The 104,495-nt window shown below is 41.0% G+C and overlaps 3 protein-coding genes across 5 annotated transcripts; 1 reads left to right on the forward strand and 2 right to left on the reverse strand.

Annotated features, from left to right (window-relative positions):
• The first annotated feature begins 372 nt into the window (after positions 1–372).
• Positions 373–14,605, forward strand: LOC111977891 (SEC23-interacting protein). Of its 2 annotated transcripts, none has more exons than XM_024007667.3 (17): positions 373–691; positions 5,297–5,817; positions 5,922–6,132; positions 6,654–6,847; positions 7,144–7,233; positions 7,504–7,714; positions 7,958–8,099; positions 8,474–8,682; positions 9,175–9,275; positions 9,380–9,541; positions 10,001–10,096; positions 10,331–10,498; positions 12,464–12,619; positions 12,918–13,020; positions 13,153–13,341; positions 13,442–13,610; positions 13,996–14,605. In XM_024007667.3, exons 1-17 carry the CDS (start codon positions 559–561, stop codon positions 14,075–14,077), a joined length of 2,937 nt encoding a protein of 978 aa, XP_023863435.1. In that variant the 5' UTR covers positions 373–558; the 3' UTR covers positions 14,078–14,605. The 2 variants fall into 2 exon arrangements, with proteins under 2 accessions (XP_023863435.1, XP_023863436.1); XM_024007668.3 differs by having other exon boundaries at positions 9,383–9,541.
• Positions 14,606–17,157: 2,552 nt separating this feature from the next.
• On the reverse strand, positions 17,158–33,396 carry LOC111978372 (chondroitin sulfate N-acetylgalactosaminyltransferase 2). Of its 2 annotated transcripts, XR_011481430.1 has the most exons (9): positions 32,720–33,396; positions 27,711–28,670; positions 26,766–26,982; positions 26,573–26,674; positions 26,163–26,341; positions 25,888–25,982; positions 19,896–20,115; positions 19,522–19,603; positions 19,333–19,435 (listed from the first exon to the last, which is right to left on the reverse strand). XR_011481430.1 is itself a non-coding variant. In XM_024008398.2 (8 exons), the coding sequence occupies exons 2-8, from the start codon at positions 28,360–28,362 to the stop codon at positions 19,143–19,145; spliced, it is 1,620 nt and encodes a 539-aa protein (XP_023864166.1). In that variant the 5' UTR covers positions 28,363–28,670; positions 32,720–32,995; the 3' UTR covers positions 17,158–19,142. The 2 variants fall into 2 exon arrangements, 1 of the variants encoding a protein (XP_023864166.1); XM_024008398.2 differs by lacking the exon at positions 19,896–20,115 and having other exon boundaries at positions 17,158–19,435; positions 32,720–32,995.
• A 2,392-nt stretch (positions 33,397–35,788) lies between these two features.
• Positions 35,789–65,096, reverse strand: LOC111978543 (proto-oncogene tyrosine-protein kinase receptor Ret-like). The gene is made up of 20 exons (XM_024008653.2): positions 64,800–65,096; positions 45,546–45,788; positions 44,870–45,151; positions 44,370–44,608; positions 44,073–44,268; positions 43,661–43,860; positions 43,228–43,519; positions 42,717–42,848; positions 42,473–42,583; positions 42,187–42,300; positions 41,742–41,998; positions 41,493–41,640; positions 41,200–41,307; positions 40,530–40,747; positions 40,162–40,284; positions 39,375–39,445; positions 39,037–39,174; positions 38,618–38,717; positions 37,934–38,081; positions 35,789–36,759 (listed from the first exon to the last, which is right to left on the reverse strand). Exons 1-20 carry the CDS (start codon positions 64,861–64,863, stop codon positions 36,602–36,604), a joined length of 3,342 nt encoding a protein of 1,113 aa, XP_023864421.1. The 5' UTR covers positions 64,864–65,096; the 3' UTR covers positions 35,789–36,601.
• Positions 65,097–104,495: the final 39,399 nt, after the last annotated feature.

Consider the following 104,495-nt stretch of genomic DNA (forward strand, 5'->3'; position numbering starts at 1 on the left):
GGGATTGTTTATCCAATCATGAGATGAAGGCATTGTTTACCAGTAAATATTTTGGAGGGCTGATGAAACAAAGTACAGAAAATATAAATAATTATTCTTCAATAACTTTATCACTCGACTCGCTCTCTCCTGGCACGGTTGGGATATTTTCGAGAATATATTTAATATTATTGCATTTTAAATAAGTATTCTGTTAATAATGTTGGCTGTCGACTAGAGAGTAAAGTCAATAAGAAACATTGTGTAATCTTTTAAAAAATTATAATATTACAGTACCTTAGCCACAGCACTAGATGGCAGCACTGAATCTTGCTCATATATTTATTCCCGTACCCGGTCCATCAAGACGGCAAAGAACTTGCGGAGATTCAGCACCTACTTAACGAGGAACGCTTGACCACGTAGTTGTACTGTTTATGGCTTGAGTTTATCACTTGTATAACAGATCAGTGAATGTGTGCAAACGCCAGCACTGAGAACTACGTCTGACATCCGGGTTGTGAAATGATGCTGCTCCGGCAGTAAAATAAGCTTTGCTACGTGTAATTTGGGGTGAAAATGGCTGATAGGAAAACTAATAATGTGCCGAATTCCAGCGCAAATTTACTGTTTTCTGCGGCACCGGAGTTCAACTTCAATTTACCTGTCATACCTGTCAGCCAGGCCAGTGGTCCAGCGGTGTTATCAGGAGGTAAGATAACGCCAAGCCAGGCACAGCAGGGCCCCTAGGAATTCAATGACTAACATGACAGCTAGCTAGCCAACTAACTACTAGTTAGTTAGCTGTCAACTAGCACTTGATCATGCGTGACTCTCAGTTACATTACTCATAAGAGTCATTGGACAAAGGCGTCTTTTGCAGGAATGGTTTGTTAAGATCCCCGACGCTCGGTCTGAACATGCATCGCTGGCGGTACAGTTTTGGAACCTTATCTTTCAAATAAGCGACAAATAATAAAAACAAAACAAAATGGTAAATTGATACACACCTTGATAGGGTTAGTGTTCCCACACGGCCATATCTCCATGTTTACAACGCTTGTTTACGGAAAAAGAGGAGACAACCTGTGCTAATTAGCTATTTAGCATGTTCTGAACACCTGTGTGTAACCTTAACCCTGGTGTAGCGTAAGTGTCGTTTCGTTGGATGGAGGCGCCCATAGCAGTATTGATCTGTGCAAAACTGGTACAGTAAGTGTATATTTTTTATTTTAAGGATTCTTTCTCGCTGATTATTGACGTTTCGAAACGTTCAAACACAGCGTGGCGATTGTAGTTCACATGAGGTGAGACGAAGGAATCTGTAACATTGGGGAAAGTAGTGGTTAATTGTAGGGGTGCCCATGGGGCTGGGGATCAGACATGTCCTGTGCGAGAGAGGCAGGTTGAGGTTTCCAGGGTTAGAGTAGTGCAGAAGTTGTCATATGCTGAAGCAGTGAAGAAAGTAGATGGGTCAAGGGGGAGGGATCCTGAGAGATGTGGTGTGAGTAGTAGATATGTACCAGTACAGAGGGATAGGCCAACAAGTGATGTGTTTCAGTAAGATTGGATTTTTTTGCATTTATAGCAATGATTATCAACTGTACTTGCAGAGATGGTACCTAAGTTGTAGAAAATCGAGGTTGTGGTGGCAGCTTCAGAAAGGTATATTTGGGTGTGTGAGACTTGACGTCTGATGTCAAGTCTCACACACCCAAATATACCTTTCTGAAGCTGCCACCACAACCTCGATTTTCTACAACTTAGGTACCATCTCTGCAAGTACAGTTGATAATCATTGCTATAAATGATGGTGTTCCATCCTTTCAGGTTGTAGACCTGAGGTAGGACTAAATAGATGTAAATAGTGGTTATTTTATTATAATAAATATAAATTAGTGTAGTGTTAGATGGTAGGGTATTTGCTTGGGGGAAAAAAGTACAAGGGAATTGTACTCCAGTCTAGTAGGTGGCGGTAATGCAACATTTATTGGATGCCAACTGCCGTTAAACCTCATCGAAGAAGTAGTAGTTCACATGAGGCAGTAGTCGGCTGCGACGCTGGCTGAGAACTGTTGGTAGAATGCCGCCTAGAGTTTGAGAGTTAGCTGTCCACAAGCCCATTACATATTTTAAACTTGTGAATAAATCTCTGCAATGTATTAGATATCAGGACATTTCTTTGGGAATTGTTTTAATAGCTTGGTAAATAAGTAGAATAACAGTTGCTACAGCTTAGCTGAGGATCGCTTAGCTCTCAAAGGAGAGATTGTTTTCATCTCTACATGTATTTGTGAAATGTATTGACATGTTGAATAATAATAATTTATTACATTTCTATGGCACTTTTTGTAGAATCTCAGTGCTTCAAGAGCAAAAAAAACTAAAAAGCAATATGTCATGATGGGTCAACCAGTAGTGGCCAAATCTTTGAAAGCGGCATCCTCCGAAGATGGAGAGGGTCAGCCAAAAAGTATTAACCTGTCAGTCAATCTGCAGATCCGTGGCTCAAAAACGCCAGATATATGCAATAAAAACAAAACGATATCAAAAACAACAAAAAATATACACATTTACAGGAGCTCTGTGCACCGAGCTGTTTGTTTGAACTACTAGCACACAGCTCAGACACTCATGCATACCCCACAATACATGCAACCATTGGTCTCTTCACAGTTCCCAAGTCCAGAAAAGACAATGGGAGGCGCGCAGTACTACATGAAATTCTATTCCACATCAAGTAACTAACTCATGCAAGTCGCAAAATCWGATTTAAAAAACATATAAAGGTACACCTTATGGAATATTAGTGACTGTGAAGACCCTTACAAAAATGTACCATGGTAGTACAAAGATTATTTTTTGGTGTCACTACCATGGCAGTACCATGGTATTTACCTGCTAAAAAATCATGCCATTTTTAAAATTGTAATAGCTACCATGGTACCCAAATTAACCATGGTAGTACAAAGAAAAAAATACCATGGTTTTGTATTAGCAGCATGTAGTAAAACATGTAAGCATGGTAGTTGTTTACATTGTATGATGAGGGCCTGTGTCCCACCGTTTTTCGGGTAAAGTGACCAAAAGCATACCCTCTTAAACCCCTTTAGTTCAAACTGAAAAACCACAACACACATGATGTAGTGCACCCTCTTAAACCTTGGGACCTGGATAGGGTAGAGCGAGAAGAATGGAGTCTGAAACATTGAAGATTTAAAATGAGTTAGTTTATCTGGTGCATCTTTCTTCAATACAGTTTTCAGTTGTCTCTCTCTCTCATTCAACTGACTTGGCTAATCTTATACAATTTCTAAATAGCCAACACACAAAAAAAACTATTTTAAACGATCCTCCACCAAATTTCACAGTGGGTGTGAGACACTGTGGCTTGTAGGCCTCTCCAGGTCTCGCACCCACTGTGAAATCTGGTAGAGGATCGGTGATGATCTGGGGGTGCTTCAGCAAGGCGGGAATCGGGCAGATTTGTCTTTGTGAAGGACGCATGAATCAAGCCACGTACAAGGTTGTCCTGGAAGAAATCTTGCTTCCTTCTGCTCTGACAATGTTCCCCAACTCTGAGGATTGTTTTTTCCAGCAGGACAATGCTCCATGCCACACAGCCAGGTCAATCAAGGTTGTGCGAATGGAGGACCACCAGATCAAGACCCTGTCATGGCCAGCCCAATCTCCAGATCTGAACCCCTTGAAAACCTCTGGAATGTGATTTGTGGCCTGCTGGAGGTCATTTTGCAGGGCTCTGGCAGTGCACTCCTTGCACAAAGGCGAGGTAGCGGTCCTGCTGCTGGGTTGTTGCCCTCCTACGGCCTCCTCCACGTCTCCTGATGTACTGGCCTGTCTCCTGGTAGCGCCTCCATGTCTGGACACTACGCTGACAGACACAGCAACCTTTTTGCCACAGCTCGCATTGAGTGCCATCCTGGATGAACTGCACTACCTGAGCCACTTGTGTGGGTTGTAGACTCCGTCTCATGCTACCACTAGAGTGAGAGCACCGCCAGCATTCAAAGTGACCAAAACATCAGCCAGGAAGCATAGGAACTGAAAAGTTGTCTGTGGTCACCACCTGCAGAATCACTCCTTTTTTGGGGTGTCTTGCTAATTGCCTATAATTTCCACCTTTTGTCTATTCTTTTTGCACAACAGCATGTGAAATTTATTGTCAATCAGTGTGCTTCCTAAGTGGACAGTTTGATTTCACAGAAGTGTGATTGACTTGGAGTTACATGTGTTGTTGTTTAAGTGTTCCCTTTATTTTTTTGAGCAGTGTATTAATTTTACCCTAACACATACTATAAAATGTAAAACAGAGAAACTGATATTTTGCAGTGGTCTCTTAATTTTCAGAGCTGTGTGTATATATTTTTATTTTTATTTAACCTTTATTTACCAGGTAGGCTAGTTGAGAACAAGTTCTCATTTGCAACTGCGACCTGGCCAAGATAAAGCATAGCAGTGTGAACAGCACACACAGAGTTAACCATGGAGTAAACAATAAACAAGTCAATAACATGGTAGAAAAAAAAGAGAATCTATATACAATGTGTGCAAACGGCATGAGGTAGGCAATAAATCGAATAATTACAATTTAGCAGATTAACCATGGAGTGATAAATCATCAGATGATCATGTGCAAGAAGAGATACTGGGTGTGCAAAAGAGCAGAAAGTAAATAAATAAAAGCAGTATGGGGGGTGAGGTAGGTAAATTGGGTGGGTAGTTTACAAGATGACTATGTACAGCTGCAGCGATCGGTTAGCTGCTCGGATAGCAGATTTTAAAGTTGTTGAGGGAGATAAAAGTCTCCAACTTCAGAGATTTTTGCAATTCGTTCCAGTCGCAGGCAGCAGAGAACTGGAAGGAAAGGCGTCCAAATGAGGTTTTGGCTTTAGGGATGATCAGTGAGATACACCTGCTGGAGCGCGTGCTGCGGGTGGGTGTAGCCATCGTGACCAGTGAACTGAGATAAGGCGGCACTTTACCTAGCATAGCCTTGTAGATGACCTGTATTGAGTTATGGTGACTCAATGTTGGTGCTAGCAAATCGTGAGACCAGTTATCAAAACGCCTCGATATAAGATAATTTAGTTCAGCGTTCCTCAGCTATCTACAGCAGTGTCAGGTCAACAGAACTGTCGTATCAACAGAACCCTTGTTTGTCTGTAGTTAATTAGTCAGTTGAGTTTCTCAAAGGGTGGATTCACATTGGATTGTTGACATTGTGCACATTTAGAATGAATGTACTGTTCAAATCTACTGCAGTAACTCAGTTGCTCAAATTTTCTGTTTTTCCAAGATGATACTGCAGATGTCGGAGAAGAAGACAGCTTTCTTGGCCAGGCCTCTGGAAATGCCCCAGCACCATCCACGTTTAGCTACTTCTCCAGTCCCGTGAACAGTGGTGACCCATTTGCCTCCATCGGTCATCAGCCGGCATGTCCACCACCAGCGTCACTCTCAGTATCCCTCGCGACATCGGGACCAACTTCTGTTCCCAGTGTTGCTAGCATGGCCCCAACACCCCCTGTCCCACTAATCAACTCCAACCCTGCTGTGCCACAGCCATTTGGCACTGGTGTTCATCAGAAACCCATGGGAAGCTACACTCCTCCCCCTAGCACAGTGACCCCACCCCCTCCACAAGCCCCCGATCAGAGTTATAATCCGTACCGTCACACACCCCTCAGCAGCAGAACCAAACCCTATATGCCAGCTCCAGAGGTCCAGTCGCTATTCCATCCACCGCCGCAGCAGAATCCGTACACTGTGGGCTCTCCAGCTCCAACATTCCAATCGGCACCTTCCACATTCACAAAGGTAAACAACTCCACTCTGATAGGGTGTTAGCATTCACTGGTTTATCTTGCTATTTATTGCCTGACAATCAGGCTAATATATATATGTCTTTACTCTCCCTTCAGCCCTCCCCCCCACAGATTCAGGGGCCTCCCCCTATGGCCCAACACTCCGCCACGGCTGGAGCACTGGTCCCAGCCAATCAAATGATGCAATACAACGTGTACGAGGCTGTTCAGCCTCACTGGTTCTTCTGCAAACAAGTGGAGTCCAAGAGCGCCTGGCTTCCCTTCAGTATCCTGGACTCCATTCAGCTGGAGGAGATCTATAATTCAGGTGAGATGAAGGATCTGATTTCTACTACATTAGAGCCATTCATAGTATAGTTATCGAAGTTGACTTTGCATTGCTCTCTTGTTTATTTAGGCCTAGCAATTTGTTAAAGCTCTCTGGTTAAACAGTGCAGCGAGCATTTCAAAATGTTTTGAAACATTATCCGTTGCATGCACTAATAAACACGACCCTAATTTATGCACACTCACAGAAACCTGATCATCTCATGAGTCTGTTATTTTTTGTTTTTCATAAAATTGTATGTTGTCAAGCATATGTCTTTTCACTGTTCTTTTATTTCTTTACTTATTGTTCACCTAACACCTTTTTTGCACTATTGGTTAGAGCCTGTAAGTAAACATTTCACTGTAAGGTCTACACCTGTTGTATTCGGCGCACGTGACAAATACACTTTGATTTGAACTCCTTTTGTCGTGAATCTTTTCCTGTCGCACTGCATTTTCTGGTACGTAAAGCAAATATCTGTGAGAAAAAGACAGACTACATTTTTTATTCTCCTCTAGTGCAACCGGACCCTGAGAACGTGATTGTGTGCACAGACGGAGGGCGCTACGATGTGCAGCTGTATGACCGCATACGAACAGCTGTATTCTGGGAGGAGGAACCTACAGAGGTGCGGCGCTGCACCTGGTTCTACAAGGGAGACTCAGACAGCCGCTTCATCCCCTACTCAGAGGAGTTCAGCGAGAAGCTAGAGGTTTGTCGCATCGCTAAAAAAAACAGGACCTTGTGTTGACCAGGGTCATGTTCCTTATGAAGGAAAATGGTCATAAAAAGGGATGTACTTCTGAAAACGCTTGTTTGTTTTCCATTGCAAAAGTTTTGCTATGTTTTACTACAGTGTGCCCTAATGAACAATACCCAGGTTTTGTCTCACTGTTACCCAAATTATAATACAGCTGACCATGTGGTGTTAGGTTTTATCCCTGAGAGTGGACTGATAGGTGACTGTTATGTCTGAGCTTTGTTTGATTGGCTGTCTTCTCTATGTAGGGAGAATATAAGAAAGCTGTGTCAACCAATCAATGGCACCGTCGGCTGGAGTTCCCATCAGGGGAAACCATTGTCATGCACAATCCAAAGGTATGTTGGTAGGCCTTAATTTTACGGTGCAGAATTACCAGGTGTTTACTAAAATTACATGGTAACATGGTAATCACAAAGTAGTAACTTATTCATAACTTGTTTTGTTCTTTGGAATTCATTAAAACAAGCACCATTAGTTACCAATTGTGAACACTGATCAAGACCGTAAGGAAAAATAACATCATGGTTTTGAGTTGACTTTGTTTGCAGACCCAGACATGACTGTATTTCTAGTTTGTGAAAAGGCCTTTTTATGTCTTTCAACAGGTGATAGTACAATTCCAGCCCTCCGACATGCCAGATGAGTGGGGTACGACCCAGGATGGACAGACCAGACCCAGGGTGGTCAAGAGGGGCATCGATGATGACCATGACGAAGTTCCCGATGGGGAGCTCCCTCAGGTGGATCACTTGGTGTTCATGGTGCATGGCATCGGTCCAGTCTGTGACCTGAGGTTCAGGAGCATGGTGGAGTGTGGTATGTGTGATTTCTCCATATAGCCTCTATATTTCCCAGAGCTATAATAATATTGTATTATGGATGTGCTTGTTTATGTCCTGAATGGTATATGTCATGGTATGTTCTTCCTGTTATGTTGTTGTTTACTATGCCCAGCAATAATTAATAGCGTTTATTGAATGTCATTGTGTTGAATATCCATTTAGTACTCCATACTACCCCAGATAGAGTATTACAAATGTGTGTTCCTTGTGTTCACAGTGGATGACTTCCGGAGTGTATCGCTGAAGCTGCTGCAGAGTCACTTTAAGAAGGCGCAGGATGAGCATGTCATCAGCCGAGTGGAGTTCCTTCCTGTTCAGTGGCACACGGCCCTGCATGGGGATGCCACAGGGGTGGACAAGTGAGGAGACACTAATGGAATTTGAGGACGTTCATACACTTGGGAATAGGGCCTGTTCTTTGTGGGATAGGGAAATTATATTGTAAAACAAAACATCTGTGCTGACCTGAGTGGCAAGCTTGTACAAATGGCTGTGTCACAAAATGTTACTAGCTGTCAAAACCTTGCTAATGCTTCCTTTGTCCTTATTTCCTCAATTTCTCTCAGTTCATTGAAGGAAGAGGTCCAAGGGAGGGACCTTAGATCCTCTCTTCCAATGTGCCTTGAGAGGAATTGAGGAAACAAGGATGGAGGAAGCAAGGATTTGATGTCTAGTAAAGTTTTCAGACACAGCTAATCTCTCTGACTCAATCAATTTCCTACTGTTGTTTTAGGAGGATAAAGAAGATCACCCTGCCCAGCACAGGTCGTCTGCGTCACTTCACTAACGAGACCCTCCTAGATGTGCTGTTCTACAACAGCCCCACCTACTGTCAGACCATCATGGACACAGTCGCCCTGGAGATTAACAGGATCTATGCCCTGTTCTTGCAGCGGAACCCAGACTTCACAGGAGACATTTCAGTATCCGGACATAGTTTAGGTACAAACACCAAGGGACACTTTTCCAGACCCAGATAAAGCCTAGTCCTGGATTAAAAACCTTTGTGTTTTTTAGGCCAGGACTAGGCTTATGCTGTGTTTAGGGGGGCGCAAAAACCGTCATATCAGTCGACATAGCGGGACAAGAAAGAGGGTGACGGCAAAAGCAAGCTAGCACAATGGTATGCATTGCTATGGGGATTTCAGTAAGCGATCAGTGCAAATCAACATCCGGTAGAAAACAACGGTACAGCAGATGACAAAAGTTGAAAGATTTGAACTCTGACGGCAAGTCCCATCTACCGTGGCGGCTGATGGAATTTACCATTGTGCCCTTATTGAAAACAATGACATCCGGTTTGCCGTCTGCCTCATACCATCTAAACGCAGCATTAATCTGGGTCCGGGAAAGCATCCCCAAGTGTTCATACTTTTAGCTTAGTCATGTGAGAAAGATTTGGACAAACCTGTCTCTCTGAATGTTTGTTTGCAGGTTCTCTCATACTTTTCGACTTGCTGTCAAACCAGAAGAATGGCTTACCTTTGCAAACCATGCCAACTGCTAATGGGGGCCACCCTGCAGACACCAAACAGGTAGTGGGTCCATAACTATCCAAACATCGTTTATTTCATTATTTAGGTGACACCAGAGTGTAACAATAGTAGTATAACCTAGAGTTTCCCACTTCTCCTTAAAGCAGGTGGCTTCCCCTGCTGTTGTTACTTCACATGCTGCTGTGGAGGAGGAGCCTAAAGAGGAAGGGGAGGAGTTTGTCGATCTTTCTTCTGCTTTGGAACATCTGGGCCTGTCTGAGTACCAGAGCACTTTAGAACAGGAGAAGATTGACCTTGAATCTTTTGTAAGAACCATCCTTGCTTGTCATGAACCCATACAGTTATTGATATTTACTTTCAATACTTATCACACTATTAAAGAGACATTACACTCCAAAATAAAAAGTTTGACAGATGTTTTCAGATCTCAAAAGTCTAGGTGAGTCACGCCATTGGTTGTGTAGATCCAGCTTTATGCCTAAATCAATCATGATTCCTACCCCAAATGAATGGAAAATATTATTTACTATGCTTATCTTTTCATTTTTGATTGTGGCTATATGGATATAGCTGGATCTACAAAACACATTGGTATGGGCTTATCTGAACAGAACAACATATGAGGTCTGAAAATAACTGACTTTTGAGTGAAATGTCCCAGGAACCGAAATTAAATTATTCAATTATATATTGCAATGACTCCCTAGACCATATCATAGAGTCAGTGGTTGCAATCTAATTTCCTCTCTCCTATATTCTGTTAGCTTATGTGCACAGTTGAGGACCTGAAAGAGATGAGCATTCCATTGGGGCCAAGGAAGAAAATAGCCAAGTTTGTCAAAGAAAGAGCAATTAAGCAGGTGATCATTTAATCGTCTTTTTCGCTCAGACACCAGGGCTGTGTTCAATAGGAAGAAAATGTTTTGAAACGGGGCGGTGCTACCTGAACTTAGAATACAAAGTTCTGTTTTCTATTGCTAAATGTTTCGCTACAGTGTGCCCTACTGAACAACGATCCAGTGATGGTTAAAACAGTGACAACTAAACATAATCGTGTGTTCATGTGCCTTCAATCTTCGGACTCCTTTTGTCAGGTAGCACAAGAGAAGAAGGCAGCCGAAGTTAAAGTGGCCAGTCAAGAGGTTGTCCCTGCCCAATCAAGCGAGCCCCTCCCAGGGCCAGGCACCACGAAGCTTCCTGTTGGCGGGACTTACTCCTCTGTCCATGTGGATTACAACTACTTTGATGTTGGCACTGGACAGGTAAACCTAAACCTCTGTCAGGATTCAATCAGAACAGCGGTGTCGAAGGTGTAACTGCGTTAGAGCTGTCAAATCCTCAAGCGGCTCCTGGTTTTACGTATTGCAGACATTGCCATTGGATGCACCAAGATGCATTTGTAGAAATCCCATGCAGCCGCGTTACACGTTCGAACACTGGAATGTGTAATGTAATCTACACCTCGATTAGGCTAATATAAATCGCTTTAATTTAATTTAATGATCAGTGTTATTATTTCTATATAGCCTACACTTTCTCGTTCTGAACTTCTAACGCGGGTGGGATATAAGGACAGGTGTGGTTTCGTAACAGTGACCACAAGAGAAGCTGCTCACCGATTTTACAGCTCTAACGCAGTTACACCTCCGACACGCCTAAACAAAAGCTAATGCAGGTTACCGTTGATCAGAATCCTGACCTAATGATGTTAGTCTACAGCCTTTCTGTTATGTCATGCATAAGCATTAATTTTCATTAGGACACATCTTTTTCCCTCAAAGCATTACATTTTTTATGTAACCCTTATTTATCCAGGAAGTCCCATTGAGGTCAGAAGACCTCTTTCCCAAGGGATACCTGGCCATGAAAAGATTATGTGGTGTGTGTGTGGATCTAAAGTACACTGAACAAAAATATGAACGCAACATGATAAGTGTTTCATGAGCTAAAATAAAAGATCCCAGAAATGTTCCATACCCACAAAAATATAATTTTCTCAAATTTTGTCCATACATTTGTTTACATCCCTGTTAGTGAGTGTTTCTCCTTTGCCAAGATAATCCATCCACCTGACCCATGTGGCATATCAAGAAGCTGATTAAACAGCATGATCATTACATTGAGGGAGCGTGCAATTGGCATGCTAACTGCAGGAATGTCCACCAGAGCTGTTGCCAGATATTTTAATGTTCATTTCTCTACCATAAGCTGCCTCTAACGTTGTTTTAGAGAATTTGGCAGTATGGCCAATCGGCCTCACAACCGCAGACCACGTGTAACCACAACAGCCCAGGACCTCCGCATCCGGCTTATTCACCGGCAGGATCGTCTGAGACCAGCCACCCGGACAGCTGATGAAACTGAGGACGTCATGTGGGCGAGCGGTTTGCTGATGTCAACATTGTGGCAGTGGGGTTATGATATGGGCAGGCATAAGCTACGGACAACGAACACAATTGCATTTTATCGATGGCAATTTAAATGCACAGCAATACCATGACGAGATCCTAAGTCCATTGTCGTGTCATTCATCCGCTGCCATCACCTCATGTTTCAGCATGGTAATGGAAAGGGGGGATACGTAGTCAGTTGTACAACTGAATGCCTTCAACTGAAATGTCTTCTGCATTTAGCTCTGAATCAGAGAGGTGCGGGGGGCTGCCTTAATCGACATCCACGTCTTCGGCGCCCAGGGAACAGTAGGTTAACTGCCTTGATCGGGCAGAACGACAGATTTTTACCTTGTCAGCTCAGGGAATCGATCCAACAACCTGAAAGCTGAAAATGTCCCAGTTCTTCCATGGTCAGCATACTCACCAGACAGACTCCCTCTCACCAGACACCCACCAATATCCTGCAACTTCGCACAGCCATTGAAGAAGAGTGGGACAACATTGCACAGGCCACAATCAACAGCCTGATCAACTCTATGCGAAGGAGATGTTGCGCTGCATGAGGCAAATGGTGGTCACACCAGATACTGACTGGTTTTCTGATCGCCCCTACTTTTTTTTAAGGTATCTGTGACCAAGAAATGCATATCTGTATTCATAGTCATGTAAAATCCATAGATTAGGGCCTAATTCATTTATTTACATTTATTTATTTCCTTATATGAACTAACTCAGTAGAATCTTTGAAATTGTTGGATGTCTGTTTTTATATTGTTGTTCAGTGTAGTTATCTAAAAGCACTGTCTTGTCTGGTGTTGGTGTTCTGCTCCATAGGTGTCTGTTGTGTACCACACTCTGGACTTTGAACCGGTGAATTTCTTTGCCCTGGGATCTCCCATAGGGATGTTCCTCACAGTGCGAGGGCTGAAGAAGATAGAGGAAAACTACCAGCTACCCACATGCAAGGGATTCTTCAACATTTACCATCCGGTTAGCCAATCTTTCCCAGATATATCTTTCCTGGAGTATGGGTGTGCATGCAGATGACATACTGTATGTGATGACATACACTGTCAGCTATAAAGCACTTTGACAACTGTTTACATACAAATGACTTCATAAATGCATTTGATTGAGCTGTGACATGGTTAATGCCAATGTGTTTCATTAAAGTAGACCAGGGTAGCAAATACTGTACATTCATTCATATGCAAGGGTGTAATCAAATTGTTGTTGTTTTTTGTTCTAAATGTAAAAAAATTTGCTTGCTCTTTCTGGTTTGTTTTAGCTGGACCCAGTTGCTTACAGGATTGAGCCCATGATCTTGCCAGACTTGGACTTGAAACCTGTTCTGATTCCACATCACAAAGGGAGGAAGAGGCTGCATCTTGGTATGGAACTACTGGCTATTTTATCCTCAGATTTCTTTTCTATTTCTTACCCTACCATTGTCAACCATTGGTAATTTGTTTTAGGATAATGACTGTGAGGGGTTTACATGATGGATTGTTTGTGTATGGCAGAGCTGAAGGAGAGTCTGTCCCGCATGGGTTCGGACCTCAAGCACGGCTTCATCAGCTCCGTGAGGAGTGCCTGGCAGACCCTCAACGACTTTGCCCGCGCTCACACCTCCAACGCCCAGCTGGCGGCCGAGCTCGCCATGGTGGCCAATCAGATCAAGGAGGAGGAGGAGAAGCATGCACACAGCGATGGTGAGCATAAGGGCACAGTGATTAAATAAGTAATGAAATATTGGTATTTTGGTTTATTTGTATGGGGGGGAGGGTGTTAACTTGTAAAAACTTTGGTTAGTTGCAGAACACAGGATAGTGGAGAGTCCTGAGCTGCTGAGAGAAGAGGAGGCCCAGATGAAAATAGGAATGCTGAACGGGGGGAACCGCATCGACTATGTCCTACAGGAGAAGCCCATCGAGAGCTTCAACGAATACCTTTTCGCCCTGCAGAGTCACCTGTGCTACTGGTATGAATATCGGTTCTGGCACTTTTACATTAAGGTGGAAATGGTGACTGTGCACTGTTGAATACTTTTAATGTGGGCCTTGGCTGGATCAGCCACTCGTATCATTCTGCCTCTTGGGCGCTCCACACGAGGTTATACTTGTGTGTGGTTGTTTGTAGCTTCAGCATGATAAAAATTTAGCCATATGATGTTTTATTCTCAATAACCACTAATGCCGATTTTGAGTCTACTGCTTAAGAGTTTTGAATCTGAGGCTGAAACCCACTCTATGGCTTGGATTGTTTGTCTTCTCTACACAGCTGATCTATTTTAAGTTCATGTATTCTGTTTGACAAATAATTCAGTTTGTAGTCATTCATATTTATTTGTGCCTTTCTTTTTGCAGGGAGTCTGAAGACACAGCCCTACTACTCCTAAAAGAGATTTACATGACCATGGGGATATACCCAGAACAGATTCTACACTGATGCAATAGATTGGTAGCCTGGTGGAACCAGCCTGGTTGCTACATTTTCCATTCTCTTTCACTGCATGTAAGTTAAATGGAATGGTGAACACAGCTATCAGGCTGGTTCCACCAGGTTGATTAGAGTGAATAATAAACCTTTCTAAAACCCTCATAATGTTTATCTCCCCATCAGGTTTGGCCATGTAAATGTGTTTAATTTTATATATGCTTCTTTGTTAATATTCATTTTCCTTTATTGTATAGTCTCATAGTCTATTGTATGAAGATGAATACGCTTGTAATATACCATTTGTCTTAAATTAACTAGATCAYGTTAGTGGATTCCAAAACCACTTGTTTGAAATTACATTTGTATAGCCTAACTTCTAGAACTCGTGAGGTTTGCATGGAGTTTGCTTGCTGAACACTATGGAATCACCAAATGTAACATTTACAAGAGAAATCACATAACTGCAAATTAAATATTTACCTCAGGTTTATTTAGTTTAAAAATAGTTGTAAAATAAACCATTTTACTTTCACATTATTTGACTTATTTTCAGTCTTCAGTGCTTTTTATGTTGTATTTTTATTGCTGATTGTTAGAAACCTTTTTATTAAATTGCACAAGTAGACTTCCACATATCCTCCTTAAATCTGGTTAGAAATAGAAGACAGCTTTTACTTTCTGCTTCAAAAACCAGGGTTCCTCCATTACCTTAGTATGCTTAAATATACAAAGGTTGGTGTAACTACTTTGGTGATGAGCGATTTAACCGGTTATTAAACAACTAATTGACAGACGTCATTTCAATTACTTGAATCTATATATTTTTTTTTGGTGAGCCCAACTCGCTGTTTCTCTAGAGAGAAATCAAATCATTCACGAGAGAAGTTAAGTGGAGAACTATATCGGACACTGGGCTGAAGGGAGTTGTAGTTTTCATTAAGACATATTCAACATAGTTCAGCGCACAAACGTGATAATTAACAGCAATGACCATAATCCACTGTGCCTGTTCTTTTCCGGCTCGGACAGAGATGGATACACTTATGCCTGCTATGTTCGGTTAGATACACACCGACCGCATAAGCCACCGGGTGAGAGAAATGTACACAACACGATGGGAACGAGGGATAGAGACGGTTCGTGAAAGTATACGTTATCTACTTTGAAAACCTAGCAGAATTATTGCCCGACAGCAACGTTACAGTATGGGGAGAATAGAGAACTCTTATTTTTGGCTTTGTAATATGCATTAAAATGAAAATAATTTGTCATTATTTCAAAAATATTGAAATCGAAAAACGTTCATATTTTTTAATCGAACTAAAACCGAACCGACCTCAAAAAGCACAAATCAGGCAGCACTAAACTACTTGAATGGATTGGAGTGAAAAGAGGGCCAGTTGTGTTATTCAGTCAGTTAAGCTTTTCAGGAATTTTTTTAGCTCCGAGGCTTTCAAGAACCAAAAGACTGGAAACCATTTTTTTTATATAGAGAGAGGAGAGGGCAATGTTTTAATGAGAAAATATGCTTTTAAAAAAAATTCTAAGGCTGTCATGAGGACTCTTGTGATACAAAAAAAGTTACTGTGTAACCTGGGATGCATTCAGTTCGCTTCAACGTTTTTTACATTGCGTGACGGTTTGTACTGAATTACACGATTCCCCAGTCTTTGACAGACGTTTGCTCCCGTTTGGTGGATGTGACCTGGTCAATGTGTGTGACAATCTAAAATCGCAAACTCGTGCAGCACACCATATACCATATATACAACTCACCTTCCGTGGCCTCCAACTGCTCTTAAATACAAGTAAAACTAAATGCATGCTCTTCAACCGATCGCTGCCTGCACCTGCCCGCCCGTCCAGCATCACTACTCTGGACGGTTCTGACTTAGAATATGTGGACAACTACAAATACCTAGGTGTCTGGTTAGACTGTAAACTCTCATTCCAGACTCACATCAAACATCTCCAATCCAAAGTTAAATCTAGAATTGGCTTCCTATTTCCCAACAAAGCAACCTTCACTCATGCTGCCAAACATACCCTCGTAAAACTGACCATCTTGCCGATCCTCGACTTCGGCGATGCCATTTACAAAATAGCCTCCAACACCCTCCTCAACAAATTAGATGCAGTCTATCACAGTGCCATCCATTTTGTCACCAAAGCCCCATATACTACCCACCACGGCGACCTGTACGCTCTCGTTGGCTGGCCCTCGCCTCATACTCGTCACCAAACACACTGGCTCCAGGTCATCTACAAGACCCTGCTAGGTAAAGACCCGCCTTCTCTGCTCGCTGGTCACCATAGCTGCACCCACCCGTAGCATGCGTTCCAGCAGGTATATCTCACTTGTCACCCCCAAAGCCAATTCCTCCTTTGGCCGCCTCTCCTTCCAGTTCTCTGCTGCCAATGACTGGAACAAACTACAAAAATCTCTGAAACTGGAAACACTTATCTCCCTCACTAGCTTTAAGCACCAGCTGTCAGAGCAGCTCATAGATCACTGCACCTGTACATAGCCCAAACAACTACCTCTTCCCCTACTGTATTTATTTATTTTGCTCCTTTGCACCCTAGTATTTGTACTTTGCACACTCATCTACTGTCAAATCTACCATTCCAGTGTTTTAATTGCTATATTGTATTTACTTTGCCACCATGGCCTATTTATTGCCTTTACCTCCCTTATCTCACCTCATTTGCTCACATTGTATAGACTTATTTTTCTACTGTATTATTGACTGTATGTTTGTTTTACTCCATGTGTAACTGTGTTATGTGTCGAACTGCTTTGCTTTATCTTGGCCAGGTCGCAGTTGTAAATGAGAACTTGTTCTCAACTTGTCTACCTGGTTAAATAAAGGTGATATTAAATAAAAACATGTAACTGCCCTTTGGGCTAGCATAATCACAACGGTTTCCAATCGTCGTTCAATAAAGTACGTTTGCAACCCTGTTACCTGCTATCCATTTGAAATCACAAAAATATGTCAAACATTTTGCTTGCTCTATATATATATATATATATATATAAAAGCCTAAGCTACCATTTTATATTTTTTTTACACTGGAATGGGTAGTTCATGTTATTTTCTTTTTATTAATAAAGATTAGACCATTTCAAAACATACAAGTATGGCAATATGAATGGCTGCAAACATTCAGTCTCATCTTCATAACTGTATCAATAGCCTCAGGAGGAATATTTAGTATGCTACATTACCAAAAGTATGTGGACACCTGCTCGTCAAACATCTCATTCCAAAGTCATGGACAGTAATATGGAGTTGGTCCCCCCCCCCCCCCTTCGCTGCTATAACAGCCACCACTCTTCTGGCAAGGCTTTCCACTAGATGTTGGTACATTGCTGCAGGGACTTTCTTCCATTCAGCCACGAGCATTAGTGAGGCCTTGTGCCTGGGGGAATTGTCATGATAAAACAGGAAAGGGCCTTCCCCAAACTGTTGCCACAAAGTTGGAAGCACAGAATCGTCTAAAATGTAATTGTATGTTGTAGCGTTAAGATTTCCCTTCACTGGAACTAAGGGGCCTAGCCCACACCAATGAAATACAGCACCAGTCCTCTATTCCTCCTCCACCAAACTTTACAGTTGGCACTATGCAACGGGGCAGGTAGCGTTCTCCTGGCATCCAACAAACCCAGTTTTGTCTACTCCAGAGTCCAATGTTGACAAGCTTTACATCACTCCAGCCAACGCTTGGCATTGTGAATGGTGATCTTAGGCTTGTGTGTGGCTGCTCGGCCATGGAAACCCATTTCATAAAGCTCCCGACGAACAGTTCTTGTGCTGACGTTGCTTCCAAAGGCAGTTTGGAACTCGGTAGAGTGGATTTCTTTTTTACATGCTTCAGCACTCGGCGGTCCCGTTCTGTGAGTTTGTGTGGCCTACCACTTTGCGGCTGAGCCGTTGTTGATCCTAGACGTTGCCACTTCACAATAACATCACTTACAGTTGACCGGGGCAGCTCTAGCAGGGTAGAAATTTGACGAACTGACTCGCTGGAAAGGTGCCATCCTATGACAGTGCTATTTTGAAAGTCACTGAGCTCTTCATTAAGGCCATTCTACTGTCTGTGGAGATTGCATGGCTGTGTGCTCGATTTTATACACCTGTCAGCAATGGGTGTGCCTGAAATAGCCAAATCCACTAATTTGAAGGGGTGTCCACATACACTATATACATAAAAGTATCTTTAATATCCTCATCTCCAGTTAATAGGCACATATTCAGACAAGTATGACATCCCTGGCTGCAAAAAATAATTATTTATACATTATTCCATTCAAGATTTAACTGGCATTGAGTGGCTGCAAGGCTCAATTTAATGAAATAATACTGTGAATCATCCTCAGAGAATAAATCAAGAAATGTCAGAAGAATGACACTTGTGCAAATTATGAATGTGCTGCATGCTTTTTGCAAAGCTTTGTTTCAATTGCTTCTTCAWTCCAGTCCGATCTGTAGAATTTGGTACATTTCCAAATAAACGCTGATAGGATAAACCTTCTTCAATGCTGATAAACACTGCCTCTGACTGATGGTTCCTTTGAACAAATCATATTCTAACATAAAAAGGTCCCTTTTTTTAATCACTGTACAACTTTAAACCAAGCTTAACATTACACAAATTAAACAATATGGCTATAGAGAGAACAGGTTATAGTAGCGATAAAATAAAATAAAACACTTGTCCATTGATTGCTTGACCTCACAGGCAAGAACATTGCCTTGACTTGCTAATGATAGGTTATGCAAGTTTCCCCAGCTTCAAAGATGTACCATTAGCCTTTTTGTGTTGTTGACACAGGTAGTGCCATTCTCAGTCTCTTGAAATGTTTAAGTTGACACTTCACATTTACTAACATCCATAGGTGTCTAGCTGAGCTGTGAAATGTAACAGGATTTTGTGTAAACTGGTCTTCTATATAGTGCATTTTAATCATGTTAGTAACGACATGAGTGTACCTCAGCTCTTGTATTATTATTTTTTGCGAGGAGTTCTGATTTAGAGTACCCAAGATGGCCACCTAACGAAAAGGCATTCAGTTTTCAGTATTGCTCTGGGTCTTGTAGGCCTGCTTGCGGAGGTGATTCTCGATCTCCTCGCGGAACACCAGCATGCCCAGGTGGGAATGGGACGCCTCGTTCATGGCTTTGGACTGGATGCACATGCGATACTGTTCTGGAGTCAGCTCGTCTGCACACTGCTTCTCGTGCCACAGGTGGAAGAGGCCGGATACCGGCGTACGCGTCACAATCAGGTCGCTCCGCAGGTACTTCCTGTACAAGTGGACATCTTCCACACCCCAACCTTTCACTTCCAGGTCAAAACCTCCTAGAAAATACAATTGAGGGGTAGAATATAACACAGTAAAAATATGTAACAAGCACGCATAACAATACTTAGTCAACACTGCTTACCTATATTGAGGAAGTCCGAGCGGTACTGACATGTCATTCCAAAGCCAAAATCTCTCCAGAATCCAGCATCTTTCTTGTGAATCTATACGGAAAGCACACTTGTCATTGGCGAGTTGACTAATGTCAACATTAAGTAACAATTACATTTTAAAAATATATAGACAAAAGTTAATATATCAGTCAAAAGTTTGCACACACCTACTCATTCCAGGGTTTTTCTTTATTTGTACTATTTTATACATTGTAGAATACTAGTGAAGACATCAAAACTATGAAATAACACATATGGAATCATGTAGTAACTAAAAGTGTTAAACAAATGACAGCTTTGCATACTCTTGGCATTCTCTCAACCAGCTTCATGAGGTAGTCACCTGGAATGCTTTTCCAACCGTTTTAAAGGAGTTTCCACATATGCTGAACACTTGTTGGCTGGTTTTCCTTCACTCTGTGGTCCAACTCATCCCAATCCATCTCAATTGGGTTGAGGTCGGGTGATTGTGGAAGCCAGGTCATCTGATGCAGCACTCCATCATTCTCCTTCTTGATCAAATAGCCCTTAGACAGCTTGGAGGTGTGTTTTGGGTCATTGTCCTGTTGAAACACAAATGCTAGTTCCACTAAGCGCAAATCAGATGGGATGGCGTATCGCTGCAAAATGCTGTGGTAGCCATGCTGGTTAAGTGTGCTTTGAATTCTAAATAAATCACAGACAGTGTCACCAGCAAAGCACCCCCACACCATCACACCACCTCCTCCATGCATCACGTTGGGAACTACACATGCAGAGATCATCCGTTCACCTACTCTGTGTCTCACAAAGACACGGCGGTTGGAACCAAAAATCTAAAATTTGGACTCATCACACCAAAGTACAGATATCCACCGGTCTAATGTCCATTGGTTGTGTTTCTTGGCCCAAGCAAGTATCTTCTTATTGGTGTCCTTTAGTAGTGGTTTCTTTGCAGCAAAATCGACCATGAAGGTCTGATACACAAAGTGTCCTGTGAACAGTTGATGTTGAGATGTGTCTGTTACTTGAACTCTGTGAAGCATTTATTTGGGCTGCAATCTGAGGTGCAGTTAATTTCAGATTTCGGAGGCTGGTAACTCTAATGAATTTATCCTCTACTGCAGAGGTAACTCTGGGTCTTCCTTTCCTGTGGCGGTCCTCATGAGAGCCAGTTTCATCATAGCGCTTGGTGGTTTTTGCGACTGCACTTGAAGAAACTTTAAAAGTTCTTGAAATTTTCCGGATTGAATGAACTTCATGTCTTAAAGTAATTATGGACTGTTTCTCTTCGCTTATTTGAGCTGTTCTTGCCATAATATGGACGGCCTTTTACCAAATAGGGCTACTTCTGTATACCACCTGTATATCACAACACAACTGATTGTCTCAAACGCATTAAGGAAAGAAATTCCAAACAAACAAACTTTTAACAAGGTACACCCGTTAATTGAAAAACATTCCAGGTGACTACCTCATGAATCTGGTTGAGAGAATTCAAACCGTGTGCAAAGCTGTCATCAAGGCAAAGGGTGGCTACTTTGAAGATACTCATAAAATATGTTTTGATTTGTTTACACTTTTTTGGTTACTACATAATTCCATATGTGTTATTTAATAGTTTTGATGTCTTCACTATTATTCCACAATGTAGAAAATAGTAAAAATAAGTAGGTGTGTCCAAACTTTTGACTGGTTTTGTGTGTGTGTGTGTAAGTTTGGGGCCACTTAGAAATGTCTTTGTTTTGAAAGAAAAGCACATTTTCTGTCCATTTAAATAACATAAAATTGATCAGAAATACAGTGTAGACATTGCTAATGTTGTAAATTACTTTTGTAGCTGGAAACAGCTGATTTTTTATGGAATATCTACATAGGCGTACAGAGGCCCATTATCAGCAACCATCACTCCTGTGTTCCAATGGCACGTTGTGTTAGCTAATCCAAGTTTATCATTTTAAAAGGCTAATTGATCATTAGAAAACCCTTTTGCAATTATGTTAGCACAGCTGAAAACTGTTGTCCTGATTAAAGAAGCAATAAAACTGTCCTTTAGACTAGTTGAGTATCTGGAGCATAAGCATTTGTGCGTTCGATTACAGGCTCAAAATGGTTAGAAACAAAGACTTTCTTCTGAAAGTCTATTCTTGTTCTGAGAAATGAATGCTATTCCATGTGAAAACTTCCAACTTCAACTGTATATATAGTGGCTTGCGAAAGTATTCACCCCCTCTTGGCATTCTTCCTATTTTGTTGCCTTACAACTTGGAATTCAAATGGATTCTTTGGGGGTTTGTATCATTTGATTTACACAACATGTCTACCACTTTGAAGATGCAAAATATTTTTTTACTGTGAAACAAAGAAGAAATAAGACCCCCAAAAAAGCCAATAGCCCCCCCAAAAGCCAATACTTTGCAGAGCCACCTTTTGCAGCAATTACAGCTGCAAGTCTCTTGGGGTATGTCTCTCTATAAGCTTGGCACATCTAGCCACTGGGATTTTTGCCCACTCTGCTGGAAGCAATTTCCAAACGCCTGAGGGTACCACGTTCGTCTGTACAAACAATAGTGCACAAGTATAAACACCATGGGACCACGCAGCCGTCACACCGCTCAGAAAGGAGACGCGTTCTGTCGCCTAGAGATGAATGTACTTTGGTGCAAAAAGTGCAAATCAATCCCAGAACAACAGCAAAGGACCTTGTTAAAATGCTGGACAAAACAGGTACAAAAGTATCTATATCCACAGTAAAACTAGTCCTATATCGACATAACCTGAAAGGCCGCTCAGCAAGGAAGAAGCCACTGCTCCAAAACGGCCATAAAAAAGCCAGACTACGGTTTGCAACTGCACATGGGGACAAAGATCGTACTTTTTGAGAGAAATGTCCTCTGGTCTGATGAAACAAAAATAGAACTGTTTGGCCATAATGACCATCGTTATGTTTGGAGCAAAAAGGGGGATGCTTGCAAGCGAAGAACACCATCCCAACTGTGAAGCACGGGGTGGTAGCATCATGTTGTCGGGGTGCTTTGCTGCAGGAGGGACTGGTGCACTTCACAAAATAGATGGCATCATGAGGTAGGGAAATTATGTGGATATATAGCAGGGGTGTCAAAGTCAAATGGACGGAGGGCCAAATAAAAAATTTAGCTACAAGCCGAGGGCCGGAGTGTTCGAATGTTCATTGAAAATTTTTTAAATGACGCATATAGTCTAGTGAACCTAATTGAACCTACTGAAAACCTAACAAATATATTCCAATATGATCAGATAAATAAAGCAATATTTTCTTATGGCTCTGTCAGTAATCTTAATTTTAACAGACACAAAAGACAAATTTCCTTTATATAAAAATCCCATAACATGAACATTAAATGAAAGAAACCGGTATTCAAGGCACCATCAGTAGCCTATATTTTCTATTTTAGCAAAAGTGGGCTAAATTTACTTCAAAGAAAAAAACAATAATAGCAATTTTCTATCATCCACTCAACTGAAATATTTTTAAAATATAATTGGATTGAAATACAATAAATAAAGTGCAAAAATCTATTAATCAAAAACAACACTTTGTTTAGAGAAGTAACATGCAGTGAAAACAAATATTAAACTTTAACTTTTAACTTGAACTGAGTAAAAACTCTAAATATGTGATTGCACAGTAATGTTCACTGTTTGAGGTTGAGGGTGATACTTGGTGGTGTCCCATCTTTTCCACAGTTCATCAATTGTTCGTGGTAAGGCTCTGAGCTGAGAAATCCTCAGAATTGAGTGGAGGTGTTCAGCGTAAGTCGACTTCTGTGTGATGTTTTGTTCAGGTTCATCAAAGAAAACAGTTGTTCACACAGGTATGTGCTGCCAAACATAGACAACGTTTGAGCAGCCTGGATGCGCAGCTGGGGCATGTGTCGGGGAGAAACGGGCGAACTCCGCAGCACCCACTGCCGATATTTTGCCCTCAGTGCATCATTGCATTGGAGGTCAATCAACTCCATTTGGAGGTTTGTGTGAGCTTTCCACGTCAACAGCAAATGGGTTACCGACAGTTCCAACCTGCTTTTTTGTGCTTCAAGTCAGCAAATCGGCGTCGAAAGTCAGCGGCAAGCATACCTATTTTATCAGCCAACTGTGCGCTCGGGAACGCACTGGTGAGAGCTTCTCTTTCATGGTCTGGCAGCTGGGAAAGTGGCTCAAATTTTCTTTTCCGCATCTGCGTCTCCCACAGAGTCAGTTTGGTTTTAATGCCTTCACTGATCTGTACATATCAGAGATGACATGATCCCGACCCTGCAGCTGCAAGTTCATTGCATTCAGATGACTCGTAATGTCACACAGAAAAGCCATTTCACACAGAAACATTTCGTCTCGGAGTTGTGTTGTGTCTTCCCTTTGCTGTCCAAGAACAGACAAATCTCCTCACGAAGCTCGAAACATCTTTGAAGCACCTTTCCTGGCTTAGCCATCGCACCTCTGTGTGATAAGGCAAATCACCATGCTCCGTTCTAACTCCGTCAGAAATGCTTGAACTGGCGGTGATTCAAACCTTTGGCTCTGATAAAGTTAACTGTGCGCGTGATGATGCTCATTACATGCTCCATTTTCAAGGCTTTACCGCACAACGCTTCCTGGTGTATGATACAAGATAAGCTGTCAGCTCACCTGTCGCGTTTTCCTCTTGCATCTTTTCCCGTATCTTCGCCACCAGTCCGCTCCTGTGTCCACACATCGCAGTGGTTCCGTCGGTTGTCAAACCCACAAGTTTTTCCCAAGGCAGCTCCATCTCATTTACACATCTTGACATTTCTATACAAATCATGCCCCGTAGTTGTGCCATGCATAGGACGTAAAGCCAAAAACTCCTCTGTCACGCTTAGGCTGGAGTCCACTCCGCGGATGAAAATTGACAACTGGGCAATGTCAGAAATGTTGGTGCTCTCATCCACAGCCAGGAATATGCAATGAAATCTTTTCCCTTTTTCACAAGCTGCTCTTTTAGATTGATGGACAACTGGTCTACTCTCTCGGCAATGGTGTTTCTGCTCAGACTCACATTTAAAAAGAGTTGCCTTTTTTCTGGCAAACTTCGTCACAAACTTTAATCATGCAGTTTTTGATGAAATCCCCCTCCGTAAATGGCCGGGCTGATTTAGCGATCTCTTCTGCCAAAATAAAACTGGCCTTGACAGCAGCCTGGCTTTGTGATTTGGCTTTTTTGAACAGAGCCTGTCGAGATTTGAGGCCTCGTTTTAATTCCTCTGCCTTTTGTAGCCTTTGTTCCATGTCCATATTCTTGTTTTTGTCCGCGTGTTTCGTTTCATAATGTCGTCTCAGATTATACTCTTTTCAGTACCGCCACACTTTCTCCACACAGAAGACACACAGGTTTCCAGCTACCTCCGTGAACAATTCTCCGACTCCCACCTTGTTTGAAACCCCCGGTTCTCAGTGTCCACCTTCCGTTTTGCCATTTTTGATGGGTATCTGAAAGTTAATTTTACTGTGATGCTGACGACTGCTGTGCCAATAAATATTGAAATGAAGCAGCCTACTGCTCGGTGCGTCACCGTTGCATTGTGGGAAATGTAGTATTGGTGCGTGTAAAAGATCTGCGGGCTGCCGGCTTGCTGCGGTCTGCGGGCCGGTTCTAATAATAAATCAAGATCATCCCAGGGGCCGTAAAAAACCTTCTCGCGGGCCGGATGTGGCCCGCGGGCCTTGACTCTGACATATGTGTATTAAAGCAACAGCTCAAGACATCAGTCAGGAAGTTAAAGCTTGGTCGCAAATGGGTCTTCCAAATGGACAATGACCCCAAGCATACTTCCAAAGTTGTGGCAAAATGGCTTAAGGACAACAAAATCAAGGTATTGGAGAGGCCATCACTAAGCCCTGACCTCAATCCTATAGACAATTTGAGGGAAGAACTGAAAAAGCGTGTGCGAGCAAGGAGGCCAACTAACCTGACTCAATTACATCAGCTCTGTCAGGAGGAATGGGCCAAAATTCACCCAATTTATTGTGGGAGGCTTGTGGAAGGCTACCCGACACGTTTGACCCAAGTTAAACAATTTAAAGGCAATGCTACCAAATACTAATTGAGTGTATGTAAACTTCTGACCCACTGGGAATGTGATGAAAGAAATAAAGGCGGAAATAAATCATTCTCTCTATTATTATTCTGACATTTCACATTCTTAAAATAAAGTGGTGATCCTAACTGACCACTCAGATTAAATGTCAGGAATTGAGAAAAACTGAGTTTAAATGTATTTGGCTAAGGTGTATGTAAACTTCAGACTTCAACTCTACATACATACACTATTTTTTCATGTATTTTTTCAGGTACTTACAAGTTGGCTTTCAATGGGGGGAGCCAGCTCCAGATTTCCATAGACTATGGCAGGATTATACAAACTGAAAACCACCGGATAAAAGACTCTCTTGTCTACAAGAAGAAAACACAAAAAGGGATGAATTTTACATATAGTATATTTTGGTACAAATTACATCCAAAATGCCCATAGTACACGTTTAGAAAAAAGTCACACCACCTGCATTAAGTACTCATAATTAGAAATTAGGAAACATGAATGTGTAGGCTAATGTTTTGGTAGAAGGCACCTACTTGGAGCGGTGTGAAGACGGCAGGTGTTGAGATAGTCCAGTGTGAAGTAGATATCCACATCACAGAAGAACATCAATACGTCACCCTTCTTCCAGGTATGGGCACCGATGTCCAGACCCCTGCCTCTGGAAAACTCCTCGTCCACTGGGATAAGTGTGTAGTTGGAAAAGCTTGCCTCCCTAAAAACCAACAGTGCCATTTAAATAGAGGTGTTGTTTGCGCCCGAAACCCCCTTTTCTATAGAGCAAGGGGTAACATCAGTCGGTCACACTCAACTAAGCAACTCAAAACATTGGGTAGATTCCTTCCTTTAGATGTCTTGACTAGAAAATAACATAACATATGGACAAGTGAGAAATGTACAGCAGTAAAATCACAATTCCTTTCTTTCATATTAAAAGACAACAAACCTGGACATTTTTTCCAAATAAGACTTCACCTCTTGTAAGCCCTCTTGTCCAAAGTAGACCACCGTAAGATGCACTCGCCTATCGTGTTCTATGCAAACTTCCCTGCAAAAAAAAAAAAACTGTTACCACAATCTTCACAAATACTAGGCGTAGGCTGCATATTGCCCTTTTCACGTGACTCACCACCACTAACCTGAAGTTGTGTAGGAACTGTGAGAATGCCTCTGTTCTGCCTGCCAACGGCACAATGATATTGATGATGATTCCAGTTGTTTCTACGGACGTGCTTCTGACTTTCATTAAAGGCCCAAAAGGACGGAAAAGAGTGACATGGCGGAAGTTGTCAGAGTCCTCTTTTGCAAAGAAGAGCTCGTAGAGTGTGCCCTTGTCCCGTTCTGTTCTGTACAGCCCTGCCCACATAAAGGGGAAACATCAGTTTTGTCAAACATAGGGAACAAATATTGTTCAACTTTACAGGCTAGATTACATTTTTGCTGGCATGAAACAAGCAGATAGTAATCTGCATCAGGGGTTCCCCATGCTGGCCCTCAGCCACTCCACATACACTGAGTGTACAAAACACTAGGAACGCCTTCCTAATTTTGAGTTGCATCCCCCTTTGCCCTCAGAACAGCCTCAATCCATTGGGGGCATGGACACTACAAGGTGTCAAAAGCGTTCCATAGGGAAGCTGGCCCATGTTGACTCCAATGCTTCCCACAGTTGCTTCCCACAGCGTGAAGTTGGCTGGATGTCCTTTGGTTGGTGGATCATTCTTGATACACACGGGAAACTGTTGAGCTTGAAAATCCCAGCAGCGTAGCAGTTCTTGACACTCAAACTGGTGCGCCTGGCTCCTACTACCATACCTTGTTCAAAGGCACTTACATTTTTTGTCCCCTGGATTCACCTGGTCAGTCTATCATAGAAAGAGCAGGTGTTCCTAATGTTTTGTACACTCAGTGTATGTGGAAGCACTAGCATTTAATTTAATTTAATTGGTCAATTTATCATCAGGCCCATAATTAAATCAGCCATGCTGGTAGTGGAATAAATAATATGTGGAGTGGCTGGGGGGGCCCCCCGAGGATCAGGTTGAGAACCACTGTTATACATTTCCCCAGTATAGCGCTCTTACCCTCAGTAAAGTGGCTCTCGGTGTAGGTCTGCCTCTGCATGGGCACATCATCCTCCTGGCCATCCTCCTCGTCTGGGTTGTTTATGACGTCCAGGGCTGCCTCAATGACCTCCACCAGCTCATCCCTGCGGTCCTTCCGCACAGGCTTCTCCTCTGGGTGCCTGGTCAGCCCCATCTCCAGCTGATACACCTTACTAGAGGTGAAGCTCTCGAAGGGGACCAGGGCGTACTCGCTGGGCAGCCGTGCTCCCGTGTTCACCTCGGCTTTGTCGATCTGGGAGTGGAGGAATTCGAGAAGATCCCCAGGCTCCTGGTCCTTGGTTTCAACCAGCCCCTGGACCCCAGGACCTTCCTTTCTGTCCTGCAGGACCTTGAGTTTCTCACTCATCTCCTGGAGCTCCTGCTTGAGTTGGGCGATCTGCCGCTTGAGGCTGGCGGCGCGGCTGAGGTGCCGCTCCTCCTGCTCTTGCAGCAGTGCCTGGTAGTACTCCTTTCCATGGGACTCCCCTCCCAGGCCAGGCAGGACCAGGCTAACATCAGCTGGGGGAGTGCACTCCAGCAGGTAAGCAAAGAGGAGGAGGACCAGCAACAGGAAGAGCCCCAGGAGCATCCAGCGCATCCGGCCCTGCAGCGGCAAGCTTCGCCTGGGCATCACACTCGCATGCAGTCTATGGGCGACAAGTCTGCATTCCCCTTCAACGTCAGGGAAATCTACTTTAAGATGTACAGAATTAGGCCCAATTCATATTCTAGGATTGTTAAAAAGTTCCCTTTAATTAACAAGTTATATTAGCAACTCAAGTTGGATGTTTGTTCGAGTGCAGCTATAAAAAGCTATTTTGTTCATTCATGTCACATCATTCAGATCAAGTCAGGAACACCTCGTGTGTCTTGTTTGATGGGGAGTGACATTGTGAGTGGAATCCATTTTCATTCCTCCCATCAGTGTGTATTTGGAACCTTTAGAAGAAAATGCAAATCAGTAATCAATATGCTGACAACAAATTATTTAAGAAAATAAATGCTGGTGCAATAAATGCAATGTTGACCTAGCTATGATTTCAAGAGGAACTTGAATTTCATGATATTTTACTAGGTTATACGAGGTAACTAGAATAGACTTTCCTCTGAACCACTTTCCCTCAATGTGATTTTTATTTAAGACTCGATCTCAGGGCTGTGTCATACAAAGCAGCAATGTCTACTACTATTCTGCTAGCAGGACTAACGATGACCTCACTTTCCTATGGTAACCTTCAAAATAAAAGCCTGCATTTCAAAACACTGCAAGGTGGAAAACTAATTCAAAAGATATTACATTTTAATCAATGACGATTTCTCTTGTGCTCATTAGCAAATGCATAAAAACATTTTTTTTACATGTCTATTTAAGACAACTATCTAAAAATACAGATTGCTATTTATTTTTTTGCTTAACTAGGCAAGTCAGTTAAGAACTCATTCTTATTTACAATGACGGCCTACACCGGCCAAACCCGGACGACGCTGGGCCAATTGTGCACCGCCCTATGGGACTTCCAATCACGGCCAGTTGTGATACAGCCTGGATTCGAACCAGGGTGTCTGTAGTGACGCCTCTAGCACTGAGATGCAGTGCCTTAGACCGCTGCGCCACTCGGGAGCCCAATTGTAATCGTTAAGGACTGGGGAGTTTTTCCAGGATAAAAAAAGAAACGGAATGGAGTTAAGCACCGGTAAAATCGTTGAGGAAAACCTGTTTCAGTCTGCTTTCCACCAGACACTGGGAGATTAATTAACCTTTCAGCAGGACAAAACCTAAAACCTAACCTAAAACACAAGGCCAAATCTACACTGGAGTTGTTGTGTGGCCGAGTTACAGTTTTGTCTTAAATCTGCTTGAAAATATATGGCAAGGCCTGAAAATGGTTGTCTAGCAATGATCAACAACCATCTTGAAGAATTTTGAAAAGAATAATGGAAAAATGTTGCACAATTCAGGTGGAAAGCTCTTAAGAGACTTACCCAGAAAGACTCAAAGCTGTAATCGCTGCCAAAGGTGATTCTAACATGTATTGACCCTGGGTTGAATACCTATCTAATCAAGATATATCAGTGTTTTATTTTTCATTATTTTGTTTTACAAGTGTTAGAATTTTTCCACTTTGACAGAGTATTTTGTGTAGATTGTTGACAGAAAATTACAATTAAATCAATTTGTAACAACAAAATGTGGAAAAAGTCAAGCGGTGTGAATACTTTAGTGTCATTTCATGAGGGCACTAAATAATACAGAGTATTGCTGACCTTTTACTACACTCATTCCATAGGCCACAACACAAATCACTGTATATTAAATACATATTGGCTTATAGTGAAAAATCTATTATTTGTGCCGATGTAAAAGTGGGGTTGGGTACTCAGTAGGGTCTGTACAATCTATATAAGGTGTAATTTCACGAGGCACTGAATAATACGGAGTGTTGCTGGCCTTTTACTACAACCATTTGATAGACAAAGCAAATCACTGTATTTGAACTATATATTGTCTTATATAAAAATTCAAATAAAGATATATTATTTGCGCTGATGTAAAAGTGGTGTTGGGAGTACTTTTTAAAAAACCTGTTCACTTCCAGTGTGTAATAAAATGCCTTTCCATGCTACCGACTTACATGCACACTTGCCTTGGCCTAACTGAGGTGCCAAGTACTGATTATAAGTAGGTGATTAGTTGAGAAGCAAACTGCTTCAAAGACACAATGAAAACAACGATGGACTGGCATACCTCTTAACAACCTAGATTAACCTAATGCTGATGAGCCAGCTGCATCTTGGCTTTATACATTTAAATCAGCCCAAGGCCAGCCTTAACATGTGCCAAAAATTGCATCAGGACAATTGCTTGGCCTGACAAATAAATAGTTTGCCTCTAGGGCTTAGGTTCTGGACTGAAAGTCACAGGAATCTGTGTTCTGTTTTTTGGCAATTGTGTGAACATTTTATTTGTCTCCTCATAAAATATGTGCTCACTAAGAAATGCCTAAACTCATGGATCATACAGCCCATGTCTCCCAATTGTCATTTGTGAGAAAACACAAGTTATTATTACTTTGCCTTTGTCTTATTAGAAGTCCTGTCTTATTTTAAGCAACAATCATAAGTAGAAACACTTGTTTCAGTAAAAAGCTGAGGGATGGTGCTGGAGAAATGTACCACTCTCAAATTCATAGACAGAGCTATGGATGCAATGACTGACCATCCATGATATCAAAGTTATAGTTTTAACCATGTTTTGCGGCTACAGTTGAAGTCAGAAGTTTACATACACCTTAGCCAAATACATTTAAACTCAAATATTTTACATTGTATCTCACATTGTTCCGGTAATTCTCACATAGAAATGTAAAAAGCATGTCAAACATCCTTCCTCCCGATGAAGTTTCTATCTCAATTTTTGAGAAGATGAAAGTGGACATTTTAGGCTCTTTTTAGATCTAAACGCACCTCCCGTAAGACCCTATCTGTGAACTGTGTAAGATTTAGATTCATGGAATAAGTCCAAACAGTTTGTGATATCAGGTAATTCACTTGGAGAAGGTCTCACCACACCCAATGATGGTGAGGAATAAAGTTTGGTGTGACAGGAACTACCAAAGCAATTAACATACAAATAGAACATGCTAATGATCAGAATTGTTCTTCAGGTTAGGGCATAGATCAAACAGGTAGACCTAATGCTGGACCCTGAGTTAGGAACATGGCTACACTGCAGCCAAAGATTTCGATAACTAACCCAAGTGAGTCATAGTGGACAGAACAAGGAATGAGGTGGGCAGAGCCAAGCACGAGCTAGCGAGATCCTACTGGCCCGTTCTAACCGATATTTGCATATTTCCGTTAGGGAACGCCTACTCTGAAGTGCGCTTGTGCAATAACTCAATTCGCCTTTGCGCTCCTTCTGAACAATGAAAAAAAAAAAACTTTGGCAAAGAGTAAAGTCTACAAACTTTGTCCACTCCGTACGTAACATATTCTAGTTTTGGGAAAAGATAACTTTATTGAAATCAAATGTTTCATTGATGAAAATTTGTATAATGTTGGCCACTGGGCTTCCTCTCACTACCGTATTTGGTAGTGAGTGGAAACCCGACGCTTCACCTTTATACATCCGGGGAAATATCTGTCTCATTGTTCTATCTGTTCTGCTGTAGCAGCACTCCGTATTATTCAGTGCCCCATAAAATGACATCATATATAGACTCTACAGACCCTACTGAGTACTCCCAACCCACATTTACATCGGCACGAATAATAGTTTTTTCACTATAAGCCAATATGTATTTCTTATACAGTGAATTGCAGTGAATGGAGTAATGAGTCACCAGCACTCTGTATTAAACCCGTTGTCCAGCACAATAGACCAATTTAAGTTTCGTAGACTATTGAGTAATTCCAATGACATATATTTGTATTTTATTAAAAGTGTATTTACATATAGCCTACTACACAATAGCTTTCAACATATCAGTATTGGTGTAAACTTTCTAAAGAAATGTTGATATGAATATTACAATATTAAAAGTACGTCAAATTATCCATTTCTTTTTTCAAAGGTGGTTGCAATGCTATGAAAAACAGTTGTACCGCACCGGAGTGCCAAAAAATATCTACATTCCCAAAGTGTAGGATGTCTTTGTAGTGGGCCTATTATTTTGAAAGATAATTCCGCGATCCTGCTGCCAGGAAAACGGTAATGCAATGTCTGCTTATGTAACTGTTACCTCTAGGAAAATAGCTAGCTAACAAGCTACAACGTTAGCCGAGCCTATATGAGCTTGTGGCTAGATAGATAACAACCAAACTACAAAGGGAACCAGAGTTGGCTAGCTGGGAAGCTAGCTAACACCTAGATACGTGTAAACAACGGCTTGATTTGAGCTGGTACAGTGTTGTTTAGCTAGTTAGCTAGCTATATATCAACAAATATTTGCGTCGAACAGTAAATAATATTTTTAGCAAATACTTACTCATATAGTCAGACCTCCTTTCAAGGAATAAAACGCAGTAACATCAAAAGGGATGCTAAACAACGCCACAGAGGAAAGTGGACTGATCGAAAAACTATACTTCCGGGCGGCCAAGGCGTTTCTATAGCTACTTCTAAATAAAAGTTCATACATTTGCAGATAGCAATAGGCGAAATCTTTATAAAATTCAATGAAGTTTTAAACACAAGTGAAAGACGTATGACACAGCCAGCAATGAACAAAAGACAACTCAAGTTAATCAATCAATTATTAAAGTTAATTAAAAGTATAATAAATGCAAGTGCATTTAAAGGGGCGGCAGGTAGCCTAGTGGTTAGAGAGTTGGGCTAGTAACCGAAAGGTTGCTAGATTGAATCACCGTGCTGACAAGGTAAAAATCTGTTCTGCCCCTGAACAAGGCAGTTAACCCACTGTTCCTAGGCCGTCATTGTAAATAAGAATTTGTTCTTAACTAAAGGGCCGGCAGGTAGCCTTGTGGTTAGAGCGTTGGGCCAGTACCCTGAACAAACCCACCAGGCCATCATTGTAAATAATAATCTGTTCTTAACTGGCTTGCCTAGTTAAATAAAGGATAAATACAAATACAATTGTGCCTTATTTCCCATCCAGGCTGCTTTTAACATCTGAAAATACATCTGACAAACTTTGATTTGAGTGATAACTTAAGAATAAATAGGAACGCGAAGCGAGGCGGCCATCTCGGTCGGTTCCGGAAGTTATCCCGGAAAAATATTTTTCACTCAGTTGGCAGTGGCACATGATGCCTTTATGTACAGTTGAAGTTGGAAGTTTACATACACTCGTTTTTCAACCACTACACACATTTCTTGTTAACAAACTATCGTTTTTGAAAGTTGGTTAGGACATCTACTTTGTGCATGACACAAGTAATTTTTCCAACAATTGTTTACAGACAGATTATTTTATTTATAATTCACTGTTTCACAATTCCAGTGGGTCAGAAGTTTCAATACACTAAGTTGACTGTGCCTTTAAAGAGGTTGGAAAATTCCAGAAAATTATGTCATGGCTTTAGAAGCTTCTGATAAATTATGTCAATTAGCCTGAGTTAATTGGAGGTATACCTGTGGATGTATTTCAAGGCCTACCTTCAAACTCAGTGCCTCTTTGCTTGATATTATGGGAAAATCAAAAGAAATCAGCCAAGACCTCAAAAAAATTGTAAACCTCCACAAGTCTGGTTCATCCTTGGGAGCAATTTCCAAATGCCTGAAGGTACCACGTTCATCTGTACAAACAATAGTACGCAAGTATAAACACCATGGGACCACGCAACCGTCACACCGCTCAGGAAGGAGACGCGTTCTGTCTCCTAGAGATGAATGTACTTTGGTGCGAAAAGTGCAAATCAATCCCAGAACAACAGCAAAGGACCTTGTGAAGATGCTGGAGGAACCGGGTACAAAAGTATCTATATCCACAGTAAAACAAGTCCTGTATCGACATAACCTGAAATGCCGCTCAGCAAGGAAGAAGCCACTGCTCCAAAGCCGCCATAAAAAAGCCAGACTACGGTTTGCAACTGCACATGGGGACAAAGATTGTTCTTTTTGGAAAAATGTCCTCTGGTCTGATGAAACAAACATAGAACTGTTTGGCCATAATGACCATTGTTATGTTTGGAGGAAAAATGGAGAGGCTTGCAAGCCGAAGAACACCATCCCAACCGTGAAGCACGGGGGTGGCAGCATCATGTTGGGGGGGTGCTTTGCTGCAGAAGGGACTGGTGCCCTTCACAAAATAGATGGCACCACGAGGATGAAAATTATGTGGATATATTGAAGCGGTGTCTCAAGACATCAGTCAGGAAGTTAAAGCTTGGTCACAAATGGGTCTTCCAAATGGACAATGACCCCAAGCATACTTCCAAAGTTGTGGCAAAATGGCTTAAGGACAACAAAGTGAAGGTATTGGAGTGGCCATCACAAAGCCCTGACCTCAATCCTATAGAAAACTTGTGGGCAGAACTGAAAAAGCATTTGCGAGTAAGGAGGCCTACAAACATGACTCAGTTACATCAGCTCTGTCAGGAGGAATGGGCCAAAATTCACCCAACTTATTGTGGGAGGCTTGTGGCTGATTTATTTTGATTTTCCCATGATGTCAAGCAAAGAGGCACTGAGTTTGAAAGTAGGCCTTGAAATACATCCACAGGTACACCTCCAATTGACCCAAATGATGTCAATTAGCCTATCAAAAGCTTCTAAAGCCATGACATCATTTTCTGGAATTTCCCAAGCTGTTTTAAAGGCACAGTCAACTTAGTGTGTGTAAACTTCTGACCCACTGGAATTGTGATACAGGGAATTATAATTGAAATAATCTGTCTGTAAACAATTGTTGGAAAAATGACTTGTGTCAACGCACAAAGTAGATGTTCTAACCAACTTGCCAAAACTATAGTTTGTTAACAAGAAATTTGTGGAGTGGTTGAAAAACAAGTTTTAATGACTCCATCCTAAGTGTATGTGAACTTCCGACTTCAACTGTATCTACCTCAAATACCCCAAACCCCTGCACAGTGATCTTGTACTGGCATTGGTACTCCCTTTATATAGCTGAATTCTTGTGTATTTTCTTCCTCTTGGGTTACTATTTAGATTTTTCAAATGTGTAAATCTGCGTATTTGAAGTCATTATTTGACAGTAACATCTACACCTGTTGTATTCAGTGCATGTGACAAATACAATCATCTCTTGGAAGGCATGAAAGGTGCTATTGTTGGCCTCACAACAATAGCCTGTCTAGGAAGTAGACATGGAAAGTTGAGGTTCAGGTTAGACTTCCCTCCCTGCCCTCCTCCAATGACAACTACATTAAACCGATCTTAAAGAGTAACATACACACACAAAATATTTTTTATTAAATAACAAGGTCATCTAATTCTGCCAAGCATATGTTACTGAAAAAGGTCATGATCTACCTGTTAGAAATAAAGAAGGTTAATTTACAATGTGCTTCCATTATTTATAACATTATTACAGCTGATGAGAGAAGGGGAGGCTGTCAAATATAAATAGACTGCACATATTTGAACTTTTTATTGATTGCAACATAATCATGTAATAACAACATAACAATTAATAACGTTCATTTGTTTTCAAAATCATAGATAATTGTTGCACAAAGATTGCCATTACGAGAAATCAAATGGCAAACTGCAGTTTTGACATTCCCACATTTTATATTTTATAGTCTCACGTCCTAACGACACAGTAGCACTCACTTTTGATACTTTTGGTGTAAAAGAAAGAACGTCTTCAACTAAACGTGGTTCTCTTATTTTTCTTTGGCAAGTATACTTGGAAACGTTAAAGGGGAAAGACAAAAGCAGCTTTTACATTTCAAAGAACATGATCCTATCAAGTAGAAACGTTGCAGCTTTTCTGGATGAACTCAGTGTCCACTCTTTGTCCACCTTAACCTCACAGGTCTACGATATAGGACAGGTGATGGTACAGAACTCCCCTTTAATTCATTGGCTGGAAACAAGATCTTCACAGTCGCATACTACTAATTAGAGGCTATCGTAGAAGCAGCACAGGCACTTGAAAGACATTAACATTGACATACAACCTGGTATACGGTCATGCAATGATACTTGACCAACATGACCTTGAGGTAATGATTAACATACCGAAGAGCTGCTTGAAGCATGGTTTATGAAATTCCAGCCATTTTGCAGCAAATATACTTTTTAAATCCCCCAGTTTTAACTTGGAATACTCGTGCAGCAGAAATAAAAGGGAACCAACTTTAGATTGTATATGTACAGTTTTTATATAAATATACACATCTACCCAATTAGGAATCTTTATTTTCTACAATAGTTTTTGCTTTTAACTATCAAGCTTGTCCACAATTTTTGCAGGTGAAGGCAAAGCCATCCAGTTTGCATAAACACTATCATTGGCATATCTTGTAAAGACTGGGTTAGTGGCATCAAGTCTGTTGAGCAGTACCGGGCTCTTCTCAGGCCAGTTCGGGTATGACATGCCTAAAAATGAGAACATATCATTTTTCTGCACTGAGTAAAGAAAAAGTAGAGTGTAGACAGTAAGGCTCTCAAAAAGAAACTCATTTTTTTTCCTTTACATTTTTGACAGAAGTGAATTATAGACTGATGTTTGACTATGACATAAGAACATGATACTGATAACATGATGATCAATTTAGAATTCTATGAAGAAATCACTTCACAGACAATAATGATGTCCATAGTTCCTGTACAGTTTAACTGAGAAAATGTACTGGATTGATTAAATATGATTCAAAGAAAAAGAACACAACAATTATTGGTACATTATTGATAATTTATGTATGTCATGATCTCTAAATGTTTTCCTTGGCTCATGCACCATTGATAATTGTTTTCTCAATATAAAGCAGATACAATAATTGCATCACTGTAACAGGATACATGGACACCAAGTTAGTCATGGTAACTATGTCACTGGCAGCCATCTTATTGCTAAATACTTTTATGAACTATCAACTGGAAGTGCTTAGGATCAGTGGGATTTGTTTGGGAATTTGTTATGAAATACTTTTAGAAAGTATTGTTAATCTATGTTAGCCAAGAGTTTAATTCAAAAGCCTTACTGTTTCTCTATTCAGCATTGTAGAAACAATCTATATGCTTAATAGGTAGCCTATATACACACAAACAATTCAGATAACTTAAAACAGTTTGGAATCCAAACGAAATAGATAATGATTGATTCAGCAAGGACCTGTTTCAAATGTCAAACTGTTTTTGAATAGTATTTTCCAAATTAATACAAACAATGTGGAATGTTGGAATGTGTTTTGAATGTTTATGTCATCCAAAATGTATGAGTGTCCTAATAATCATATACATATGTGGGAATGGATGTGGATTACAATATGTCATATAAGGGAGTGTTATTATAGAAATGTTTACTATTTACAGATGTGTCATTACTTTGGTCAGGTTTCATGTACATCAGAAGCAGGTCCAAATAGTAATCATCAGACACAAGATGATCTTTTTCCACTGACTCTCATTTTCTAAGAAATGGGAGACTTTTTCAGGAAGCATGCCTAGATCACAGTCACACACGGTCTACAGGAAGCCAATCACAACATGTCAAAAAAAAGAGTTTGTGTATCCTGTCTCTAAAATCGAGTAAATGCATGGGAAATTCTACCATAAAGCTTGTTTTCAATCCATGTGGAGGGAATGGTTCGTGGGAGAGGGGCGTTATTACAATCCACTAGGGGTGTGTCCTCTTCGGAGAGGGCGTCGTCGTACAGCAGGGCGTCGGCTGGCGTGGATGCCGCCAGGTCCAGGTAATCCTGACAACAGGAGAGGAACACCTAATATGGCTAATCACTAACATCAGGAATGTGGATCATAATGCTAATACATTCATATCCTACCATGCAGCTAAGACCTAACATAACCTCATAGTTAGGATCGTAGGTCCAATGACAGACACTTGATAGGAAACAGAAAATATTTGAGAAATATATTTCCTACTTGTGTATGAGATAAAAAGTACTAAAAGTACTCTGTTTCAAATCCTAAACATATCCTTCACATTTTTGCACTGTATTTGGCATCCTCAACATTACAGTATATTTGGCCTCTTTACCTCAACACAAGACTAACTGCTATCTATTGTAATTATAACTTTTGCACATGTTGCCCAGGGCCATATTTTGGGGGTGTTCACCAGATATTGGTTAAACTTATTGTTGGACGTAAGACTAATCTTGTGCTGTTTACTCCATTTATAACAGTGTGCTGTGTATGTACTGTAACTACCAGTGAACAGTGTAATGACCACTTTAGACAGAGAAAGAGTGTTGGTTGTTTTGCTTGATCCTACCCGGTTTTTCACCATCATCTTCTCCAGTTCTTTACTGATGTCTGCGAATATGGGCCTTTTGTCTGACTCCTGTTTCCAGCATCGAAGCATCAGATTATACCTGCAGAAACACATTCATACACCACCTTATGGTCAGAAGTAAAACAAAAAAGGGGTGGTTTACCTACAATTTAGAATATATAATTATAATAAACTAATGGGATGGTTTACCGACAATTTACAATTGATCATTATAATAAACGAATGGGATGGCTCGCCTACAATTTACAATAGATCCCTACAACATCAGAATGAATAGGGGTGGATTTTCTGCTGGTAGGTCAAGTCATGGATATCATTACCATCAGCGTGTAATAGAGTAACAGTGAGTTTTACTGTGGGTACAATGAAGCTGGGGTAAAGTAAAGTGGCAATCGTACATTTCTTCAGTGCAGTTCTCTGGTTTCTCCATCCTGTAGCCAGTCTTGAGGAGGTTAAAGAGGCGTTCAGGGGCGATGCCTGGGTAGGGGTTTCCGCCCAGTGTCACAATCTCCCACAACAGCACACCAAAGGACCAGCTGGCAGGAGACAGAAAAGAACACCACATTAATAGCACCATCTAATGCATAGATGAAATTGTGATTCTGATGTTTGCTGTATGGTTTATCCAAGTGAAATTGAGTAGGTAGGTTTTTGATCATGCAAACATTGTTGGTTATGGATAGGGATATACTGTATGTATGACAGATGTTTTAAGTTGATTGTGAAAGGTACTCACACGTCACTTTGTGTTGTGTAAATGTGATCAAACAAGGACTCTATTGCCATCCATTTCACTGGGATTCGGCCCTGAAAAGAGGAGACAAAAAAGAAGAGAATAGAAATTGTGATGTCAGTTCTGTTAAAGAAATGTATGGCCACACTTTATCTGGATAGTCTGGATTATCCATCTGTAGATGTTCATACTATCAACAAACTATAGGTTGATATGCAACTGCTTTCTAAGGGTTCAGGTTAGGTTTAGAATAAGGGTTAGTGTAAGGGTTAAGTTTAGGGTTAGGATAAGGGTTAAGGTTAAGGTAAGGGTTGGAGATAGGGCTAGTAGATAGTTAGTTGAAATGTCACTGATAGTCTGTAGAGCAGGGGTTCCCAAATTATTTTGGTCCTTGACCCCATTTTGATATCCAAAAATGGTTGCGACCCCATCATGTAAAACAAAGTGATCAACAGACAATGTTTAACAGAAACCGCTCAGTTTATTACAGCCACATCTAGTGGCTACCGGATGTTACTGACGTAACCCCGGTTCTATGAACCAACTGCGATTTTTAAAAATGAATTAAAAAATATATATTTTCACATTTGAAAATGTGTTTCTCTCGCGACCCCATTTTCAAATTTTGCGACCCCTAGTTTGGGAAACACTGCTGTTGAGCATCTACAGATCGACTATCCAAATAAAGTGTTACCAAAATTCTAATAATTGAGACAATTTCGAAAACAATATAATTGAGAGAATTTTTTAAATTTTTTATAATTGTGTATTTGACGTTTGGGATCCCTACCTTGCTCCTCTTCACATAAGAGTCTTCCTCATACACGTCCCGGGACAAACCAAAGTCTGAAATCTTCATCTTACGCCCCTCTGCAACTAGGACATTTCTTGCAGCGAGGTCCCTGTGAACAAGCTATTGGAAGACATTAGTCAATACAAGCTTCTTACAGCCACTCAAGCTCAGCTCCTTTCTTTACAAAACACTGAGTCACATTGAACTTGAGCTAAGTTTAGCATGGAATTCTAACTTCCAGTTCAGTCACATTTTAAATGAGTCATGCATTGATGTCAATTGGAGACTAATTGAACATTTGACTTAAGTGGAAGTGAGGATATGCCCAAATAGCGAATATTTTGAGGTAATTGCTATACAAGCACCTTCATTTCAGCCAGGTACTGCATACCCCTGGAGATCTGCCAGGCGAAGGAGATCAGGTCGCCCATGGTGAGTGCCCTCTCATCTGGGTTCTCCAGGTAGCTCGAGTTGCGGTTGGCATCGTTGCCCGACATGTAGCTGGGTCCTACTTTTCGGCTCTCACGCAGGAAGTTGCGCAGTGACCCAAATTTGGCATATTCTACAATCAGGTACATTGGACCTAGATGGAGAGACACACCACTTTAGAACACACACTTGGGCCTACAGTGTCTGGCTTTTTTGAATGAAAGATGCATCAGAAATATACCAGGTATAACACCGGAAAGTTAAGCATTGCAAGGACATCATGTTTTCATTAATAACTGGGTCCACAATTTATTGTACAACAACTTCATGATGACTTTGAGTATAATTTCATCAGACTGGGCCTCCGAGGCATTGCTACCATAAAGGACGTGATCTGAAGGCAATATTCCCATGTCACACACATCTCCATTGGTGAAGGTACAGTTACTCAGCAACATTGATACCCTCCTATTGTGGGTTAGGGTTAGTAGATAGTTAGTTGAAATGTTACTGATATTCTGTAGATAGTCTGTAGAGCAGGGGTTCCCAAACTTTTTTAGTCTGTGACCCCAGAGTGGCTCAGAGTGGATGGGTAAAACGCCTTACCATCCTGGCTGCAAGCTCCGAACATCTTGATGACGTGTGGATGGTTGACTTGCTTCAGTAAGGTGAATTCGGACAGGAGGTCACGCAGTTCACTATGTGATGCATGGTCTGTTGCAAAATAAAAGAGTGAATTATGAAATACTTTCATAAACTACTTCACCTTATATCGATCATGGTCTGGCCAAAAGTCACATCATAAAAATGGCTCTTCTACTGTATATTCAGTATACACACACCTAGGGACTGACTCACTGCATGACAATAATTGTTCCTATTGTTTGCTCTAGTCTTACCTTTAAGCATTTTCACAGCCACTGTGGTGTAGCCAGCCTTTCCTTTCAGCCGGAATGCAGTCGCCTTGACAACCTTCCCAAATTCCCCTTCCCCTAAGGTTTTACCAAGCACCAGGTTTTTGCGTGGAAATTCCCATTTGGGATCCTCCTGTTAAAGCAATTAAGCAACACTTTAAAAAACATAAAGTTGCTGGGAATTTGGGGAAAGTTTCAGGAATTTGGCAAACGTCGTATTAGCTAAGGCCTTACAGGTATTTTGAAGGTGTCAATGGCCACTTGGTTCTCCATAGAGTCCAACGAGCCACGGCGCACATTGTTAGCAGAGTAGCTGATGGGGTAGGACTGTGCGGGCCGCCGGAAGGTCATTTCAGCCGAGGCGATGGGGGGCTTGGGGGAGTTCTTGTGGTAGCGATGGATGAAGTAGGATGACAGGAGGATGGAGACGATGAAGGAGAGCAGCACGGCGGTGGCAATGATGGTTTTGCAGACGTCGTCACACATGGCCTCTGGATCAGACAGGGTAGAAGGGGTCGGGTCAAAAAGAGACAACATGTAAACCATCCTTAGACAACAAAGGGCAAACTGTAATTTCACCTTTGATTGACATATCATATCTTTAAATATCTCTTGGAATGCTGTTTCATTACCTACCTATATGGGGGGTATTATGGGTCAATACATGGAAACAACTCACCCTCTATATCATCCTTCTCACAGAAGCATTTTTCAGAGTAGCAGTAGCAGGTTCCATAGCCAGCTCTAATGCCAGACATGATGCCCTTCTCATGACCTCCGATAATGGGTTCAACTGAGAGACAAACACATGCAAATTTCTTGAATTCAACAATACAAAAGTTTGACAATGAAAAAATGAAAAAACACTTGAAATACTGTCAGAAAAATTAGGAAAGTATTGAAACACACGTTTTCAATAAAGTAGACAAATATAAATGGCTGCAAATGATTGAGACATTTCATACTTGTGCAATCCTGAGGACATATTGACGCGTCTTTGCTTTCGACTGCATCACAAAAGCCATCAGGGCATGTGCGGAGGTCAGGGGAGCAGGTGGAATAGCTTTCTGATATTCCTGAAAGATAGAGGACAAATATTATAGTCAGTTAAAATAAAAAATAGTTAATTGATAGAAGAAACCAACATTATATGGATAGCATAATTTCCTGTGCCCATCAAATACCCCTAATTATGTACAGTGTGGATACCTTTTTCAGAGCCCTGTCTCCATTGGCACCTCCCTGTGGTAGCCCCTAGGCCTCTGATGTTCTCACAGTCCCCACGCTGTCTCCCCTCTGCACAGGAGAGGAACCAATGGTTCTCTATATCCTGTTTGTCAACTACACAACATAAACACAAAGTTCATGAAGACAACACATATGTTCACTGTATCCTTCACTATGACGCAATTGTCAAGCAAGGTCATACCAGTCTCAGACTTGAAAAAAGCTATGGATAAGGCTAACATAATTTGACATGTCTTTACTACACTGCTACTTTTTCATAATTCTAGAGAAGTACACAACAAAAGGTCTCATATTATGAGGAATGAGCCTTGAAAAAGGGGCAACACTACGACATCCATATCAGGTCAGACAGAACTGACGACTTCCAAATATGGATGCCATATTACTCATTCATTGGTAATCTCTGTGGGAAAATCAGCACCCGTCTTGAGTATTGCTGGGAAAGTACTTACTATCTCAGGAGTGTACTTACTATTGCTATCGAGCACAATGAGGATCTGAGTGCTAGCCTGCAGCTGATTCTGCTGCTCTTGAGCAATGACCACGTACTGCAGGTCCTGGCACTCTGGCCTGCGGAGAACCTCTGTGTCGTTCACATACAGCACCCCCGCCATGTCCTTGAGGCTCTGTGCGATGCTAATCGCCGTGAAGCATGGCTGTATGTCGCCGGACACATTTTTGTCTGTCTTGTCTGTTACCGCTAGCCGGTATATGACATTGATGCCCCGGAACTTCAGGCAGTTGTCCACACAGATTCTACCAACCTAAAATGAGAAGGAACATTGATCATACGGGGGGGGGGGGGGGGTTCATGCTGAGCTAAAAACAGTTGTCTTCATCATAAGCATTTTATTAGCAGTATCCCTGTTCTCATGCAAAGAGGGCTGCATGTGAACAATAGGTACCTGGGCGTAGACGTTAGCTCTACGTGTTGTGGTGAAGAGATATGTCACATTGGTGAAGCGGATGGGGACAGGTAAGATGGTGATATTGTAGTGCAGCATCACAGTTCCCTCTGGACCGGGGTATGTGGTGTCATTGACCAGGTAATCCAGCTGGAGGGTCCTATTCTCGGTTACAGACAAATGCTTCTTTAGTGCAAGCCCTAGATACCGCACAAAGGGGGGGGGGGGGGGGGGGGGGGGGGGAGTGGTTGTTTATTTAATGAATCGATCAAAACATTTTGTGAAAGTTTGTCACATTAAGGGCTAGTTTCCTGGACACTTATTAAACATTGTCGTAGACTGATAACCAACCAGGCTTAATCTGTGTCCGGAAAACCAGCCCTAAGAGTGATTGTGTAACTGGACAACTCACAGAACTCATGAACAGTGCCTCGGACGTTGCCAAAAATGGCCTTCTCTTCTTTGAAAGAGTGTTCTATGGTGAACATTTCATTTATCCATGAGTCATTGGTCATCATATATCCGACAAATCTGTTCTGACTCTGGTTTACGGGATAACTGGGTGTTGTGTCTCTATCATAGACAAACAAATTGCCAAAATAACTTCCCTGAAAAACAACAACAGTGGTATCAATTATACATGTTATAGTAATGTATTGATATACAGTATGGTAGTAAAGTAAAGCAAAGTAAAGTTAAATAAAGTCACCTCCATGCGATCAAACTCAAGCACCACATCCTCTGTGTCTGTTTCATTGACATAAGGCGCATTGTCGTCTTCGTCGTAGACGTTGATATGTAGTGTAACAAAAAACTTGTCTATCATTGTGTCAGTCTGCACTGTGCAGACCAGCACGGGACTGTACGTCTCTCTCTCCTCGCGGTCCAAAGGAGCGGTCACTATCAACTCAGTGGTGCTGTCATTTATAGCAAATGGGGCTGGAACATCTAGAGCCAAAAGGAACACAAAGAGAGGATGTAAACAACATACCATGTTAATCTCATGTTGCCAGACTTTGTAGTTTCATATTCACTGAGCTACTGGAGCAGCAATGAAAAAGATAATTGAAGATAGAAACATTTCTGCAAGAGTAAGAACATGGGGTAACCTCACCATACAAGGTTAGTAGGGACCTGCCAAGAGTCTGATGTTTCTCATAATATCAAGCACAGACACAGTGTGGGTGGATGGAGTGTAGCATGACTAACCTGATTCCACACTGTAGGAGATGGTGTAGTTGGGGCAGACATTTAACCTGGTGAGCTGTCTGAGCTGGCGGATGGCCCCGGGGAACCTGTTCTCCTTAATGTGGGAGTTCAGGTCCTTGTCAGGGAAGCACAGATTCTCCAGCTCTGGTCTGGTCTGGCCACACGGTGGCACTGTGTCATTGATGAAGGTCAGTCTGACCCGTACGGTAGGGAGGCCATGGAGGAAACTCTTCACGGGTCTGGTCGCCGCCTTGACAGTCAGCGGCAGTATCCAAAACTTATCTGATCAGCAAGAGAACCAAAGCAGAAACAAAGGCCCCCATTTTAATCTCCCACAGTGCATTTTGTTCTTGATGACTGTGCATTTTCTGGGCTATTATGCAATTACATTACTGTCCTGATTCTGAAAGCAGATCCCTGAACATGACGTATTACTGTGAACATTATTGGTATGCACAAAGCGTGCAAGCTGAGCAACTTAAATAATTTCCCCACACACATTTTATAATATTAAATATACCTGTATATTGGAAACATATTGGAGTGTTGTGTTCAATGGACAATTGAAAATTGGTATATGCAAAGTAAATGGACTGCACAGTCAACTTCATAAAATATCCCATAAACAATGGGGAAAGAATACATATGCGCAACCTTCTGTCTCTATTTAACTCACATCGAGAGTCAAAGTCACTCCACTCCAGGGTCTTATTCATGGAGAGTATCCCTGTGGTCTCATCCAGGTGGAACCACGGGGCATAGGTTGGAGGCTTCAGGGTGCTCCACCACAGGTAGAAGTGGGGTTGTTGAGAGTCGCTCTCCACCATGGCGTGAACCTGGAGCACGGGTGTGCCTGCATACTGCCCAACGTACACAGTCTCCTTGTATAGATTCTGGGGGAAGTAGAGCCCAACTGACCCTGCGAAAAGAAAGAAATACCATGTGTTAGGAATAGAGGTAGCTCGAGCTTAGGCGCACAGGCAGACAGTACACTTCCACATCTCATCTCTAGAGGGCAGCAGCAACTGGGGCAGATGCTGAGAGTGCATGTAATGCTCGATGAGGTCTTCCTGCGTTTGTTTGAATATCTTTTTGTTTTGGCATGACCCTTTTGTTCATTTTGGTAAATATCATTGTTTTTGTCACGAACATTTATACATTTATAAACTGGTGTATCGATTGCAGAGAAAACAAATAAGCAGTGTTGGCAAAAACAGACAGGGATATTTTTCAAAATTGTTTTTATCTTGTTTAGGCGGTAGATCAGCTTTAATATTGCAGATAGATTGTGGTTTCTATTAATGTAATTGTCAGGATCATTTCCAATCCCCCAAATATTTTGGGGGTAAATATACAGTACGAGTCAAAAGTTTGGACACACCTACTCATTCAAGGGTTTTTCCTAATGTTTTACTATTTTCTACATTGAAGAATAATAGTGAAGACATCAAAACTATGAAATAACACATATGGAATCATGTACTAACCAAAAAAGTGTTAAACAAATATATTTGAGATTTGAGATTCTTGAAAGTAACCACCTTGTTGATAGCTTTGCACACTCTTGGCATTCTCTCAACCAGCTTCACGAGGAATTATTTTCCAACAGTCTTGAAGGAGTTCCCACATATACTGAGCACTTGTTGGCTGTTTTTCCTTCACTCTGAGGTCCAACTCATCCAAAACCATCTCAATTGGGTTGAGGTCGGGTGATTGTGGAGGCCAGGTCATTTGATGCAGCACCCCATCACTCTCCTTCTTGGTCAAATAGCCCTTACACAGCCTGGGGATGTGTTTTGGGTCATTGTCCTGTTGAAAAATGTATTATAGTCCCACTAAGCACAAACCAGATAGGATGGGGTATCGCTGCAGAATGCTGTGGTATCCATGCTGGTTAAGTGTGCTTAAAATTCTAAATAAATCACAGACAGTGTCACCAGCTGTCACGACCCCCACACCATCACACCTCCTCCTCCATGCTTCACGGTGGGAACCACACATGCGGAGATCATCCATTCACCTACTCTGCGTCTCACAAAGACACAGAGGTTGGAACCAAAATTCTCAAATGTAATGTCCATTGGTCGTGTTTCTTGGCCCAAGCAAGTCTCTTATTTATATTGGTATCCTTTAGTAGTGGTTTCTTTGCAGCAATTCGACCATAAAGGCCTGATTTACACAGTCTCCTCTGAACAGTTGATGTTGAGATGTGTCTATTACTTGATCTCTGTGAAGCATTTATTTGGACTGCAATCTGAGGCTGGTAACTCTCTAATGAACTTATCCTCTGCAGCAGAAGTAATTCTGGGTCTTCCTTTCCTGTGGCGGTCCTCATGAGAGCCAGTTTCATCATAGCACTTGATGGTTTTTGCGATTGCACTTGAAGAAACTTTAGACATATATGCTCCTTCGAAGCTTTCATCCGACCATCAAGCTGCGCTAGATAGAAAACTGGCTTTTGACTGGAACGCCACAGACACAATACATAGAACGTCGTGGATAACAGTGAGACTGAATGTTCTGTCATTCTCTTTGCTTATTTGAGCTGTTCTTGGCTAAACCATTAAGCAGGAAAGAAATTCCACAAATTAACTTTTAACAAGGCACACATGTTCATTGAAATGCATTCCAGGTGACTACCTCATGAAGCTGGTTGATAGAATGCCAACTGTGTGCCAAACTGTCATCAAGGCACTGGATGGCTAATTTGCAGAATCGAAAATATAATGTTTATACTTAATACTTTTTTGGTTCCTACATGAGGGTCTCTACTGTTGATTTTTTGCTTATTCAGCCTGAAACGTTCACTTATGATTGGCGATTGGCACACCTGTTAATGAATGTATGTCCAGTGACTACCTCATGAAACTGTTGAAGAATGCCAAGAGAATCTCAAATATAAAAAATATATTTTAGATTTGTTTAACATTTGTTTTAGTTACTACATGATTCCTTTTCTGTTATTTCATAGTTTTGATATCTTCGCTGTTTTTTCTTCAAGGTAGAAAATAGTAAAAATAAAGAAAAACCCTTGAATTAGTAGGCGTGTCCAAACTTTTGACTGGTACTGTACATACAGTGGGGAGAACAAGTATTTTGATACACTGCCGAGTTTGCAGGTTGTCCTACTTACAAAGCATGTAGAGGTCTGTAATTTTTATCATAGGTATACTCAACTTGAGAGACGGAATCTAAAACAAAAATCCAGAAAATCACATTGTATGATTTTTAAGTAATTATTTTGCATTTTAATGCATGACATAAGTATTTGATCACCTACCAACCAGTAAGAATTCCGGCTCTCACAGACCTGTTAGTTTTTCTTTAAGAAGCCTCCTGTTCCCACTCATTACCTGTTATTAACTGCACCTGTTTGAACTCGTTACTGTATAAAAGACACCTGCCACACACTCAATCAAACAGACTCCAACCTCTCCACAATGGCAAGACCAGGGAGCTGTGTAAGGACATCAGGGATAAAATTGTAGACCTGCACAAGGCTGGGGATGGGCTACAGGAGAATAGGCAAGCAGCTTGTGAGAAGGCAACAACTGTTGGCGCCAATTATTAGAAAATGGAAGAAGTTCAAGATGACGGTCAATCACTGTCGGTCTGGGGTCCATGCAAGATCTCACCTCGTGGGGCATCAATGATTCATGAGAGGTGAGGGATCAGCCCAGAACTACACGGCAGGAACCTGGTCAATGGGTAAAAAAAAAAACCTGAAGAAAGAAAAGCTTGGGACCAGCAGTCTCAAAGAAAACATTAGTAACACACTACGCCTCATGGATTAAAATCCTGCAGCGCACGCAAGGTCCCCCGTCTCAAGCCAGCGCATGTCCAGGCCGCTCTGAATTTTGCCAATGACCGATCTGGATGATCCAGAGGAGGAAATGGGAGAAGTCATGTGGTCTGATGAGACAAAATTAGAGGCTTTTGATCTAAACTCCACTCGCCGTGTTTGGAGGAATTAGAAGATGAGGTACAAACCTCAAGAAACACCACCCCAACCGTGAAGCATGAGGTGGAAACATCATTCTTTGGGGATGCTTTTCTGCAAAGGGGACAGGACGACTACACCGTATTGAGGGGAGGATGGATGGGGCCATGTATCGTGAGATCTTGGCCAACAACCTCCTTCCCTCAGTAAGGCATTGACGATGGGTCGTGTGCTTGGTTTCCAGCATTACAACGACCCGAAACACACAGCCAGAGCAACTAGAGTGGCTCCGTAAGAAGCATCTCAAGTCCTGAGTGGCCAGCCAGTCTCCAGACCTGAACCCAATAGAAAATCTTTGGAGGGAGCTGAAAGTCCGTATTGCCAGCAACAGCCTGAAACTGAAGGATCTGGAGAAGGTCTGTATGGAGGAGTGGGCCAAAATCCCTGCTGCAGTGTGTTGCAAACCTGGTCAAGAACTACAGGAAACATATGATCTCTGTAATTGCAACCAAAGGTTTCTGTACCAAATATTAAGTTCTGCTTTTCTGATGTATCAAATACTTATGTCATGCAATAAAATGCAAATTAATTACTTAAAAATCATACAATGTGATTCTCTGGATTTTTGTCTCTCACAGTTGAAGTGTACCTATGATAAAAATTACAGACCTCTACATGCTTTGTAAGTAGGAAAACCTGCAAAATCGGCAATGTATCAAATACTTGTTCTCCCCACTGTATATATATTATTTTAAACAACTGGACAACAACACTTAGGCTTCTACTTCCAGTTTATACATACTACATACATTTTACGGACACAGTATATTTTACATTAGTTATGTTTTGTTTGTTTTTAGTCCCATCCTTCAGCTACCCTTAACCCATCTCATCTATCTCTGACGACCATCCAGTTTTGATGGTCTTTTTTATTCTCATAGTTTCTACAGATTGTAAATGAAAGATACATTTTCTTTCTAAGAGTATTATTGACTAAGACTTTTCAAATCACCCAGCAGTGCTATTTGCAGAGTTAGCTCCAGGTAAATGTTGCAATTCTTCAGCAATTCCTGAACCTGCAATCAAAAACATGCTACATATGGACCGTACCAAAACAAATTATCTAATGATTCTGTCTCTTCGCAGCAAAATCTGCAGAGCTGGGATGGTTGTATCCCCCATATATGTAACATTCTACTGGTTGCAAGAATTTTGTATAATAATTTACATAGAAAAATTATATGTTTTGAATCCGGTGTCGTTTCGTGTAAACCATGTGCCATGGAATCGGTACATTGAAAATCTCTTCCCAACTATTTTGCAATCTGTATTGCACGACAGACAATTTTTTTGTCCTTAAATTAAACTGGTATACTTTCTTATTTATCATGATTTTCTTTGACCTATTCCGGTCTTTAATGCAGGGCCAACAGACAAGTTCCTTACTTTCTCTCACTTCCACTTGCCTCTTCCATTTTTGCGGTTATGCTGCAATTAGTTGGTTGTAATTTTGGATAGAGCATACATTTGCATGTATTTTTGTAAACTGCATGTGTGACATAATTCCACCAGTCCTATTTATGATATGATTTACAAAGATTATACCGTTTTTATATATTTCTTCTCCAACAATAATGTTTTTTTTATTACCAATTAGTATATTTATATTTTAAAATGATCTAGATCCTCTACGAGGCTGTGGAGGGATCCAAGTTGTGGATTTAAAAGAAAGCATGTATCATCAGCATACAATAACACCTTTGTTTTTAAGCCCTGGATTTCTATCCCCTTGATTTTATTGTTGGATCTGATTTTAATAGCTAGCATTTCGATGGCCATAATAAATAGGTATGCCGATAGTGGACAACCTTGTTTTACTCCTCTTGACAGTTTAATACTTTGTGAGAAATGATTTACTATTTTACACCTAGGGTTATTTTACCTAACTTTAACCGATTGTATAAGAGATTCTCTATTAATATATAAATTGCAGTCGTACTTTATCAAAAGGATTTTCAAAGTCAACTGTGAATACCAGGCCTGGTTTCCCAGATTTTTCAGTGTTCTAGGGATATTCTTTGTCAGTGGCAGCCAAGACCTGTAACTTAACAGTTTTTGTACAATCCAAGAGCCAATAGATATATTTATCAGGACAGTGTTTCGCTTTGGTTGGGTTGAAGTATAAATACCGTGACCCCTGATGTCATATGCTCAATGTAATAGGCTATTTCTCACTTTCCTGATACTAACATACCATGATAAACATATTCTGAATGTAGCCTTTAAACCTACCATGTCAGTGAATTTTGCAATGCTGTGACATTTTCTTTAACTGCCTAATTTGAGGGTGTGCCTGCACATAAAGCATTATCAACTATCAGACATCTCCTCCCTGATAGGCCTATTAAATTATGCCACTATACATGTCAAATGAAAATAACATCCATGTATTTAAGCTACCTATACAATACATATATTTTATTGGCATATCTTTTATTCCTACGTCAATGGAAATTGAAAAGAGGGTCTCAAATGTCACCCACGCAGCTTGTCTAATGAATTTCTCACATGGTCAATAAGGATGTGGTTTCCGTTTCTCCTTGGTTTCACCTTGGGAAGGTTAATTACAGGGACTAACATGATACTGTGAAGACATTAGTCATAAATCATTACCTGCCAGCCGAGAGAGGGGGTTGGGGCCAATGTTGGCTAATCTATAAAGCGCAATAGCAGGCTATGCATATTTTACAGAAAAATGGAGATGTGAGTGTTCGGCCTGTAATTATATCCCCCTGTTGTGTTCCTGTCCCACGTTGGTGGGGGTGGCCATTTAGGGAACGCACTAATGTCATTAGCAGACAGCGAAACTAGATTTTTCTATTTCTGTTGGTGCAGTTGAGGCCTTGGTTCTGGTTTCAGACATTAATTTAATTTCACTGTGTTTGGATGACAGGAGGTCAGATTGATAGATAAAATGTTGCCAGTCTTCCTGAAGGATGGAGATACAGTCAGCCAAGCTACAACCATCTTTATTAAAAGTCTTGCTGAAACAAAAACAAACAGCAGTGCTAGTGGTCCACTTGTCTGAAAAATCTTGGCCAAATTCTGCCCAAAAGCATTTTCATATTGCATTTTAATATTGGCCTGGATATCCCTTCATACAATTCTGCTATAGGGCTAGATTTCACTCCACATCTCAAAGTTTAGTGGGGAACATTATCCAACACAAAGATCATTTCAAATAAAAGCCATCCATAACATTTGATGTGCTTGAAAAAGGTAGAACCCACAATATTTGGACATGAATTTGGACATGAATTCGGTCATGGATTAAGAAAGTGAAGAGGTTCCAGTTTTTGCAAAGCAACATAATCATAAAGTATATTCTTCAAATATCAAGTAGTGAGAAAACAAGTACCACTGATCATATCATTCAGGTGGACAGCATAGTAAGACATGTGACATGTCATCCTGCAGCATCCAGCATCCAAATCCAAGCAGCATCCAATAACCATCAGAGGGAGACATTTCCCTTTTTCAGATCCAACAACTAAATTAGTCACCCTGCCCTGAAATCCAAGGCAATAAGGAACATGATAACTGTGTAGATAACACTGCAAAACAAAGTGCTCGAACATCCTCTTAAAAAGTTCTGATCCTAAATGCTTGAGCGATGTTTACACAAAGGAACAACATCATCGTGAAACCAGAATTCAGTAGTGAGGGCTGACTGTGGCTCGAGGCTGGCCATGGTGGGTGAACCATATGCTGGCTACTCAATTGGTTTATATCAGTCAAAATTCGATTTATTTCCAGGATGGAAGCCAACAGAAAAGTAAGCAGTTTATATCAAAGCTAATTAATTGAATGCATCAAGCACACTTCGGAGCAAATAGGTTTCTTTGTTCAGTGATACCATGACAGTTTTCTACTGGAGTGACTCGGGACCCCTAAATGCTACACTGTGATGATCAAAAACCCAAAGAAATTCAATGTTAGCCACAGTCACTCCAGCAGATGTGCTCACTGCTTTGACCTCTCATAACCACGACAAGGATTAGGACTGCAAATGCAGTGATGCAATAGGGACATATTGATTCCAGCTCAAAGGCATAGCTAGGACTTATGACCAGAAGGTCTGACTTTTAGAAAACAACACTTTGCTCTCATAACCCTCAGAAACTGGTGGGTGCTATACATTTGTGTTGGATGGGGTGAGTTACCCCATGTAATGCACGGAACTAAACACCTTATAAAATACACCATAAATGTAAAGCATTATGCATTATCAATTAGAAATTCCTCAGAATTTTTTTTTTTTCTTCAATTCCATCCATTCCTTAAAGGTTTTTAAGAACACTACAATTGCACTATCATTATGGTAATCTTTTTCTTTATATTGACTTCATAACCATGACATGCTATGGGTATGAATGAATTGGTTCTCTTGTCTCCTCCTTTAATCGAAGCCTAGACAAAGACAATAATCCATTGCAGGACATAAACAAAAAACTGTAAACATGTCTGCATGCTCAGATCACCAGTGAAAGATAAGAAAGATGCTTAGGATTGGACCAGTCTGACATACAGACAGACTGAGGACGTCCAGGACAAAGACAGAAACTCAATTAGCTCACGACGCACATCACCGGAGAGATTTACCATCTATGAGCTCATTTGCTAAACTAGAGAAAGAGCCCCAGCCCCAACAGTACTCTGTTTACTAATCTGCCTGAGGAGTGAGGACAAAACTGAACAGGAGGCGAGCACAGGGAGGCTTGGGGGGGGGGGGGGGGGGGGCATCTATCTACCACCCAGAGCTCCACGTTGAAAATTCTCCACAAACTCTGTGCAGATGATGAGATCTGACCCTGGGGCTAGCCTCTGCAATAGACGCAGACCATGGTTCAAACAGTATTTTAAGCATTTTCTTGAGCCAGCTTGCAATTCCAGATTGGAGGGGTTTGCAGTTTTTAGACTATTCTATTGGTTCCATTGTGCCAGGCAAGCTCAATGAAGCACAGCTAAAGTATTTGAAAGATTTAAAATACTATTTGAATCCAGGTCTGAAGATATGTGGGTCTAGCAGGGTCTTGAGTCTGGGCAATACGTTCGTTGTATGACAGTGACAAGAGCAAAGCCCATGCCCTTTCTACCAAGGTCAACATTAATTCATAAATCTGTACCCGGGAAATTACCCATTGGAAAGTCAAGCATCTGGCAGCGGGCCAATCAATAGCAATACTAATCAAAATGCTCCGTGCTTTAACTAATGAGCTACAGAAAGCTTAACATTGCATGTGGAACAGATGTCCCACGAAGACAAAAAGACGGATCTCGGCACCAGTGTAACAGATGCGATCGTACCTCGTAACTATCTTATGTTGTGTTTTTAAAGAAAGGAATGCCTAGCCAGCGATCCCAGTTGATTGTTGTTTATACTGACGCCAGACACAAGAAAGCACATTAGAGTTGCAGGACAAGTGGCACAGCGGTCTAAGGCACTGCATCTTAGTGCTAGAAGCATCACTGCAGACCCTGATTCGCCTCCAGGCTGTATCACAACCAGCCATGATTGGGAGTACCGTAGGGCGGCGCACAATTGGCCCAGTGTTGTCCGGGTTAGAGTTTGGCCGGGGTAAATAAGAATTTGTTCTTAACTGACTTGCCTAGTTAAATAAAATAAAAACAGTACATTGATGGCTGTAGATTCGTGATTTGTCGTTTGCATAGAATTATCAGACTGAGCATTTTGTAATCAAACATAACACTGACAAAAATAGTACAAAATACAATGAATATACTGTATGTACCTGACGATTGACAGAAGGAAGCACATTAGATGTGCAGGACAACAGTATGTTGATGGCTGTAGATTTGTCATTAGTCTGTTAGCATGGAAATAACTAACCCAGTTAGGCAGTGGGCTCCTGAGTGGTGCAGCGGTCTAAGGCACTGCATCTCAGTTTAAGAGGTGTCACTACAGTACCTGGTTCAAATCCAGGCTGTATCACATCTGGCTGTGATTGGAAGTCCCATAGGGCAGGGCACAATTGGGCCCGCGTTGGCTGGGGTCGGCCGTTATTGCAAATAAGAATTTGCCTGGTTACATTTAAAAAAATCCTACTATGGAATCAACCACTGCTTACACAGTAGGAATATGGTGCGGTTTGGACAAAAGTTGGATTCAGATGTTTATTTGATAGTGAGAGACACATTTTACTTTATGTCCAGTAAGTAGTATTCCTAGAGATTAGACATATGACAGGAAACTATTTTGGGGTGTTATAGGGTTATTTTCCGTCGCCACCCACCAGAACGATGCACAACTCAGGGTGTCCAACCAATACACAGACTCCCGAATCGATGTTGTGTCCCAAAGCTAACAGGTACCATACACATAGCCTACTATATATATATATATATATATATATATATATATATCAAATATACATACTGAACTCATACACATTGTAAATATGAAAATAGAAAATAGTATTTCAGAACGTGACCTACCGCTTGCATAGAAATATCAGACTGGCAGAAATTGACGTTCGCGATCTCCCCCTATCTGCAAGCATTACCAATGGCATAACATATGTAAATTCAACCAACCAATAGGAATACATAAGCATTGAATACATTTAGTGGCAAATGGAAACATAACCAACCCTGTTACACGTGTACACAGTCATTTCCAACCACAAAAAATAGGGCTCTTTGCCTCATACTATATACAATATACAATATACTGTATATTTTTGTCCAAACCAAAACTACAACTGTGGAATCTGAAAGTCTGTTATAATAGAGTCATATGGATCATAATCATCATGCACACAAATGTGTATAACCCATCATTCCATGCAGAGTAAGCATGGAAATCAACAATGATAGAATATAAATCAAATTCAAAGTTCAAATGAATTTGTCACAAAGACTCCGAAAGCTGTCGTGATCACTCTGTTTCCAAATATAAAACAGCAATGAGAATAATTACTAAGGACTATGCAAGACCCAATTAAGTAAAAGGCTGAAAATCATGCAATAACTTAATTGATTAATGTTATAATGGATTATAATGTTTTTGGTTTCCATTGTCAATATACAGAATTGTTTCATCATACTGTGGAGTCCAGCTTGTTGTGTTTTGATGTAACATCCATCAAAACAGTTTTAATTTCAGATGGAGTACAGTACTTCTTTTTGGGTCCCCAAAAATGTTTCAGTGTAATTCAAAAGTAATGAACAATGATAATATTTTACTTTATATAATTTGAGACAGCAATGCCACTGAACATTAAAAACCCCACTAATAAGCTAAATCTCACTATTAAGCAACATACTATTGATAAGGATAGGCCTACCTCAAACTGAGAAACAATTCAAGAACCATAACAATGTAAAATGATCATTTCATACACATGAGAACGAGCATTACACAGACACGGTGATGTTTTTGGTTCCATGAGTGTTTTGGGTTCAAGTTACTGCATATTGGATTGAATTTGAGACCGAATTTGTTTGGTCCATGGAGCTAATTAATAAATTTATATTCATCCATTACAAGCAGTATAACCACATCATAATGAGGCAGTGTGTCCAGTAAGCACAGATTCATGATTTCTGTAGACCGAATATGCAAAAATGCTATTGTGTTCTGGAACTGCTTTCTGTGGCCTCTCTCTGTGACGGCTTTGCAATTTAATAAGAAATTGAGTTAGTAAGGGGTAAGGGGATATTTTACTTGTTTAGCCAATTTCTTTGCTTGACGCACATAGATAAACTACATGCAGGTAGATTAACTTGTATCGTAATATAATAACCAATTATCCTCATAATGTAGCCCAATTAGCCTCAAAGACTACAAGAACCGAAATGCAATGTTCCATGTTCATAAGTCATCAATAAATCTAATATAACGTCTCCTTAGGGATTAGCTAGCCTCGCTGCAACTACAAATCCAGTTGAAGAATTCCTCTGGGAATGACTAGGACATTAGAAAGGTAAACAGAGGACACGTCATGCAGCAGAACATCTATTTTGATGTCTTCATCATCATCAGACCACTTACGTGAAATGTCCAGACACAGTATCACCACCGTGGCTGTTGAAAAGCCAGTTTTAAAAATATACTGTTATGCTATTATGTTGTTATTACATATAATAACCTTATGTTACAGTAACCTCTAGGTTTTTTCCGTCTGTGGAGTTTTTCCAGGCCAATGTGCCTCTGCTTCTGCTTGCTCTTTGGGGTCTAGGCCGGGTTACTGTATAAGCACTTTGTGACAACAGCTGATGTAAAATAGGGCTTTGTAAATTCATTTTATTGACTGAGTACGAAAAAAAGTATGAAAATGTATGCACTCACTACTGTAAGTCGCTCTGGATGAGAGTGTCTGCTGAATGACTAAAATAAAAAAATATGAATGTTTTATTGATTACCTGTATAGTAGCATCCGCATTGTCTGTGTTCAACATCATAAGCAATGACTGCTCTGCCTCCGTTTGGCATTTTCTCACAATTTACAACCTCTCAAGATTCATGCTTGCTTGGTCACAGCAACAGCAACTTCCTTATCGATGGGTCACTGATTTTGACAACCAGGCTATTAAATACCTGTTAATATGTAATATTAAGTGGTGTGTTGTATTTTAAAATAACAGTCATTTGAAATTCTATGGGGCAAATATATTGCTAAATATTTACATGTCAAAATATATGTCAATGTGTTCCATACTATTGTTAAGAAAATGCCTTACATACAGGCTTGCCTTGCATATTCAATCGAGTTGGCATGCTATCTATGTAATCTATGTAATCATAATGCCCCTGAACATAAAGAGAGGATCCATAATTTCATCAAACAAACACAAAATCTTATTAGTCCAAAGGGTCAAAATGCCACTGCCAAAGACGTCCCAATGCTGAGCCACTCCTACATCCATCTCTACCCTGGCTTGTCAAAGAGATAGTGAGAAAGAGGCTTAATACGAACCCAGCTTAGTCTTTGTAGTGTTCATTGTTGTAAATGATTGGTTAAACACAGCACGCATCACCGACCAGAGGAAAATAACTTGTCAAGACCCATGTGGGAAAAAAAGAGCACTAAATGCCCCGAGGACACAATTTCAATCAATGTCTTCTTGTCCTTCCACCAAAGCAAATTAGATTGTGCCCATGCATGGGTTGGAAATGTGACCCTTAACTCTCTGAAGGATCAGGGACAGTGCCAGAGCAGGGTAAGGTAGTTGTAGCATCCATGCAGCACAGTAGAGTACCTTAAACATACATAGACACTGGGCTTGGTCTCTCATAATGTAGATATATGGCAATAAACCAATTAAGTATAATCCAATGAGTACCTCTGTCTTCGAGAGAGAAGCACATTTATATCATGATGGTGTTTTTGGGTGACCAATTTTATGACTTTACCCATTACAAAAACAGTTTACCGTATAAAATATCAATACAGTAAATATGATGAGGATGATCACATCTTAAAGCTGGAGTCTATAGAAAGATAAGGCTGTGGTTCCGAAAGTAATAAAAAAAAATGTAAACAAGCACCATTCTCCATTCATCATTGAAAGTTGCCGGAGTAGCCTGTTCTCTGGGCAGCCGAACAAGTAGAGCAGAGACTGTGCTTAAAGTAGAAAATACCGCACATTTGCAGAAGCTTCAGATTTTTTGCTATCCGGGAAGAGACTTCCAGAGAATTCGGAACCACAGCCACCCCTTAAAAATGATGTATGCTTATTGACAATTCCTATAGTCAAACGCAAAATTTCAATAGAACATCAAATGTAGGTCATCTCTAAATTGTGTGTTGCCGCCATGTGCAAATATGATGAAATAACAGTGTTAACACTGAGATTGAGGACAGTGTATCAACTCCTATGACACATGCGACCTACTGCCTATGGGCAAAGTCGTTACTGACCCAAGAGTAGAGCACAGCTGAGCTTTCGTCTCAAACTCGTTTGTTGATGTGGCGAACTGACATTGAACGTTTTGTGTTTTTCTCCTAGTGTACGTACAGTAGTGTAGATTTTCACCAAAGAAAAATACACATAAACCAAGCTATGACTGGAATAAAAAGAAAGAAATGGGGTGACACTCCAGCAAATACCTTCATGTTTTTCCAATTATACTAAAAGAAAACAGCAAGAGTGAAACATTTAGAACATTTATGTCTGCATAAGGAACCCAAGACACAAGCTTAACTAAATCATATAATGTAATAAGGGCCTAAATCAAATAGTGTCATGTATCAAATTAGATTTATTGGTCTGGTCCTTCTCAAAAGTGGTGGATGCTGATGAAAATGCTGACGCTAATGCAAGGAGGAGGGTCTGGTTAAGCAGCTGCTAACAAAACTTCCTGTGGGAGGTGGAGGGAGCTGATCACTACCACTTGGGTTAGGGTTTCAAGGGTCAGAGGTCATCCCAGGGCGACAAATAGGGTAATACCTTCAGAACAGCAGATCCACAGATCGATGCTTTTCTACCTTAGTTGTCCATGCTGCTGTTGTGTTCATGTATTGCTTTCACATGTGCTCACATCCTGGACTTCCAGATGGTCAGACCACAGGCTGTGAGGATTGGCAACAAAACCTACTCCACACTGACTCTTAACACAGGGCCCCCCCAGGGGTATGTCCTCAGCGCTCTGCTGTACTCCCTGTTCACCCACGACAGCGTGGCTTTGCACTACACCAGCTCCATCATCAAGTTTGCAGACGTCACCACAGTTGTAGGCCTGATAACCAACAACAACGAGTCATCCTATAGGGGGGAAGTATGTGAACTGGCATTGTGGTGCCAGGGCAACAACCTCTCCCTCAACGTCAGCAAAACAAATGAGTTGATTGTTGACTTCAGGAAGCAGTCGAGGGAACATGCCTCGATCCACATCAATGGGACTTCAGTTGAGAGAGTCAGCAGTTTAAGTTCCTCGGGTCCACATCACCGAGGACTTGACATGGACCAACAACACCACCACTCTTTTCATGAGGGCGCAACAGTGTCTCTACTACCTAAGGCGGCTGAAGAAATCCTCTCCAAATACTACCGCTGCACCATCGAGAGCGTCCTGACGCAAGACCCTCCAGCGGGTGGTGAAGACGGCCCAGTACATCACTGGGACCGTGCTCCCACCCATCCAGGACATCTACTCAAAACGGTGCCTGAGGAAGGCCCGCAGCATCATCAAGGATCCCACACAACCCAGCCACGAGCTGTTGACTCCCTTACCGTCAGGCAGACGGTGTTGTCCTGTGTGGCTCAGTTGGTAGAGCATGGCACTTGCAATGCTAGGGTTGTGGGTTTGAGTCCCACGGGCAACTAGTACAAACAAAATATGAAAATGTATGCACTCACTACTGTAAGCCACTCTGTATAAGAGCATCTGTAAATGACTAAAATGTTATGAGGTCTGATACCAACAGTGACAGTTGTTAAGCAAAACTTATTTAGCCTTGCCATAACAAAGGGGCTGAATACTTATTGACTCAACTACTTATTGACTTTTAATTAATTTGTAGAAATGTTGAAGAACGTAATTCCACTTTGACATTAGGCCAGTGACATTAGGCCAGTGACAAACAAATATAAATGTGATCCATTTTAAATTCAGGCTGTAACATAACAATATGTGGCAAAAGTCAAAGGGTGTGAAAAGAGAGAGAGAGAGAGAGAGAGAGAGAGAGAGAGAGAGAGAGAGAGAGAGAAGAAGAAGAGGAGAGAGAGAGAGAGAGAGAGAGAGAGAGAGAGAGAGGAGAGAGAGAGAGAGAGAGAGAGAGAGAGAGAGAGAGAGAGAGAGAGAGAGAGAGAGAGAGAGAGAGAGAGAGAGAGAGAGAGAGAGAGAGAGAGAGAGAGAGAGAGAGAGAGAGAGAGGAGAGAGAGAGAGAGAGAGAGAGAGAGAGAGAGAGAGAGAGAGAGAGAGAGAGAGAGAGAGAGAGAGAGAGAGAGAGAGAGAGAGAGCAGAGAGAGAGAGAGAGAGAGAGAGAGAGAGAGAGAGAGAGAGAGAGAGAGAGAGAGAGAGAGAGAGAGAGATGAGAGAGGAGAGAGAGAGAGAGAGAAGAAAGGAGAAGAGATAGAGAGAGAGAGGTGTCTTTGGACATGTTTTGGCAGTGGTAACCTTTTCAATGAAAAGGGTCACCTAAGGTGTCGCACCTGAACCTAAAGCCTTGATCCTGCAACTCTTTGGTCATACAGGCTACCTTCAGTTCACAGAGAATTGTTGTCAAATTATCCTCCTGAGACACTTTACATAAGTGTTTGGGGTGAAAGTAAAACATAAAAAATACATATTGATCATTTATTGTAAGTGCAAAATTGTCCTCTGTAGTGGTCATTCGGACGTTAATAGGAAAACAATTACATTACAGTCAATGAGTACAGTAAGACATTTCTTGATAAGTTCTTATTTAATGTGAAAAAATTATTACACAGTCCTGACAACTCACTTAACTATTCCTGAGATATTCACTTACTAGAAACGATATGAATATCAAACTCACAAAAATGATAATTAACAATTACACACACTTCTTTTCAAATGACCCTAAAATTTTCATCAATTTAAATAAATTAATAATCATTTAAGATAAAGTTGTCAAGGTCACACCCCCACATGTGATATCATTGAAAAGCCCAGAATGTCCTCTCAAAGGGACAACAGGATTTAATACACTGGCTTGCATGGCCTCAGAGATATGGACCACTAGAGAGGACAAAAATTTATATCTGGGTCTCAGTGGGATATGGAAAGGGTTGGGGCAATTCTCCAGATCACTACACTTCCTGGCTTTCATTAAAGATGAAGCTCCAACATTCTCAATTTTGCTGATCTTGGTAACTTGAACTTGAAAACATCTGAAATTATATCTGGGTATATCATATTTCCCATAGTATAGGAGCTGTTTGTTCAGGAAATACAGTACATTTTTTAATTGAGAAGAATAACACATTTAATAGGCTTTCTGGTAGCTAAGTGTACACAAGAGAGAGAACACAGTAATGCTAGCAAACTAGTCAGTTGATCTGAATCATATATTATATGACCACAACCATGTCAGAACTGGACTGCCTGATAAATCAAATAGTGTTGATCTTTCGGCAACCTGTACATTGACTGCTTTCCTGACGCATATGGAAATATACAAATATCAGATACATATGAACAAAGAAAAAAAATATTCTGCCAGTGACTGAATAGAAATACTATTTTAGCCTTCTTCAAACCACGTAACTTGTGTAAAAAATTGTTTTATTTCGAACAGGCTTCCCCTGTGTGCACAAACTCTCCAACCAGCCACCATTTCAACACACTGATAGCCATTACAGGAGCACTGATCACCAGTTTCCTTTGTTTGATTTAATAAGCTGGAAACATGCATGTAGATTAGCAGTAATTGGTTACTTGGGGCGGCCATATTGTCCAAGGTATCATTACAAAAATAAGAACATAACTGTTAAATGTCAAAATATTCAACTCTTCAATGGCTCTTGATTTAAAGCTGCAATATGTAACTTTTTGGGCGACCCGACCAAATTCACATAGAAATGTGAGTTATAGCTCTGTCATTCTCATTGAATGACAGAGCTATAACTCATCTTTTACCACTCTGCCTTTTACTTTCGATTTTGTACAACAGCTTCAAACAGCTGAAAATACAATATTTTTGGTTATTGAAAAGATATTACACAGTGGTTTAGAAGGTTGGTTGTTTTGTCACATAATCTAAAATTAGGCAAACTATAAGAAATGTAGCTAACAGGAAAGGGCAGAGCGATTTCTACATATTGCACCTTTAAAGCAGAGTCGCTGTACAGATTCATTGATCAAAAGAAGTTATATAAATATATTCATTTTCAATTAAAGCTATTGTTATTGCTGTGGCTAGTTAATTGTTGAATTTTCTTTATTTCATTATGATCTGAAATAGTTGCTATCTGCATTTGAAAGATAACTTTCTACCTGTATAAAATGTCATCTACTTTACAAGTTGGATAAAGGCCTATTTCAGGGGTTACATTACAAATAACGACAGTCAAACTCAGTCAAAAGACATTGTAGTTCCATCTCTCCACTGTTTGCCAAGTTACAGTCATGCTCTCTTAAGGGCCTCACTTCACCTTATTGTGACCACCAGAGGCATATCCTAGCCATTGACCAACCATACATGTTCAAGAAAAACCATCATGAAAAAATATATTTTGCTGCCCTGTCTTCAGTTTGGGTTTTAGGCATAATTTGCTATTAGAATGGTGGGATTCAGTTGTTTAACTGGCTATATTCTCTATTCGGAAAACAAACATGTACTGTTTACCCAGAGACGGGAGCACTTGCCGCACACCTGCCGTCAGACCTGCACGGGCTTTTGTTCTGACAGCCTGGCAATGTCTAGAATCCAACCAATGCGCGCGGATCATTGGATGGTGTTTTCAGCGCCTCTGTAATTAGGACTAGGGCCTACAAAATAACTGATAAATGACTCTCGAAATCTAGGGTAGGCCTACTCAACTTGATAAACAACACATCATTACATAGGCCTAAAACACGTGGGGACGTTGGTTCAAAACAATGGAGTCTATAGGGCCATTTCTGTTACAATCTGCACATTTTTATGACACTCCAATCGGTCATATACGCCACTTATCGTTACTCCAGGCTCTCAAAACCATTTGGGCGTGGTTTATTGCGAGTTTACTTCACAGATATCCCCTGCGGATTGAAAACAATAAAAAGGCAGAGTGGTAAATTACGTAAAGAGCGTTACTAGATGCCGACTGCTGCCACCATGAAAAATAACCAAAGAACATTTACACAACTATGACAATTTAAAGTATTTAATTAATTATCGTACTCAACTCTCCAAAGGGAGATATCGTAGCACATGTATTCCTTTATCTCAAAAGTGAATTAAATAGAGCTAAAACTGGTTATCCTGTCTCATATTGCTGATATCCCATCGCCCCCTTCCATTTTATGTGCTCTAAATTATTAGAAATAGATTTTTCATTCAATCAAAAGGCCTACTTCTACACAATGGTCTTCCTTTGAACTACCATTCCGTTTAGAGACCTGGCCACACACTGCGATTTACAAAACCTTGAGCCATAGACTATAAATATAGTCTGGTTGGGGAGAGTGTTAGTACAGTTGGGCAGTGGGATTGTGAATGGGATTATACTATTATGATATACAGCTGTAAGCATTATACTCACAGAGACCATGTACCATGCCATGCATATCACGATCTAAAGGACAATGTATGTATACTGTATGCCAGCAGTATTTCTATAGAATTTTATAACAATTTACTGTTATAAATAGGCTACTTACTGACTGAACTCCATTCAAATCGCCAAACGAACCAAATTTAATATTCGTTTTAGTCAATAAATATGCTATCTGAATTTGCTTTGAGTATTAAGTCATAGGACCTCACAACTTTGTAATGTTTTAGGAACTAGCGTACTGTATTTGATTAGCAGAAAGAGATTTTGAATTGGGATTTTGAATTTTGTTCACATTTAGTCGAATTGCCATTCGTCACATACATTTCAGTAGGACTAATGTCATCTGGACTATTAACTCAAAAAGATGCCATGAGAATTGATGCTGAGCAGAGGACAAACAATGATAGGCTACACCCCACCTAGAACAGGTTTGTTTCAGTCCCTATAGTTAAACTTTCATCCTCAAAAACGCGTTTACGCACGGTTATTCATTAACTACACAGCGACAATAACGTTTCGTTTGACTACATACATTTCCGTCTGATTTCACCTGGAAATACAATAAATCCACATATTCTGTAAAGTGAAACTCATTTTAGTAATAACAAAGGTGTAAACTACATGTTGCTACATGCAAACTAGGCTATGTTAATCATTCAGATATGGTTATTTAGATAGATGTCAACTTTATTTCCAGAAAACCATGAAATGCGATAGAGGCTAATTGAGGTTGACCCTTACCTTCACACAACAGCAGGAGGACCAAAACGATGTTTCCCAGAGAGAAACCACACGTTGGCCCCATAATCGCCAATCATAAGTGAAAGTTTCAGGATGAATAAGCAAAAATCACACGTAGAGACCTTATGGATAAACCAGATTAAAGAATCAGTTTTCCCGCACGCAGCTCCTCCGGGCAAACAATGAAGTCCTCACTCACTGACGGCGTCCCTGTCCCATTGATAGGCTGGTCTCTGCAGCTTTTGCTGCTTGCCGGCTGTAGCAGGGGGAGGTTCAAATCAAGCTAATATGCTGCGATGTATTTTCCTGTCCAGCCAGAGCAGCATAAACCAATACCATCTCCGGCATAGGCGAAATTGTCACCGGGGTGGGGGGATATGTCTCCTCCCCAATATTCAGAAAAGGTCGACTGCCACCCCCCCAACCCCCCCCCCCCCAAAATAAAATAAAATATGAATATATATATATATATATTCAGTACCAGTCAAAAGTTTGAACACACCTACTCTTTCAAGGGTTTTTCTTTATTTGTACTATTTTCTACATTGTAGAATAATAGTGAAGACATCAAAACTATGAAATAACACATAGGCTAATTGAGGTTGACCCTTACCTTCACACAACAGCAGGAGGACCAGAACGATGTTTACCAGAGAGAAACCACAAGTTGGCCCCATAATCGCCAATCACAAGTGAAAGTTTCAGGATGAATAAGCAAAAATCACAGTAGAGACCCTCATGTAGTAACCAAAAAAGTATTAAACATTATATTTTAGATTCTTCAAATTAGCCATCCAGTGCCTTGATGACAGCTTGGCACACAGTTGGCATTCTATCAACCAGCTTAATGAGGTAGTCACCTGGAATGCATTTCAATTAACAAGTGTGCCTTGTTAAAAGTTAATTTGTGGAATATCTTTCCTGCTTAATGCGTTTGAGCCAATCAGATGTGTTGTGACAAGGTAGAGGTGGTATACAGAAGATAGCCCTATTTGGGTAAGATCAAGTCCATATTATGGCAAGAACAGCTCAAATAAGCAAAGGGAAACGACAGTCCATCATTACTTTAAGACATGAAGGTCAGTCAATACGGAACATTTCAAGAACTTTGAAAGTTTCTTCAAGTGCAGTCGCAAAAACCATCAAGCGCTATGATGAAACTGGCTCTCGTGAGGACCGCCACAGAGTTACCTCTGCTGCAGAGGATAAGTTCATTAGAGTTACCATCCTCAGAAATTGCAGCTCAAATAAATGCTTCACAGAGTTCAAGTAACAGACAAATCTCAACATCAACTGTTCAGAGGAGACTGCGTGAATCAGGCCTTCATGGTCGTATTGCTGCAAAGAAACCACCACTAAAGGACACCATTAAGAAGAAGAGTTGCTTGGGGCAAGAAACACTAGCAATGGACATTAGACCGGTGGAAATCTGTCCTTTGGTCTGATGAATCTAAATTTGAGATTTTTGGTTCCAACTGACGTGTCTTTGTGAGACGCAGAGTAGGTGAACGGATGATCTCTGCATGTGTGGTTCCCACTGTGAAGCATGGAGGAGGAGGTGTGATGGTGTGAGGGTGCTTTCTTGGTGACACTGTCAGTGATATTTTTAGAACTCAAGGCACACTTAACCAGGATGGCTACCACAGCATTCTACAGCGATATGCCATCCCATCTGGTTTGCACTTAGTGGGAGTATCATTTGTTTTTCAACAGGACAATGACTCAACTCACCTCCAGGCTGTGTTAGGGCTATTTGACCAAGAAGGAGAGTGATGGAGTGCTGCATCAGATGACGTTGTCTCCACAATCACCTGACCTCAACCTAACTGAGATGGTTTTGTATCTGGACTGCAGAGTGAAGGAAAAGCAGCCAACAAGTGCTCAGCATATGTGGGAACTCCTTCAAGACTGTTGGAAAAGCATTCCTCATGAAGCTGGTTGAGAGAATGCCAAGAGTGTGCAAAGGGTGGCTACTTTCAAGAATCTCAAATCTCAAATATATTTGTTTAGCACTTTTTTGGTTACTACATGATTCCATATGTGTTATTTCATAGTTTTGATGTCTTCACTATTATTCTACAATGTAGAAAATAGTAAAAAATAAAACAATTAAGAAAAACCCTTGAATGAGTAGGTGTCTCCAAACTTTTGACTCGTACTGTATGTAAAATTCCTTTATTCTTACTATGTAACTACTGTATAGACATATAGTTTATTTTTATCCTCCGAAGAGGGGGTTGGTGGTTAGGACCTCCAAAAATGTAAATAAATAAAATAAATGTCACTTCTGTAGCTAAATATCTCATTAATCCATTCAGTTTTTAAGCTTTACATTACCTGGTATGATGGTGCATTGATCGGTTATACAGTTTAAAGTCCTTTTTTTGCGTTTTGCCCAAAGTCGACCTTTGAAGTAACTGTCCAGTGTTTCCAGATTTCTGTGAAATATGCCCTATAATTAGTTACAATATGAGTGAAATAGTTTTCCTTTCAAATGTTTTGAATTAAGTATGTTAAAAAGCAGCTTTTCTGTGTTGGAATGGTGTGGGCGTACCCCAACAATAGAATGGTGTGGGTGTATAACGGTCATAAAAAATATGAATGCGAGTAGAACACTGAATGGCCAGCTAAAAACCGCACCTCAAACTTATTTCTCAAACAGACCATTTAAACAATGCTTGCTATTTCCTCATAGAGGATGAAGTATTTTTCTCTCCAATTTATGCTTTGGCCACAAATGCGAGTATTTGTGTATGAGTTACCAGAATACGAACATTTAAAAGTTAGATTTTCACTGGACAGTTACTTAAAAACTGCATCGTTTTCTCTCATCCTCATAGGAAAATGTGAAGAATAGCATGAGAGGAGCTATAAAACAGGACATTTGTCTGCCTGCCCCATGGCAAAATGTGTAGAATTGTTGGAAATTAGCTTTAAAATGGCAACATTTTCTCTCAGACTTTTCACGTCTACTCCTGCTCCTCCCCTCCGGCGTTCGGCGTCGCTGGTTTTCTAACCACTGGTCCTGGCAACCCTTCATTACGCACACCTGTGCCTCATCATCAGGCACACCTGGACCTTATCACTTCCTTGATTACTCCCCCCTATATATAGCACTCAGTTGTTATTTCCCATCAGGTGTTATTGTCTCTGTTTCCATGTTCAGATGCATTCCTTGTTTTTGTATATTAAACTCTCCACCTGCTTCCTGACTCCCTGCATCGACATTTCAAGACTCATGACAAAATGAGTAGAATAACATTATAAAACTGCACTTTTTTCTCTCTGCCCCATGGCAGAATTTGTTGAAATGCAGGAAGTTAGCAGGTCTTGATAAGTAGGTCTGTTGAAGATACTGTATTGCCATCATAAAATACCTTGAAACTTATATATCTGAGCATTTCAAACCATCTGTTCACCATAGATTGATAACCAGTCAGCTCTGTGAGTGTGCACACTTACTGGACTTCTGCCAACATATGGATGGCAGGGTTTAGCTGGATGCTGTGCCAAGGCGCCTAGTCCTCCATTGATGTATCCATTCCACTGGGGGCCCAATACAAAAGACTCCAATTTGTTTCAAGGATATTTTATATGAGGTGTGCTAGGCCGTGATGATGATGATTACCTTGATTTGATCTATTAGGACATTTCCCCTGGTGGCGTTACAGAACAATTATAATTGTTTTAAACCAACAGGCATTTCTTACACAAAGCGTCCAAGCCTGTGAATGGGATCTGTGCTCTGTCTTAGCTGTGCTCTGTGTAGCTCAGGCCCTAACCAAGGGTTATAGTGAGAGCTGGCCCTTGTTACCCTCAGACTGGGGAGTGTTTCTGAAGTTGAAGACTTTTTGTCTTAGTCTGGGATTACTCTCAGGCTGGCGGATTATCTTGGTTTCGGTTGGTTTCTGTGGAGTGATGCATTACTCTGCCCCAGGGCAGCCCACCAGTCAATCACACAACAATCACTTCAATCAATGTCTGTACAGCCAAACACCAGAGAGAGAGAAAGGCACAGAGACATATGCACACACAGAGAGAATCACACATGCCCGCATGCCCAACCACACGCACAAACGCACACATGCACACACACTACAAGAAGTGATTTCTGCAAGACTTTCAAAAAAGCGACGCAACATGTTCAATATCACAGTCATTTAAATCACATTATTTGTGTATTGTTAATGTAGGCTCGGCATTCATTTATGTGCTCCCTGTCACCTGGAGCTGCATGGCAAATGGTCCAGAAACACAAGGAAAGCACAAAGCATAATGCCCCAGGTCTAGTCAGCCTTTCCTCTTCTGAGGGGACAAAATGTATCTCTCTGTTAAAGTATCTAGAGGACTGACTATTGACTGTGTGGTAGAATAATACTACAGAATCCATGTCTGGTATCTATCTGAAACTTGTCCCCTGAAGAGGACTCAGAAGCTATATGTATGTATGTATGTATGTATGTATGTATGTATGTATGTATGTATGTATGTATGTATGGATGTATGGATGTATGGATGTATGGATGTATGGATGTATGTATGTATGTATGTATGTATGTATGTATGTATGGATGGATGGATGGATGGATGGATGGATGGATGGATGGATGGATGGATGGATGGATGGATGATCTCTGTGGTAACTTTTTATCTCTATACAGGGTGGACTCTAAATTACTCTATTCAAAGGGGTTTTATGTTCCTCTCGGGATTCTGTCTTATTTACATTGATCTCATCCCCTACTCAAGCCTTTAGATGCTGTGACACCCCGTGGAGATTGGGCCTGGTGGTCAGGTTTCTGTAAACTTGGTATCGTTTGATTGGTCAGTGGTGGTTGGTTTTGGGTTGAAAGAGTTACACCTTCAAATATTATAAATGGAATGAAATGGTTTTGTTCTCTCTCTTATCCTGTATCCAGTCTATGGCCGTGGGAAGATGTTTGCGGAGGGGGTGCTGTCGAGGCTATGATCCATGCCTAGAATTATGAAATGTTAATGTCAGTATTGCCTTGTGACTTAAGCTTTATGCCTTGATTGTGAATCCATTCATTAAATAATACTTGCTTTGATATTCACTCCTCATGACCATTCCTTAAGCTTAGTGAGCTAAACGCATAATACTTAATTGCACATGGTTTACATGGGGTCAGATAAAGATTTGAATAGGCTAATTGACTAGTCTTATTACGAGTCACATGTACATAATATGCATATAGATCAAATATTACCCTCCACATGAACATAACAAATATACTTTGTGCTGCTCTCCAGTGCATATAATACGATGTGGCCCTGATCCTCATGATCTGCGTGAAGAGGAGGCGGAGAAAAAGGGACCGCAGGGCGGGCTGCCTTCGGAGAATTCGTAGGCGATCGAATAAACCCTCACTTCCCTCCATTCTGCTAGCAAACGTGCAATCTTTGGAGAATAAAGTCGATGAGCTACATGGAAGATTAAACTACCAACGGGACATTAAAAACTGTAACATCTTATGCTTCACGGAGTCGTGGCTGAACGACGACACTATCAACATACAGCTGGCTGGCTATACGCGGGATAGAACAGCGGCATCTGGTAAGACAAGGGGCGGCGGACTTTATATTTTTTTAAATAACTGAAAATTTTCCAACATCTAGTGGAAAGCCTTCCCAGAAGAATGGAGGCTGTTATAGCAGATTACTAGAAATGTGATTTTGACCCACTGGAAAAACCCAAAACCGCCATCTTACAGTCAGTTGATTAATAGCATGTTGCACTGTCTCACTTTGGAGAAAATTAATGTATGTTATGCAGATCCACACAACTTTATTTTATAAGACATGGCAACGTTTTATTTATTTAGTTGAAACCAATACTAGTGTCTGATTGATTATGTACCTGATAGTTTGCGTCTATTGATGTACAGTACCAGTCAAAAGTTTGGACACACCTACTAATTCAAGGGTTTTTCTTTATTTTTACTATTTTCTACATTGTAGAATAATAGTGAAGACATCAAAACTATGAAATAACATGGAGTCATGTAGTAAACAAAAAAGTGTTAAACAAATACAAATATATTTTATCTTTCAGATTCTTCAAAGTAGCTACCCTTTGCCTTGATGACAGCTTTGCACACTCTTGTCATTCTCTCAACTAGCTTCATGAGGTAGTCACCTGGAATGCATTTGAATTAACATGTGTGCCTTGTTAAAAGTTATTTTGTGGAATTTGCTTCCTTCTTATTAATGCATTTGAGCCAATCAGTTGTGTTGTGACAAGGTAAGGGTGGTATACAGAAGATAATCCTATTTGGTAAGAACAGGACAGATAAGAGCTTGGACTGTGCTTAGTGGGAGCTGCTATCCTGTTGGGGTGGGAGGGCCAAGAGACCAGAGGTGGCAGAACAGAGTGCTTGGGTTGGGGTGTAGGGTTTGATTATAGCTGGAAAGTAGGGAGGGGCAGTTCCTCTTGCTGCTCTGTAGACAAGCACCATGGTCTTGTAGTGGATGAAAGCTTCAACTGGAAGCCTGTGAAGTGTGCGGAGGAGCGAGGTGACATGGGAAAACATGGGAAGGTTGAAAATCATGCGGGCTGCAGCGTTCTGGATAAATTGCAGGGGTTTGATTGCACAAGCGGGGAGCCCAGCCAACAGCGAGTCGCAGTAGTCCAGACGGGAGATGACAAGTGCCTTATATATATATATATATATATATATAAATAAATACAAAAAATATGATTTTATGCAACACGCTTTTTAGCTGCAGGCCTATGTGTTTTTTTTATTAACTGACTAGCTCACTCAGTTCAGGGAATAAAGTCCATGTCTTATGTATCATGTCGGTTGGTTCAGAGTGTCTGTTTGTTGAACCAGAGATGTGTCGGATGTGTTTTGGGATTTCTCTGACAGTGTATTTCTGTTAACCTTCCCATGCAATGTGTCACCCACCCTAACATTGCAGTAACCTCTGGTTTTCAGCCAAACAACTGTTCACCATCCCTGTCCATATAGCCTGTACCGCAAATACTACTTTAAATACATCTAAACAATGTTGTGTAAAAAAAAAGAATTAAAAGAAAGAAAGGGTAATATTACTATATGAGGGGATAATTATATAGAAGCGTATGTGGCTCATTGTCATAAGAACGTATTAACAAAGCTAAAGTTACCATATGTCAGACTATAGGTATCCAGAGACATATGGTCGATGTGAATCAATATGGAAACAAGGAACTGCGGCATCGATCTCATGACATGTGGAACCACAACGTTATCTGGGGTTTTACTTTCTGGAGAGTTAGTATAGCATCAGATCAGTCTCATAGAAAGGCATTGGCCTTAGGAGATGTTGACGTTTGTACAATACTGTATGTTTACACTACCATTCAAAAGTTTGGGGTCACTTAGAAATGTCCTTGTTTATGAAAGAAAAACACATTTTTTTATCCATTAAAATAACATAAAATTTATCAAAAATACAGTGTAGACATTGTTAATGTTGTAAATGACTATTGTAGCTGGAAACGGCAGATTTTGTATGCAATATCTACATAGGCGTACAGAGGCCCATTATCAGCAACCATCACTCCTGTGTTCCAATGGCACGTTGTGTTAGCTAATCCAAGTTTATAATTTTAAAAGGCTAATTGATCATTAGAAAACCCTTTTGCAAATATGTTAGCACAGCTGAAAACTGTTGTACTGATTAAAGAAGCAATAAAACTGGCCTTCTTTAGACTGGTTGAGTATCTGGAGCATCAGCATTTGTGGGTTCGATAACAGGCTCAAAATGGCCAGAAACAAAGACCTTTCTTCTGAAACTCGTCACTCTATTCTTGTCATGAGAAATGAAGGCTATTCCATGTGAGAAATTGCCAAGATATGTAAGATCTCGTACAACGCTGTGTACTACTCCCTTCACAGAACAGCGCAAACTGGCCCTAACCAGAATAGAAAGAGTAGTGGGAGGCCCCGGTGCACAACTGAGCAAGAGGACTAGTACATTAGAGTATCTAGTTTGACAAACAGACGCCTCACAAGTCCTCAATAGGCAGCTTCATGAAATAGTACCCGCAAAACACCAGTCTCAACGTCAACAGTGAAGAGGCGACTCGGGATGCTGGCCTTCTAGGCAGAGTTGCAAAGAAAAAGCCATATCTCAGAGTGGCCAATAAAAATAAAAGATGAAAAGGGGCAAAAGAATACAGACACTGGACAGAGGAACTCTGCCTAGAAGGCCACTATCCCGGAGTCGCCTTTTCACGGTTGACGTGGAGACTGGTGTTTTGCGGGTACTATTTAGTGTTTTGCGGGTACTACATTTCTACAGCAAGGCACCACCAACTGGGCAAAAACTGGTTGAATCAACATTGTTTCCATGTCATTTCAACAAATTAATTTAATGTGATGACGTTGAATTAGGGTGGGAAACTGATTGGATTTGGAAAAAGTCATACATTTAAGGGAATTTATTCCAAAAAATTTACCCAACTTTCAGCCTAAATCAAATGATATGGTGAAATGTTTTGTCTATTTCACATTGAATTCACGTTAGTTGACAAGTCAACAAAATGTAAATCAAAACTAGACGTTGAACTGACTTCTGTGCCCAGTGGGTAGGTAGTGTACTTTACACGGAAAATTACAGTGTTGTCCTTCGTTCAAGAAGGCAGGATGCTCCTCCTGGGATTTGAACCAACCACAAATGACCAAAACCACTACACCATATCGTTACTGCTATTAAAGAACTTACACAACTACCCATAGATGGAAAATATTGCATTATTTCATTACAAGAAGATAATATGATGCTTTACACACTGAAATATGAAAATGACTGAATGAAAATAAACAGCTATTCAAGATGCAAATGATTACATCATGTTTATTGAATAATTGTAGTACTTTTTCATGTTCATTTACAGAAACTTACATAGTGAAATAATTGTTCTAGTGAGCAATTACCCAGAGATGATTTAGAACGGTCCTCCCAGGAAGGGAGATTAAATCTTAACATCATGACAGAATCCCTTTAGTATCTCAGTAACACAGAGATGGAACATAGGAATTCCACAAGACAACATCAATCAATCATTCAAATTCTATTTAGCTAACCGACCCTTACAAGACAGTTATTGCTGAGTGCTTGGAACAATGTAGTCCTCGTTCTAAAAGCTTAATTCTTGCTCGTGCTGGGCCAACGGATATAACTCCACAACCAACAACTTTGCAGAAATGTATTGAAATACGAATTGAAATTACAATTTTCTTTCTGGGACATTTTGAGCAGCTTTGATATCAGTGGGCAAATTGAGTGGATGTGTTATTGCCCAGATTTTGCATTAATATGAGTGCAAGAGGTGTTGGTCATAATGACACTCCTTAGTGAGCTGTCAATCTTGACCCCCATTAAAGTGCTGTCACTTGGAGAGCAGATGGTACACACACTCCACCTAAGAGAGGTGGAGTGGCCATGGCAACAGACTCATAATAGCTACCCTGGTGTAGGGGAATGGCTGGCTCTAATTTGTTAAGTACCACCTCAGTATATTTGATTTAATCACTATATTCAGTGCCTAACACAACTGACACCAAATAAAACATCCCGGGGTGTCCATACAAGACAGTAAATCAAACATCTGCTTTCAATACAACTCCCTTTTTGAGTAATTGAGCTGTAGCATAGGCCAGATTTCATACCATTATCAAGAAGAGACTATTGTGTGGTTATACACATAGGTCTACTACATACAATATACCATTGAACACAATCTAATTCATTACACATATAAAATAATAATCCACATATACACTGTCAAATCAAACTTGATTTAATGTTCATTTAAAATCGCAACACACTTTACAGTTAAACAATAAATCAAGCATTTGCAGTAATTCCCACAACAATGGCTCAGAATGAAAGCAGACAGTGAATGAAATGAGTGGGATTGTAGTGCTGTTACATTTTGAGAAATAACGTCTTCCTCTAGAGCAGGAGTGTGACCCAGAGAGAGGTGGCCCACAGGCTCTGGAACAGCCTCTCACAGTGGCTGTCCGTAAAGAGCCTTCTCCCAGCCGAAGGGGATGTACTACCACAGGAGAGAGTGGCCAACGGGGTATGATATTTATGCCTTTGTAACTTTCTCACTCATCATTATTCACGATTCATTCAGGATTATCCGTAGTCATGGTAGTATCCACATTAATGTAGAAGTGTTTAGAAACATTCTATTCTTATTTACAATAGAAGTGACTCCATAATGACAAAATACATTATCGTTCATTTCTATTGGGCACAAAATAATCTGAAACACAACTAAAACAAACAGCAAATGCATCCAACAAAAAAGCTTGCTGTAGTCATTGCGTGCTATGAATATGGGTCAACATACTTAACTTTTTACTACTTTAATACACTTTAATATTTTACTAGATTGGATGTATTAGGTTTTGTTGTGGAATTGTTAGATATTACCTGTTAGATACTGCTGCACTGTTGGATCTAGAAGCATAAGCATTTCGCAACACTCGCAATAACATCTGCTAACCATGTGTATGTGACCAATAAAATTTGATTTGATTTACACTAAGTGAATTTGTTCCAATACATTTGGACTATGTACAAAAAGTGCTGTAACTTCTAAACAATTCACCCGACAGGAATGAAAATACCCTCAAATTAAAGCTGACAGACTGCACTTCAATCTCATCGAAAGTACTGGAGTACAGATCCAAAACAACAACAAAATTGTCACTGTCACTGTATATAAATGCACAACACAAATTCACTTTATTGTGCTATTTGTATTTATTTTTATTTTTATTTATTAAGGATCCCCATTACTCTTCCGATATGAGGAGAAAAAGTCAGTCACTCACCCACTCCTCCAATGACATGACATGACGTCCTCCTAGAAGCTAGCTAGCTATCATTAGGCTCTGTGTTTAGACTCCGTGTTGTGATCATTGCCCTTGCTAGTTTGATTGTATTGACATTCCCCGTCTTAGTTACATTTGTCAATTTCTGTCCAAAATATTGAGCCATTGAAACTGAAACAGTGCATCCCGAATGGAGGCAGCAAACAATGCACCAAGCCAGTTGTGATTTACAATCATTTCTTGGTACTCCAATATTTTTGGGACTACCAAGAAATGTATTGGTGAATTATATTAATCATGCATTGAACTGCATCCATCTATTCTGCCAACAATGCCTTAGTTTGCATCATGGAATGTTGAGGCAAATATAACCTATTTTTAAATCCTCTTATATAGTTGGTTTTGTAGCATGAACTGGGAATTTTATATTTTTTACTGATATTATGATAGTCTGTTTGTTTCACATCTGCAAAGTACTTGAATCGCTGTCAGTTCCACTTTAAAACAGTTACAGAGTTTAATGTCTGTGATAAGAGAAAACTGAGGATTTATCAATAATATTGTCGTTACTCCACCATACTATCATAAATGGCAGATTGAAGGAGGAAGACTATACAGAATAAAAATATTCCCAAACATGCATCCTGTTTGCAATAAGGCATTAAAGTAAAACTGCAAAAAATGTCCTGAATACAAAGCATTATGTTTGGGGCATCTCCAACACAACATATCACTGAGTACCACTCTTCAAACTGTATTTTCAAGCATGGTGGTGGCTGCATCATGTTATGGGTATGCTTGTCATCGGCAAGGACTAGGGAGTATTGGGGGATAAAAAGAAACAGAATAGAGCTAAAATCATAGTGAAAAACCTGGTTCCGTCTGCTTTCCAACAGACACTGGGAGACAAATTCACCATTCAGCAATATATACTGGCCACCATTGTTCCGGTTCCCAAGAAAGCGAAGGTAACTGAGCTAAATGACTATTGCCCTGTAGCACTCACTTCCATCATCATGAAGTGCTTTGAGAGTCAAGGACCATATCACCTCCACCCTACCTGACACCCTAGACCCACTCCAATTTGCTTACCGCCCCAATAGGTCCACAGACGACACAATCACAATCCCACTGCACACTGCCCTAACCCATCTGGACAAGAGGAATACCTATGTAAGAATGCTGTTCATCGACTACAGCTCAGCATTTAACACCATAGTACCCTCCAAACTCGTCATTAAGCTAGAGACCCTGGGTCTCGACCCCGCCCTGTGCAACTGGGTCCTGGACTTCCTGAAGGGCCGCCCACCGGTGGTGAGGGTAGGTAACAACATCTCCACCCCGCTGATCCTCAACACTGGGGCCCCACAAGGGTGCGTTCTCAGCCCTCTCCTGTACTCCCTGTTCACCCATGACTGCGTGGCCATGCACGCCTCCAACTCAATCATCAAGTTTGCAGACAACACTACAGTGGTAGGCTTGATTACCAACAACGACGAGACGGCCTACAGGGAGGAGGTGAGGGCCCTCGGAGTGTGGTGTCAGGAAAATAACCTCACACTCAATGTCAACAAAACAAAGGAGATGATCGTGGACTTCAGGAAACAGCAGAGGGAGCAGCCCCCTATCCACATCGACGGGACAGAAGTGGAGAAGGTGGAAAGTTAAGTTCTTCGGCGTACACATCACGGACAAACGGAAATGGTCCACCCACACAGACAGCGTGGTGAAGAAGGTGCAGCAGCGCCTCTTCAACCTCAGGAGGCTGAAGAAATTTGGCTTGTCACCAAAAACACTCACCAACTTTTACAGATGCACAATTGAGAGCATCCTGTCGGGCTGTATCACCGCCTGGTACGGCAACTGCTCCGCCCACAGCCTTAAAGCTCTCCAGAGGGTAGTGAGGTCTGCACAACGCATCACCGGGGGCAAACTACCTGCCCTCCAGGACACCTGCACCACCCGATGTCACAGGAAGGCCAAAAAGATCATCAAGGATAACAACCACCCAAGCCACTGCCTGTTCACCCTGCTATCATCCAGAAGGCGAGGTCAGTACAGGTGCATCAAAGCGGGGGCCGAGAGACTCAGATCTCAGTGACTTTGAAAGAGGGTTCTCAAAGGAACATATGGGGGTTTTAATTAAGTGTGTGTGTGTCTGTCACCAGATCTAAACCCAATTGAACACTTAACAATTCACATTTTATTGGTCGCATACACATATTTAGAAGATGTCATTGCGGGTGTAGCAAAATGCTTGTATAGGTGATTCTGGAGTGGTGCCTGAGACAGCGTTTCCCACCACCATCAACAAAATACCAAATCATGGAATTTCTTGTGGAAGAATGGTGTGACATCCCTCCAATAGAGTTCCATACACTTGTAGATTTTTTAAAACAAGGGACGGCAGGTAGCCTAGTGGTTAAGAGTTTGGCCAATAACCAAAAGTTTGCTGGTTTGAATCTCTGAGCTGACTAGGTGAAACAACTACCTGCCGTGCCTTAGAATCTATGCCAAGGTGCATTGCAGCTGTTCTGGCTCGTGGTCACCTTATTAAAGACACTTCATGTTGGTGTTTCCTTTATTTAGGCCGTTACCTGTATACAGTGCATTCAGAGTTTCCCTTTTTGTCACATTACAGCCTTATTCTAAAATGTATGAAAAATATTTTCTCCCCTCATCAATCTACACACAATACCCCATAATGACAAAGCAAAAACAGGCTTTTAGATATTTTTTACAAATTTATAAAAAATACATTGAAAAAAACAAAAAAAATTACATAAGTATTCAAACCCTACACTCAGCCCTTTGTTGAAGCACCTTTTGCAGCAACTACAGCCTCGAGTCTTCTGGGGTATGACGCTACAAGCTTGGCACACCTGTTCTTGGGGAGTTTCTCACATTCTTCTCTGCAGATCCTCTCAAGCTCTATTTTCAGGTCTCTCCAGAGATGTTCGATCGGGTTCAAGTCCAGGCTCTAGCCGGTTCACTCAAGTACATTCAGAGACTTGTCCCGAAGCCACTCCTGCGTTGTCTTGGCTGTGTGCTTAGGGTCGTTGTCCTGTCGGAAGGTGAACCGTCGGCCCCAGTCCGAGGTCCTGAGCAGGTTTTCATCAAGGATCTCTCTGTAATTTGCTCTGCTAACCTTTGCCTCGATCCTGACTAGTCTCCAAGTCCCTGCCACTGAAAACATCCACAGCATGATGCTGCCACCACCATGCTTCACTGTAAGGATGGTGCCAGGTTTCCTCCAGACGTGACGCTTGGCATTCAGGTGAGAGAGTTCAATCTTGGTTTCAAGAGAGTCCTTTAGGTGCCTTTTGGCAAACTCCAAGCGAGCTGTCATGTGCCTTTTACTGAGGAGTGGCTTCCATCTGGAAACTCTACCATAAAGGGCTGATTGGTGGAGTGTTGCAGAGATGGTTATCCTCCTAGAAGGTTCTCCCATCTTCACAGAGGAACTCTGGAGCTCTGTCAGAGTGACCTTCGGGTTGTTGGTCACCTCCCTGGCCAAGGCCCTTCTCCCCCGATTGCTCAGTTTGGCCAGACGGCCAGCTCCAGGAAGAGTCTTGGTGGTTCCAAACTTCTTCCGTTTAAGAATGATGGATGCCACTGTGTTCTTGGGGATCTTCAATGCTGCAGACATTTTTTGTTACCTTTCCCCAGATCTGTGCCTCGACACAATGCTGTCTTGGACATCTACGGACAATTCCTTCAATCTCATGGCTTGGTTTTTGCTCTGACATGCACTGTCAACTGTGGGACTTTATATAGACAGGTCTGTGCATTTCCAAATCATGTCCAATCAATTGAATTTTCCCCAGGTAGACTCCAATCAAGTTGTATAAACATCTCAAGGATGATCAATGGAAACAGGATGCTCCTGAGCTCATTTTCGAGTCTCATAGCAAAGGTTTTGAATACAGTGCCTTGCAAAAGTATTCATCCCCCTTGGCGTTTTTGCTATTTTGTTGCATTACAACCTGTAATTTAAATGGATTTTTATTTGGGTTTCATGTAACGGACATACGCAAAATAGTCCAAATTGGTGAAGTGAAATGAAAAAAAATAACTTTTTCCAAAAATTTAAAAAAATTAAAAACGGAAAAGGGGTGTGTGCATATGTATTCACCCCTTTGCTATGAAGCCCTTAAATAAGATATGGTGCAACCAATTAACTTCAGAAGTCACATAATTAGTTAAATAAAGTCCAACTGTGTGCAATCTAAGTGTCACATGATCTGTCACATGATCTCAGTATATATACACCTGTTCTGAAAGGCCCTAGAGTCTGCAACACCACTAAGCAAGGGGCACCACCAAGCAAGCGGCACCATGAAGACCAAGGAGCTCTCCAAACAGGTCTGGGACAAAGTTGTGGAGAAGTAAAGATCAGAGTTGGGTTATAAAAAAATATCAGAAACTTTAAACATCCCACGGAGCACCATTAAATCCATTATTAAAACATGGGAAGAATATGGCACCACAACAAACCTGCCAAGATAGGTCCGCCCACCACAACTCACAGACCAGGCAAGGAGGACATTAATCAGAGTGGCAACAAAGAGACCAAAGATAATGTTTTAATGTTGTCATTAGGGGGTATTGTGTGTAGATTGACGAGGAATGTTTTTGATTTAATCCAGTTTAGAATGAGGCCGTAACATAACAAAATGTGGATAAAGTCAATGGCTCGGAATACTTTCCGAACCCACTGTATGTATGAGGAGTGCACTATGTGTGCACTTTTCCATGGGGAAGCTTGGCACTTGTGATTAACAGTTTGGATGACCAGTACAAAGTGCGAACAACAAAGCGTAAACAACACTGATCAGCCAGATAAATAAATAATAGATTTTGCTGCTGATGCTGAGCTACAGTATGGTAGGCTACTATGATGCATTAGTGTTAGTAGTGGATCCTTGGCACGCGCCCCATGGAGCCATGCCAGCGAGTCATGTCCCTGTCTGTTCCTAAGTGCAAGAATGTTTGATGTAATATCATCTAATGTAAAATGGCCACATCCCAAATCCTTGCAGCAGCAGTAGGCATCTTTTATCTCATCTGAAGGAGGGCCAAAAAAATACACTAAGGCTGGGAGTTAATTACTTTGAGATATTCCGGCAGGGACTCATACTCAGGAGCTCAATAACCTGCGCATGATGAACTGTCCATAAAACCAGGGTAGGTATAATGGCTAAGCATGAACATGGCTATAGAGAAGAAGATCCTGTGGGAGAATCATGGGAGATTCTGCTTACATATCAGAGGTTCATTTATACTCTGTCTGACATGACATAAAAATGACTTCTATTCATATTACATGTATTGTAAGCGTGGAAGAAATATAACGACTATAACATACAAAACATGACCAAAAGTATGTGGACACCTGCTCGTCACACATCTCATTCCAAAATCATGGGCATTAATATAGAATTGGTCCCCCCTTTGCTGCTATAACAGCCTCCATCCACTCTTTTGGGAAGGCTTTCCACTAGATGTTGGAACATTGCTGCAGGAACTTGCTTCCATTCAGCCACAAGAGCATTAATGAGATCGGGCACTCACATTGGGCGATTAGGCCTGGGTCGTAGTCGGCGTTCCAATTAATCCGAAAGGTGTTTGATGGGGTTGAGGTCAGGGCTCTGTGTAGGCCAGTCAAGTTCTTCCACACTGATCTCGACAAACCATTTCTGTATGAACCTTGCTTTGTGCATGGGGACATTGTTATGCTGAAACAGGAAAGGGCCTTCCCAAACTGTTGCCACAAAGTTGGAAGCACAGAATKGTCTAGAATGTCATTGTATGCTGTAGCGCTAAGATTTCCCTTCACTGGAACTAAGGGGCCTAGACCGAACCATGAAAAAGCCCCCAGACCATTATGTCTCCTCCACCAAACTTTACAGTTGGCACTTTGCATTCAGGCCTGTAGCGTTCTCCTGGCATCCGCTAAACCCAGATTCGTTCGTCAGACTGCCAGATGGTGAAATGTGATTCAATGCTCCAGAGTCCAATGGAAGTGAGCTTTACACCACTCCAGCCGCCTCTTGGCATTGCACATGGTGGTTTTAGGCTTGTGTGTGGCTGATCGGTCATGGAAATCCATTTCATGAAGCTCCCGAGGAACAGTTCTTGTGCTGATGTTGCTTCCAGAGGCAGTTTGGAACTCGTTAGTAAGTGTTGCAACTGATGACAGACGATTTTTAGGCGCTTCAGCACTCGGTGGTCCCGTTCTGTGAGCTTGTGTGGCCTACTATTTTGCGTCTGAGTCGCTGTTGCTCCGAGACATTTCCACTTCACAATAGCAGCACTTACTGTACAGTTGACCGGGGCAGCTCTTGCAGGGCATAAATTTGACGAACTGACTTGTTGGAAAGGTGGCATCCTATTACGGTGCCACGTTGAAAGTCATTGAGCTCTTCAGTACGGGCCATTTTACTGGCAATGTTTGTCTATGGCGATTGCATGGCTGTGTGCTCGATTTTATACACCTGTCAGCAACGGGTGTGCCTGAAATAGCTGAATCCACTAATTTGAAGGGGTGTCCACATAGTGTATATACTGTAGCTGTTATCGTACTTTCATGCAAAATCATTACAGTGATTGAAATGTTCATTAAATAGCATCCGATGGGATGTACTCTGTGGGAATAGAGTGAGCTCTGTGTAACTTTCCCAGAGTGATATTGTCCACTGAACCCCATATTGTCACTCTACACTCTTAGAAAAGGGGGAGCTACCTAGAACCATAAAGGGTTCTTCAGCTGTCCTTGTAGGAGAACCCTTTTTGATTCCAGGTAAAACCTTTTACATTGTGCCAGTGAAGGCACAGTTTTCCTGCCACGATGGCGGGTAGGGAGGGAGTGTAAAAAATCCTGTTTTTCTCTTGGCTGTAAAGAAGAGTGATCTTGACGGAGGATGTATCGCCCGGCTTGACTCACACTCCCTGACAGCCGAGGTGATTATTTACAGTCGTATCTGTCGTTAAAGGTAAGTAAACGCATGTTTTAGCAGGCCTTGATTTGTGCCTGCTGGAAACTCATCCTTTCTTTTGTGAGGAAAAGTGGCTGGATTTAGAGGGTCAGGAAGCACTTACCAAAGGTTTATATTGACAGGTATAAATCCTTTGTCTCGCGTGCACTTAGAAAGGATGGCTGCGGAGATTCCCTGAGGGTGGAAACGAAACAGATTTCAAATCGATGCGGGCGATAAAGCCAGCAGTATTGGGCCTTCTAAAACGTGGGCCAACAGAATCAAGTGAGTCAGGCAGATTAACCGATTATCTAAGCCTCAGATCAACAAGGTCCCCCAGGTCTCGCCCAGATGCCCACATGAAATACAGAACTGTAAACCAACTGGAAGAAAGAGCCATAGTTGGATCTCTCCCAGCTCATGGTGAATCCACTGGTAGCCTAGAAGAAGAATGCTTCTGTCCTAGCAATTCTTATAAACAAATATGCATATATAGTGTATGTCAAATATCAATACACACTTTTATAGCGTTATCTATTTATTTACCTACAGTATATGACTGTAGCTTTATTTCATTTTTTTTTGTTGGGCTTTTGCATTCTTGTAAGAAACCCTGTAGATCCGAACCCACACATGCTTGTTAGGTGGATATCCATCATTTGTATAGATGACAGAATCGATGGTGTGGAAATAGCCTGGCTGTGGCTAGATTGAGTCTCCAGGCTATGCACGCTGGCAGGATGTGTGACGGGCTGGTATGTGGGGCAATCGCTCAATTTCAATCTCTCAGTCCCCAGCCCTGATCATTGAGCTTTAATTAACTTTGGCTGCTGTTTATTGGGATGAGGATGCATGGTCGCCCCGGAATACCAAGGCGCCGTCAGTCAGCCAGAAAACATGCCACAACAACATTACTGAAACATCCCGTCTGTCCCTCCTAGTGGGCAACTATCTGTCTGTAGCTGAGTCTGTGAATCAGAAAGAATAGGCACAATTCTCATTCACAATTAAAAGAGGAGGACATTATTATACTTTAAGTAAAAAAAAAAAAACATGAGGTTTCAGACACCAACAGTGTTACTGTTCTGCCTGAAGCTGAGTCGGTACTGTTTATAACACTGTCTCTGGTCCATGAGTATTATAGGTTTGTATGAAACACTCTGTGGTTGTCTGGCTGCATCAATTAGCTCCTTACTCTACCAGGCAGGAATATCCACTAATGTCAAGAGCACATTTCTGATACAAGAGGCTGCTCAAGGACAGCTTCAAACCTCTCCTAGAAGGTCACGTCTTATCAGACGAGTCGACAATAACAGCTGGTCAATCAGTCTGACTCATTTCACTAGCCATGTGGGAAAAGACACTTAACACTGTTCCACGTGACTCTAAGTAAGACGGCCTAGAATTCCAATAAAAAGGTAATCATCAACAAATGTAGTGACTTTGTTTGTAGCATGTTCGTATCTCAGAAATACTTAAGAGAAAATGAAGGCAGAAGGTGACACCTCTACAGAACAAGCATTACACCCTCAACTTTTCTGACATGAGCAAACAGATCTACGCTACATGACCTGCTCGTCGAACATCTCTTTCCAAAATCATGGCCATTAATATGGAGTTGGTCTCCTCTTCGCTGCTTTAACAGCCTCCACCCTTCTGGGAAAGCTTTCCACTAAATGTTGGAACATTGCTGCGGGACTTGCTTCCATTCAGCCACAAGAGCATTACCATTCAGCCACAAGAGCATTACCATTCAGCAACAAGAGCATTAGTGAGGTCGGGCACTGATGTTGGGTGATTAGGCCTGGCTCGCAGTCTGCATTTCAATTCATCCCAAAAGTGTTCAATGGAGTTGAGGTCAGGGCTCTGTGCAAGCCAGTCAAGTTCTTCCACACCGATCTCGACAAACCACTTCTGTATGGACCTCCCTTTGTGCACAGGGACACGGTCATGCTGAAACAGGAAAGGGCCTTCCCCAAACTGATTCATCAGTACAGAGAATGCGTTTCCATTGCTGCAGAGTCCAATGGCTCCATTTCACAAAGCTCCCAACAAAAAGTTATTGTGCTGACATTGCTTCCAGAGGCAGTTTGGAACTCGGTAGTAAGTGTTGCAACCGAGGACAGATGATTTTTACATGCTACATGCTTTAGCACTCACCGGTCCCGTTCTTTGAGGTTGTGTGGCCTACCACTTTGCGGCTGAGCCGTTGTTGCTCCTAGACGTTTCCACTTCACAATACCAGCACTTACAGTTGACGGGCAGCTCTAACAGGGCATACGTTTGATGAACTGACATCCTATGACAGTGCCACATTGAAAGTCACTGAGCTCTTCAGTAAGGCGATTCTACTGCCAATGTTTGTCTATGGAGATTGCATGGCTGTGTGCTCAATTTTATACATCTGTCAGCAACGGGAAAGGGGGATACCTAGTCAGTTGTACAACTGAATGCATTCAACTGAAATGTGTCTTCCGCATTTAACCCCAACCCCTGCCTTAATCGGCACCCACATCTTCGGCACCCGTGGAACTGTGGGTTAACTACCTATTCTATGGGACACCTCCAACATAACAACAGCATACAGTAAAGAGTATTGTAGCCTAATATTTTCATGCTGCTATTGCTGACTGGTAAACCGTGTGATAGAAATATCAAAATAGAACGAACATAGGCTGATAATGTTTTTACTTGAAGGTTTACTTTATCACCTTGCGCCTCTGGGAAGAGCAACATGAAATCTAATTTATTTTGCTTCCCCCAAGCCACTCGCCCTTACAATAATAGTTAATAAGATTCATCACAAGAAACATAATGGACAGATTTGTCATAGGTGTTGAGGATAATAACAACATTTAAATGCCCCTGATGTTGAACTGGTTCACAGAACACACAAATACAGTCCCTTTTTTTATAGGGAGGTGCATCTTAATCCCATTATACAAGGTACTGAAATTAGGGTCTGTTTTGTTCTAGATAATTATCTAAATAATTGCTTCACGTTAACATAATATATTCTATCAAATAGAAGGTGGATATGTCAACTTAAAAGGAATTATGATTTAATGGAAAATCTGAATGTTTGGAATAAAACTTAATAAGACTCAATAAAACTATATAACAAGGCAAATTCCTCCTCCAACAGTTTTTACAGGCCTCAAATCTGTTTTGGTTCCTTGTTTTTCCTTGCTGTAATGAGACTTCAAAGGGTTTCTGATCCAGCTAAAACCTCTCCATCACCACCCCTGGACACCAGGTCCTGGAACTCAAGGTACCTTCCCTCCCACTGTATCATGGAACCTCTCACAACAGCCAATGCAATGCAACTCTGACAGCTCTGCAGCATGCACTTTTCCCTATACTTGACATAATTAACATAGTCCACATGATTAGGCTAAACATAAAATCACTACATGGGATTTGTCAATCTCGTTTGAGTGGAAGGTCTTCCCTTTGTTGGCGAACAGATGCAAAGAGGGGTCTGAATTTCATATAACACTTAGCTTTGTTTTCCCCATGGGACAGATCCCCCTCCCCCCAAATGAAATAGTGGACAGCTTGTGCCCCTTTATATTTTGAGACCACCCACATTGAGCACTGTCCCACCAAAACATTAACATTACCACTAAATGATCCACCCTGTATGTAAGAATCACATTTATTTCATAATGACTTATCTTTACATCAATACCACGAGTGTACTTCAATTCTGGTCCAGGCATTCAGCTTATCTTGGACTTCAGGATTGGTAGATAAAAAATAAAAAATCTGATGTTAGCTAGCAATATGATTTAAAGGACAAATGTCAACACAATACTGTCGTTGAATAGTGTGGAACACTGGTTTATACTGTAGGCCTAGCATAAAACCAAGATCTGTGTTTGGACTACTGCTACTATGTATTGAGTCTTAGGGTAGGGTATAATTGTACACTTCAGCAGAGCAACGTAAACGGAGAGGAGAACATGAGCTCTTTGCCATGATGTTGGAGCTCAATGTAATTCATATGTAGGATTTTAACATTTTGAAACCACACATGAGAGACACACAAGAAATGAAGGAAAGAGACTACCCTCTGGAACAGAAGATACTTACAGTGCATTCGGAAAGTATGCAGACCCCGTGGCCTTTTCCACATTTTGTTACGTTGCAGCCTTACTCTAAAATTGATAAAATGTGTTTATTTCTTCATCAATCTACACACAATACCCCATAATGATAAAGCAAAAACAGGTTTTTAGAAATGTTAGCAAATTTATAAAAAAAAAGAAAGAAATATGACATTTACATAAGTATTCAGACCCTTTACTCAGTACTTTGTTGAAGCACCTTTGGCAGCGATTACAACATCGAGTCTTCTTGGGTATGAGGCTACTGTACAAGCTTGGCACACCTGTATTTGGGGAGTTTCTCCCATTCTTCTCTGCAGATCCTTTCAAACTCTGTCAGGTTGGATGGGGAGCGTTGCTGCACAGCTATTTTCAAGTCTCCAGAGATGTTCGATCAGGTTCAAGTCTGGGCTCTGGCTGGGCCACTCAAGGACATTCAGAGACTTGTCCCAAAGCAACTACTGCATTGTCTTGGCTGTGTGCTTAGGGTCATTGTCGTATTGGAAGGTGAACCTTTGTACCAGTCTGAGGTCCTGAGCGCTCTGGAGCAGGTTTTCATCAAGGATTTCTCTGTACTTTTCTCCATTCATCTTTCCCTCAATCCTGACTAGTCTCCCAGTCCCTACTGCTGAAATACATCCCTGAATGCACTGTATAATCCATAGAAGAATTCACACGAGACGCGCTGTAGCATGCACATAGCCTACATAAGGTACGATGTAGGTACAATACTACATTGTATACAAACACCATTTCCAGCTGCCCCTTGACAGCGATTAAAAATATTTCTTCAGATATTCAAATCCTCCTGCTGCAGGATTATTCTCCTCCTACGACGAAAAAGGGTCCAATTAAGATCCGACATCTGTACAGTCACCATAATTGCTCCCCGTGGGCATATAATACAGACAAGGGAATTTAGGCTATGGAGATTTTACTTAGATTCAAACTTTTCACAGGAGCTGGAAAAAGATCCAATATAATGAGAAAGGGGGAATGTCCACTCACCATTATACTGCTCCCAAATGTAATGCTTAATAAACATCATGGAAGTATCAAGGAAATTGTATTGCATTCAAGCCAGGTGTGTTCTCAACATAAACCCATGGACGGTGAATCTTTGTAATAAGTTTGTTTTTTAATCAAATGAAACTAAATACAATCAATCCATAAAATGTTTAATAAATTATTGAAATAGAATCGGGTCAGAAGCATAATATCATAAATCACATCTCTCAATCCATGAGCATAAAGCAATGTGTGCACATGCAGCCCTAAGGGATCTTCGACAGGAGGTATGGATGTTGGTCCTATCCATTGAAGATAGTATATAGATATTCCTCATATTCCCATGATGCCAGATGTGGCGTGTAAGTCAACGGCGCGCTCTGATTAATTTGGTGATGATGAATATGTCTCAGCTGAGGACATTAGCATGGGCAAACACAGACGAGGGGAGAGGACACCTGGCGTGTCGTTTAAGACTCGCTGACTGAAGGGCCCAGCGCTAACCGCATACAGGGAATTGAGCTATGCGGCTACTTTCGCATGGCAACATACCACTGTGAAAATGGTTTAACAGGACGCTGTCACCATCAAAGTGCGTGAGCTGTTTTAAAGGCTCTCACCCTAAAGACCCCAAAGCTCCGTCCTCACCTTCAGATGACATTCTGTGTCAATAACGTAGAGCAGCTGTGCAGACATGCGGCGGGAAAATCTCCCTGAGCCAACCTCCATTTTAGTAGACTAATGACTCAACCTTCATGTCATGATGCAGGGACAAATCATTAAAAACTGAAATGAATTGAGAGACCAAAATGAAAAACTGAAACGAAATAAAAGGCTGAAATCAAGTTTGATTCTAAGTTTGAGTTTACATGATTTCCATACTGTATCTTATGGATGGAAAACTTTTGGCCTTTTCTTAAGTTAAGACTGAGGTACAAATATATTCATCTGGTAAAACGGTACAAAAATATTGAGGTAAAATGTTGCTAACTTGCATCCCAATGTGGCACCTTAATTGGAGAGGACGGGTTTGTTGTAATGACTGGAACGGAATTAGTGGAATGATATCAAATACATCAAACACAAGGTTTCCATGCCATTCCATTCTCTGCGTTCCAGCCATTATTATGAGCCGTCCTCCACTCAGCAGCTGCCTGTGACCCAGAACCCTCTCTGGGACAAAGGGCTGGGTAGGACGATACATTACCTGCATGTACAATATGAGAAGAAATAACAAGCAAGCCATTTCCTATGGAGCAGGTTAATGTAAAGAGAATTGCACTAATGTGAAATAATCTATCTAATGTTGAATTTGTTGTGTAACAAAGTGCTTTCTATTAGATTCCCTATTAGTTTCTCTCTTTATCCTTTACGGACTTAAAAAAAAGTGTTCAAATGTTAAATACTATATCACATATGGTAAAGAGAAACTGTAATATTCCTTACCCTGCATGTTTGTCAATGGTAGATATCATTTATTTATTTGTCAGGGACCATGTACAACATGCCATTGCACCAGATTTAGCTAATAATTATCCACTTGTCAATGTACCTGACTGCCCCTCCAGTACAGTTAGGATATAGGCCACTATCCCCAAACCCCCCAGCACCCAAATAACCTGTATTGGATGCAAAAATTCTAGATTAGACTTCTACTGCCAAACAAATCCAATCCAATTTGAAATGCTTGCTTATGAGCCCTTCCTAACGAGGCAGAGTTAAAAAATAGCAATAAAATAGTAATGCAAGAGGAATCAAATGAAATACAGAAGAATGGAGCTACAGTGCATTCGGAAAGTATTTAGACACATTCACTTTTTCCACATTCTGTTACGTTTCAGCCTTATTCTAAAATTGATTAAATTGTTTTTTCCCCCTCATCAATCTACACACAATACCCCATAATGACAAAGCTAAAACAGGTTTTTAGAAATGTTTGCACATTTTATAGAAAATGGAAATATTACATTTACATAAGTATTCAGACCCTTACTCAGTACTTTGTTGAAGCACCTTTGGCAGAGATTACTTCTTGGGTATGACGATACAAGCTTGGCACACCTGCATTTGGGGAGTTTCTCACATTCTTCTCTGCAGATCCTCTCAAGCTCTGTCAGTTTGGATGTGGAGCGTCGCTACACAGCTATTTTCAGGTCTCTCCAGAGATGTTAGATCGGGTTCAAGTCCGGCCTCTGGCTGGGCCACTCAAGGACATTCAGAGACTTCTCCCGAAGCCACTCCTGCGTTGTCTTGGCTGTGTGCTTAGGGTCGTTTTCCTGTTGAACGGTGAACCTTCGCCTCAATCTGAGGTGTTGAGCACTCTGGAGAAGATTTTCATCAAGGATCTCTCTGTACTTTGCTCCATTCATCTTTCCCTCAATCCTGACTAGTCTCGAAGTCCCTGTTGCTGAAAAACATCCCCACAGCATGATGCTGCCACCACCGTGCTGGAGCTCTGTCAGAGTTACCATCGGGTTCTTGCTCAACTTCCTGAACAAGGCCCTTCTCCCCCGATTGCTCAGTATTGCCAGCTCTAGGAAAAGTCTAGGTGGTTCCTAACTTCTTCCATTTAAGAATGATGGAGGCCACTGTGTATTTGGCGACCTTTAATGCTGCAGAAATGTTTTGGTACCCTTCCCCAGATCTATGCCTCGACACAATCCTGTCTAGGAACCTGTTTTCGCTTTGCCATTATGGGGTATTGTGTGTAGATTGATGAGGGCAAAAATGTATTTAATACATTTTAGAATAAGGCTGTAACGTAACAAGATGTGGAAAAAGGGAAAGGGGCGGAATTCTTTCAGAATGCACTGTATACACAGCAAGTGCCAGAACCAGATCAATGTGCAGAGGTACGAGGTTTTTGTCACATCCAAATCGAATCCCAACACATTTTAGTGTGCATGTTTATGAGAAAGACAAGGACAATTTAAATGGTCTTTATTCACTCTGATAATCTACATTTACTCAAACATACTAATCTGCCTTAGTAGCACAACAATGCCAGGCAGGGTCAAGCACAGGGGAGAGAAGAGCACAGAAAAACTGAAAGGAGGAATAGGTGTGAAGCACAGCGAAGGGAGAGACAAGGATGAGGGAGAGAGAGGAAGATGGATCCTCTGCCTTGCCTCCTCTTATTGCACATGACAGACTGAGATTGGCTAATTATGCCCTCTGAAGCATCCACCACAGAACCATAAATCACAGTGGCTCACAACACCAGCTAGCTAGAGCAACACATGCTGCACAGTGCACACTAACACAAGCTGAGATACAGCCACAGTCACAGCATCACCCCGGTTTAATGGCCCTATTATCACACCACCACAGCATGTAGAAGTGTACAAAAGTATTGTATTTATTGTCTCTCCTTGGTTTAAAAAGGATTCATGCGGTGGCCATATTAGGACAGAGTCACACATCCAAATTCCATGGCATTGTATAGAGAAGATAATTGTTTATTGGATTTGATACATGACATAGTCATCATTTATCATGATTTTTATGGTGATAATCACATGATGAACTAAAAAGCCTGTTGAGTGTGTTCAGGTAGATTTGACTTACGTGGGGCAGTTAGGCACAGGCAGTAAAAAGGTGAGACACAGCCATTGTGTCTCCAAGAGAATAATGAAGATCCGCTCTGGCCAATACAAGACCACATCCTGGACAGGGTTCCACCAGCAATCCTATAGTGAGATCAAGCAAAATCCATGTAATTGTCATGTTAAACTTGGCGTAGTCGGCAGGATGTTATTTTTGAGTGGCACCCTAGTTTACCTGGAGTTATATATTGCATAAATCTGTGCTTGGCACCCAGCTACACTATGGTCATATAAGGTTGCTTTCCAGTGTGTAATTACAGATGAAAATGAACCTGACAAAGTCAGTGTCTCTCCCAGCTCAGCGGGATCTCTCTCTGGCCCCAGAAAGTCTGCATCAGAGACAGTATGAAGTAGGTGAATCCCAGACGATGGAGGACTCCAGGGATCCTCAGCCAAGACCAAGATACTGTAACACAAAGAGAATGACCCTTCACACATACTGTACCTGTGGGAATAGACCGGAACACTGACCAGAACACCGTAATACAGTCAGCATAGCCAACACAGAGAGAATAGCTGCATTCTGGTCTGTGTCTGAAATGGCACCCTATTTCGCTAATAGGGCACTACTTTTGGTCAAATTCTCACAAGACACTACTCTGTTCAAAAGTAGTCCACTATATAGGGAATAGGGTGTTATTTTGGGCACAAAAATTAACCATCTGATAGATCTGCAACAAATACATGTCCAGTACAAGAGCTCCAACTGTATGGCTGTCTAGAGTTATACTTTTATACTGGAGTTATAGGCTCTACAGTGAGCATAGATGTAATGAGAAAATGAAATACTGAAGTTCTTTAAATGGTGCAAAACTATTTCTGTAGACTTAAGCTAATCTTTAATCAGGAAATTAATAGCATCACCCATCGACAGCTGGGAGACCACAATAATAGTTTCCCTGAGGGAGGATGACAGGATGCATTATGGGAGGAAATGGGTGTCAGTCTTCAGATGTCGAGGTGTCTGTCAGGGAGGTGGAAAGCTCATCAAAGATTCCCAGTTATCTCCAGGCCCAGGCAAATTGGGGAGGATGGGAATGGCCATCGGTTCAGAGATTGATGGTAATCTCCACATTAGTTAATTGAAAATCTCTTGGCGGCACAAAGTGCTGTAAAAAACAATATAATCCCAACCATTGATCTGGACAAATCAAATAAGAAGCGGAAATGTATTTTTTCACAGGAAAGGAGAAAGCGCTTTGGGTGACTAATGACACGTTTGTTAAGTCCGTAAATTACACCTCTCCGAGATTGGTCCCTCGTCTCTGCTATCTCTCACGACATTCATCATTATCAAGTTCAATATGCAAGCATCTACGAAAGTTACTTTGAAATGAATCATTATGGCTACTGCTTGATCTTTACATAAATGAGTCATGCATCAATATTAAAATTGCACACTTTTTTTGTTCATTTTCTGGTGGCATATGGCTTTGATCGATATAAATAACTATAATGAGTCTTCTGGGTAGTAGCCTAAAGTTTGGACTGTTAAAGATCAATATTATGTAAGAAGTCAAGGAAGTTTTTCCAGTTGGAAGGGGCGATTTATTGCAAAGTGGAAATAAATGGGTGTCATGCAATAAAATCCTGATGAAGAATCAAACAGAAGGACATTTTATGGAGCGGGACTTGAATCAAAGTTGAATACAGAAATGAATCCAAACCCTGCAATAAACTATTCCTGCACATGCAATCACCTCATAACAACTATTAGCTGATTTATGCTCCAAAACTTAAACCAACCTGTAGATGGGCAGTAAATCTGACCGTGTCATTTCAACAAGGGACCGGCCATTTCTAATGGGTAAAACACATGTCAAAGATCATAACATCTTCATGTGACACATTAGCAGTTCAACATATTGAACAGAACAAGGGCATGATGGAAAGAGAGGGAGAGCGACAGGGGCAAAACAACACTGTCTGCAGTGGTTGATGGTAAAACTCATCATCCTATTATGAGAGGTTTTACACTATACAGCATCTACTGTCTACAGCTGGTACCATGTAACACTATCTGTTGTAATTGGCCATTACAGCAACACTGGTTGTTTTTGCACAATGTCCCCTGATGCTGTGTTTCGCCACTGCGAGGAATAACAATATTTTTGTTAACCCGGTTACAGAGACATCCACCCAGGAAAGTCCATTAGCGCCGGGGTTGGCTAATGTGTGAAGGGCGCCCGTTCTGGCCCTCGGTGGACAGCAATAACTCCACGCCATCCTGACAGCTTTCCTCATTTAACACTGTCACGTCTCTGGCAGCCAGCCGCTGCCAGCCACCCCACGCTGCCAGACTTCATTACAAACTGAAGAGTTCAATCCATCCTAGCTTTTGTTCTTGGTTGCCAGGCTAAATGCAGGAATAATTGGAATGGTTTACTTATGTAAATTCCCTGCAGGATTATGATTATGAAGTTGGTATCTAATGGTATCTAAATAATAGTCTTCCAAACTCATCACTTTAAGGTCATATGGAAACAGGAAGATGCTAGGGTTGAAAGTTTGTAATGACTTGCCACAGATTTAGCTCCTGACCTACTTGAATAGCAAAGTTTAGATAGACAGCATAACTTTAATTACTTATTGCATGTTACATTACTCCTGTATATTCCTGGTGCATGCAGGCATTATGAATTATGGTTCACAACGTTCCTTTAGCATTAAAATAAAACTATTATGATTCCAAATGGAGATATGTAGGCTCACCAATTCTATGTCACAGAGAAACACATTGCTACTTTCTTGTACACTGTTAAAATAGAAAGACTCAAAACACCATCATTGTGTAGTGAAACCGTGAAAAGTAGTGCACCTAAGCTGAGATCTGGTGTTTGGAGGGTGTTTGAATCTAAACCCAACGTAAATGTTATAATACACTGAATTTAATTTAAAACAGAATGGAAGTACTCTGAAACACTGTAGTCCTAAATCTGAATATTGACGTTTTTAAGAGAGTCTTGTGAAAGCCATTGTTGGTGTTTCAGTGCATGTAATAGGCAGCGTCAAAACACAAACAGCGTGTTTTGACAGACTATGTCTCTCATACAATCAAATGGTTTTGAAATGCCAATGGTTTATAGTGTAAATATTGATTATTGCTGACTGTCAGACAATATTTTAATTAACATTGTAAAGATGACACTGGGAATTTAATTATTTTCATAGGGTAGACAATGACACTAATTATAGGGTTAATGTTTACGGTTATGTAAGTTATAACAGGGGTAACATTTACAAAATTGAGCCATAACGTGAGAAGGTGGTTGTGAATCCGGGTCTCATGCTTGTCAAAACACTGCCTTAGTCCACTCAGCCAGTCTTCAGGACTATACTATTATGCTAAACCACCCTTCTTACGTTCAGCACATGGGGCCCGATTCAGACTTGAGATTAGTAGACAACAGACTCAATAAAACAGACTTAAGCAAAAAATATTAAATGTTAAATCAACAAAAATCTCAATAAGAATTCCACATTTTTTTTCTGGGCTTTGTTTAGACACAATAGAAACAGGAGGACACAGATAAGGAGTGAAAGTTGGACAGTTGAAGCAGGAATTTAACCCATGACTTTTGGGCAGTAAGATCTATTTGGAATAATACCCACTCAACCAAACATTCTGTGAAGAATTTGGGCCCCCATTTCAAAGACAATTGTTTCGATTAAAGGCAAAATGTGAACTTCAAGGATTGTGCTGCCGTACTGTTCAGAATTCCCCAAGTCTGGGGCATGGAGGTGGAGAGATGTCATTCGTGTCAGGTGTGCCCTCTAGCAAACTCTATGGTCAAGCATAAAAGCAGGTAAGTTTGTGGGCGCGTCTGCTGTGTTCAGGTCCTTCACAAACTCAGACAGGAAAGAGTATGTATACAGCTCAGGCGAAACGCTCCAAAACAATTCCAAAAAGTATGCGTCAATGACAACGCGAGTACAAAAATGTTATTGCATTGAAGAACGTTACGTACGCCTCTTGGTGGAGGGAATGCAACACCCCGCTACAACTCAACTCCCTGTGGAGTGAAAGAGGTATGGGATTGTAGGTGCGGGTAAGGATGACAGAGGCAGAGAACATTACCATTTACAAGGAATTTATTTCATTACCACGGTAAATGTGGGGAAAGGGTCTGGATGGAACCAAAGCAAAGAAAGTAAAAGTTAGAGTCCCCTCTCCTACCTTACCTACCTACCCACTACTTAACTATTCTTAACGCCACCTGGCTCGCTAACCAAAGTACAGGGGGTGGTCCGCCCAGGTCTTACCAAGCAAACACATACCTCTTCAGGACCGGCTACAAAATACTTTACAATACATTTTCCAGACCAACAACCAACACAGCACATACAAAGAAGCTCTACTCCTAACAAAGGAACACCGGCTTTTCAAGCTGCAGAAGGAGTTGGTAATTGCAGACAGCTGTATCCCCTGACGAGAGGGCGGGGTCAGAGCTCCAATCTGCAATGGGGCCGACCAATCAGCTGCTTGGAATCCAGGAAGCCATCCTGAAACATATATACATACATACAAATACAAACCCAAAACAACACAGAAACTGGGGAACATAACAAAGAAGGAAATAGAAAAGGGATTCACTCGACAAGAACATTTGTTTTGTGTAGCGTTTTGGCTGCTAATGGTCACTCTATGCTTATAGTCCAAGTCAAACAGCCATTTCAATTAATTGATCCGTTTTCTTGATGCTACATGTAGTTGTTAATTAACACGTCATGGTTTGCACAGTTTGTGCACTAGTTTTTTAATGCAAATTAAGGCCAGTTTTGGAGTTAATACTGCAGCCTACCAGCTTTATGTGCTTTATATTTTATTCGATGCTTGCCTCACATGCTATATGCTACACTAAATAGCCACTAACAATTTAGCCTGCTCAAGTTCTGGCCTATCCCACCACATGTTATTACATCACACTTTTGACATTAATATTGTTATCTTGTTTCCATATTTGCATAGCTTCATCTATGTATATGCATTTGTATATTGCTATTGATATGCTTAATAATTGTCTATTTCTATTGCAATTTATTAATATTAAAGCTGTTAATAACTTAGTTATGCAGTCATGTACTATAATTATTGCTTGTTATTATTTGCTATTTCTGTCTCCCTGCAGAAAAACATACATACATAAACTCAGCAAAAAAAGAAACGTCCCTTTTTCAGGACCCTGTCTTTCAAAGATAATTCGTAAAAATCCAAATAACTTCACAGATCTTCATTGTAAAGGGTTTAAACACTGTTTCCCATGCTTGTTCAATGAACCATAAACAATGAATGAACATGCACCTGTGGAACGGTCGTTCAGACACTAACAGCTTACAGGCGGTAGGCAATTAAGGTCACAGTTATGAAAACTTAGGACACTAAAGAGACCTTTCTACTGACTCTGAAAAACATCAAAAGAAAGATGCCCAGGGTCCCTGCTCATCTGCGTGAATGTGCCTTAGGCATGCTGCAAGGAGGAACGAAGACTGCAGATGTGGCCAAGGCAATAAATTGCAATGTCCGTACTGTGAGACGCCTAAGACAGTGCTACAGGGAGACAGGACGGACAGCTAATCATCCTCGCAGTGGCAGACCACGTGTAACTACACCTGCACAGGCTCGGTACATCCGAACATCACACCTGTGGGACAGGTACAGGATGGCAACAACAACTGCCCGAGTTACACCAGGAACACACAATCTTTCCATCAGTGCTCAGACTGTCCGAAATAGGCTGAGAGAGGCTGGACTGAGTGCTTGTAGGCCTGTTGTAAAGGCAGGTCCTCACCAGACCTCACCGGCAACAGTGTCGCCTATGGGCACAAACCCACTGTCGCTGGACCAGATGGGACTGGCAAAAAGTGCTCTTCACTGACGAGTCGCGGATTTGTCTCACCAGGGGTGATGGTTGGATTCGCGTTTATCGTCGAAGGAATGAGCATTACACCGAGGCCTGTACCCTGGAGCGGGATCGATTTTGGAGGTGGAGGGTCCGTCATGGTCTGTGACGGTGTGTCACAGCATCATCGGACTGAGCTTGTTGTCATTGCATGCAATCTCAACGCTGTGCGTTACAGGGAAGACATCCTCCTCCCTCATGTGGTACCCTTCCTGCAGGCTCATCCTGACATGACCCTCCAGCATGACAATGCCACCAGCCATACTGCTCGTTCTGTGCGTGATTTCCTGCAAGACAGGAATGTCAGTGTTCTGCCATGGCCAGCGAAGAGCCCGGATCTCAATCCCATTGAGCACGTCTAGGACCTGTTGAATAGGAGGGTGAGGGCCATTCCCCCCAGAAATGTCTGGGAACTTGCAGGTGCCTTGGTGGAAGAGTGGGGTAACATCTTACAGCAAGAACTGGCAAATCTGGTGCAGTCCATGAGAAGGAGATGCTCTGCAGTACTTATTGCAGCTGGTGGCCACACCAGATACTGACTGTTACTTTTGATTTTGACCCCCCCCCCCCTTTGTTCAGGGACACATTATTGCATTTCTGTTAGTCACATGTCTGTTAGTCACATGTCTGTGGAACTTGTTCAGTTTATGTCTCAGTTGTTGAGTCTTATGTTTATACAAATATTTACACATGTTAAGTTTGCTGAATATAAACGCGGTTGACAGTGAGAGGACGTTTCTTTTTTTGCTGAGTTTACATACATACTACATCACCCACAACAAGCTAATCATAACCAAAGCCAATCAAGACAAGGATCACAGACTAATGCCAATTGAGCTGTCAACCATATCTAATTGAACTGTTCTGTGATTCAATCCATCTGAACAACCTTCCATGTACCATCATCTGAATCTGAATTTAAAGACTCAGATCAGATACATTTGCATAATTCTATGACTGAAGGTTTGTACAAGTTTCGTATGAGTGCTACTGATAACAGTAGCAGTCATTGCCTGTATTTTTTTTCGATGAATGTGAAAAATAATGCAATATTTCCCTTGATTTTGAAGAATATTAATATGATCAATACCTTACAGATCTTTGAACTGTCTTAATTTATCAACGTAAAATGTTTAAAAAACTGTTAATGTTTTCTTGTCATTTGATGATTTGCAATGAAAATAAAGCATTTGAAGATTCAAAATCATTTCTTGAAAAAGTTATTTTGTACTCATTAATTATTATCCTGGACAAATGTATACATTTTTATTTTCACAAAACTATATTTCCTCGTATCCTTTGTTTGAGCATAATATTGTACATTTGACCTTTTGGAATTACCAACGAGGAGTTTATTAGCACACCATATAAGATTAGGGATGATACACAAAGAGGAGGAACTCCCATTTACATAATTTTGAAACTCCAGTAGAAGGAATCTAATTCTAGACTAGACAGTGTTGCTCAACTCCTGATTAAGTGCAGGGTTATTGTGCTGCCAGAGTGCAGAGGAGCAGCTCTCCCTCACTTTTTTTCAATTTGAGAATACACAGAGCTGGTAAAACTATTCCTGGAAAATGAATTCTGATACATTCTAAATAAATAATAGTTAATTAGCACAAAAATTCTATGGAAAAACGATAGAATGGACAAACCAAATAAATATGTATAGCAGCCTAGAGGTAGGTAAATGCTGGTTTCTTCCAAGTCTTCTCTGGCGGTGGGGCGAATTATGAACTTTATAGGCTGCATGTATGCACTGCGGAGACTTGACCACTTTGGCCAATCAGAATGTTGAAAAAAACAAACATAATTCACTGTGTCTGCCTTGAGGTTCATAAAACTCCATGGACCCTCTTAAACACATTCTTAAACAGGAACCCAGAACAATATGTGACCACTTGGTTACGGCGACACCACTGCTGAGGACACCCAAACCAAAGTGGCCCTCTCTGGAACTTGCTGTAGCCCTGCTTGGGATATTTGGCCTACATTGGCTATTTGTTGAGACACAGGGCCCATTCTAGTTTGGTATGTCAGGGTGGGCGATTGGAAATGTTAATTGGGGCAAGTTGGAGGTACGTAATAATGCACTTAGGTTATAGTTTATTGACATGCATGAATACACCACACCAAAACATATGGTTGTTCTAAATGAATTTCCTGCAATTGTACATAGTAATGATTTGTGTTCACTACTTGGTCAATTGATTTGATAGCATGTTTAATCTATGAAAATGTATTATATGAAAAGATAGTTCACCTCTCTGTTTTCTTTTATTCTGTAATAGGGTATATTGTAACCATGTGTTCAAGCTAATCAAATCAAAGTTTTATATATGATACACAAGCTACACAATACACCTAAATGCCTACTCGCAATAAAGCTCTCCTCACAAACAGTGCAACGATATTAAGCTATACAGTTGAAGTCAGAAGTTTACATACACCTTAGCCAAATACATTTAAATTCAGTTTTTCACAATTCCTGACATCTAATCCTAGTAAAAATTCCCTGTCTCAGGTCAGTTAATATCACCACTTTATTTTAAGAATGTTAAGGTCAGAATAATAATTGAGAGAATGATTTATTTCAGCTTTTAATTATTTCATTACATTCCCAGTGTGTCAGAAGTTTACATACACTCAATTAGTATTTGGTAGCACTGTCTTTAAATTATTTAACTTGGGTCAAATGTTTCGGGTAGCCTTCCACAAGCTTCCCACAATAAGTTGGGTGAATTTTGGCCCATTCCTCCTGACAGAGCTGGTGTAACTGAGTCAGGTTTGTAGGCCTCCATGCTCGCACACACTTTTTCAGTTGTACGAGCAAGAATTGAGTACGAGGCAGTTTAATTTGGGAACGAATTTTTACAAAGTCGAAATGGCGCCCCCCTATTGACAAGAAGTTATGAAGAGTTGGACACGTCTGGGCCACATAGCTAATGTTTGCTGCTAATTCCTAAGTTGAAGACGACAATCTACAACCGAGCAACGATGATTCTGGACAAAGGACAACTTGCACAAGATTCTGATGGAAGCTCATCAAAAAGTAAGAACTATTTATGATGTTAATTCGTTGTTCTGTTGAAAAATGTAAACTACTATTCCACCATTCATTTCGGTGCGGTCTCGCTTTAACGCACGCTGTATGTCGTAGTAACGTTAATTTTAAAAATCTAACACAGCGGTTGCATTAAGAACTAATGTATCTTTCATTTGCTGTCCAACCTGTATTTTTTAGTCAAGTTTATGATTAGTTATTGATTAGATTAGGTGCCTCTCCCAAGATTTCTCCCGGCATTTTGTTGGCAGCTTGGCTACTATTCTCATTGTATAACCACGATTTGTGCCGCTAAATATGCACATTTTCGAACAAACAATATGTAACGGTTTTCTTCCAGGGGTGAAGGAGAGGACCAAAGCGCAGCGCGGCTAGTGTTCAACATGTTTAATAAAAGAACAAGTGAAACACTACAAACAACATACAAAATAACAAAATGTGCAAAAACCGAGACAGACCTATCTGGTGCAGACAACCACAGAGACAGGAAACAAACACCCACCAAAATCCCAACACAAAACAAGCCTCCTATATATGATTCTCAATCAGGGACAACGATTACCATCTGCCTCTGATTGAGAACCATATTAGGCTGGACATAGAAACAGACAAACTAGACACACAACATAGAATTCCCACCCAGCTCACATCCTGACCAACACTAAACAAGCAAAACACATAATAACTCTGGTCAGGACGTTACACAATATAGTATTGTGTAAATGAATGTTATAGGACTGTCATCTGATGAAGTTTTGAGAAGGTTAGTGAAAAATGTAATATCTTTTGCTGGTTTATTCGCTATCGCTAACGTGCATGAATCAATGCTGCTGTGTGGTTGGCTATTGTAGTAAGCTAATATAATGCTAAATTGTGTTTTCGCTGTAAAACACTTAAAGAATTGAAATATTGGCTGGATCACAATATCTTTGTCTTTCATTTGCTGTACGCTGTGTATTTTTCATAAATGTTTTATGATGAGTATTTAGGTAATTCACGTTGCTCTCTGTAGTTATTCTAGTTGCTTTGGTGAGATTGTGATGGTGGCTGCAATGTAAAACTATCATTTATACCTGAAATATGCAAATTCTTCGAACAAAACATATGCTATACAATAAAATATTATCAGACTGTCATCTGATGAAGTTGTTTCTTGGTTAGTGACTATTTATATCTTTATTTGGTCGAATTTGTGATAGCTACCTATGCAGGAAAAAAATGGTGGGAAAAAAAAGTTGTGTCTTTTGCTATGGTGGTTAGCTAATAGAAATACATATTGTGTCTTCCCTGTAAAACATTTTAAAAATCAGAAATGATGGCTGGATTCACAAGATTTGTATCTTTCATTTGGTGTCTTGGACTTGTGATTTCATGAACATTTTATTATATGATATCCCTGTGGCTTTAGGCTAGGCTATGCTAGTCAGCTTTTTTGATGGGGGGATCCCAGATCCGGGTTTGTGACTCGCTAGAGGGTTTACTCAAGTATGAAAATTGGTTACTTTTTCCACCACTGCTTCTCACAATGGTGCTTGTTTAGTAAAGTTAGATCATAGCAGAATCAATGTCTCGCAAAATCACATAATGATTAATTAGCATTTTACATAACAGAACCAAACCGAATATGATAGCATAGGAGGCCTATAACGTTACTATTACACCAACAAAAAAAAGGATTTCTAATGAGATTTTAGGCTGGTTAGCTGAACCTGAAGAGTCAACAACAACAAAAATGAATGCGCCAAAACTCAACAGAGCGCGCAACTAGGCAGGACATACAGTATGATTTGATTGAAACAAAATACAAGAAAGACTAATAGTTTGTTTACACCATCTGCTGTAATTTGCTCACGAAACAGTAATTCAAGAAGATCTAAATGCCTATTCCTATGAAACTGATTGAGATGGAGATGCAGTTTGGATGTGTCACCATTAAAACGTGAAGAATTATCATTCATGATTGATAGTGATGATGGCTTATTTTGAAATTAGGCAGCCTATGACTAACTTGGTATTAAAAGTATACAAATGTATTGTGTGGGCATAGGCAGACATTGCAATTGGGGAATACAGTTAATGCATATTCTATAATGATAGGCTATTCAATTGGCTACATCTGTCGATACAAACTTTGAGGAAATGATGACGTCATTTTAAAAGCTCCCTCACCTAAAGAAATACCACTACACCATTAATTAAGTTGCATTACAACACACCATGTCATGCTTCAGACCACCAAAGGATGAATGTTTCAGAACATCTGAAATCTGTCTCATGGCCCCTTACACCCATTTGTTTCGAAACGCCATCAAAGCTAAAATTTTGTCTCCTTGACATTGGTGGCAGCTCAGTTGTCACTAGTTGTAGAGTTACAAAACACTTCATTTTGTGTATCAAGTGTATCACTTTGTTACTGTTTTAACAACAAAAAAATCTGTTTCTCCTTCATAAATTAAACAACATTTTTGTAAAAAAGTGAAAAAGACACTGAGTGCCAAAATGTTGTTTGTTTCCCCATTAAATTGTTGGTAGCATGTATATATTTATACAGTACCAGTCAAAAGTTTGGGCACACCTATTCATTCCAAGGTTCTACATTGTAGAATAATAGTGAAGACATCAAAACAATCAAATAAAACCTATTGAATCATGTAGTAACCAAAAAAGTGTTAAACAAATCAAAATAGATTTTAGATTTTAGAATCTTCAAAGTAGCCACCCTTCGCCTTGTTGACCGCTTTGCACACTGTTGGCATTCTCTCAACCAGCTTCATGAGGTAGTCACCTGGAATGCATTTCAATTAAGATGTGTGCCTTGTTAAAAGTTAATTTCCTTCCTTCTTAATGCATTTGAGCCAATCAGTTGTGCTGTGACAAAGTAGGGGTGGTATACAGAAGATAGCCCTATTTGGTAAAAGACCAAGTCCATATTATGGCAAAATCAGCTCAAATAAGCAAAGCGAAATGACAGTCCATCATTACTTTAGGACATGAAGGTCAGTCAATACAGAACATTAAGAACTTTGAAAGTTTCTTCAAGTGCAGTTGCACTTCCTCTCATGAGGACCGCCACAGGAAAGGAAGACCCAGAGTTACCTCTGCTGCAAAGGATACATTCATTAGAGTTACCATCCTCAGAAATTGCAGCCCAAATAAATGCTTCACAGAGTTCAAGTAACAGACACATTTCAACATCAACTGTTCAGAGGAGACTGAGTGAATCAGGCCTTCATTGTCAAATTTCTGCAAAGAAACCACTACCATAGGACACCAATAATAAGAAGAGACTTGCTTGGGCCAAGAAACACAAGCAATGGACATTAGACCAGTGGAAATCTGTCCTTTGGTCTGATTTTTGGTTCGAACAGCCGCGTCTTTTGAGACACAGAGTAGGTGAACGGATGATCTCCGCATGTGTGGTTCCCCCCATGAAGCATGGAGGAGGAGGTGTGATGATGTGGGGGTGCTTTTCTGATGACACGGTCTGTGATTTTATTTAGAATTTAAAGCACACTAAACCAGCATGGCTAGCACAGCATTCTGCAGCAATACACCATCCCATCTGGTTAGCGCTTAGTTGGACTATCATTTGTTTTTCAACAGGACAATAACCCAACACACGTCCAGGCTGTGTAAGGGCAATTTCACCAAGGAGAGTGATGGAGTGCTTCATCACATGACCTGGTCTCCACAACCACCCGACATCAACCCAATTGAGATGGTTTGGGATGAGTTGGACTGCAGAGTGAAGGAAAAAGCAGCCAAAAAGTGCTCAGCATATGTGGGAACTCCTTCAAGACTGTTGGAAAAGTATTCCTCATTAGGCTGGTTGAGAAAATGCCAAGAGTGTGCAAAGCTGTAATCAAGGCAAAGGGTGGCTACTTTGAAGAATCTAAAATATATTGATTTGTTTAACACTTTTTTGGTTACAACATGATTCCATATGTGTTATTTCATAGTTTTGATGTCTTCATTATTAGAAAATAGTAAATAGTAGTAAATTATTAGAAAATAGTAAAAATAAAGAAAAACCCTGGAATGAGTAAGTGTATCCAAACTTTTGACTGGTACTGTAATATACTGTCATGTTTTGTCATTGATCATCATGTCTTGTCCCTGTGCTTCCCTCTGCTGGTCTTATTAGGTTCTTTCCCTCTTTCTATCCCTCTCTCTC

Source organism: Salvelinus sp. IW2-2015, linkage group LG18 (assembly GCF_002910315.2).
Source record: "Salvelinus sp. IW2-2015 linkage group LG18, ASM291031v2, whole genome shotgun sequence".
In the NCBI taxonomy this organism is placed as follows: Eukaryota; Metazoa; Chordata; class Actinopteri; order Salmoniformes; family Salmonidae; genus Salvelinus; species Salvelinus sp. IW2-2015.

What these genes read in the sequence shown, in the direction of transcription:
- LOC111978372 (XM_024008398.2), bottom strand. Translation starts at nt 28,362, where the DNA reads ATGCCCAGGCGAAGCTTGCCGCTGCAGGGCCGGATGCGCTGGATGCTC. An exon ending in CGAGAGCCACTTTACTGAGG is followed by an intron (nt 26,983 to 27,710) that starts GTAAGAGCGCTA and finishes TTATGTGGGCAG; the next exon opens with GGCTGTACAGAACAGAACGG. An exon ending in TATTTGGAAAAAATGTCCAG is followed by an intron (nt 26,342 to 26,572) that starts GTTTGTTGTCTT and finishes GTTGGTTTTTAG; the next exon opens with GGAGGCAAGCTTTTCCAACT.
- LOC111977891 (XM_024007667.3), top strand. Translation starts at nt 559, where the DNA reads ATGGCTGATAGGAAAACTAATAATGTGCCGAATTCCAGCGCAAATTTA. An exon ending in AGTTCAGCGAGAAGCTAGAG is followed by an intron (nt 6,848 to 7,143) that starts GTTTGTCGCATC and finishes TTCTCTATGTAG; the next exon opens with GGAGAATATAAGAAAGCTGT. An exon ending in GATGCCACAGGGGTGGACAA is followed by an intron (nt 8,100 to 8,473) that starts GTGAGGAGACAC and finishes CTGTTGTTTTAG; the next exon opens with GAGGATAAAGAAGATCACCC.
- LOC111978543 (XM_024008653.2), bottom strand. Translation starts at nt 64,863, where the DNA reads ATGGGGCCAACGTGTGGTTTCTCTCTGGGAAACATCGTTTTGGTCCTC. An exon ending in TTGACACCTTCAAAATACCT is followed by an intron (nt 41,641 to 41,741) that starts GTAAGGCCTTAG and finishes TTGCTTTAACAG; the next exon opens with GAGGATCCCAAATGGGAATT. An exon ending in TACACAACACAAAGTGACGT is followed by an intron (nt 39,175 to 39,374) that starts GTGAGTACCTTT and finishes GTCTCCTGCCAG; the next exon opens with CTGGTCCTTTGGTGTGCTGT.